Raw genomic sequence first — 121461 nt, 5'->3', positions numbered from 1 at the left:
CTCACACTCACTAGCGTTTTTTTTTCCCTTGCGCTGCGAGAGCGAGTGAAAACACTTGCCTCACAGCACAAGAAAAACACTGTGTTATCGCCAGTGTTTACATAGGGGCCAGCGGCAGCAGCGCTAGCCCCATTGAAAACATAGGGAGAAGATCACGGACTTCTGCCACAGCTGTCACAGCTGTGACAGCTGTGGCAGGAGTTTCCTTATCCCATGAATGGCTAAGCACTGGCTGTAATTGGCTGAGCGCTCAGCCAATCAGGACAGCCCTTTCAGGAAGCGGGGATTTTTAAATGAGTAAAGAGAGATGAGTAAAGTTTTTTTGGTTTTTTTTTAACCAGCTAGGGATGATTTTCAGGGAAGGGCTTATATTTCAAGCCCTTCCCTGAAAATCATGCTGCAAGGGTTGCTACAAAACCACTGCTTTCAATGGGGCCCCATTGAAAGCAATTGGATAGCATGCTAGACTTCTGCCCTATGTTTTCAACGGGGCTAGCGTTGCTGCCGCTGGCCCATTAAAAACACTAGCGCTATAACAGTGTTTTTCTTGTGCTGCGAGGCGAGTGTTCTCACTCGCTCTTGCAGCGCAAGAGAAAAAAAAACGCCAGTGTGTGTAAGCCCTTATAGAGACATGTATGACATCAATCGCTACCCAAAACAGGGAAAGGAGACAGGGAGGAAAGGGGGACAGATTATCAACGCATCCCGAAGGAAGTACATTAAAAATCAAAAAGTATAACATGACTATAAAATGCAACGACCCTAAAGAAATGACCCACTAATAGAGTACAATTTTTTGGATGCAATAAAAATAATATCTTTATTAATCACATAACGGACATATAAATGTCATCAATAGAATCTGCTACACGCAGGTATATACACTCAGCTGTGCTAAACGTAGGCGGATACACTCAGCTCTGCTACAAGCAGATTTACACACTCAGCTCTGCTACACACAAATATCATAGAATGGTAGAGTTGAAAAGGACCTCCAGGGTCATCTGGTCCAACCCACCTGCTCAGTGCTGAATTCACTAAATCATCTAAGACAGATATTTGTCCAGCCTTTGTTTGAAGACTTCCATTGAAGGAGAACTCCCCACCTCCCATGGTAACCTGTTCCACTCATTGATCATCCTCACAGTCAAAAAGATTTTTCTGGTATCTAATTTGTGTCCCCACCCTTTCAGTTTCATCCCATTGCTTCTGAGTCTTTCCTTGTGCAAATGAGAATAGGGATGATCCTTTACACTGTGACAGCCTTTCACAAGTATATATACTCAGCTCTGCTACACTTGAGTAAATATACTCAACTCTGTAAGTTGATAGTGTAACGTTAGACATAAAGTCTATGATGTCTAGCAAAAAGCACAAAATGTATCATACAGCAAAAGCCACTATGGTAAATTTGGTGTATCTTCAGAATCCGTGGTCTAAGTTTACACTGTCTATAATAGACAAGATTAGTAAACTTGCCGCTTTGTCTGTGTTTGCAAGCTAATGACACGTTCTGCAGACCGTCTGGCTTTGTGAGTTTAAGGCCGCATCACATGGCAGAGCCAGATTCTGCATGCGGGAGCCCTGACAGCAGTGGCATCCGCGCGTACCTGACGTTTTTACCTGTATTGTGGATAAACCTGGCGGCACATCATCGCACTTGCGCAGTACAGAATTTTTTCTTAAATTTTCTTTTTCCAATGCCATCGCTAGGCAATGACACGGAATCCGCGACCTGTTCACAATGTTACTTGCAGACGGGCCGTGGGTCGGATAACTTCCATTGACTTCAAAGGAAGCTGTCCACGTGGAATCCATGCAAAAATGGGGAATGCTGCGATTTTTCCTCCACTTGTGGAAACCGCAACTGGTTTCCGCAAGTCTGCAAGAAAGAGCGTCTTTCCATAGTACGCTATGGACGAAATTAGCTGCGGATCGAGGTGTGGACGTCCGCCGCAGATTTTGCAGCAAAAAATTGTTCATGTGCAGGCATCCTAAGGTGGTTTCACGTAAAGATGGGCTTGGAGAGACTAATGGAAGATAAAAATATTTGAAGATAGTATTGGGAGCTATTCTCAAGTTATAATTATAAGTCATGATAACATGATGTGGTAGGGCATTCCAAAGTTCAGACCCCTAAAATTTCACTTGCTGCAGCTGCTACTGAGTGCTGCTCTTTAATCCCCATTAAAGGGGTTGACCAGTTATCAGATGCTTTTTTAAATTATAGGTGCAAATGGGTTAAAATAACAAAAGCTGTGCTACCTACCTGTCCTCTTTCCACAGCGATCCAGCACTACAGCATCACAGTCATCCTGTTCTTCATTGTGGAATGTCTACCATCTGACCACTGCAGGCAGTTAGATGTTGTAGTAGTCAGGTGCTGTCCATCTGACTTTTTGACTCTGAACGTAGATTTCCTGTAGCAGTCAGGTGATAGTTGTTTCAAACAAAGACCAGGATGAATATTGGGCAGAGGACAGATAAGTATGCCAACTTGTATTATTGCAACTCATTTGCATGTATAATTTAAAAGAATTCTGGCAACTTAACAACTACTTTAAATTCAATGTACAATATATACGGATACATAAAATATTATTCTATCCTATGTGCATTTCTTTACGTTTATCAGTATTTAATTAAAAAAGGGCTGCTAGATGTAACTTGTCATCGAGGTCTGCTCATGTACACTCTGATACTACCCTACAGTACTGGTCAGTAGTCCATTTATTAACACATTTCCAGTAAGAATTATAGAGCAATGGCACAAAGCAGAGTTCTAGCAACAGATGGTCCTGAATTGTAGTTTCACAGAGAATACAAGTACTATATGTGCTAAAGCAAATACTGTATGAGGAGAGCTGGCAGGTACTGTTTAATGTGGTTCACTGGTGTCTTATATCATGTACTAGCATCGCCTGAGTTAATTTGATACAGGTGTTTACATGTTGTTTGCAAGGAAAATTTTATGAAGTCAAGGTTACTTTAGAGTAACCGAGGAATAAAATATGTATACACATAGAGGAGTGTTACATTCTCCTCAGGCTGCATGCATGGATGTCCCTCTGAAGAATCTGCCACCCCTCCCACTCTCCTCATTTAGGACCTAAAGAATGCTCACACCAAATTTCACACTTGTATGACACTGGGAAGTTACATTACATAGTAGTGCACTTACTTTTGCAATTAGCATTGAATAATCAAGTTGTGACCCCTTTACTTTTCCTGTTTAGGACCTAAAAAATGCTCGTACCAAATTTCATGTTCGTACGACATCGGGAAGTTAGAGAATTAGATTTGGTACATAACACAGGGGTGCCACCTCTATATATACATACAGAGAGACACACAATGTGGTGGTATTCTGCTATGCAACACTACTATTAGCTGTAAATATATTGCTACATATGTAGCTTTACTATATATCCCAGGTGTAATCATTTCACATTTTAATTTGGACTCTTTTATCATTTAAAAGGGTTGTGCCATAATAGAAAGTTATCCACAAGGGATTGCTGAAGATAGGAAAGTTTAAGAGCTTAGCTATCTCTGGTGATCCCACTAGAAAGAAAAGGACATGCAATACCAAATATGGCCAGTAGATGTCACAAATGTGCCATTGCTAAACCTAGAGCAAAAAATTATAACCTTCATAGAGTATACAGAGAATATTAAATCAAGATTGGTAAATATAGATATCTATTTTTTTATTCTTTATGCCATTTTTCTATTGAGAATTCAACAGCCCATTAGTTTTCCATTATTTACTCCAAAAATGCAATTCAAATGTTTCTGAAAAAAATGTATATGAGTAATTCTTAACTAATGAATCAGAATGTCAGTAAAGTGCAGAACTAGTTTTTTTATTTTATTTTAAATATACATATTGTTAGAAAACAGTTTCCAATCAAAAGATGCAATGATGAAAGCAGCATCTTTCCCTGCCATATTCTCAGCTGGATTCTATCGTATGTCACTCTAAGTAGAAGCTATATTCATTGCAGCATGAGCATACCTCATCTGTTAAAGTATATATTATCAAAATCAGATGGTTTATCATAATTTCAAGATGAAATATATGGCATTTCAAGTAATAGTGCGCACAAAATATATTTACAATATGGTACATGACACACAAAGTGTAGTCTAATATTAAAAGTAAATGTCTATGGCAATGTTTCCCAACCTTTCCCGCCTTAGGAGAAGAAAATAACTTTTCTTCAGGAACACATGACATTTTTTTAATGAAAAACTATTAAAAACAAGTCATTTCTTTGGACATGTGCATGATCAGATTCAAACAAGTTAGCCAGTCAACACCATACCCAGGTCCCATCATACGTTGGAATTCGAACCACATGTTGACTTACTTGATTATCTATACTAAAAAGACTATAAACTTTGTACTGTACACCCTATGCACTGGGTAAATGTTGCATTATGTATTTTACATGTTCTCTTATTTCATATTAAAAAAATCCATTAAAACACTCGTTGGTAAAACAAGTCATTTCCAATGCCTATAAGTCATTGTTAGCTACCAGCACCTGGATTTCTCTTTAAATGAAAAAAAGAGGCTTACCCTTTACTGTGACTCCTTGGCTTGCTTCCTCTTGTACAAGAGTTTAATGTGTGGCCTATACAATCTATATATATAAAGACGAAAGCCCTCACTGACTCACTGACTGACTGACTGACTCGACACTAATTCTCCAACTTCCCGATGTCATAGAAACATGACATTTGGCACAAGCATAGATTATGTCCAAAATAGGAAAAGTAAAGAGGTCCCAACTCGATTATTCAATTCTAAGTGCAAAAGAATTAGCGTCCAAATTTTACGTACGGAATCTAATTCTCTCACTTCCCAATGTCATAGAAACTTAAAATTTGGCACAGGCATTGATTATGTCATAAATAGGAAAAGTTAATGGGTCCCAACTCTATTATTCAATTCTAAGTGCAAAGAATTGGCGTCCAAATTTTACGTACGTAATATAATTCTCTCACTTCCCGATGTCATAGAAACTTGAAATTTGGCACGAGCATTGATTATGTCATAACTAGGAAAAGGTAATGGGTCCCAACTCAATTATTAAATTCTAAGCACAAAAGAATTAGCGACCAAATTTTACGTACGTAATATAATTCTCTCACTTCCCGATGTCATAGAAACTTGAAATTTGGCACGAGCATTGATTATGTCATAAATAGGAAAAGTTAATGGGTCCCAACTTGATTTTTCAATTCTAAGCGCAAAAGAATTAGCGTCTAAATTTTACGTACGTAATCTAATTCTCTCACTTTCTGATGTCATTTTATATAAAGGAAACGTTGCATGGTTACCTCCACGTGGTGTTTCCTGGGTAATGTAAAGAACCATGCAAAATGGTGAACATATCTTTTTCCTCGGTATCTCTAAAGTAACCACGATTTTTTGTGTGAACAGCAGATAAACACCAGTAACAAATTAACTCGGGCGAAGCCGGGTATATCAGCTAGTGCAGTATAAGCACATCCAGAACTTCACCATCTCTCCCTGCCACAATAATCATATGCAAGAATCAATGCTTACTTCTTCCCCAACTGTAATCATGTTCATGGATCAAACCATTACCAGACCCCGTATTAGTCATGTTGATTGGTTAAACCATACTTGATCTCAATACACACCCATGATAGTTATCACAGCAACTTTTCTCTTGCATGGACTCCTCATGGGCCGTACTTTCATATGGCACATGTGCATGGTTCCCCCACCCTTCTGCCCTGGTGCTACTCTCCTATTGAAAAGCAACGACCAATTCTGATTTCCTGGTTTAGAGTATCATAGCGTCCTTGGTGGGTTCTCATGCACCCCAAGGTGACATGGCACCCCAGTTGGGAATCGCTGGTCTCCTGTTTAGGACTAACATTCCATACTGATTAACATTTCACAATGCATTGTTTTTCTGATACTTGTCTTTTTGACATGAAGCAAAACAATAACTTTCTAGCTATCCTCAGCTAGTACTACAGGAACTTTAGGAGCTTAGTGCAGTCTGTTTAAGTTAAATATAGGTGGTCTGACTTCTAGTAGCCCTGCCAATCAGTTGTGTGAGGGTGCCGCAGCACTCAGACAAGGGCTGCAGCTTCTACGTTTAATGGTCACATAACATTTCTGCAAATCATTCTTGTTTAAGTGGGATTTAGCTGCAATACCAGGCAGCAATGTCATGCAATGTATGGCACTGTGTCTAGCATACGTGAAAAGGTTGCATTGCTCACTTGGGCGCCGCAACTCCTTCAAGCAGGTGTCATCAATATTTAAGTCCCGGTAACTCCTTTAACTTTATTACTATGCAGGGGATTTGAAGCTCTTCATCAGAGAAATTGAGCTCTAATCACTTTAGGAGGTTTCCATGAGAACTATTCTCACCTGTATATGTAACAGCTGGTGGAATTAACATTTTTTTTTCTACAAATCTTTACATTCCACTAACTGTTTGCATTAATTTAGTAACTTACATTTCTTAGCAAATGTTCTCTTTTTAAAGGCAATCAATGTCTTCTGCAATTACAGGACAGTTTAAATGTTCTATGACTGCTTCTGCTTCACTAAGAACTGAAATCAGAGACCACAATTGATGAAGAATCAATATTTTAGTATATTTATGTGTCTCTCTGTATGGCTTTAATGACAAACTACAAATGTGTTGTCACAGTTGCTGTAGGCTGTGGGAATAACGACCTACATGGAAACATCCATGAACATCCATAAACCAGAATATGCATACATTCTGAATACCATAACAAACTGATCAATAAAAGGGACTTGCGAGCAGACATCCAAGCAAATGCCAAAAAAACTAACCTAAAATACCAACACGCATTTGCAGATGGAACAGCTAATGAATACGAGGTATTAAATTGGTCGAAGTATGAAAGCTCACAAGCCCATGTCAAGGGTCCTTGTTTCGTGAGTCCCTACTCTAACAAGCCAACTTAAATACTGAAGTCTTTCCTGCAGGTGGGGCGATCATCCCAATAGGGACGGCCCCACGCTGGAACCTATGGGCCTGGTTGGTATCTGGGAATAACAGAACAAATACAAACAAGACAGCCAACCAACAAGCAGGACCTAGTTCACACAAGGCATCTGCACACCTACAGATAGACAAGCAGACAAAACAAGGCCCTCGCGTAAACCTGCCAACAGACGAAAGGGCTAAAACAAGACTCGGGTGTCCGCCCACCAAAGGATGGATAGGACAAATAAACATAAACTGACAACCAACGGAAGGGTGGATCAAACATAAGACATAATTCAGACACAAACAAAAAGAGAAGATCAAACGGAATTCAGATAAGGAAAATACCGACAGAACCAAACTGAACCACGTGTGTGCAGAACATAAAGAAGTCTGACAGACAAAGATCTGCACAGCATGCAACTTAACACACAGGTAAGTTAGGAGATGTAAAGGTATAAATGACCAGCACCCTCTAGTAAGAGGGGCAGGTATATAAGTGCACTGACCTATGGTGATTGGCTGGCTGGAGAACCAGACCTGCAGCAGAGTATTCCTGGAAACCCATAGAAGTACAAATTCCAGGAGTACAACATGACATGTGTCTACTCTAATTTCTATAATTTTTGTTAAGAACTCTAATTTCTCATAATACAAATTCAATACATTATCGCAATATGACTGCAAAATCCTTGACACATTGCAATTTACATCCCAACCACTAGTTGGCCACACATAGACAAATACAGCATATACATCTTCCGACATAGTAGCTTAAAATCATAATTATTTTTAAAATCTGATCCTCTCACATCACATCTGAGAATATGTTGAGTCAAGAAGAAATATAAGGAAAGATACATGGGTAGAAGCATGGAAAAAACTATTAAACATAAAAAAAAAACTAAACAAAACACCAAACAGCAAATGTATAATAAAATTGCATGTTTTATTTAAATCATTTGCATATTAATAAACAAGCATTTACCTTTTACTGGAAAAATAAATGTGCATGCTCATGTGGCAATATACAATACATTGCGCTATTTTTAATACATGAATATTAATCAATAACATTTAGTTGCATGTTAAATCAATTACAATGTGTTTGCACAAGTATTCATTATAAGCAGAATTTCTTGTTAGTATACAGTAGACATCATTTTAAAAGCCTATTTGCAACACATATCAAATGTATTAAATGTTGTATAAAATAACTACATTATCTACGTAAAGCTGAACATAAGCCTTTTGCATTACTGTTTAAAGGAAAAAAACTCTGATTACTGAAAAGATAAGTTCCTTTTGTTGTCTCCTATCTTTATATGACAACTAGGGATCTACTGATAAAATGGTAGCATTAATGGGGTTGTCCAGGGTTACAAAAACATGGCTGCTTTCTTCTGAACACAGTGCCACATGGGTTGCGTCTGGTCTTGCAGCTTATTTCCCATTCAATGAAAGGGAGCTGAGCTGCAATACTATGCACAACCCTATGGACAAGTTTGGCGCTGTGTTTGGTAGAAAACAGCCATGTTTTTTATTTTATCCCTGGAGAACCCCTTTAGAGGGATTTTCTGACTATTTTCAAAATTTACCAGAGACTAACTAAGTGTCAAACAAAAAAACACGCATGACTTACCTTTTAAATGTGCCACTGATCAGTGCTGCTCTGGTCTTGGAAGCTTCTGCAGCTTGTCACGTGCCATTCACCATTCATGTATCTACTGAAGCCAATCACTGACCCCAGTGGTCATCTGCCATTGGTGAGCACTAGCGATGAGCGAACATGCTTGTCTAAGCTTGATGCTCGTTTGAGTATTAGCATACTCGATGGTGCTCGTTACACGAGCGAGTACCACGCTGTGTTCGACCCCTCCCCGCACGTTTACATAAGTATGTGGCTGGCTGGGGGGTGGGGGGGGGGGGTGAGAGAGAGAAAGTAAGCTCAGCACCCAGCAGGTTCATTGCAAAAATGCTCGGGTCTCCCATTGACTGCAATGGGGTTCGTTACTTGAGCTCTCGAATATTAGTTTGACACGAATAACGAGCACCCGAGCATTTTGGTGCTCGCTCATCTCCAGTGAGCACATGAATGCTGAAGGCAGTAATTGGCTGCTGTGGTCAAGTGAACAACGAATGCCAAATTCATACAAATATATGCTATTTTTAAATTGTAGCAATGAATTCATTATATTTTTTGATAAAATGTAAGAGAGGTATGTAAGCAGTAGACAGATTTTTAACCCTTCATGCTATTGAGGGAGAGAAAAAAAATGTCCTTTTGCCTTGAACTCTTAGTATTTTCTTTGTGTTTGGGAATAAGATGGTTTTGCAGGTACAGTCAGTTGCAATATGCCCGCCAATGCCTTTTAATATATATGTTTGAAGACAAATTTATGTATTATTTCAAGAGTTTTATTTAAGTTGCCATTGTTTCTTTGTTTATATGTTTTTAATTTTTGAAGTTTTATACATGTTTCATAGAATCATAGAATAGTAGAGTTGGAAGGGACCTCCAGGGTCATCGGGCCCAACCCGCTGCTCAGTGCAGGATCACTAAATCATCCAAGACAGATATTTGTTCAGCCTTTGTTTGAACACTTCCATTGAAGGAGAACCCACCATCTCCCGTGGTAACCTGTTCCACTCATTGATCACCCTCACTGTCAGAAAGTTTTTTCTAATATCTAATTTGTGTCTCCACCCTTTAAGTTTCATCCCATTGCTTCTGGTCTTTCCTTGTGCAAATGAGAATAGGGCTGATCCCTCTACACTATGACAGCCCTTCAGATATTTGTAGACAGCTATTAACCCTTTCCAATCCACTTTCTATCCTGGTTTTCCTAGGGGGCTTACTCTTTTTCTGCCGTTATACAACGGTGCTATCTGCTGGCTAAAGCCAGTACTGCATGAGGTGACACGTTGGATAAGCTCCGATAGCAGAGAGGCTGGCAATATACAGTAAGAGAACCCTGACGGACGTCTTCCAACATCAAAGCTGTACAGCCTTAAATCATAATGTCTTCAGAGGTCAGACAGTGGATTGGAAAGGGTTAAGTCTCCTCTTAGCCTTCTTTTTTGCAAGCTAAACATTCCCAGATCCTTCAACCATTCTTCATAGGACATGATTTGCAGACCGCTTACCATCTTGGTAACTCTTCTCTACCATCTGTTTGAACTCTACATATCCTGAATTACAGTTCACAATCCACCTTGATGCACACGAGATAAATTATCTTGTTACTTGGATACTAAAAATAGTTTGGGTAACTCATCGGTAGGTTGTTATTCTAAGTTAACAGGTAGGAACAGTTTTCTTCACTACTCTAGCTACCACCTACCGAAGCTAAAGAAATCTTTAGTATTTTCTCAGTGTGAGCAGATTTGCAGTACAGTGAGTGATTTGAATCAATTACAATGATGTTTATATGAGATGTCTATATGGATTTTTGGCCTGTGATTATACAAGGAAATTATTGGATGAGACTTTGACTGATTGCTAGGTGCTATTGATGAGAGAAAAAGGAAAGTAGCCATGCCTAAATGGATACATTTTATTCACAAATCATCTATTCATCACAAATATTTGTCACAAATGCGGTGGATGTTTTTTTCATCCTGCATAGTATTGACATATTTTGGTCTTCTATCTGCATCGTAATTAGTTCTGATGGTGTGCAGAACTTATACTTTGATTCAATCCTATGGATAGGTCATAAGACCTGGAAAACCCTTTAGAAATAACACTGCAATACTGTAATTCTGGTCCATCACTAATGGGAGAACCAAATGGCTTCCCATCTAAGCACTAAAGATAGGATAACAAGTACCCATTTATTTATTTTTTATAACAAAGCATATTGTAATATTTTAAAAATCCTTACTTTGGAGTGTGTTTCATGTGTGCCATTATATCTAGTGCTACAGAACCAATACTACTGGCATAAGTGAGATGTTAGCTATGGTTTTTAATAGAGATGAGCGAGCATACTCGTCCGAGCTTGATACTTGTTCGAGTATTAGGGTGTTCGAGATGCTCGTTACTTGTAATGAGTACCACGCGGTGTTCGGGTTACTTTCATTTTTTCCCTGAGAAATTTGTGCGCTTTTCTGGCCAATAGAAAGACAGGGAAGGCATTACAACTTCCCCCTGCAACGTTCAAGCCCTATACCATCCCCCTGCAGTGAGTGGCTGGCCAGATTAGGTGTCACCCGAGTATTAAAATCTACCCCTCCCGCGGCTCGCCACAGATGCATTTTGACATAGAGGAGGGAAAGTGCTATCGTGTTGGAGCTGCTATAGGGAGAGTGTTAGGAGTTATTTTAGGCTTCAAGAACCCCAACGGTCCTTCTTAAGGCCATAGAAATCGCAGATCGCACCTATGTGCGATCTGCGATTTCTGTTCTCTTCTCTATATGCGCTCAATGGGGCCGGCGGCAGCAGCGCCGACCCCATTGAGAACATATAGAAGACAAATCATTCTTCTCTCCCACAGCTGTAACAGCTGTGGCAGAGAAGAACGATGTTTGCCCATTGAATTCAATGGAGCCAGCAATACAGCAGGTTCCACTGAAAGCAAAGGGCTGCCGGCGATCGCGGGATGAATTGTTGGGAAGGGCTTAAATATATAAGCCCTTCCCTGCAATTCATCCAGAAATGTGTTACAATAAAAATATATACCGGCGTATAAGGCGACGGGGCGTATAAGACGACCCCCCAACTGTCACCTTATACGCCGGGAATACAGTGGAGCAAAGAATAAAAATCATTACTCACTTCTTCTGACGTTCTGCGCCGCTGCTGCAGGCTGTCACTCCCTCCTGGTCCATGGCAGAGCATTGCTTTCTCTACGAAGGGCTTTAAATCCCCGCCTCCAGAAACACATGTGCCTTCAGCCAATCACAGCCAATGACAATGATGTCATTGAATGGCTGTGATTGGCTGAAGGCACGTGTGTTTCTGGAGGCGGGGATTTCAAGCCCTGCGTCCAGAAAGCAATGTTCTGCCGTGGACCAGGAGGGAGCGACAGCCTGCAGGAGCGGCGCAGAACGTCAGAAGAAGTGAGTAATGATTTTTATTCTTTGCTCCACTGTATTGCCGGCGTATAAGGTGACAGTTGGGGGGTCGTCTTATACGCCCCTTTGCCTTATACGCCGGTATATATTTTTATTGTAACACATTTCTGGATGAATTGCAGGGAAGGGCTTATATATTTAAGCCCTTCCCGACAATTCATCCTACAATCGCCGGCAGCCCATTGCTTTCAGTGGAACCTGCTGTATTGCTGGCTCCATTGAATTCAATGGGCAAACATCGTTCTTCTCTGCCACAGCTGTTACAGCTATGGCAGGGGGGGGGGCCCACTCTTGCCGCTATTGTGGCTTAATAGTGGGACCTGGGAACTTGAGATGCAGCCCAACATGTAGCCCCTCGCCTGCCCTATCCGTTGCTGTGTCGTTCCCATCACTTTCTTGAATTGCCCAGATTTTCACAAACGAAAACCTTAGCGAGCATCGGCAATATACAAAAATGCTCGGGTCGCCCATTGACTTCAATGGGGTTCGTTACTCGAAACGAACCCTCGAGCATTGCGAAAATTTCGTCCCGAGTAACGAGCACCCGAGCATTTTGGTGCTCGCTCATCTCTAGTTTTTAAGCTTCTAAATGTGAAAATGCATCTCTGAGCATAATTTCACTATTAGGTCCAATATCTAAATATTCTGCATAAATAGTTAAGTAACTTTATAAATGGCTTCCATTATTCTTCTCACTCTTAGTTACAGTTTGTATTATAACCAGAACGGCATTTACAATTCTGCTGACTTCAGAGTTGAAATTTCCCAGCATAATTTACTGTGTGTACTGAGTTCATCCTATTGATTTGCATTCTGGGAAGTGTATTTTTACACCAAGTACTGTCAGTGCCGTATTAACAGCATTATGGACCCTCGGGCAAAACATGCTAATGGGGCTCCTACGACAACTACACACAGGAATAAAGTGGACGAGTGAGTTAGTAACTGGCAACCTAGACCGGGAACCGGAAGTCTAAGTCTCTGAGGTCCATTTTCCTCTTGCACTGTAGATGTCTCTTTGTTCATAGTGCCAGGCTACTTTACACTAGAAAGTAACGAGGTGATGTACTGCGCTTCACAAGATGATCCCCACATCCATTCGGCGAGAAAGCTCTCTTTTTATTATAGAAATGATGAATAATTTACAATAGGAATTATGGGTAATTTACAAAATGAATTATAGGTAATTTGAAAGTGAAACAGAAAGTGACAAAATTAAAGTCTTCACACATGGCATAGACAGATTGAAGCCAAGTTCATGCCCTACACAACATCATATATCTCACAAGGTGCATTAAAATGTTAACATACATAGATTAGTATGGGGGCCCTATACTTGTGGAGCCCCTGGACAAGTACCCATCAGGCCCATGCATTTAAATGGCACTGAGTACTGTACAGTAATTGGATGCAGTCAAAATTTCCTGACCCATTCATAGAAACTGCCTTCAGTTGATATCGTGTTCATCATAAGGATTGTACACTGTTCCCAGTGAGGACCAGCAGAATTGTGAAAGCAAGTCTAGATTATAATACAGGCTTTAATATTGGATTTTAAAAAATGAGAGCAAGTGTAGAATTAACAATGTCTGAGGTAAAGTATGAGATAGTGGAAATAACTGAGATACAGCAGGATTTAAGCTGTGACTGGGCAGTAAAATTACAAGGTTACAGTTTGGTCATAAAAAACGGAAAGGGGGAGGGAATTTGTCTTTATGTAAATTCCCATTTAATGCCCACAATATGGGAGGATATATACACGGGAAATGAACATGTGCAGTCTTTATGGGTATAGATACACTGGGGGAAAAACAATAATAAAATCCCAATAGAGGTTCGCGATAAGCCATTAAATATAACGGAATCTACAGGAAATCTATGACTAAGGCATATAGATGAAGCAGCAAATCACAATGAGGTAGTTATGAGGGAATTCAACTATCCAGATATAAACTGGGAAACTGAAACCCGAGGATCCCATAAAAAAAACAGGTTTCTATCAATAACTAAAGATAACTACTTTTTCCAACTCATGCATGACCCAACTAGAGGGAGAGCCCCTTTGGACTTATATGGGTTGTCACTCTGTTAGATAGGTCATCAATAGCAGATCAGTGAGATCCACTGCTTGAGAACCCCACCAGAAACCTGATCCCTGGGGCCAGTCACTGTTGGTACAGTGATGTCCTTTGTTGCCAGAGGCAGACAGCCTTGTACAATGGACAGTAGCCCCGGATAATATTGCATGCTGAGTCCCATTCACTTCAATGGGACTTAGCATGCAATATTAGCCGGGGCTACTGTGTACTGTACAGGGCTGCCTGCTTCTGGCAACAAAGGACAGCTCTGTACTGACAGTAACTAGCCCCAAGGATCAGTTAATCAGCAGGGATTCTGAGCAGTAGATTCACACAGATCTGCTACTGATGATCTATACTGAGGATAGGTTATCAATAACAGTGGGACAACGCCTTTAATGTTAACCAATAGACATGACAGAGTAATAAAGGTACAGATCGGGGGGTACATAGGAAATAGTGACCATAATATAAAAAATCCCCACTTGTCAATAGTATGTTTTGTCGGGAAGTCAAAAACAACATTTCTTCAAGAAGGCAAAGTTTGATAAATTTAGAGATATTCTTAACCTTATTGATTGGGACAAAGTCTTCAGAAATAAGAGTTCAGACAACAGATGGGAACATTTTAAAAGTATCTTAAATATTCACTGAGAGGTACATAAAGTACCTTACGGGAATAAAAGGGTTAGGAACAGGAGAAACAGGACATTTGCTGTCTCCTTATCCTTCCTAGTTTTGCATTTTGCTAGTATCCTCATCAGTGCTGCTAGCATGAGATGGTAGCTGCAGCCCAATCAGGTTGCTTAGGCAGTAGTGCTCCAGGATGGCACAGCTATACCATATATGCTGCTGCAAGAAGGTTTACTGTCTATCTCGGCAAAGTCTCAAGAATATGGAGCAGATGCCACAACATGAGCCATTACATGAGAAGAACTGGACAGGGCCATATAAGTGCATCAACCCAGCATCAGGGCTGGTTTATGCTTGTTTCTGCAAAGAGGAAAAGGAGCAGCACTGCCAGAGCCCTACAAAATGACTTCCTGGGGCTACTGATCTGCATGTTTCTCCCCCGTCAGAAACAGACTACATGGAAGTGGAATGCGGGCTCTACATCCTGTAGTGGGACCTGTGCTCACAGCCCAGGACCATGTAGCTCATTTAGCATTCGCAGACAACACCAGATTTGGCAGGTCCACTATTGGTGCCCCACTTTATCCATAGATGAGAGCAAGATCTCACTGATCACATGCGACAGATATAAAATAGTCTGAAGATGCCATGGTGAATGTTATGATGCCTGTAACATCATCCAGCATGACCATTTTGGCAGTGGGTCAATGGGGAGGTATATTCTTGGAAAGTCACATGTGATAGCCAATGGTAACCTGACTCCTGCCGAGTAGAGGTATAAAATCCCTAGAGCCATTGTCAGACCTTATACTGGTGCAGTGGGCCCTGGGTTTCTCCTGGTGTAGAACAATGGCTAGACGTTTCAGGCAGTTCCTGGCTGCCAAAGGTAATGACGCCATTGACTGGTCCTGACAGCTCTCACCTGAATCCAATTGAGAATCTCTGGGACACTACATATCAGTGCATCTAATGGCGCCATGTAGCAGGACAAACTCTCCAGGAGTTTACTGATGCCCTAACCCAGGTCTAGGAGGAAGTCCCCCAGGAGCATGTCTAAACCTTGTCAGGAGTGTATAGAGGCATGTGGGGGCTATACATACCACATTATGATGCTATGATGAAATGAATGCAAATTGGTTTTCGGGTGATTTGGAAACCACTGTTCTATCATAATATAAATATAGATTACATGTAATCTATATTATTAAGAACACTTTTGCAAATGCTCCCTAAAGCAATCGTATATGAAATGTTACTCAATGTATCACAACTATAGGACTAGAACTCTTCATTCTGCCTCTAAATACATATGTTGATGGGTGTGACTATGGGTGAATTCCTATCATGGAAACCTATTTTAGCCATTCAATACAACAGGAATCTGTTTTTAAAGTAGTCATCTCACTTAAAGAAAACCTACCGCCAGGTTTCTCCTTACTAAGCCATTCCTAAAATGTTTTCCTCCTTGTACGAATCCAAATGTATATCTACTGGTGCCTTGTATACCTCGTATACATCTCCCACGCCCTATGATAATTAATTCTAAACAGTCTGCTGGGTGTATTCGGACCATGCAAGATGTCTTTTGGATTCATCCTAAACTGGCCCATTTGACTTTGATTGTGGATGACATTCCCTATGTAATCCCCAGCTGGATAACATCTTACACAAGTGCAGTTTGCTTTGCCCTGTTTGGAATCCCTGGACATTAGGACCAGTACAAGCATGTAGGAGCATTACTAGACTCTAAATGGAGGCTGTCATTGATGCCTAATAATGGTATCTGGCATCCATTTAACAAATGTATCATTAGATTTTCATGAAGTATCCCTTTATATATAGTCTATGGGTGATAGACACTACTATTAAGTATTTGATTAATATACCTGTCACCCATAAGCTATAATGTCATACAGTGATATCCATCACTGTAGACCTCTACATAAAAAAAATACATTTAACGAACTGAAATTTTTTTAACTGGACTGTGTAAGATGGAATAGTGTAGTCTATTATGCTATTCCATTCCTTTTTGGAGGTACACTGACATATACCAGACAGATGGAGGCCTGTATAATTGGCATTATGTCATTGTTGTCAGAAGAGGATAATAAATTTTTAGCACCTCGCAATAAATCAAGCATTGGACCACTGCAGGTATTTGGGTAATATATCAGACTCCCAAGTTTAAATTACTAAACAAAAAGAAGATAATTTTCTCCGTAGGTGGTTGGGTCGCCACCAGGGTTAAAAAAAACCAAGTAGCAGCTATAATAGGAGTGGTTGTAGGTCCCAATTAGAATGAAAATATATAAATAACAATAGAAACAATTGTTACTATGTTCCCGAATATTACACTATACATTACAATCAGCTGTCAAGATATTAATCAAGTACAACAGCTATACATTCAATATCCACTTGATACTTTTAGTGAATGATCTTTTGGCTTTATTGCTTTTTTAAAAAAACAGAAAAGAAGCCACGTTACTATGTATCAATGTAACTGGTCTTATTCAATTGGCTTCAGCATCATTTCTTTCATTCAGGCTAACTTCAGATGGGCGAGCGCATTATGGGGCAGTGAATCCCACCCCCATATCGCACTACCCACTATGTAAATTCCCAGAGGATGCCAGGCGTTTCCATGTCAAAACAGCCTCACGTCACTTCGGGGAAGAAGCAATCCTCCTGCCGCGGCTCTCAGCCATGGCGGAGGATCGCAGAGTTTCTCCCATTGCTTTCAATGGAAGAGCTTGCACCTAGCATGTGCTACGATGCTGCTGCCGATCCCATACAAAACAATAAGCGCTGCGATGCGAGAGCACGCAGGAAGATAGAACATGCTGTGACTTGTTTCTCATATAGCATCACATTGCGGTGCCATGCGGGAAAACATTGCTCATCTGTATGACCCCATTCACAAGAATGGAGTTCATATTTGTGCGAGTTTTGTACATCTCAAAACGTACAAGTCTCACGCAATTTTGACGCCTGTGTGAACGCAGCCTTCAGCCTCATTCACACAAGTGTTTTTATTTGGCTATATAGCCACAATAAACCATCAGCCGAAGACCCTGACCATGTGAAGCATTGGATTCCAATGCATTCATTCACATGGGCAATTTTCGGGCGCATGAAAAAATTGCATCTTCAAAACGTGAAATCAGCAATAATTTTCGGTCACCAATTTTTCATGTTGCATCAAAAAATAGGTTTTTGACCTATTTTTTGACAAAAAAACACTGGAAGATCCCATAGACTCTTATGGGAGCTGAAAAAAGGGATGGGGATGGAGTTTACCTGCGTCCGGCGTTTAAGGAAGAAGACAGCTGCCACTATTTAGGCTGATAGAAGGATTTCTGTCGACCGACGAAATTCCGCACTGCATCTATTTTTCATGTGATATGGCCGTGTGAATGGGCAAGAAAACACTAATTAGACTCGGGACTTGATTTCGGAAGTTCTTCATTGATGCAATTTTCGGACGCGATGCAGCCAGCATGAATACGCAATGATTGTTTTAATGAGGGGTTACAACCAGATGAGGATATTTTTGCTCGTTTTTGTGTAGGGAAAAATCTGATGCCAGTAATGCAGAGAATAGAACCCATTGTTTCCAATGAGTTCATTCTCATTTCCCTTTTTTCCAGCCATTGTGTTCACAGGTGCAGAAAAGTAGGACCTGCTCTATCTTGTGCGTGTTTGTACACCAAGACCCCCAAAGAGGTCTGGATTTCAGATTTACATTCGTATTTCACATGTGTTTTTATCGCATATTTTTCATGCGCATGAAAAAAAATCATACATTGTTCCAACAGTAAAACTCTTGAACAAGAATTGCCCACAAATAGGACATGCAGCAATTTCTCAAACTCAGACCCTCAATCCAAGAGAAAAATTGCTCATGTAAATTAACCCTTTCAAACAAATGAAATTTTTTCCCGTGCGACTTCTGTCCCTCTTGCAATTGTCCAGAACTCGTGCAGGAAAATCACATTGTAAATACACCCTTATCCACTATCCACTTGGGCTTAGTGATTGCATACTGTATAATGATCATTACTCAATAGTATGTAATTGATGGGTTATAGCAACTCAACATCTGTTCATAGATCATCTGGGGAGTAGCAGCAGATTTGGAATTCTCTCTAGCCTTGCATGTGAATTCCTACTACTAAGGTGAGAAATTCTGATAAAGAGTAGCGCATTAGGGATTATTTACAGTGCATCTGTTATGTGCCATCTCAGTGCAGCATGCAATACGTATGCTATTCAGGCTGGTATAGATCTTGTAAGTAAACAATGAAGGGCATTGATATAACACAAGAGGTCCATGTAATAGTTAAATCAGGATTTTCTCCCACCAACCAACCTCTAACAGTGTCCCTCAGTATCATGGGTTCCCCAACAATAAGCTGATTGTAGAGGTGCAACAATTGGGACCCCATCCATTATCCGATTCTGCAAGTGGAAGAGGCATTACATGGCACCCATTGAAATCACTTATACATCCTTGTAATTCCCAAACAAGTTGGGGAGCTGTTTATATAGGAGGTCGCTATCGTTGTTGATAGAGAGGAAACTCATGCAAGAAACACTTTCTATCATGTATTTAATATGGCATATTGATAGGAGTTGTTTCTGCTTCAATAATTAGGTATAAGGGCAGTTTCAGATGACCGTATTTGTGCGTGTTTTTGTGCATGCAAAATTTGCCCACACAATACGCAGATAATAAAAAACCATTAATGTCAATAGATTGGTTCTCATGAGTGTTTTGCTTGTGCATTTTGTGCATGCACAAAAAAATGGTCCTGCTTTATCTTTCTGCATATTGCACAGCAAAGGCCCCCCTATAGGAGGTGCGCAAATGCAATTCCGTGAAAAAAGAAGACATCTGGACCTCATTAGGCTAAATAGACTTTTAATCCATGTAAGGGATGTATCGGGTGTGAACTGGCCCTGCATGTGCAAAAAGTACAGTATTATGGGCAGACACATGCAGATCAACCTCATCCACCTTGTCCATAGTGCAATTATGTTGCACAAGGCAAGTGTATTTACGCATATGGTCATCTGAAACTGCCGAAGGGTTTTCCACTGCTGCAGTACATGGCAATGTACATCTGCTTTCAGACTATGGCAGACCTGGCATCTAAAAGAAAATAATTATTTACCACATGTAAAGGTGAAATTGTGATCAGGACCCAGAGGCATCAACCACCCCAGGTCATGCTAGAGGTAATGCTGGACAATATAAATAAGAATAGAGGAGAAAGAAGAAGAATTTGATTTGTGTTTTTGAATCAAAGCTTTTATATGTTGCTCGGATCTCATAGCAGTTGTGAGCTATCCAAAGGATATGTTTGCACACTGCATATGTGCTGCATTTTTTTCACCTTGGATTTGCATGAGGCAAATATGCAGTATATGAGTAAATGAGATTTCAGAGATCTGCAGTGTAAATTGACCTGTTGTATGTATTTTACATTCACAGCATGTTAATTTAGGCTGCAGATTTTCAGCATTAATTTTACACCTTCCAATGAGGACGAAATCTGCAGTGAATTTGTATCAAAATCCACATGCAGATTTGTTGTAGATTTTCTGCTGTGGACATATAGAAAATGAACTCTAAGGCCAGCTTCACATGAGCGTATGTGCAATTACGTGTGCCTCAGCACGAGGACCCTTGACGTGGGTTGTGAGCTTGTGTATTTTGGCTGAAATATTTACCAATACTTCATATTTATCAGGAACATACAATGCGGATTTGAACACTGGGGAAGCGGAGGGTGCCAGTGCCAGTGGGGTTCACCTATGGGATGCAGGGCAGCCTGCTGGATTAAAATATGGCATCATTAATAGGTTGTAAGCCTGCATGGTGCACTACATGTAGCTTGGTTATCAGTACCTTCACTTGTACAATGCTCCTCTATATAGCAGTTTGGCTGTCTGAATGTTGAGGGATGTGGTGCTTCTATCTGCTCTCTTGCATTACCATATCAGTAAGTATATGGACACTTTCAGTGATTTTATTTGCACACTAAACAAGGCTCATTTCCCTGCACCTTTTCTGTCCAGAGGGCATGTTGATTTGGGGACACAAAGACACACTAATTGAAATGGCTAATTCATCTAATGAGTTCCAGATGTGGTCCCTTTCCAGCACAATTACACAGTGTTTCACACATCTCTTTGCGTATTGGGCATACATTTGCACATCCCCACTGATATCTATGGGGAACTTTGCTGTGCAAATATGCAGAGAAATAGAACATATTCTAATTTTTCTTGAGCACACAAAATATGGAAATGTGAATGAACCCATTGAAATCAATAGACTCTGCAAATTTTCTGTGTGCGAATACGTCTGTGTGAAGCTGGCCTAAATGTCATGTCAAAGACTCTGACATTAAAAGTGACAATGCCTAGGAGAGTTATGTAATTGTATACAAATGAGTAGTATAGTATGAATTAAAGATAACTAGTAAAACCTAGAGGTTTTAAATAAATATTTTCACATCATTCAAGTTTTGTAATATTATAAAATATGCACATTTAGGAAAATAAGCTGTAAATATACTGAGGTCTACAGCTGAAAAAGACAGATTCTTATTGTTACATACACTAGCAGCCCTTTCCTGAAAGAGATCACATCTTGATACAACGTAATGCTGTAATAATATTACACATATTTAATGTTGTGATTTACTGTTTGCTTTTAGTAACACATTGTATCTTTTCTGTTTTTAACTAAAAGGTCAAAACATTGTAGTTCACAAAAGTATAGATACCCTGATTTATATGCTGGATTTTACAGACATCTAGATGGAATGAATTGTTAAAGTGAATCTCTAGGCATTAGTGCAGGAAACCAAAGGTGCTCATTCTTCGACCTGACATCTCTTTGGCCATAGGATACAGATGAGATCAACTGACTCACTCACTAAAATTCTGTACAGTAAAATCTGTCAACACATTCTAAGATGAAAGGAAACGGGGGAATTCAGACTACTGTTTCAACCCTAAAGACAATGGAAAGAAATGTTAGTCCTCAACTTCATTGTACTTTAGAAGATGTCATCATGTAAGCCACCCGTAAGCACCAAGATATTTGTGCCTATTTATTTCTACCTTGAGATGCGCTTTAACATTACTGCGATTCCCACTCTCTTAAGAAGATGAACTCTGTATACAACATGGTGACAAGACCTTTAGGCCGGCTGCACACGAGCGTGACGGGCTCCGCCGCGGAATATTCCCCCCAGAGACCCCATACTTACCAGCGTATCTGGCATCTTCGCTCCTGCATGACGCTTCCCCGCCCACCGCCGCTGCGTCACATGACACGCCATGTGACGCACCGGCTGTGTCATATGACACGGCAGCGGTAGGCGGGAAAGCGTTTTCACGCTATCTTCCGCTGTGTTACAGCGGGAGATAGCGTGAACGGACGGCTTCCATTGACTGCAATGGAAGCCGTCAGCGCGTACACCTGTGGCAAATAGAGCATGCCGCGGGTGAGGACGGGAGATTTCACGGTGCGGAATTCCGCGGTGGAATTCTGCACCGTGAGCCCTGAGCTATTAGGTTCAATAGAACCTAATAGCTGCGGGCAACGCAGCGGATTTTCGCCGCAAATTATGCGGCGGAAATCCGTTCGTGGGAAGGAGGCCTTAAGGTTGAAAGGCCTTTTTCATTAGCTTTGACCATGACTTTAGTATTACAACATTTTTTTAACTGTTGGGAAGTACTTTTCCTAAAGGTACCTTTACAAAATACTACTACTAGCCAAATAATCGCTCGAAAGAGCGAATTCAAATGATAGTTGTGCCGTGTAAATATGACCAATGACAGGTGACTAGTGATAAGTTGTTGTTTTTTTTTTAACTTACCAGTTGCTGGTTGATCAAAAGTCATCTGGTGAAAAGTCACTCACAGTCATTCATACTTGAATGACTTATAAGCAAATTTGCATGGATCTTCTTTCTACATACAACATCTCAAACAAACAATTGTTGTCTGTACGCTTTTTTGAAAATCTATCTGAATGATAATTAGTAATTATCATGAGTAATTATTAATTACTCAGTGTAAAAGGTACCTTAAGATTCCAGGTTAAACAAAAAATGTGTGTCTCTTATATTTGTTGAGTCTTCCTTAAGACTGAGCTTGATAAAGGTGGAACGACTGTAGCAGCCAAGATATTGTCTTGCATTTGGGTCAGTGTAAGAGCAATTAAAAGAAAAACTTTCCTTCTTGGTGCTGCTGATAAACCATATCTGGGCCGATCAGCTGGGTGATGATAAGAACTTCTATAGGACCCTGAAATAGGGACATCTTATACTATACAATTCAGCTAAATAAGCAGCATTTCATCATGGTGCTTTGCAGCAGAGCTTTGAATGACTAGCTATCTTACAATGCAAAAGGTTTTCCAATAGTTGCAATGGCCACTGGGGCAGCACCACAGCCCTTCTTATGTGTGCTCTACCTATGGTGGTCACTACGTCCCCTGGGCCCCTTAGACTGCCCTTGGACTGTGTTTACTTTCATTGTCATTTTGTAATACTTGTTCATATATATCTTGCAACTTAACAAGTTCACAATCCATGTAGACAGATAGAACTGTTTTCTATCCATTAAATGTTTTACTATTAAAACTTTATTTAAAGAGGTACGCAATATTGTATTGGGAGCATACAGTAATCCTACATTTCAAATGTATGGCTTTTTAAATTTTGCACAGGAGCTATAATTTAGAAGTAATAAAAACAATTACTTTGTCAGCATATCAATAGCAGCAGCTATCTGTCCAGACTAAAACTTTTATGTGTTGCATTCATTTGAATGTTACCAGTTTTGCGCTTGTCCTGCAGCATTTGTGTTTGGACTGCCAATATTTGTTAGGACAACATGTTCGGAGATTCTTGACACATTATCAAAGTTGCTGATCTGTGTAGTCAATGATTTTCTACTTCCAGTGCTGGCTCTTCCCCGAGTTAGATGCTCATCTTGATTATTGTTATCTTGAAGGCAACAGCATGAAAAGGCCGCTTTGAATTCTTCTCTAAATTTACCTAAAAAATATAAAATATTAAAAAAAGTTGCTTGGAAAACAAACAGGTTGCTATATGAAATGAATAACCACTTTATTAGAAACACCTGCCTTGTCACGATTGGGGCTTCCTTGTGCGGAAGTTAGACAAGTGACCTCAGAGTGCAACATAGTATCAAGTGAGCAAGTTTTCTGTGTATCAGTTTCAGTGTTAATCTACCTTGTAATGCAAACATTAAACAAGCTAACTGTCTTTGATTGAGGCATGTGAGGTTTAGAATTTGGAGCAAGCAACATAAATCAATGAGCACTTCCTGTTAACTGTTTAGAACTTGGCAATACCTCCTAGGTGGTGACAACTGCAAGGAGCTATTCTGTTGGCATAGAACAATATTTTTGTAGAATGATTTCAACATCTAGTGGAATCTATGCCATGACGAATTGCTGAAGTCCTCAAGGTTAAAAAATGTCCAATTTGCCGCTAGTGAATGTATCTAAAAAAGTGGCCATTCAGTGTTGAAATGAAGATCACTAAGTGTGTTAGGGGCATTGAAAGGCAGGAAAGTATTGGCAACAAATATGGCTTTTCTTAAAAGGGTTGTCTAAGATAATATTTGTTCTAAACGTAGGTAATGTTATCAAATTTAAAAAAAAGTTATTTTCACTGGTTCCCTATAGCTGTAGCTCTTGTTCTCCCCACTAGGTGTTATTTACATGGCTGCAGGTGTGCCAGATGCATATAGCTACATGACTGCTGTAGCCAATCACTGGCCTCAGTTGTCTTTTACCATATACATGTGACTATGTGCAGGAATCATATCACCATTGCAGCCATATAAACATACTCTATCAAGGAAGAGCTGAGTGGTAGTGCTGGAGCAGTGGGGAATCGAACCAGTGACTATACAGCTGCAATTAAAATTAATCAACCCGCAGATACCTAAGTAGTCCATGGCATCACTGGAATCATAGAACAATGGCTTTGTGGGCAGACAGCAGAGGAAACAGTAAGAAAGGTAAGTACGAGAGAGGCAGCTCCGAACACAGCGGTGCATCTCCTATGAGCTCATTACTTTACATAATGGGGTTCATAAGAAATGACAGAGTCCTTTTAATCTATCTTAATTTTTATTTTGAGAATAATGGAGAAAACGCAATTCCACTGCAGTTTTCATTTCTTCATTTTTGCTTCTTAAACCTAATCATAAATACATTTCATTTATTGGGAAATGTATGTTTGCATGTTATGAATTCCCATCACGGTGTAAGAAGCTATACATATTTCAGCTATGCCTTCTGTACAAAAATATTAGATGCCAGGCATGTTTATTTTAATATGCATTTGTATATATGCTAAAAAAAAGTCTTACACACATTATAAGATTTTATATTTTCGTTCATGTCACAGAACCTTCCCATGACTACTTCCTTGGTCATACACATTTATTTCATACATATAACAGATTTACACAATAACATTAAGTAGAAGCATGTAATGACTTATGGCTTGGCCGTCCAGTGCCAGATTCTACTTGAGGCTTGGGTAACAGAATTTCTATTTTTAATTATTACTATTAGCTACGTAATAGTATTGGTTATCTGGTTGTAACATTTATTATTCGCTTATAAAACAATGAGACTTTATGCACACCATTATCATGGTTAAAAGACTCTGCACTTTGCACTCCTTTGTTAATCAATGTATTTTGGAAATGAAGCTTTTTTATAATTGGTTTTCATTAAAAACTTCCAATTGTTCGATTTCTATGCTTATATTGTTTTCCAAAGCACAGCAGACTTGAGGACTGAAATCTTTGCAAATTCTATGGGTCAGGGTAAATTGTCTGGTTATTTCTCAGTTCCTACCCTAGTTTGCTCCTTTGTTGTGAACATGCATTTACTGCCTTTCCATTGAGCTATTACAGGGAGCTCTATGAAAGTGCCAGAGGATGGTGAGGATGAGAAGAGCAGAGAAAACTACTACTTCAGAAGGCTGTAATTCATTCCAGGTGAATTTTCTCTCTAATCAGCAGTGAGGGGTAACAGAGTAGCAGCTACCTAGACAGACAATGAGAGATAGCTGTGTAGTATTGTGTGGGTGTGTTTATACTACACAGTCTCTGAAAGGGGTGGGGAATCTGAGCTTCTTTTTATTTGTGTACATTCATGACAGATCAGCTGATTAGTGCTGGGAATGCCCTCCAGCCAGACACTTGAATGTAGGAAAACCTGGAAGCCAATTACGAGGCTTTCAAAGTGTATAAAAAAGAAAACTCAATGCAGAAAAAAACAAATAAGTGCATCATCTTTTTGTCTGAAGGGACTTAGTAAGATATGCGTGTATTGATTTTTTATACACAATGATTTCTATAGCCTTTAACTTCTTAATGCATTCCTCACAGCCATGACAGTTCATACCAAATCTTGACAGATCCCATTGATTTGTAATAGGGCTTGTCAGATAACAGGATTTCTGGCAGCAAGAATAGTGCTGAAGACTACAGAGCTGACAAAATGCAACAAAACTCCAATGGAACGGAGAAATAAGTGGCATGTGAACAGAACCTATTTATGGAAAGAGAATAAAACAGTAAAAAAATAGGAGAGAAAGGAATGTGCTACCTTGAAAATGGTGTTTTGTATTTTGCTTGTTTTTGAATTATGATATATGATGCACAAAACAATGACAGTAATGTGGTACCTTGTTAGGGCTCAGTCACACGGGCACCGATCCGCCCGTGTTCCTGCACGATAAGACAGCCGCATCGCGTGCGGACGGCTCTCTGCATGACCGGCTCCATTGCCGACCATGTGTTCTTTCTTCCGGCAGTGCGGAGAGTCGTCCGCACCGGCAGTGCAGTGGTCTGAATCGTGCATAAACACGGGCGGATCAGCGCCCGTGTGACTGAGTCCTCAGACTGTAAAATTTCTGCTCTGTAAAATGTAAAATACCTTATTTTAAAAAAAAGTGCATTTTACTAATAGGCAGTGCAAACGAAGATAGTCCTAAATCGTACTAGCTACATCAGAGCAATTCATTCTGGATGGTAAATCTGTCAAATTTAAGAAAAATGTCTTGTCTAAGTTCATACCACTGATTAGTAGGCTTTGTTTACACCAAAATGTAGATAAGATTTTGGCGCAATTAACAGCAATTTGTGATCAAGTTTAGGTCATGCCCGCTTTTTAAAGCAATGCCCCTTTTCAGATGATTCGGAAAAAGTGGCCAAAAGGGACAAAAAACACATAGCAAATGTGGCTCAAAGGACATGAGAGTTTTTTAATGCAATCTGCATCAGAAAAAGTGTCATTTTGAATAGCAAAACTGCCACAATATGTATCAAATGAAGGAGCATCTGGGATCTGTAAGTTTTCAATGATCATTTTTCTGGTTAGTAAAAAAAGGTATCACTCCTATAATATTTTTGAAGGAATTGTCCAGGAAGTGTCCAGGAATTGGAGTCAGAAAGGATTTTTTCCCCTAAAATGTGGAAAATTGGCCTATACCTCATTAGTTTTTTTGTGTGCTGCCTCTGGACCACTATTGGGGGCATTTTTTGGGGCCTTACATACTATGTTACTATGTCCAGGATTTTCAAAAACCTGGCTAAAAGTAGGAAATAGTATTAGAAAATAACCATTAAATATCTCTTAAATTTCCCAATTTCCTGCCGCTACAGTATATTCAATGATGCACATGATGTAATTGCTGCAGGACCAGTAGATACTACCAAAGAAGCAGCACTGGGTCATTGTGAGGCTTTAACCGGAAAGCAAAGGTTATTTATCTTTATATTATACCATTCCCTGCTCTCGGCCAAGTTTCTGAAAATCCCTGACAGTACTATCATATAGATAAAATGCTTGGTTTATACATATCCTACTTGCAAGGAGCACAAAGCTGCAGTAGTCTTATTTATTTATGCTTTAAGGAAGCTGTCCACTTTAAAAATCGCCTATTAAATCAATGACATTTTAGTTTTTCAATAATAATGATTATTCACAATTAATTGATAATACAGTCCAATGAAACATTTACAGAGGAAGTAATAAAAAACCTTTAAAGAAAACCAAAACTTACCACTAAGAAAATTGTAAATTATTGGATTAGCTGCACTATTAGCATACACCAACCAATGAGAAAATGTAAACCACGCATACACTGTTTCCCTGTCATTTGTCTGATCAAACATTCCAAAAACTCTGAAAACAAAATAGATGCAATTAAATTAAATATCGTAAACAATTCATTAAAATGATGCATCATAGCTAGCAGCAGCAGTAGCCAACTACTCAAAAAACATTTATTCAGTCATCAATTAAATTTATCACACCAAGTGACAATTGTCTGCTACATGATAACACCCGCTAGGATATATCGCGAGGAAGTAAGATGGCTTACGCCCTGCAAGTGTACGAATATTATCAAGCTCTCATTAAAGGGAACCTGTCAAGTCCTGTGAGCACCATAGCCTAGTCTATTGGCTCATAGGACATTGGCCGCTGAGTCTAGGAGAATGCTTCTTATACTTACCTGCCACCCTGTTCCTTCACTGTCTGCCCAGGAAGCGGCTGCTCAGTCCATGCACCAGACCATCGCTGTAGTCAGTGTACACACACAGAGATCATAGGTGCGCACACAGACTGCAGAGATGAGTCTGAGGGCTTCGACAGACAAGCGTGTAACGTAAATACACTCGTTCACACGGGCGGGGGAATCACTCTGTCCTGATTTAAAAACTAATTTGCGGGTGATCGCGGGTATGCGCTAAACACAGTGCATACCTGCACAGGCAAATGTGCGTGTTTGTGCCCCTCCCGTAGACCTCTATGAGCCTCTTTGGTGCACAAACACACACAAGGTATGGCTGGTCCAACTTTTTTTTTTGGTGCCTGTGAAAAAAATCAGGCATAAAAAAAGGAAGAATAAAACTGATTTCTATTCTCCACGTTATGCACATGGAAATTACCATTAATTACCAGAATTTATGTCCGTCTGTCGAGCCCCTCATATACAGAGCCAGCAGCAGCTTCTTATCCAGAGAGCACAGGAATTTGGAGACAGGTAAGTATTAAAAGCACAGCCTTATGGCTTACTCACACGAGTATGTTTGTGCACACATTGTGCAGAGAATAGAACCCATTTTTTGCAATTGGTTCACTTTCACTTTCGCTTTTGCACGCATTTTCCAACGGGCCCGGCAGTGCCGATAGCAACGATCCCTGGCAGCGCCAAAAGTACACTGAAAAGCACCGATAAGTGTGGTAGCACACTTTTCACAGCACAAAAAGTCATGCTATTGCGAGCCTTTCTGTGTATACACTTGTCTAAAGGAGCCCTTAAGGCTTTTTCAAACGGGCGTGTTTCTGTGCCTATTTGCGCATGCAAAATTTGTGCAATACGCAGAGGACAGAACTCATTGTTTTGAATGGGTTCATTCACATTCCCTGCCCTATTGATGTGCACATTTGCGCAACACAGATCCCATAGAAGTCTATGTGAGGTGCACATTACGCTATGCAATTCAGTAAAAATAAGAATATATTAATATATATAAATACATATATACTAGCATGTGCGGTACAATTTGCCAATATGTGCGCAAAAAAGCCTCGTACATAGTGCAAATACGTCCTGCTGAGGCATGCACAAAAACGCATATGCCCATCTGAAGGAGCCCTTAGACTCAGTGGCGACTGTCCTGTGAGCTCATAACCTACTTTATATTGCTCATAAGACCTGGCAGGTTCCCTTACATGGAGTATACATTTTGAGTTAGAATTAGAATAAAGTTAGCACTTTACCTTTTCAAGATATTAAGGATACTAATTGGTAAATAACATATTGCAAACACAAGTAGGACCACCATGAGCATGCGGGCGGTCTTCCTCCTAGCCCGGATCTGTTTTATCTCAGCAGCCACACCATTAACTCTCGGTTTTGGCGCTTGCTGTCCTTGCCCCTTGGATTGGATTGGGCATTGTAAGGGTTTCCACTTTCTTTGAACTATGGATGACGTTCCTGGAATCTGTCATGTAAGAAATTAAAGAGTTAAGTGTTATTGTTATAATAAATGAGTTAACTATAGGTACTTATTGTTTAACTAAAAGCTATATAAACACTATTTAGTCATATCATATGATTACTAACTCACATATTTATGTCTTGCATGTAAGAATGATGGGGGAAAATCAGCAAAATAGAAACATAAACTATGCTAATAAACAAGCCGTTATTTAGGCATACAAACTATTCTGACCGTAACACTTTCCAATCCAATTTGTATCCTGGTTTTCCTAGGGGGCTTACTCTTTTTCTCCCTTAATACAATGGCGCTATATGCTGGCCTAAGCCAGTACTGCATGAGGTGACACATTGGATAGGCTCCGACAGCAGAGAGGCTGGCAATATACAGTAAGGGAACCCCGACGGACGTCTTCCAACATCAGAGCTGTACAGCCTTAAATCATAATGTCTTCAGAGGTCAGACAGTGGATTGGAAAGGGTTAAGGAACAAGCCTTATTTTTCAAATCTGACATTTGTCACTTTATATGGTAATAACTGTTGAAAGTTTTTACTTTTCGATGTGCTTTCTGAGATAGTTTTTTGGACATATGGTACTTTATGTTAGTGGTAGATTTTCATTAATACATTTCGGGGGAGGTTTTTCATAAATGGCTTTGAAAACGTTGAACATTGTATGTTAAATTAGGTGCAAATACTTTCCTTCTCTGTGGTGTTGATGCTAGTAATACGCCTTCTAAGCATTGGAGTAGCTTGCAACTTTTTTAAAAAGTTGCATGTTATAAATCTGGTCTACCCATTGTACCACCTAAATAATGTCCACAAATTTAGACTAAACATAAAATGACCAGGCATAAGTAATAAAAATATTTTATTGGAAAGCATTGGTTCTAATAGATCCGTCTTGAAAACGCACCTATACATGCGTGAAAATGTGCTTGTCTGACTGAGCCCTTAGAATAAAAAAGTTACATTGTAGACCAAAATCTAGGCAAATGACCTTTCTAAATCTACCCCTTTGTCTTAATCAAAAAAAAATTACAATTGGGGGGCGGAGCCTGACCTCCGAGCGCGATGGCTGCCTAAGACCAGCGCTCCGTCAGTGAGACGTCCCTGCAGGGTCCTATCGCAGCTATTTTTAGCGATCATGCCGAAGACAGCTAAGGAGAGGAGCGGAGAACAGCTGGGCACCCCCCGGGCGCTGAAAAATCAAGTGGGGATGCAGCGCTTTCTAAAAGAACGGGACTCCCGGTCCCCGCGCTCCCTCCCCAAGATGGCGCCGATCCACGAGGCTGCAGACTCTGCTCAAAGTAAGGAGAGGGGAGGGGAGTCCTCATCGGACGAAGAGGATGACAGCGCTGTTATTTCTAAGGGCTTCATGAAGCAACTGCTAGCGGATGCCCTGCAGCCCTTGATCTCAGACCTTGCAGAGATTAAGGAGGATGTCAGACACTTGGGGCGCAGAGTTGAAGAACTGGAGGTGTCCTCCTCCTCCATCACAGCACATGCCAGTGCAGTAGTCCAAATTCTCAAAGAACAACATGAGCACCTTAATCGCGCCCTGATATCTCAAGAGGACTTGGAGAACAGAAACAGGCGTTGCAACGTCCGTATAAAAGGGCTCCCCGAATCGTTTGATGGAGAGTCCCTCCATAAGGTAGGAGCTGAAATTTTTGATTTGTTGCTGGGAACGGAGGGGACGCTGCATATGGGCATTGAACGCATCCACAGGGCTCTCAGGCCCCCCCCCCCCCCACTACAAACGACCCACCCAGGGACATTATCTGTAAAATGTTCTCACATCAAGACACAATTGCCATTTTAAACGCTGCAAGAGTGCATAACGGGTGGAAATATAAAGACCATGCCCTACAATTTTACCAAGACCTAGCGCCCTCTACACTCTATAAAAGGAGACTCTTGCGGCCACTTCTGGAAGCTTTGAGGGCCAAGAACCTGCGTTACTCCTGGCTGTTCCCTTTTGGACTGGGGGTCTCAGTGGGAGGTCGCAGGCTTACAATCAGATCCCCAGAGGATCTACATAAAGCTTGGCCCCGGCTGGATATCCCCCCTCTGGATCTGCCGTGCTGGCTCCCACTCCCGGGTTTTCCTAATCTGCCTAAACTCCCGCCGCCAGACGCCTGGCAACGGATCTCCAACTCAAAATCGCCTAAGGGGAAGAAGAAGAAGACAAAGGAGACCCCCAACAGTGGCGACACTTGAGGTGTCCGAACGACGCTGATTATGTTTATTCTTCTCCAGGCGACTTCGCGTAAGGCCTGGAACTACGTTTTCAAATTATTTGAAATAAGGACACTAAGGTTTATTCGTATTCTGAGCTTTGCTCTGTCCTTTATGCACCGTAAGAGTGTATAATAGGTATCCTCGTGGATTGTTGTCTCTAAGATTTGTTTTATCTTGTTATATTATCAAAGCTTTCGTAATGTTCTTGCTCCTCCAGGACCCAGCTTCGCTGGGACTCCACTCTCTAATCTCACTTTTGATCGCCTCTCTGGAGGGGACCCTGCGGGACACCTGGCGGTTCAGGCTGTCCTCATTTGATCGGCCCTTATCCTTATAAGGCCCGACCAATCCGCCTCACACCCCCTTCCTGTGTCTGTCTGTTTTTTTTCCCCTCCCCTCCTTTTTTTTTTTATTTTTTTTATTATTTCGGTCCCCTGCCGGTAGACGATTTAGTCTTCGCGGGTCTCCGAAGTTCTATCCTTAAGGAGAGAGCGTGCCCGCGCTCCCTCTTCTACACGCGGATAGTGTCCCCCGCTTTCCTTCTGTTCCTGTGTAGTCGTTCCTTCCCTTTCTCTCGCCCATCCTGAGACCTATCCCTCCCTACCCTTCAGCTGATCTCGTACACTAGCCAAGCAAACCCGTATACAGGAGAAGTAGGGGCCTTTCGCCAGGGCTTTCATTTGCATTTGGTAACTCTCTTTTCTCTCCTCACGTTCTCCAGAATTAAGAAGCAACGAGCTGTTACCGAGATGGGTGATTCTTTGAGATGGACCACTTTTAACGTCAAAGGGCTGAACTCCCCATCCAAAAGACATCACATCGCACTGCTGCTGAGACGGTATGGAACGAAAATTGCTTTTTTGCAGGAGACCCACTTCAGGGGAAATAGATGCTTATCCCTACCGGGAAAGCAATATGCGCAGGCTTTTCATAGCACGCACCCGACATCCGCCACCAGAGGAGTCTCTATACTCTTCCATCACTCCCTAGTCTTCACATGCGAAGCTCAACACTCAGACTTGGAGGGGAGGGCCCTCTTTTTGAGAGGCAAACTCCTTAACCAGAAAGTGACTATTGCAAACCTATATTCCCCTAACACAGGGCAGGTACCATGGCTGATAAGTCAGCTAGAAACTCTTAGGCAATTTGCCGAGGGGCCAATTCTCCTAGGAGGTGACCTAAATCTAACCCTTAACCCCATCTTGGATTCCTCTACCGGGAGGTCCCATATATCCCAAACCAAACTTAGAAGGCTTCACCGGGCCCTATCGGAATTGGAATTGGTCGACGTCTGGAGACTCTCCAACCCGACTACGAAGGATTTCACCTTCTACTCCCACGTTCACTTTTCCTTTCAGCGCCTTGATTATATTTTCATTTCATCGTCCCTATTAAAATCCTGCACCGGCACCAAAATCGACCCAATTCTGGTCTCAGACCATGCCCCACTTCACGTTAATTTGGATCTTTCCCCGCCTCCTCCCCGGGAATGGCGTTGGAAGCTAAATCCCTCACTTTTAGACTCAGAAGAGGATAAACAACAGCTAAATTCCCTTCTAGACGAGTTTTTCCATTTCAATAAGTCACAGGAGGTCTCAACCCCAACGATTTGGGAAGCCCATAAGGCCTATGCAAGGGGCCTTTTAATCGCTCTGAGCTCCAGGGTTAAAAAAAGATTACAAAAAAGCATAGACGACAAACTTCAGCAAATAACTAAGCTAGAACAAGCGGTTAAGAGCTCACACTGCAAGGCCTCATTGGACAAACTAACCTCCCTTAGGAAAGACCTGAAAGGGGACCTAGAATTGAGGTTTAACAAGAAACATCTTCACCTACAAAAAACTGTATATGTCCAAGGCAATAGGGGCAGCAAATGGACCTCCTCCCTTATCAAAAAAGCTCATAAAAGAAACCTCATCAGCTCAATAAAAACCAGCAATGGCTCCCAGGTAACTTCGTCCGCGGATATAGCCGCAGAGTTCCAAAGTTTTTACTCCCAACTATATAATATCCATCAACCCCTCTCCCCTGACGAGGGACAAGCTGCCCTTACAAGAGTACAAAATTTCCTGACCGGGTTAGGTCTTCCTAGTTTGGACGAGGAGGCGGGTGAGGCCCTAACGGGAACCGTCTCCTCTCAGGAGATAGAGGACCTCTTGACCTCTTCCCCGTCGGGCAAAAGCCCAGGCCCAGACGGTCTTCCGGCCACGTATTATAAGGCTTTCAAATCTTGCCTGATCCCCCAACTAACAGAATTATTCAATTCCCTCCTTAGCGGAGAATCTCTCCCCAAACAAGCGCAGGAAGCGCACATTACGCTGATCCACAAAGATAATAAAGATCCAGAGGCCTGCGGAAGTTACAGGCCTATATCCCTTATCAATTTCGACGTTAAGCTCTGGGCGAAACTTCTCGCAAAAAGGCTAGAAAAATATATCCCATCACTTATTAACAGGGAGCAGACTGGCTTTGTCAGGGGCAGAGAGGGTAAAGACAGCTGCTTCCGGCTTCTCCATGCAATATGGCATGCCCAATCGCTAAACACTCCACTGGCTCTAGTAAGCTCGGACGCCGAAAAAGCCTTTGATCGAGTGAATTGGCTATACATGCGCGCGGTTCTCTCCCATTTTAAAATACCCTCGGCCTTTGTCACCGCCATCTTCTCTTTATACACCGCACCATACGCTAGGCTTAAGATAAATGACACCCTCTCACCGCCCTTTAATATTAGTAATGGAACCCGACAGGGATGTCCCCTATCCCCTTCGTTATTTATTCTCGCCCTAGAGCCGTTCCTCCAAAGGATCCGACTGGATCCCAGTATACAGGGGCTAAGGGTGGGACGGGAAACCCTCTCGTTGGCTGCCTATGCAGACGATATTGTCTTTCTAGTCACGAACCCCGAGGAGGGACTGCCTCGCCTTATTACCCTCTTAGAGGATTTCGGGGTCATCTCGAACTTTAAAATAAATTACTCTAAGTCAAAAGTTTTGAACGTGTCGATCCCAACCAATAGGTCTCGAGCTCTGATAACAAACTCCCCCTTTTCGTGGACTAACACAGATATTGACTTTCTGGGCATACTGCTCACAAAAAAAGTAGAAGGCCTGTTCGCGGCCAATTTTTCCCCTCTCCTGTCTAAGCTGAAGAATATCTTAAGATCTTATGACCTCCCCTTCCTTTCGTGGTTGGGGAGAAAAAACATCTTGCAGTCCTATGTGATCCCATTAGTCTTGTATAAAGTGCGACTCCTCCCGATACATATCCCCAACTCTTTCTTTAAGTCCCTGCATTCGATCATACTGAACTATATTTGGAGAGGTAAGAGACCCAGATTAGCCCACAGTCTGCTAGTGAGGGGGAGGTTGGATGGGGGGATCGACTTACCTAATCCACGAGATTTATATCTGTCCACCCAATTAGGGTACTGGATGGAGTTGGCGCTTCCCTCTAAGGACCATTTGGTTCAGGAGCTTGCGCTAGCCTCATATGGACCCGCGCTCCTTCAAGACTTATGGTTCCCTGCGCAGATTTTAAGGAAACATAAGAAGGTCTGCCCTCTCGTTAGGGGAGCCCTGGAGACCTGGCAGAAGCTAGGAGACAGGTTGGCGCCACCCCCATCTCCTCTCACCCCCCTAAATACCCTTCATAGGATAGTCGGGATACAGTTAGACCCCTGCTCTGCTGACTGTTGGCAGCTCCTCTCGGACAAAAAAATAAGTGACATTCAGTCGAGGGCTCACATGCCTCCTCCAAATGTACTTCAAGATCTACTGCCCTGCCATAATCTTCCCTTTCTAACGTCAGTGCACATGACAGAAGTCATTAGAAAGTTCCTGACCCATCACAAGTCGTCTAGGCCTCTAACTAGTTTTGAGAAATTCATGACTAACGATACAGCCTCTAAGAGGAAATTGTCTGCCATTCGGAAACAGTTTATTTCCCCTCTACATAATACCAAGCCAGCGTTCGTCACCTCCTGGGAGAAGGAGCTTAAGATCTCTCTTTCAGAGAGGGATATTAGAGTCATACTGAAGAATTCTTTTGGCGCCTCGCCCTGTGTCACTGCACAAGAGTCACATTACAAATTATTATCTCGCTGGTATAGGACCCCTCAGTGGCTCTCAGATCACAAATTATCTTCTCAGGACTCCTGCTGGAGATGTGAAGCCGCAACCGGCTCGTACCTTCACCTGTGGTGGGAGTGCCCGGTACTGACGCCCTTCTGGAGGGATGTCGGGGGCGTGTTGAGCAGACTTGCCCCGGGGTTGGTCCTTTCCCCTGAGGTGGTCATCCTGTGGAAGCCTTCATCCACCTTCCACCCGCAGAAGCACAAACTTATAGCACTGTTATTGGATGTTGCAAAGTCTCTCGTCCCTCTCCTCTGGCGCCGCGGGGACCCTCCCTCCCTTGACATGTGGAGAGCGAAGGTAGACCTCCTCTCAAACCTGGAGGAACTATCCAGCTACTCCAGGGGATCCCATGAGGATTTCCTAAAAACCTGGAGTCCATGGCGCTCTATAAGGGAAACTCTGTCGGAGGGGTCGGGCGGTCGCCCGGAGGGGCGGGGGGAGAGTTGAGCACCTCGCCGTCTCTCCTCTGTCTGGGATGGGGGAGTGAGGCCCTTGCCTGGTCCGGTAGGGGGGGAGATTCTCCCCTCCACATGTATGGTACATCTCTTTACAGATCCTCCATCTCCGGGCCCTTGCCCTTGACGGATCCGTTCTCTGCTGGCTGGGTATTTGCCTACACAAAGAAGAAGTCTAGGTACGAGATTAAGCCCCCCCTTTCCCCCCCACCCTCACTTCCCCCCCCCCCTTTTTTCTTCTGTGAGTCATTCCCCTTCTGTTCTTACCCCCCCAACATTTAGGTTTGTTTTAAATGTTTAAGGGTGAATCCTGGGAGGGACCGCCACCCCTGAAGCAGGATCACCCTCCCTTGGTGGCTTGCCCACACTGTTGTTATTAAATGTCTCTGTTTTTCATATGGTTGCATTTTCCATTGCTCATTCTGGGTTCGCTTCCGGATTGCCTATGTAACCACCTACTCTAGCTCCGGAGACATTTCAGTTGTGTCTGTTTATTATTTGTTTGTAAGATATTCAAAAATCAATAAAAATTTGAATTAAAAAAAAAAAAAAAAATTACAATTTACTGAAAATTGCTAATTTTTCTAAATTTTCAGTAAATTGTAAGTTTTTCTACTTGTAAACCAGATAGTCACACACTACAAAATAATTAATAATTAACATTTCCCATAGGCCTATTTTATACTGCAATCATTTTTAAGTGTTATTTTATTTTTGTAGGACTCTACAAAGTATGTAAGTTTAGCAGTAGAGATGAGCGAGCACCAAAATGCTCGGGTGCTCGTTACTCGAGTCGAACTTTCAGTGATGCTCGAGAGTTTGTTTTGAGTAACGAACCCCATTGAAGTCAATGGGCGACTCGAGCATTTTTGTATGACTGGTGCTCCGCTAAGGTTTTCATTTGTGAAAATCTTAGCAAATCACCAAAGTCATGTAAAAAACACAGAAATGGATAGGGCAGGCGAGGAGCAACATGCAGGGCTGCATTTCGGGCTCCGAGGTCTCACTATTAAGCCACAATAGTGGCAAGAGTGAGACCCCCCCCCCCTCGCACTGTCAGCATAACGATCGTTCTCCTCTGCCGCAGAGAAGAACGATGTTAGCCCATTGAATTCAATGGAGCCGGCAATACAGACATGCTGCATTGAAAGCAATGGGCTGCCGGCGAGCGCGGGATGAATTTTCGGGAAGGGCTTAAAAATATAAGCCCTTACCTGAAAAAAAAAGATTTTAGTGTAAAAAAAGAATAAAAATGCAGGCATTCTCTTCAATGGAGCCGCTGCTGCTGCCGGCGACTCCATTGAAGACAATGGTCCGCTGGCACACCTGAATTCTTTTTCAGGGAAGGACTTTACATATAAGCCATTCCCTGGAAATGAATTAAAAGTGATTTAAAAAACAAAAAAAATACATACTCACCTCCCTTCAGCTGCCGGGGCACAGCCGCGTGTTCTCCTGCTGTCCCCTGCACTGTGGTGCTGAACTGCTGTCATTCAGCTGAGAGCTGCGCTGAGCCAATCAGAGGCAACACTCACTCACACCCCCTTCACACCCACTGCAGGCCAGCCGCGCTGAGCTCCGTCTGCCGGGACAAGGTGAGTATATATATATATATATTTTACTTTTACACATTTTGGATGAATTGCAGGGAAGCGCTTATATCTTTAAGCCCTTCCCGACAATTCATCCCGCGATCGCCAGCAGCCCATTGCTTTCAATGGAGCCGGCTGTATTGCCGGCTCCATTGAATTCAATGGGCTAACATCGTTCTGCCGGGACAAGGTGAATATATATTTTTTTTATTTTTACACATTTCAGGATGAATTGCAGGAAAGGGCTTATATATTTAAGCCCTTCCCGACAATTCATCCCGCGATCGCCGGCAGCTAGAGATGAGCGAACGTACTCAGTAAAGCACTACTCGTCCGAGTAATGTGCTTTATCCGAGTACCTCCCCGCTCGTCCTGAAAGATTCGGGGAGCACCGCTGCTGACAGGTGAGTTGCGGCGGGGAGCAGGGGAGAGCGGGCGGGAGAGGAGAGAGAGATCTCCCCTCCGTTCCTCCCCGCTCTCCCCTGCAGCTCCCCACTCCGCGGCGCTCCCCGAATCTTTCAGGACGAGCGGGGAGATACTCGGATAAAGCACATTACTCGGACGAGTAGTGCTTTACCGAGTACGTTCGCTCATCTCTACCGGCAGCCCATTGCTTTCAATGGAGCCGGCTGTATTGCCGGCTCCATTGAATTCAATGGTCAGTGCTCGTTTAATCGATACGAGTACCGCCTGGTGCTCATCTCGAGTAACGAGCATCTCGAGCACCCTAATACTCGAACGAGCATCAAGCTCGGACGAGTATGCTCGCTCATCTCTATTTAGCAGTAATTTTTCACATTTACTAGCAAATTTCAAAAGCTGATTTTTTTTTAAGAACCAATTCAGTTCTGACATGGATGTTAAAATCTAGAGATGAGCGAGCATACTTGCCAAACTACTCGAGCGAGTAGTGCCTTATTGGAGTACCTGCGCACTCGTCTCTAAAGATTCGGCTGCCGGCAGGGGAGAGCGGGGAGGAATGGAGGGCAGATCTCTCTCTCACTCTCTCCCCCCCCCCCCCGCTCCCCCCTGCTCACTCCCGCAACTCACCCGCGCCGGGAGCCGAATCTTTAGAGACGAGCGGGCAGGTACTCGAATAAGGCACTACTCGCTCGAGTAGTTTGCCTTAGCGAGTACGCTCGCTCATCTCTATTAAAATCCTATTTATTTAAAACTTTATTTTTCTATAACACAGCAGGAGTTAGCAGAAAAGCAAAACTCAAAATTTATTACCCCTATTCTGCAGTTTTAATAAATGCCCCATATGTGGATGTGTACTGCTGTTTGGGCACACGGCCGGGCTCAGAGGGGAAGGAGCGATATTTTGCTTTTAGAATACACATGTTGCTGCCATGGTTTTCAGATGCCATGTTGTGTTTGCAGTTCCTGAGGTAGCAGTACATTTTTCTGACACCCAAGAAGTGACCCCATTTTATAAACTAGACCCCTCAAGGAATTCATTGAGGGGCGTTAGTGAGTGTTTTGTGAATTTTAATTTAAAAAATAAAAACTCAAATTTTTCCAGCACTATGCACATTTTAGCTCCGGATGTTTAATTTTTTCCAGGGGCAATAGGACAAAAAGCACCCCACAATTTGTTAACTAATTTCTCCGGAGCAAGGAAATGCCCCATATGTGGATATAAACTATGCTTCTCTTAATACATCCCAGAATTGTCTTTGCCTTTTTTGGCTGCTGCATCACATTGCTCAGTCTATGATCTATTAGTATACCCCAGTCTTTTCACGTGCTGCTGCTTAGCCCAATTCCTCCCATTGTGTATGTGCTTTTTTCATTTTTCTTGCCCAGATGTAGGACTTTGCATTTCTCCTTGTTAAATACCATTCTGTTAGCCCCTGTCCACTGTTCATGCTTGTCCAGATGTTTTTGAAATTTTTTTCTATCTCTTTCATCTACCCTGTTAGTCATCCCTCCTAGTTTTGTGTAGTCGGCAAACTTGATCACTTTCCCCTCTATTCCCGCCTCTAGATCATTTATAAAAATGTTGAAAAACACTGGGCTTAGGCCAGAGCCTTTTGGTACCCCACTTAAAACATTCTTCCACTTGGATGTGTAGTTATTTATGACCACTTTTTGAGTACGATCACTCAGGCAGTTGTGAATCCACCTAACAGTTGCTTTGTCAATGCCATATTTGGTCACTTTTTTCAATAAGGATGGTATGAGATACTTTGTCAAATGCTTTACTAAAGTCTAGACGTACTATACCTACTACATTTCCCTGATCAACCCAGTTGGTGATTCTGTCATTGAAAGAAATTACATTTGTCTGGCATGACCTTATTTGTTACAAACTCATGATGGCTCTGTTTAATTACTCTATTCTCATCTAAGTACTTGCATACATGCTAGTATAAAATTCAGGATCACAGGCTGGTAGTTTTCTGGGTCCATGTTTTCCCCTTTTTTGAAGATAGGGACAACATTTGCCCTTCTCCAATCTTCTGGGACTTCTCCTGTTCTCCAGGAATTTTAAAAAGATTATGGCAAGTGGTTCAGCAATTACCTTTGCTGCTTCCTTTAGTATCCTAGGATGTAATTCATCTAGACTTGAATACTTGAATTCATATAGGTTAGCTAAGTGTTCCCTCACCATCTCTCTGCTTATAGATAGCCTCTATTCTTTTATTTCCTCAATAGTACATTGAGGATCAGCTGATGTTACATTTACTTTCTGAGAGAAAATAAATACAAAATAGGAATTTAAACGTTTGGCCTTCTCAACAACATTTTTAACCAATTCATCTTTAGATATGCCCCCCCCTTGCCCCCCCCCCCCCCTTATGGGAGGTTTCAGAAGGGAAATAATGGCACATGGCATTATGTATAAGCTGTGAGGAGTATATATTCATAAAATAATGGTTCTAGGCTACATGAGCACACGGCAGGGCTCAGATAGGGAGGAGTGGCATGAGGCTTTATGTATGACCTGTGGGGAGTACATCAGGGTAAAACATAAAACAGTGGTTCAATGCAATAATATAATTAAAAATTCCAGCGATGTATGGAATAATTTTAAACAATTGTTTAAGCACAGATTGGGTTGCGTGGGGCATGTTTCACAATGATAAATTGTGTCCTTCCTTATCCCTTGTTTGAAACAAACTCTGCATCTTTTTTTAATCCTTCCCTTTTTTCCAGTGGAGGAAATTTCACTAGCAAAGTATTGCACTGGTAGTATATACATGTGGCCTTAGAAGTACTGGAAGCAAGGCCACACATATATAGTACTAGAGCAATACTTCGCAATACTTGGATACCTTCCTTGAATCCTCCTGGGATTCAGGGAAGGTTCCGCTCTGGCCTGCATATCAATATAGCCCATAGGCATTATACAGTGCCACCTATATGAAGTGCACAGTTTTTTAACACTGCACCCTTATTTTCCATATGGCAATATATGGACCAAATACTTGATCAAATAGGTCAACCCTTCCCATGTACCTATTGTAGTCAAGCATGCAGTCTGGCTTAGGAGTTTCTGTACTGGTACCTCATACTGGGCAGCCGGTACTGCTATGGCCGTGTATTGTGCTCAATATAAGGACATCCTTCTTGTCCCTATACTTGACACACAATACCTTTTCTCTGTATAGTGCCCTGCTCTCACCCCTTTCTGAGAATTTACCCAAGCAGTGACTCAGGGAGGCTTTATTTTTCTAAGAGTACCACATGCCACAGTTTTTCTGGAAGTGAGGCTCTAGAATACCGGAAGACTGGTATAAAATGTATCCAGGTAGATTGTGGGAACCCTGGTGCAGTAGTGGGATGGACCAATTTCTATACAATTTTTCCTGTAACTCATAGGGAGGAGGGGCATTCTGGGGCCTAAATTCTGGTGTCCTTCCCTTCATAAACCTGGAACTGATGTACTCTTGCATAGCTTGTACATTTTCACGCCATACTGTGCCCTCTTACTGGGCAGGTACTGGCGGAATCCAAGCCTTCTTTGAAATGTACCAGGGGCTCATCTACAGAAATGTTTTTCTCAAGGGTATACACCTGGGCAAACCGAACATTAAAATGCTGTATTATTGACTTGATTTTATATAAGCAATCATAATTCGGGTCATCACTGGGTGGGCATTGTGTATTGCCATTATAATGCAAGAGTTTTATGATAGCTTCCAAACGCATCCTTCACATAGCCATGTGGAATTTTGGGTTTTGGGTTTTGCCATTATAGAGTCAAATATGGAATTTTTCCCCCAAATGGGCTAAATTGGCTTCTACCTCATTGATTTTTTTTTTGCCTTCGTCTGAATCAACAAGGGGAGTGGGGTGGAAACAGGCTTTAACTAGATGGACATTGTCTTCTTTCAGCCTAACATACTATGTTACTATGTCCATTATCGAGAACACCCTAATGCTCGGCTTCTTTATTAGCCCCATACATAATACAATTCCCCCGAAATTTTGTGATTTGTTATACATCCACAAGGGTCCACTTGCGGAGTTTGGCAAGAGTGGAGTTTTCTCTGATAAAATTCTGAGCATATAAATTGGTTTGAGTAACAATGTGGGTAATAAAATCATCATAATACACTACTTAAAACAATCCGCTACTCTGAGACCTGTTGTATAAAATTGTATCCCTGAGTTCCCAGTATAATCTGGGGTCTTACATTTTCTGTAGCAATCCACTGAGCAACAGATGAATTGAGGTCCTCAATTCAGGTCCTTGGATGCCTTCTTGGTGGTATAGGGGACTCAGACTCACTTGATGACGAAGCAGATAATGTCAGAAAAGTGGGGTCATCTTTAGAGATGAGCGAGCACACTCGTCCGAGCTTGATGCTCGTTCGAGCATTAGGGTACTCGAGATGCTCGTTACCTGAGACGAACACCATGCGGTACTCGAGTCAATTGCATTTCCTTCCCTGCATGTTTAGCGCCATTTTCTAGCCAATAGACATGCAGAGAAGGCATTACCACTTCCTGCTGTGACGTGCCAGCCCTATCCCAACTCACAGTAGTGAGTGGCTGGGCCGATCAAGTGACCGCCGAGTACTTAAATTGGGCTCGCCTCAGATGCATGCAGGCAGAGGTTAGGGAAAGTGCTGCTGCTGATTTAGGGAAAGTGTTAGAGTAGTATCCAGTCTTCAAGAACCCCAACGGTCCTTCTTAAGGCTACTCACTCTTCATAGTGTGCATTACTGTTGTGGCTGGCTGGGAGCAGTAGTGCACCAATTTTTTTTTTAAGCATCTCGTGCTGTGCAGGCCATTTCAGCTATAGCGTTCTCAGTCTGCAGTGTATTATGCAGAGTTTAGGGAAAGAGTTGCTTATATAGGGAAAGTGTTAGAGTAGGATCCTGTCATCAAGAAACCCAACGGTCCTTCTTAGGGCTAAATCTGACAGTGTGCATTATAGTTGTGGCTTGCTGGGAGTAGTAGCGTTCTCAGCCTGAAGTGCCGTACAACCATCTCTCTAACATTTCCTAGCCTACTGCAAGCAACTTCATTTATACCATTCTGTGTCTACAGTGCATACCACAAAGTGTAGGGACACAGCCACTTCTATAGGGAAAGTTATACACTATAGAGTCCTGATCCTCCATGCAAGAACCCCAATGCTCCCTCTTAGGGCTACATCTGACCGTGTACATTATAGTTGTGGCTTGCTGGTAGTAGTGCATCAATGTTTGTATTACGCATCAAGGCCAGTTCCCAGCCTTTCAGTAATAGTGTTCTCAGCCTGCAGTGCCATACAACCAGCTCTCACCGTGAAACTGCACTCTAACATTTCCTAGCCTACTGCAAGCGACTTCATTTATACCATTCTGTGTCTACAGTGCATACCACAGAGTGTACGGACACAGCCACTTCTCTAGGGAAAGTTATACACTATATAGTCCAGATCCTCCGTGCAAGAACCCCAACGCTCCTTCTTAGAGCTATATCTCACCGTGTGCATTATAGTTGTGGCTTGCTGGGAGTAGCAGTGCATCAAATTTTGTATTACGCATCTAGGGCCTAGGCCTTTTCCCAGCCTTTCAGTAATAGCGTTCTCAGCCTGAAGTGCCATACAACCAGCTCTCACCATGAAATTGCTCTATAATATTTTCTAGCCTATGGCAAAGTATTTCAGTTATACCGTTCTGTGTCTGCAGTGCATTAAACAGAGGTCTCACCGCTAAACAGTACTGTAATATTTCCTGGGCCACTGCAAAGTATTTCAGCTCTGCCGCTGTGCAGAGCATCTCACAATACACTTTCCTTGGTGGGGTTGAGATAGCCGCAGTTACCAGCATTATCCACTGGCTTTAGAGTCTTCTCCCACTCCATACACCCTCTATTATCTACAGGTCTCTGGAAGGGTAAATTACCCCTAGGTATCAGCGCAAGACAGCGGGTTAATTTTTTTAAGTCACAGCATAGAGCCTCTTCTATCTACAAGTCTCTGTGTGCGGTGAATTAAGCCACAGTTGTCAGTGCTGTACGGTGGGGTAATTTATTTGGGCCCTGCTTCATATCACAATTTACAGGTCTGCGTGGTAGATCTTTATTACAAACAGAGCAGTGCGAGCAGGTCCTGTCGTGGATGGCAGAAAACGCCTCTGTATCGACCACCAAGTCTTCTACGCAGTCCACTACTCGCGGCCTAGGGACTGCAACTCTAAATCCTCTGGCTGCTGCTCCTCCTTCCTCCTAGCCTCCTCACTCCATGGAAATGACATATTCTGAGCAGGCAGACTCCCAGGAACTGTTTTCGGGTCCCTGCCATGAGTGGGAACAAATGGTTCCTCTCCCACCTGAGGAGTTTGTCGTGACCGATGCCCAACCTTTGGAAAGTTCCGGGAGTCTGGGTGATGAGGCTGGGGACCTCCGGCAACTGTCTCAAGAGCTTTTTGTGGATGAGGATGATGAGACACAGTTGTCTGTCACTGAGGTAGTAGTAAGGGCAGTAAGTCCGAGGGAGGAGCGCACAGAGGATTCGGGGGTAGAGCAGCTGGACGATGCGTTGACTGACCCCACCTGGTTTGCTAAGCCAACTGAGGACAGGGCTTCAGAGGGGGAGGCAAGTGCAGCAGCAGGACAGGTTGAAAGAGGCAGTGGAGTGGCCAGGGGTAGAGGCAGGGCCAGAGCGAAGAATCCCCCAACTGTTTCTCAAAGCGCCCCCTCGCGGCAAGCCTCCGTGCAGAGGGCTAGGTGTGGATGTTTTTTAGTGAGAGCACGGACGACCGATGAACAATGGTGTGCAACCTGTGTCACACCAAGATCAGTTGGGAGCCACCACTACCAGCCTCACCACCAGCATGCTCAGGCATATGATGGCCAAGCACCCCACAAGGTGAGACGAAGACCATTCACTGCCTCCGCCCCTGTGCCCCAACCTGCCACACAGACTCAATCCCCCTCCCAGGACACAGGCACGAGCGCCTCCCGGCCTGCACCCACACCCTCACCTCCACTGTTTTCCACTCCATCCAGCAATGTCTCTCAGTGCAGCGTTTAGCTGTCGCTAACAGAAGCGTTGGAGCAAAAGCGCAAATATTGTGCCCTCACCAACACGGTTACTGGGAAGGTCCACTTAACCAGGGACACGTGGACAAGTACTGGCGGGCAGGGCAACTATATCTTCCTGACGGCATATTGGGTGAACTTGGTGGAGGCCGGGACCGAATCAGAGCCTGGGACCGCTCACGTCCTACCCACACCCAGAATAGCGGGTCCTACCTCGGTGCTGGTATCTGCGGCATTTTATGCCACCTCCTCCAAACCCTCCCCCTCCTCCTCTGCCACCTCTATCTCTCAATTAAGAAGTGTGAGCACGTCGCCAGCAGTCGGTAGCACACGGCACGGCAGCACAGTGATGGACAAGCGTCAGCAAGCTGTGCTGAAACTAATCAGCTTAGGTGACAAGAGGCACATGGCCACTGAGCTGCTGCAGAGTCTGACAGAGCAGACCAACCTCTGGCTTTTGCCGCTGAGCCTCAAACCGGGCATGGTCATGTGTGACAACGACCGTAACCTGGTTGTGGCTCTGCAGCTCAGCAGCCTCACACATGTGCCATGCCTGGCCCACGTCTTCAATCTGGTGGTTCAGCGGTTTCTGAAAAACTACCCCCACTTGTCTGACCTGCTCGGCAAGGTGCGCCGCGTCTGCGCACATGTCCGCAAGTCCACCACGGACGCTGCCACCCAGAGGACATTGCAATGTCAGTTTGAGCTGCCAGAGCACCGACTGTTGTGCGACGTGCCCACACACTGGAATACTATGCTGCACAGGTTGGCCAGGTTGTACGAGCAGTGTACAGCAATAGTGGAATACCAGCTGCAACATGGACGGCGGAGTGGTAGTCAGTCTCCGCAATTCTTTACTGAGGAGTGGGCATGGATGGCAGATATCTGCCAGGCCTTCAGAAACTTTGAGGAGTTTACCCAGATGGTAAGCAGTGATGCGGCAATCATTATTGTTACCATCCCGCTGCTTTGCCTGCTGAGAAGTTCGCTGCTAAGCATAAAGGCCGATGCTTTGTGGTTGGAACAGGAGACAGGGGATGACAGTATGTCGCTTGATAGCCAGACCACCCTCATGTCTATATCTCAGCGCATTTTGGAGGAGGAGGAGGAGGGGGAGGGGAAGGAGCAGGAGGAGTAGGGGAAGAGACAGCTGGCCACACTGCAGAGGGTACCCATGCTGCTTGACTCTCATCTGTTCAGCATGTATGGGCTGAAGAGGAGGAGGAGGAAGAGGGGGAGGATCCTGAAAGTCATCTTCCTAGTGAGGACAGCAATGTGTTGCGCACTGGTACCCTGACACACATGGCTGACTTCATGTTAGGCTGCCTTTCCATTGACCCTCGCGTTAGACGCATTTTGGCCAGCACGGATTACTGGGTGTACACCTTTCTTGACCCACGGTATAAGGAGAACCTTTCCACTCTCATTCCTGAAGAGGAAAGGGGTACGAGAGTGATGCAATACCACAGGGCCCTGGTGGAAAAAGTGATGCTCAAGTTCCCATCTGACAGCGCTAGTGGCAGAAGACAAAGTTCAGAGGGCCAAGTAGCAGGAAAGGAGTGGGGATCAGGAAGCATGTCCAGCGCAGGCAGGGGAACATTCTCCAAGGCCTTTGGCAGCTTTATGGCTCCCCAGCAAGACTGTATCACCACTCCCCAGTCAAGGCTGAGTCAGAGGGAGCACTGTAAAGGGAGGGAGCACTGTGAGGGAGTACATAGCCAATTGTACCACCGTCCTCCGTGATGCCTCTGCTCAATACAATTATTGGGTGTCAAAGCTGGACACGTGGCACGAACTTGCGCTGTACGTCCTGGAGGTTCTGGCCTGCCCTGCCGCTAGCATTTTGTCAGAGAGGGTGTTTAGTGCAGCTGGGGGAATTATCATGGATAAGCGTTCCCGCCTGTCAACTGGCAGTGCCGACATGCTTACATTCATAAAGATGAACAAAGGCTGGATTTCGCCAGACTTCTCTTCTCCACCAGCGGAAAGCAGCAGAACCTAATGATTCTTTTCGCTGCAACAGGAGAAAAATGCATCCTCTATCACCACAAAAAAAGGGGAATTAGCTTTGTCAATCACTCTCGGATATAAATACTCCTCCTACTCCTTCTCCTAAAACAGCAGGTCATCACGCTGAACTGCCAACATTTCTGCGGCCCAAAAGGCTCTGTTTAAAAATGTTTTACAATTTTTCAACGTTTCAAAAGTATTGATACTTTAACAGACACCATTTTTTTTCACTGGACCGTCGCCAGTGAGCTATATCTTTAAAAAATGTTTATGGGTTTCACCTGCCCTCCCAGTTGAGCAATTTTTCAGTGGTACACTTGTACTCTTGGTGCACCACTTTTTCTGGCCCTCGCCTATACTGTTATCTAACTAAGTTTTCCGGCCTTCGCCTACACTCTTGGCAACCAACTTTTTTCAGGGGTTTGCCTATACCCTTGGTGCACCAATGTTTCAAGGGTTCGCCTACACTCTTGCTACAAAAATGTTACAGGGGTCTGCCTATACTTTGGCTACTGAAATGTTACTGGGGTCTGCCTATACCTTTGCAGCAGAAATGTTACTGGGGTCTGCCTATACTTTTGCTACAGAAATGTTACTGGGGTCCGCCTATGCAGTTTCTACTGAATGGTTTGAGGGGTTCGCCTACACTCTTGCTACAGAAATGTTACTGTGGTCTGCCTATACTTTTGTTACAGAAGTGTTACAGGGGTCTGCCTATACCTTTGCTACAGAAATGTTACTGGGGTCTGCCTATACTCTTGCTACAGAAATGTTACTGGGGTCCGCCTATACTCTTGCTACAGAAATATTACAGGGGTCTGCCTATACTTTTGCTACAGAAATGTTACTGAGGTCCGCCAATGCAGTTTTTACTGAATGGTTTGAGGGGTTCGCCTATACTTTTGCTACAGAAATGTTACTGGGGGCTGCTTATGCTGTGGGTGCACAAAGACTTCCCATAGCGGTGTTTTACCGGTCTGACACAAATACACTGACTGACTAGGGTAGAAATGTGGGCCGAGGTCCTTGGCGGGGTGAAACCCTGCCTCAGGCGAGCCCAAGGAACTCAAAGACTTTCCATTGCGGTGTTGAGCTATCTGAAACCTACACAGAATGAATTGTGTGGAGACACATGGATTTCCCATTGCTATGTAACTCGCGACACCTTGGGTCACACAAGGTGGAAGCTGGGACCAAGCCTGACCCTGGGCCCGCTCACGTGCTTCCCACACAGAGTATTGCTGCATCGTGGAGATGTGTAGGTGTGCTGGCACCTGAGTCCCCTTTATGATCACGTTTGTGGCTCCTGACAATTTTGTGATGGAGGTGGCATGGATTGGAATGATGATCGTACGTCAATTTATCACCAATTCTCAACAGCATTGTGGGCTATCGCCCACACTTTCAAGGAGGGTCGCTGCCAGGCCCTGCCAATCCTCTGCAGTGTGTGTCTCCGGTTCCTCCTCATCCAGTACGCACTTTTAAATAGACATGAGGGTGGTGTGGCTATGAAGCAAGCGTGTGGCATAAGGGCAGCTGAACACTGCGCAGGGAAACGTTAGTGTGTGCTGTGGACGCAGCGTTGTGCGGGGGGGGGAAGAGGGGGTAGGACAGCAATGCCAGCATGTAACCCAGGAGAAGAGGCAGTGGTGTCACCCGCAGGCAGTAATTGTTAACGGTTGCAGGTAGTGTGGTGCTTAGCTAAGATGTGCCAGCATGTGTGCCTTGCTAATGAGGTTTTGTCTGAAGTAAATTGTTAGGGTGGTGACGCCAGACTCTTGCCCCTATTTTGGCTTAATAGTGGGACCTAGGAGCCTCAGAGGCAGCCATGCTGGCCCTGCCCTTCCCTATCCGTTTCTGTGGTGTTTCCATGACTTTCTGATGTTTTCTGGTGTTTGACAAGTCATCAGCTATGCGGAGCATCGGTCCCATACAAAAATGCTTGAGTCGCCCATTGACTTCAATGGGGTTCGTTACTCGAAACGAGCTCTTGAGCATTGTGAAAAGTTTGACTCGAGCACCAAGCACCCGAACATTTTGGTGCTCGCTCATCTTTGGTCATAAAAATTTTGACCTCTAGATACCTTTCTGATATTCTATTCTATAAATTAAGCTAATAATGTCAGCTGCTTTGACGTAGGATGAGTCAAGCTTTTGTGAACATAAAGTAACATTTAACTAGATTAATTCTAGAAATTAATGTAATATTCAACTCATATGTACAAAATGTTCCATCCATTGCAGATCAAATCAAGTTAAGTTAATATCTATGGTATACGTTAGAGAAAAAATAAACATGTAACTCACTGTAAATGTAAAAAAAAGGAAATAAATAACACTAAAAAGAACAGTCTTCTAAGGAAAATTATTAACATAACCTAATAAAATTGACTGGCAAAATAATTATTTGCATTAAAGGAGTATTCTGGCCATTTTCAACTGATGACCTATCCTATGGATAGGTCTTCAGTGGTTGATGGACGGAGTCTGCTGCTTGGGATCTCAATCCATCAGCTGATTGTCCAGCCTGTCCAGCTGATTGTCCACTGTCAGTGCAGTGGGCCTGGACATTGTGATGAATTGACAAGGGAGGAAGTGAGAGTGATGGCTTTGAAATCAATGGGAATGTCTCTTTCTATTGCACTTCCTGTTCCTGTCCTGATGTCCAGTCCTGTTCATATTGAGTAGCAGGAACTGCAATAGAAGTGCGGCGCTCCCATTGATTTCAGTGTGAATGAAGCTGACACTTCCACTTCCTACCATATTTCCAGAGGATAGATCATCAGTAGAAAAAAAATGCTGGAATATCTCTTCAAATCCAGCCTCTTTCAAAATACAATACTTTACAGGTAGATAAATAAACAAAGACAAGAAACTTACCTGACGACACCACAATTTTCTGAATATTTGCAGATATGCTAAAATCATCAGACATAATGGAACCATGTATGTAATAAAGAAGAAACAAATATGGTATACTTTAGAGTAAATTTCCCCTACAATAGGAACAGAAAATGTTTTATTAGTCACTTACTGCACACACTATAGGTGAGTGCAGTATTATAGGTTAACAAAATATGTAATTACAAATTGCACAAAATTCCAATTAAAAGATAAAGCAATTGCTCTCAAGTCATTAAAAAAAACCTTAACATGATTTGGATAGAGTGGTAGTATCTGTCTGGTAACAACACTGTGATAATGTAGTTTTTCTGGAAAAGTATATACCTATGTAATATGCAGTATATGCAGTAACATGCAGTACATTCCATTGTAGAATAGAATGAGTAAAAGTCAGATCAGATCTACAGGGTTCTTTTCCATTAAAATAAATAGTACATTCATTTTGGACACCGGATTCGATGCAGATTCGGTGGAGATTCCTCACCAAATCTGAGGCAAAATCTGCCACCTGCACATAGTCAAAGTCAGGGGTGTCAAGCTTATTTTCACCAAGGGTCACATCAGCCTTAGAGTGGACACCCACTGGCGTTTTTTTCTCCACTGCGCTGCGAGAGGAAAGGTAAAGTCTTGTAGCGCAGTGCGAGAAAAAAAACGGCATCACGCCGGGATATCGGCATCATGCCGGGATATCGGCAGTCTTCTCAATGGGGCCAGCGGCAGCAGCACTATCCCCATTGAAAAGAGATGGAGAATACCGGGACTTCTGCCACAGCTGTCACAGCTGTGGCAGAGGACATTTGTCTTTTTTTAGCCTTGCATACTATGTAATGATATGTAATACTATGTAATACATGTAGTGATTCTTCAATGTTACAGCATCGCTGTAAGTAAAAAAATCACTCGTAAAAAAAGAAAAAAAAGGTTGAAACCATATCGCTATAGGACACAACTCGTCTGTGAAACTTATCCATGTGACTGTATCCTGGATGCATTCATATGCATGGTAAAATTGCATGAGTTTTGTGCATTGTGAGGCGCACAAATCTTGCATGAACATGGATTCCATTCCTTTCAGTAGGTTTATTTTTGTGGGTGATTTTTCTTTAGCAGCATCGCAGTATGTTCTATTTTTGCGTGAGTCTTGCATGAGAATACAACATGCGGATGTGTCTCCTATACCTTGCATAGTAAATGGACGGAGTGTCCATGTCCTGTGTGATGCAAGTCATGCCCGAGAATGTCGGGCGCGATGTGCTCACCCATGTGAATGCACCTTAAAAGATCTAAAAACACTGAAGAAACAAACATTGTGGAAACCAAAATTTGTGTCGGTTTCAAAATTTGTGGCCAGGATTATATATTCCCCACAACAGCCTGTGTGCCATCCATCCTCCCTGCTACTTCAGCTGTGAGTGTGAAAGCTTAGTTTCCTGAAAAGCACAGCTGAGATGTGATTTTGGCTGCGATAGTCAAATATTATATTGTGTTCTTCTCTTTACCAAGCTGGTTACACAGATGTGGTATGATTAGTCAGTGGTGGTTAGAAAAATTTAAAGGTAGTTAGCAATCGATTTAGAGTACTGTGTTTTTTTTCTCGAGACAATCCCTTTAATCTAAAAGGGATTTCTGTTAACTTTCTCTCTTTTCTGTAAAAGTCTATTTGGCTTCCTTCATACTGAGTTTTTATGGCTTTTTTAGCTTGTAAAAACGCCATGATTTTATGTGTATTTTACATGCTTTTTTTTGGGTGGCAGTTTTATTTTATGTGTGCCTTTTCACATGAAAGTACATTGGCTCACAGATTTATGAACAACTCTTAGTATTGGCATTACAGTCTTCAGAGCAGTACTTTTAAAATTCTATGAATTGCTTGCAGTTATTTTAGAAAACTAAAAGTTCTGAAAGGACCTGTGAGTCATTTAACACCTTCTCAAGATCCACTGTACATGTGTTGTGGAGGTCAGAAGGAGGCGGACTACACAGGTGAAACAGACCTGCAGCGGCCCCGATCTGAGATTACTCCAATCTTGGCTATTTGTCCCCTTAGATACCATAGTCAATAGTGACCACAGCATCTAAGTGTTTAGACAAAGGAAGGTGGCTTTCTCAGTCACTCGATCAATCCCCCTATGACGTGATTGCGGGGTGCCGAGTGGTGATCATAGCAGTTAAAGGCCTAGTGAAAGCCTGTCATCAAAACATCATAACATACCTAGCATATGTACAGCATAGCTACAGGATGACAAAACAGACACAATATTTGCCAAGGCTGTATTTGCCACTAGGCATTTGAGGCGAAGCGCCTAGGGACAGCCCCAAGGGCAGGAGATTTTTTTTTTCAATCTATTTCTTCCACTCAAACTCCTGCCTACTACTGGATTTGTAAGGGTGGGGTGATGGTCCGCATTACACCAATTGTCACTGCTGATGATAGAGGTAGACAAGAAAAAGCTAGACTTCTCCTCCCTGCCTGCTTTCTGCCTCTTTTTGGTTTCTGCTTCTATTGTATGTTGCAGCCATGGTTTAACTTGCACCTATAGATTTCTATTGGGAAGTGCTGACCTATTTTATCCTTTTATTGTACAAATATTGTTGAGTTGTGGCTGCCTCCAACTGGTTGTGCACACCTGCCCGTTCACCTTCTGTCCCTCCTATAGGACCATATAAATGGTATCCTACCTTCCCTGGTTTTATTTTTAGGCTTAGTCCCAAAGCATTCTTATAGGTAGGTACCCATCTTTCCCAGGTTAAGATTAAACCACATGGTATTAGCGTTAGGACCTATCTGAAAGCTTGGTCACCTGGAAGATTGGTAGATGGACCAATATGATTTGATCAAATTATATACCAAGAACCTTGCATTATTTAATGTGGTTACAGTATAGATTATAGGTATATATGCTTCCGATAGTAAATGTATTTTGAGTGCTATTGCCACTTTTTGGTTTCTGCTTCTATTGCCTGCTTTCTGCTCTCAGGAAAGAGCATATCATTGATCCTTGGAGCAGCAGAAGGGAAGTTTGGATGATTGAGGAGATTTGTTGGGCCTTTCATTTATTCATGATGCATCATGTTTTTTTTGTTTAACCCTCTCCATCACAGTGCTATTTGTGGGCTTATCCCCAGGACAAGGGTCTATTTTCTCCCTACTCCCATCATGTTGATATATGCTTACTTGGATATTGACCACTGTTATGATGAACCAATCAGTTTACTTTTGTATCTTCTCCACTACACTTTCAAAACCTAAGTGCAACTTAGCTTGTCCAACAGCCTTTAGAGAAAGTTTCATTTGATTGAATATCACTCTGAATGGTCCTTTTGATTAATACTATTACATTGACTGGAATTGAACAGTACTAAATTCTAGTTAGCTTTGGACTAATGTTGGGGTCAGGATAAATGAGCATAATATATAAATAAATGACTGATAGATGCAGGTATCACCTCTGGGACTTGCACCTATTTCTAGAATGAGGTGTCCACTCACTTACTTTATCCCACTAGCCATTGGAGAGCATCTTGTATTACTCTGTTATTGCTACTGTTACTGTTTTGCTATTTAACTTTGTCCAAAAAGAAAATTAAAGAACGCCAGAAATGCACTTTTTCAGTCACCCTGTCTCCCAGAAAAACGCAATAAAAAAACGATCAAAAAGTTGTATGTATACCAAATGGGTACTAACGGAAACTACAGGGCATCCTGCAAAAAAGTAGCCCTCGCTCAACTACGTCGATGGAAAAATAAAAAAGTTATTGTGCGCACAAGATGACCGCAGAAAATAATTGAAAAAAATTAAATGTCTTTGAAAAAAAAAGAGTAGTATAGAAAAAAAACCTATACAAGTTTGGTATCGTAGTAATTGTACCGACCCATAGAATAAAGTGATCATATTGTTTTTGTTGCAGTTTGTGCGTCGTAGAAACAAGACGCACTGAAAGATGGCGGAATACCATTTTTTTCATTTTACTCCACTTAGAATTTTTTAAAAGATTTTCAGTACATTATATGGTACATTAAATAGCACCCTGGAGAACTACAACTCGTCGCGCAAAAAACAAGCCCTCATACAGTGACTTCGATGGATAAATAAAGGAGTTACGATTTTTTTAAAGGGGGGAGGAAAAACGAAAATGGAAAAAAAAGGGGGCCGCGCCATGAAGGGGTTAACACCCCCTTCTTCCTGAGCCACTGACAAATCCCAGCATAATATCCTTCCCCAGTCTATTTGCTCGCATGATGAGTATTAAATAAGGAAGCTTTTATTTTGAAATCTCCGCCTCTAGGGATGTTTTTGGCTCCATATGATCCAGTACATCCTTGTTAGTGATTCTCTAGCACCATAATTCAAAAGCTTTTACCTTCCTCCTGTTATCCTTTTTAAGTGTCCAGCTTTCACAAGCATAAGTTGGAATTGGAAAAATAATTGCATTTACTAGGCAGCACTGGGTTCTGAAACTGATATCTTTATCAGATCTTGTCTATTCTTAGCAAAGCCACACCACCCAGTGCTTTTCTTCTATCATTTCTGAACTGCATTCTCTAATGCAATTTATCTTGGAACGTGGGAATATGTAATAGCATCAATCTCTTCATTGTTAATTTTAATGGTGGTTATACCATTTCCATTTCCAGTAATAGTCATGTTTTTTGTCTTTTTGATATTCAAAAAGAGACCTTCTAGCTCACTTCTTTCTTTGACTGCTACTATTAACTGTTCTAGACCATCTTAACTTTATCCAAGAAGGCTGGTATCATCAGCATTTTGCAGATTGTTTATGTTCCACCCTCCAATTTTCACACCAAATTCTGACTTATCCAAGACAATTTTCCTAATAACTGCCTCAGCATACATGCTGAAAAGAAATGGTGACAGAATGCACACTTGGGGCACTAATTTTCTGACTTTGAACCAGTCTGTGTCCCCAATGGTGTTTTGACTGTTGCATCCTAACTGATATAGAGTTACCCATTTGTTGGAGGCAAATCCAGAGTTTCTGTTACCATGCAGGGCGGCGCTGGGTCCTGCGACCGGCGCGCACCGCTCCGATGTCGGCTCTGGCGTCCCGGAGCTCTGCAGTCGGGGCTCTCCCGGCGGCGTGGGGCAGCCAGCGTGCGGCGGCGTGGGTGTGTCCGCCCGTAGGGTGCCGCCCGCTCTCCCCCACCTTCCTTATGCACAGTGGGAGAGTCGGCTCCTCCCACTCTCCGCCCCCGGGCGGGGGCTTGAAGTTAAAAGGCTGGCAGTGACCTGAGCTCACTGCCAGTTATTGGTTCTGCTAGCCTCTAGTCAGATCTGTTCCAGTCTGCCCTAGTTGCTTGTCAGTATCCTTGCGTTTGTCTGTGAGCTCCACCTCCAGCCTTGATTTACCTAGTAAGTTTTGTTGGTCTGTTACACCTGCCTCTTCTGTCGGCACTCTGTCCCCCGTTAGTTAGTTCCATCGTGGTAGTCGCCAGGTCCCTAGCCAGTACAGGGACCGCCGCCCAGTTGTCCGCCTGGGGTTAGCCAGGGCCGAGGCAAGTAGGCAGGGACAGTGGGGTGCGGGAAGTTCAGGGCACCCCATCTGGCACTCGGGGGGCAGAGTGCTGTAACAGTTTCACATGGTCTACACAATCGAAAGCCTTGGTGTAAGCAATAAAACAGAGGTAGAGGTCTTTTTGGTATACTCTTGCTTTCTCCATCATCAGTCTCAGATTTGAGATATGATCACATGCCTTTGCCTTTTTGAAAACCAGCTTGCACATCAAGCATTTCTGACTCCATGGTTACTACTAATTGTTTCTGAATAATCTTCAGCAGAACTTTGCTTCCATGTGGTATTAGTGCCATTGTTCAGTAATTGGAGTAGTCACGTATCCCACTTTTTGGATCCTTGGTTAAAACAGATCTTGCCCGCCCGTTTGGTTTACCAGACCTTCTGCCACAGAGCTAGAAGTATCCTTTTAGGGACTGCTTGGATCAATTCTGATGGCAAATTGTCAGTTCCTGGTGTTTTCTGGTTTAGAAGTTTTTTAAATTCCCATTCGATTTCTGCTTATGTGATGTTAGGCTCTTAGTCTGCTATATTCTCCTTTACATTTGGCAGAGAATGGTTGATTCTCACATAACGTTCTTCTGTACACTCACACCATTGAGCCGTATTATGATTTCTACTGTAGGGCTTTCTTTATTCTATGTACACTCTTGTGTATATTTAAGTAACTCATAATTTATAGACTGTCTGATTATACTTTTTTGTAGAATATCCCATCATGTTAAAACTAAACTATGCAACATTTATTTGCTATAGAAGATCACATAAGCATTAAGGATTAGTTAAGAACTCTTGTATTAGGTGTTGAGGGGATTTTCATCCTCCACTCAGCTGTAATATGGCAATATTGTTGAACTGTGAGCTTTAATTAAACCAATTTAAATTCCACAGTCATCAACTATTAGAAAAAGTGTGGATAATCTGTCAGAGCACTCACCTTCCCAGCGCTCATCACAGACCGTGAATAATACTGTCTTGTTGGCTAAGTCTGGAAACACACTTTTACACTCCATGACGATTGCCTGAGGGATCATTATAACGCAAGACACAATCCAAATAATTATGATGCTGTTTCTTGCTCTCTTGGCAGTACTTTTAAACATTAAAGGATGGCAAATTGCATACCATCTATCCAAGGCGATACAGCTGAGTGTTAGCACAGACACCGAGACTGACACAGTCTACAAAGAGAGATTATAAAAATTAGAGAACTGTCATTAAAACTTTTCGTATCTTGCATAATGACATTCACAACTTCTAAGACTCTTCACTTTGTACTTTGTCTGCCTTTACTTCTCAACACTTATTTGTGATCCAGGTGACTATTATTAACAATGTGCATGATTGTGCAGAAATTGGTACTTGTCAACTTTGATATGATTCTTTGCTGTTTATATTATAATTGTTGTCAGCTACCAGTAGATTTCTTTGGGGCGATTTTCCATGTATACTGCTCTTGTCAGTCACAGACTAAATAGATGTTAATCTAACTCATGTTCAAAATCACTCCCTTTAGGCCTCATGCCCACGGTCGGGTCGGATTCCGCCTGCAAAATATCTCAGCAGAATCAGACCCGGCGTCCCCCAGAGACCCTATACTCACCTGTCCGGATCTGCGGTGAGTGTCCCGGCAGGCATACCGGGCTGGGCTGTGACGCAATTTCCTCCAGTGCGCATAGCTGAAGTATCGTGGGACGGACGGCTTCCATTGACTGCAATGGAAGCCATCTGTGTGATTTTCTGCACAGATTAGACAAACAGATTCCATTGACTGCAATGGAAGCCATTCGTGCGATTTTCCGCACAGATTAGAACATGCTGCGATTCTCCCCCGCGAGCAGAAAATCACAGCTGATTTCCGCTCATGGGCAGGGGAGAATCTTTTTTCATAGCATGTCTATGGACGGACATTGTTGCGGAATTTGCGGAGGGCATTTGGCCGTGAATTCTGCAGCAATTGGGCTTTAAATGTCCTGGGCTATATTCCAATAGATCCTTAACTAGGAAAATCTACTGCAATACCTGGCAGATTTGCTTCTGAAATTTCTGTGACTAGTCCACGCAGTTTAATAATATTTGTAAAAATTCATGCACATGCTACAGAAACAATCCTATTTACAAGTGTGAGAAAGATCTTCAGTCACAGAAATCTTCTACATATGAACATAAATTCACACTGATTATGTCTGCACATTTAAAAGGAAAATATGTTAAAGGGGTTCTCCAATTACAAGACAAGTTTCCTTTAATTGGCCTGTCTTTATCAAAATAAGAAACAGAGCTATACTTACTCCTCTGCTGCTCCAGGCATCCAGTGATGCAGTCCCACTATCATTCAGGGCCTTGTTGTAATAGCGGCCGCTACCGGAAGTCAGGTGATCACTGCAGCCAATCAGAAGATTGAACATCCTATTCCTGAGCTCCTCATATCATGATGCTCAGGAGAGCAAGAGGTGATGCTGCAACATCTAATTGGCTGCAGCGGTCACCTGACTTCCTGTGACAGCCACTGTAACAAGAAACTCTGGGACCACAGCAGTACTGCAGCACTGGACCCCAGTGGCAGTGAAGGGTAAGTATAGCTCTCTTTGTTATTTTAATACAGACAAGCCTATTGAAGGGAAATTGCCTGGTATCCAGGCTACCTCTTTAAGGGAAATAATTAGAGATGAGTGAGCATACTCGATAAGGCAAACTACTTGAGTGAGTAGTGCCTTATTCGAGTACCTGCCCGCTCGTCTCTAATGATTCGTGTGCCGGCAGGGGGCAGGGAGCGGCGGGGGAGAGGGGGAGGAACGGAGGGGAGATCTTTCTCTCCCTCTCCCCCCCCCCCCCCCCCGCTCCCCCCTGCAACTCACCTGTCACCCGCGCCAGCAGCCAAATCTTTAGAGACGAGCGGGCAGGTACTCGAATAAGGCACTACTCGCTCGAGTAGTTTGCCTTATCGAGTATGCTCGCTCATCTCTAGAAATAATCAATATATTTGTTTAAAATAACTGGTCTATACTATGTTATTGTATACAATTGACTAGGATAGTGTGTATAACCCTGGAGAGATGGACAGAATTTGCTACTTTTACGTGGCAATAGATACACAGTCCCTGATAAACTATTTCCCTAAGGTATATAAATTAATGTGATATATCTTTTTAATTTATCTGCAATACTTAAAAACAACAGAAAGGGACACTGAATGAGCAAATGCATGTTCAAAACTGTAAGAAATACTTAAAGAACTTTTCCCTGTGACACAGGACACCAGCTATTTTCCTTTCCTTCTGTGGTCTGACTCTAAGACAACTAAGTGCAGGAGGTTTTGCAACTTCTCTGTCTGCAATAAGTGACAAAATATGAAGGAAATGAACCCACATGTTTCCCTAAAAGATTTCTGCAAAACGGAGTAGGAGTCAGAAAATCCTGCAGACTGATGAACACTGGACAAGATTGTTTTTATTCTACTTTTATGATTCCTTTAAGTTAAAGGGTACCTTTAAATACTTACAAAAGTGAATAAGCAAAATAAATAATATGCTGTTATAGAATTAGTACAAACCAAAACATATAAGACAATAAATGAGGCAATACATTCATCTTAGAGGGAAACTATCATCAAAATAAATCTATTGGTGCATACGTTTGATTTTATGGTCATTAAATATAGGGTAACATTTGTTGCTATTGGTATGATATTGGTATGGATTTGTGGATAATCAAACAGTAAAACAGAAAAAAATAAATCCACAGAAATTGTACTGGTCTTATATAACTTTCACAATGCAATGATCTACTAAACCGATAAAGATTGGCTAATACAGTTATGTATGTAATGGGCATAGTCTCTTATTTCTTTCTTTTCATCATTGATAGAAATATCATGGAATGTATTTTTATTAAATATATCAAGATTTCCTTATTCTATCTTCATTGAGCATCAGAAATTGGAGTGATGGGGAACCTCTTCAATTCATCTTGTCTAACTATGCTCATTCAATTTTAAGTTCAGATTGCTAAAAATAAAAATTTAGCAAAATTTATATTTAAAGCAAATGAAGTTTCCTACCTTTTCAAGTTCCATTGCTGCCATCAAGCCTTTTGTCCTCATCTTCTCATTTTGGAATTGTCTATGCCAGTAATAAACCCTACAGATGAAATAAAGAAAAACCCTGACACCACTTCTTCCTTTTTGAAAAATACTTCCACTAGGATGTTTCATAGACAGGTTTCAGTTGCAGTTTTTCATGTATTTATTTTAACTAAAGCCAAAAGTGGATACAGAAGGATGGAGAACTAGAAGACCTTCCATTATATTTTCCATTCTTTATATAACTATTTCTGCCTTTGGCTAAAAATAAATTGTATAAGAAACTGCCACAAAGGCCTGTGTGTAAAATCACTCTTCGGATCACCTAGTATGTGTATAGATGAGCTTATTTACAGCCAATATACACGTAAGGCTATTGCTATATGGGCCATTTTCTTAATAAACCAATATAAATACTGTGGATCATTTTGATTACTGTAAATTTCATTGACTATTACCTGAAGGTACTTTTCACCCCAATTATACTGCCCAAATATTTACTCTGGCATTGTATATTGTAATATAGCTATTTTTTCTAATGAAATCTGAAAAATATCCAATAAAAAAACAATTTCCAAGGCTAATGTTTAGGTCAAAGCCATTTTCTATCAATATACAAGCGTATTATTGATTGGTTTGCACCATCCCTATTTCTTAAAAAAAAATTTGGTTACTCCGTATGAAGGCAAATGCTTTAATGCATCACTCCTTTTAACTCTTTTTGGTCTGTGAACCTTGTCTGGTATCCATGGCACTTGAGACACTTTTTGACTTATGCTTGAGATTAAAGGGAACCTGTCACCAGTTTTTAGCACATTATGCCAATGCCAGTGCTACAATGGTGTTGCTGGTTTTGTTATCAAAGCTGATAAAAGAATACTTGTATAATAGATGTTTGAAAATCTCCTGTACCGTTTGTAAATGTAGTCTAGTGGTCTTGTGGATGAGAAGAATTAGCTGCATTTTTTTGCAGAGTCCACATCTTCTGTCCCCTGTGATGCTGTGTTGTCATCTCCCCACGCATGCGAAGAAAAGCTGTCCCATTTGTGGGCAGATTCGAGTAGCTTATCTGCACATGTGCTGGGAGCTAATGGCACAGTGTCATCCACATCACAGGGTCACAAAATCTTTTTCAGGATGACAGCAGCGTGGTTTGCACGTTACTTAGTAGCATGTAAACCACGTTCGTCTGACTGCACCCTAAAGAAGGTATACCACAATTGCAAGTTATTCCCTGTCCACAGGATAGCGAATACTCGCTGATCGGTGGGGGTCTTACCACTAAGACCCCCACTGATCTGAAAAATGGACCTGTGTCATGCTCTGCCGGTTACTCGGGGGTTGCTTCTTTCTCTACAGTGAGGAAACTGTGAATGGAGCACTGGGCAAGCACATGCAGTCAACGCCTCATTAATTTAAATGGAGCTGATGGAAATAGCTAGACAGCACCCACTCGGGTATCTCAATAGTCCAATTGAAAGTGAATGGAGTACTAGCGCACTTGCATGACCAGCGCTCTTTTCAGTCTTCTATTCACTGTGGTGGATGCAGTAAGCCCATGGTAAGGAGGACAGGGGACACAAGACCCCCATTCTTGAGATTGGCAGGGGTCTCAGTGTTATGACCTCAATGATCACCAAGTTATTCCTCATGCTTCGAATAGAGGGTAGCTTGCAATTTGGTTGGTACAACCCCTTTAAATAGGGGTCCAGTATTAATAAGCAAAAAAGAATGCTGCTTTTCTAAAAACACTATCTGTCCTTAGGCTGTGTCTGGTGGGCTTCATTCACTTAAATGTGGATGAGCTGCAATGCCAGACATAGTCCATGGATAGAAGTGGCTTCGTATATGGAAAACTGCAGACTCCCTTTTATTTATTCCCTAACAAACCCCTTAAAAGAATTGTCATCTGTTTCTTCAGTGGAATAGGTTTTAACATACAATTTTTCGAGCTTCTGAAAAGAAAGTTTGCATAACCCTTGAAGACTATTTTGGACAAAAAGATTTTTTGGCAAGTATTTATGATTTGATTTATGAAATGAATAGAATTATAATCAAGGAATATATCAAATAATCTTTGAATGATAGTTTCCCCATTTGATACTGAATGTAATTACCTGTAACCATTATGCTTGTTTTGCAAATATTTTTTATTGCTTAAGTTGCATTTTTACAGATTTTGGAAATACATTTTCAAAGATTTAATGAATACAAATATAATCAGGACATTTACTGCAATGCAGCATCAATGACTAAGCCCCCTTAAAGCAAACACACTGAGGCCTCTCTCACACAGTGAAACACTCCCTGTATAACGCTCCCATTGAAATCTATGGGGCCACACAGACGTGTCATCCAGCGCTGCAATTTAAGGACGGAGTCTGTTTTATATTTGTCCGTCCACAATGATAGGGTGCGCTAAAACACACTGCAGCCAAAAGCGACAGTAAAATCACAGCAAAGCGCCACGTTTGAAATCACAGTGCTTTGCCATGTTCATGTGTGAGAGCCGCCCTTTCTAACATGCAACCGCATTAGTAAGAACAACCCTAAGGCCTCATATATGGACATGCAAAATCTAAATGTCAGCCTGTGATATAGTGCAAAACAAAAGTGTACTTTGTATCATATCATATTGTATGTCTCTTAGTTCTGCATTGTTGCTCTATATTGGACGAAGTTATTCCTTAAAAACACAGAAAAAGGGGAATATTTTCATGTCCCTGTCAACCTATATGGCCAAGCTTTTATCTGGTGGTATGCATGGCCTCAGTATGATGTATAACAGCTACATTTAGGAATCTTATACATTCCTTTACAATGGGAAACTCAAAATGATACTGTAAAATTTTCTTGAGGATAAAGGAAAATAGTTTCACTGGTATTCACTATCCCTCCCTTCATTGGAATTATGCAAGATGAAGCCATACAAAAGTTTCTCTGATTTTGCCAGTGAATATGTTACTTAGAAGGGAATAGAGCCTTGATATGAAGTATTTTCACACATCACTAGATGGCAAGAAACATTTTAAATCATAGGCTGAAATGTTGTTCATGCAGCCAGTTTAACAATAATTACTATTTTTTAGGATAAGTAAAATAATAGGTCTTATCCTCGTGCATTTTTGATGGATGAGTGTTCACTGCAAGTTTATATGGTCCTGATCTTGACTGCATAACATTCAAATATTGTAAATTTACTGATTGTGGGTAAGGTGGATGAACAAAGAAGGTGATTACATGGAAAAATAGATGAGAAATGTGTTTGCATCAGTTGAATAGGCAATTTAATATAATTCCATTACATTAAGAAGAAAAATAAATAGCGGGGAACTTTGCAATTTAATGAAAATACGATAGCACTATATTACGTTTCTTCCCTGTCCTTGTTATCATGTTATTGTTTAACTAAATGTAATTTTGTATTATTTTTTATCAAATTGTTGATATTTAAAGCTAAAACCTATTATTTTCAGCTCTACCATAAATGTACATGTTTAGGCACATAGACAGCAAGTGAGTGAGGAGACTTACAAGGCCATTCATGCTCTTCTCGATAATTTGCCATTGAATGGCCTTATAAGTCTCCTCCCTCACTCACCTTCGAGGTGCCCTCCCTAAGGAGAAAAGATAGTGTTCCTGACTCACATCACAGGCCTCTTGCTAGCCAAGCCATAAATCTACTGAGCACTGATGAGGGGCAAACGCTCCCAAAACAGCTGTCTGTGTATGGTGTTCTGGCTTGGCTTCCAATTCCCAGTCATTGTTACAAGGCATGTATAAAGATTCTAATAGTGGCTTGCAAGAATGCTGCATTCCAATAGGTGGTGCTGCAGAGGCATTGTTCCATATCCCTTATTTGCATAAAAGTTTAAATTACCCCCCTTTTGCCATATCTATAATAAAATAATCTAAATCATAAAACAAAATTACATATTTGGTATCGCCACGCGTTCTTAAAAGTCCGATCTATCAAAGTAATGCATTATTTACCCCACACGGTGAACGCTGTCTGGAAAAAATATAAACCACAAAAATACACTTTTTTGGTCATCCTGTCTCCCAGAAAAAATGCTATAAAAAGTGATCAAAAAGTCATGTGTTCAAAAGTGGTACTAACGTAAACTACAGGATGTCTCGCAAAAAATGAGCCCTCTTACAACTATGTTGATGAAAAAATTAAAAATGTATTGCGCGCAGATGATGGCGGCAGAAAATAATTTAAAAAAATTAAATGTCTTTGAAAAAAAATTTAAGTAGTACAGCAAAAAAAAAAAACCATATAAGTTTGGTATTGTAGTAATTGTACTGACCCGTAGAATAAAGTTATGTCATTTTTGTTGCAGTTTGTGCGCCGTAGAAACAAGACGCACCAAAAGATGGTGGAATTTTTTATTTTTTTCCTTTTACTCCACTCAGAATTTTTTGTAAGTTTTTCAGTACACTATATGGTACATTAAATAGAATCATTGAAAAATACAACTCGTCCCACAAAAAACAAGCCCTCATACAGCTACGCTGATGGATAAATAAAGGAGTTACGATTATTTAAAAGGGGGGGGGGGAACAAAAATGAAAAAAAAAAAAGGGCCGAGTCCTTAAGGGGTTAAGAAAGAGCCATAAAAGTCCTGTATAACACTCTTTGGTCATCTAGGAATTATTTAAGTACTTTTGAACTGTTTTAAGGCAATGAAGAAGAGGCGATTTTAGACAAACCACCGGAGGTTTGGGTTTATGCTGATCCAAACATTTAGCAAAGATTCCACCAACACAGTGTTCAATTGTTTTGGTTTGCTCAACACTATCCTTGAGCACAACAAAAGTGATATAAATAGTGTACCAAGATCACCTGATGTTTCATGAACAAATAGGATAGGCTATGCTTTATATGGCATAATTAAGAGTCTTAAGCAAAGTTATTAGTATTGAGTATATATATTATACTACATGTCATATATTACTGTGTTTCAGTGAAGATTGTAATAAGCATACATATAGTAAGACACACTGTACCTGTAAATAAGGAATTACTTTGCAAAGAGTTTTTCCAAAGAACCAAGTTTCAGTTATGTCAACTACCAATGTTGCTGGAAGACACGTGATAGTAACAAGCACATCTGCAAGCGACAGGTTGACTATAAAATAATTGGTGACCGTCCTCATATGATGATTCTTCCAAACTGCAACACAAACTAAAAAGATATACACATTATAATGCAAATAAGACAAAATTTGGTAAATAAATATGTCCAGTCTGTTGGATTACAAAGTATCTGAAAATTATCATATTGTATTGCTATTTACATCTACATTGGGAGTTTCTATTAGAGTTTGTATCACTTTTGATAGCAAGAATATCCCAGCATGCAGCACTATTAAGGTCCAAACAACAGAAAATTAATTGAAATGGCGTAGAGGCTTCATACAAGATCTGGCACAGCATTAGTGCTTTAATTCTAAGCAGATCCAGTGAAGCCAGTGTGAACAGAGCCTTTGTAGTATTATACTGGGATGCCATTGATTGCCTTTAGTACTCTAGCCTTTAGTTATAGTTCCAGTGTGTACATACTTATTTGGAAACTTTCTGGTGTTTGTTGCTGTCATGCCAAAGCACCTGCCACTTCTGCCTGTCATAATATGCTGCAGCTTCCTCTGGTTGGTAACCTGATCAAACATTCCCTTGCTTAATCCTGGGGACATTACACATGCAGGCAAGATTGATTTGCAGTCACTACTCTTCCATAGTCCTCTTAATGTTCTATTGTCTCATGGCGTGTGATACCTAACTTTCCTGTGTGAACACAGGAAAGTTTTAAGACATCTTAAACACTTTGAAAAGATCTTTACTAGAGATGAGCGAACGTGTTCGTCCGAGCTTGATATTCGTGCGAATATTAGGGTGTTCGGTATGTTCGTTATCCGTAACGAACACCATGCGGTGTCCGGGTTACTTTAACTTTCTTCCCTGAGACGTTAGCGCTTTTTTTTGGCCAATATAAAGACAGGGAAGGCAGTACAACTTCCCCCTGCAACGTTTAAGCCCTATACCACCCCCCTGCTGTGAGTGGCTGGGGAGATAAGGTGTCCGCCTGATATAAACGTCTGCCCCTCCCGCGGTTCGCTATGGATGCATTCTATATGCGCTCAATGGGGCCAGCGGCAGCAGCGCTGACCCCATTGAGAACATATAGAAGACAAATCATTCTTCTCTGCCACAGCTGTAACAGCTGTAGCAGAGAAGAACGATGTTTGCCCATTGAATTCAATGGAGCGGCAATACAGCATGTTCCACTGAATGCAATGGGCTGCCGGCGATCGCAGGATGAATGGTCGGAAAGGGGTTAAATATATAACCCCTTTCCTGCAATTCATCCAGAAATGTGTTACACTAAAAATATATACCGGCGTATAAGGCGACCGGGCGTATAAGACGACCCCCCAACTGTCACCTTATACGCCGGTAATACAGTGGAGCAAAGAATAAAAATCATTACTTACGTTTTTAGATGATCTGCGGCGCTCCTGCAGGCTGTCACTCCCTCCTAATCCACGGCAAAGTATTCCTTTCTCCACGAAAGGCTTTAAATCCCTGCCTCCAGAAGCACACGTGCCTTCAGCCAATCACAGCCAATGACAATGATGTCATTGAATGGCTGTGATTGGCTGTGTTTCTGGAGGCGGGGATTTCAAGGCTTGAAATCCCCGCCTCCAGAAACACAGCCAATCACAGCCATTCAATGACATCATTGTCATTGGCTGTGATTGGCTGAAGGCACGTGTCTTTCTGGAGGCAGGGATTTAAAGCCTTTCATAGAGAAAGCTTGTCTGCCGTGGATTAGGAGGGAGTGACAGCCTGCAGGAGCGCCGCAGATCATCTAAAAACGTAAGTAATGATTTTTATTCTTTGCTCCACTGTATTACCGGCGTATAAGGTGACAGTTGGGGGGTCGTCTTATACGCCCGGTCGCCTTATACGCCGGTATATATTTTTAGTGTAACACATTTCTGGATGAATTGCAGGAAAGGGGTTATATATTTAACCCCTTTCCGACCATTCATCCTGCGATCGCGGGCAGCCCATTGCATTCAGTGGAACCTGCTGTATTGCCGCTCCATTGAATTCAATGGGCAAACATCGTTCTTCTCTGCTACAGCTGTGGCAGAGGAGAACGATCTTTATGCTGACAGTGGGGGGGGGGGCACTCTTGCCGCTATTGTGGCTTAATAGTGGGACCTGTGAATTTGAGATGCAGCCCACCATGTAGCCCCTCGGCTGCCCTATCCGTCACTGTGTCATTCCTATCACTTTCTTGAATTGCCCAGATTTTCACACATGAAAACCTTAGCGAGCATCGGCGAAATACAAAAATGTTCGGGTCGCCCATTGACTTCAATGGGGTTCGTTATTCGAAACGAACACCCGGACATCGCGGGAAGTTCGTTCCGGATAACGAACACCCGAACATTTTGGTGTTCGCTCATCTCTAATCTTTACAGCAAAATTAGCTGGACAATTGTTATTTTCAGGGGGGTCAGAATGTGACAGGTTAACTTTGAAAAAAAGTTATGCTAAAAGTGGCAATAAAGGTAGAAATGTGCAAATGGAATATATATACATTTTTGCTATTTCATAAATGACATAAAATGACTTTATCCCTGATAACACTTTTTATTTCTATGTACTGTATTGTACAATACAGAGCCCATAATTTCTGTGTGATACTAATGATGTACTATTTGTTAATATACAGTATAGTGCAAAAGTTTTAGGCAGGTGTGGAGAAAGGCTGCAAAGTAAAAATGCTTTCAAATATAGATTAATACTTTATTTTTGTCAATTAATAAAACGCAAAATAACTAGACAAAAGAGAAATCTAAATCAAATCAATATTTACTGTGACAACCCTTTGCCTTCAAAACAGCATCAATTCTTCTAGGTATGCTTGCACACTGTTTTTGAAGGAGCTTGGCAAGGAGGTTGTTCCAAGCATCTTGGAGAACTAACCACAGATCTTCTGTGGATGTAGACTTGCTCATATCCTTCTGTCTCTTCATGTAATCCTAGGCAGATTTGTTGATGTTGAGGTCAGGGTTCAGTGCGGGCCATATAATCACTTCCAGGACTGTCTGTTCTTTACGCTGAAGATAGTTGTTAATGACATTGGCTGGATTTTTGGGGTTGTTGTCCTGCTGCAGAATAAATTTGAAGTCAATCAGACATCTTCTACTATTTAAGAAAAATCCTATTTTGCAGCACTTTTTCCACACTTGCCTAAAACTTTTGCACAATATTGTAGACTGCTAGGAAAAGATACTAAAATTGTGTTCAGCTGTTCAGTTTGTAAAACACAGTTGGTACAATACCACTTTCTGTCTAGACCTTAAGGTACTTGATTTGCCTAGATGCATCAGGAAAGCAATTAAGAGTCCCTAGAAATTCTATTTATACCTTGGCAGCCAAAATTATATGGTTCTGTCACAGAAAAATGACAAGAAATTTCATTCTGCGAGACGCTTTATTTCTCTCCTAATGGAACATAAATTCCATTTTGTTCTGCCAATTTTGTCTAATCTCCTTCTATGACATGAGAAAGACAGAAGCTCTGCTACAAAAGTGCAACTATCTTTATCTAGTGTAAACTTATTATCAGTTCACTAAAGATTGACATGAATTATTTTGAAATTTTTTATGAACTAATTGTACATTGTGACATTCTCCAATGCGAGTAACAACATTCATAATAATTAAAGTCTTCGAAGGGTGCTGTTGCTATACATAGGATATTTACTTTTATGTGTTCTATCATGTAACAGTTTCCATTCAGTTACGTTCCAATATTATAAATGATTCAGATATAAAACTAGGCACAGTAGGGAGCTGCCAAGATTGTAAACTAGACTCAAAGTATCTGTGAAAACGCTTTGGTAGTCTTAGTTACTATGAATATTTTAATATGAAGAGGTAAATAGGCTGTTTGATTAAAAAATCTTTATATTAACAAACACTTTTTATTAGATTTTTGAGTAGATTATAAAACTTTATAATTTAGACAATTTTAAATTTCCTTCAATGTACAGTGAAACATTAAAAAACACACTAAATAATATATAGTTTGGTGGTTGGAAAGAGTATTAGTTCTCAGTGAGTGCATGGAGACTTATAGGAAAAGTATGCAAACTAGTTCATATCAGCCAACATATGAGACTCCTCCAAAACAAACCATTCTGGGGTTCTTGCCCCTCGTCAGTGCAGAGCAGGGTACTGGTTGACTGGATGATAAACCTTAGATGCACCTGGATGGGAGGGTGTGCTGGTTCCCTTTGTGGCAGTATAGAGATAGTCCCCGACTTGCGAACAGGTTCCATTCCAGGAACCTGTTCGCAAGTCCGAACAAATGGTTGTATGGAGGGGATCCCGGGTGGATCCCGCTCCATACAACGTCGGGTGCAGGCTGTTCTTACAGCGGACACCCAGCGGCAGCAGTTCCAACGAACCGCGCCGCTTGTCGGAAATGTTAACACTTTAAATACTGCTGTCAGAGCGGTATTTAAAGCATTAACAGTTCCGACGAGCAGCGCGGCTCGTCGGAACTGCTGCTGCTGGGTGTCCGCTGTAAGAAACAGCCTGCACCCGACATTCAGAGGGCCCATACAGTGTCCCGCGATGAGATCGCCGGACGCTGTGCAGTTGCTAGGCAGTCGGGGACCACCTGAAAGGCCTCAGTGCTGCCTATGCAGAGTGCCTATCAAGCGCACGGCTTGATAGGCACCCTGCATAGGCAGCCCTGGGTCCTTTCAGAAGGCCTAGCAACCGCACAGTGTCCCGCGATCTGACCGGACAGGCTTCTATCAGGCTTGATAGAAGGCTGTACAGTATGATGTAATGCCATAGCATCATACTGTGCAGGGCAGATTGTTCGCATCTTACGAAGTTCGTAAATTGAACGTTCACAAGTCGGGGACTATTTGTACTTTTAGGTAATGTTCAAGGGGGAAAAAAAGAGAATACAAATTAGCTCATGTCAAATAAACATGCTAGTAGCTTGTGCCATATAAATATATGTACAAGTTGCATGAATATGTCAGTTGATAAGTGCAATCAACATCAGCAAGAGAACACTAGATGCTGTAAATGGTCATTGGTAGTCAGTTGTTTATGAGGTATAAAGAAGGAAGAGAGGATAAGAATTTTTGCCACTGCCATGTCATTAGAGTACTGAACAAAGCTGGCCTTTGGGGTGTGCAAACAATGCGACTGCAGGGGGCGCATCACTCCACTAAGATGAAGGAGGCAGCGCCTGGTCCTGCTTTTAAAACTCTGGCAGGTATAAGGGTTAAATTCAGTAATATACACTCACACTAGCTGCCGCATGAGTCTATGATGCTGAAGGTGCAGTCTTCCATAGCATAGATATGTATATAGTGCAATACATACACAAGCACTTGAATATTCAGAGCAATTGGACACGTAAATACACTTACGCCTGTGTGAAGCCAGCCTTAGGATACATATATGTTTATTTGGTTAGTTATTGTAATATCTTAAGATAAGTTTGCAAAAATGTGTTTGCCATCATGCATTGGAAAAAATATATATTTTTAAAGTAATTTTAGTAATACAGAAGAGCAGCTGGGTTGTTGTACAGAATCAGCTTGAGATGTCTGAACTAACATAGTTTAGGGAGTTTCAAAGTTAAATAAACTAAAAAAGGTCCAGAAAACTTAAGTCAGTTTTATAACTGCACTAATCCATTTCAACATGAAATGAATTTACACATAATCGTGTTATAATAATAAGACCAAATTTCCGCACTTATTTTTTTAAATATATTTTTATAATGGTAGGAACTTTGTTACAAAGCTCCAGGTCCACTGAATAGAGTAAAATGATAAAATTCTGACTGTCTGCAGGAGACACTTGATGGAACTTAGGAGCTTATTGCTTACTGTTTATATATTGAACTCAATATTACAGTTTGCAGTGAGCTAATAAGTTCCTTCCCCTGTGCATCTGAGCTGGCCATTATATTTATAGGGGGAAATTGTAGCTCTGTATTAGAAATCATGAGCCCTTACCACTAGAAAAATATATTAAATTGAATGCAATGTTAAAAAATGATCTATAGCTTAAACCAATTTTCTATTTTAAGCATGTTTTTAAAGGGCCATTCCAGTAGGAGCACATTTTTCCATCACTGCACCCCTCACCTGATTGTCATACCCTGGAGGTCTCCTATGTATATTGCACTCATTGTCGTTCAATTTAGCCTCCTGTCTGATACTTACTAGGCACTATTTTGATTCCTCTGTTTCTCTTCCTCTATACTGTGAAAGCAATCCCATGATGCATTGTTACAGCATCACATGACCGGCTACTAAATCCCAGGTGGCTACATTGAGATCACATGATCCATCTGAAGAAAAGGACTGCAGGATTTTTTAGATAGAAAATAAAAACCAAGCAAGGTAATACTAACTGACATATAAACTAGGGTCTAGTTACATAATTCATTAAAAACATCACCAGAGCGGCATTTTAAGCATTTTTGTCTTTTATAGTTTTCCCATGCTTTAGCTACAAAAAAAAAGCTAACACCCATCAACACCAAAACCTATACCTGTCAAAATCACTACGCTTCAAAACCTTTTGTTACTACTCCTTTAAGATTTTAAGCTCTGGATTGAAGGGGAAGAAGACAGGTAAGTACAGCTGGTTTAGTTATTATAACACACATGCACCTATAATTAAAAAGTCCTCCAGCAACTGGACAACCCTTTTAAGCTATACACAGTATACAGATTTATATGTTGAAAGTTAATTGCTAACTTATTTTGGCTATTTCTCTCATTAATCCTTTCTTAAAAAGGTTTTCCCAAGACTTATAATTGCTCCAGAACCACTCTGAACTTCCTATTTGCTGATGACCAGGACATGTGACTGCTGCAGCTAATCACTGGCTATAGAAGTCACCACTGTAGTACAAAGTGATTGATGGCCATAGTTGCGCTATATGTAGAAGAAATAGTCCCTTTCCTCCAAAACCCAGAGAAATAATTCTATCAAGCTATAGAGCTCGTAGATACATTTTCCCAATTCTCTGGACTATGTATTAACTGTTAAAAAATCAGCCAATATTTACACAGCTCACAATCCAATCACTGGCACTCTTATTCTTAATTGTGGCCTCTCGGTTGTTTCTAAATTCAAATATCTTGGAATGATCATGGTTTGTGATCACGAAAATACAATTGCTGAAATCCTTATCCCACTACAGGAATGTATCTATGAATGACTGTCTGTTTTCTGTGAATGGAGGCAGGGGGCCGGGAGGCATTTTGACGTGCTCCAACTCCATTCAGTAAGTGATCATCACTAGAGATGAGCGAACGTACTCGTCCGAGCTTGATACTCGTTCGAGTATTAGCGTGTTCGAGATGCTCGTTACTAGAGGCGAGCACCACGCGATGTTCGAGTTACTTTCACTTTCATCTCTGAGACGTTAGCGCGCTTTTCTGGCCAATAGAAAGACAGGGAAGGCATTACAACTTCCCCCTGCGCAAAATTGTTTCCTGGGTCTGCTGTCTCTGTTACATCACCGCCGTCATCCCGCCAGAGGGAAACAGTATACATAATATTATACGATGCCTACAGTATCTGTCTGCTGTATCAGCTCAGCATTTAAAAAAACACTGACACTCTTATTCTTAATTGTGGCCTCTCGGTTGTTTCTAAATTCAAATATCTTGGAATGATCATGGTTTGTGATCACGAAAATACAATTGCTGAAATCCTTATCCCACTACAGGAATGTATCTATGAATGACTGTCTGTTTTCTGTGAATGGAGGCAGGGGGCCGGGAGGCATTTTGACGTGCTCCAACTCCATTCAGTAAGTGATCATCACTAGAGATGAGCGAACGTACTCGTCTGAGCTTGATACTCGTTCGAGTATTAGCGTGTTCGAGATGCTCGTTACTAGAGGCGAGCACCACGCGATGTTCGAGTTACTTTCACTTTCATCTCTGAGACGTTAGCGCGCTTTTCTGGCCAATAGAAAGACAGGGAAGGCATTACAACTTCCCCCTGCGCAAAATTGTTTCCTGGGTCTGCTGTCTCTGTTACATCACCGCCGTCATCCCGCCAGAGGGAAACAGTATACATAATATTATACGATGCCTACAGTATCTGTCTGCTGTATCAGCTCAGCATTTAAAAAAACACTGACACTCTTATTCTTAATTGTGGCCTCTCGGTTGTTTCTAAATTCAAATATCTTGGAATGATCATGGTTTGTGATCACGAAAATACAATTGCTGAAATCCTTATCCCACTACAGGAATGTATCTATGAATGACTGTCTGTTTTCTGTGAATGGAGGCAGGGGGCCGGGAGGCATTTTGACGTGCTCCAACTCCATTCAGTAAGTGATCATCACTAGAGATGAGCGAACGTACTCGTCCGAGCTTGATACTCGTTCGAGTATTAGCGTGTTCGAGATGCTCGTTACTAGAGGCGAGCACCACGCGATGTTCGAGTTACTTTCACTTTCATCTCTGAGACGTTAGCGCGCTTTTCTGGCCAATAGAAAGACAGGGAAGGCATTACAACTTCCCCCTGCGCAAAATTGTTTCCTGGGTCTGCTGTCTCTGTTACATCACCGCCGTCATCCCGCCAGAGGGAAACAGTATACATAATATTATACGATGCCTACAGTATCTGTCTGCTGTATCAGCTCAGCATTTAAAAAAAATAAAAGCAAAATACTTAAGGCCTACTACTGGCCTTTGGCCACTTGACTGCTTCTGCGCTGTCAATTCCACTAGCTCAGTCATATGCACCTACGTCTCACCACAGGCATGCGCAAAATTGTTTCCTGGCTCTGCTGTGCGTTCCGTAAGGGAAGTCAGCCTCCAACCACAGGCCAATAAGCGGCACATTTAATTACAGCGTTCTGTTTCTGCACTACTGGTAATACAGCATGCTGAGGGGTAGGGGTAGGCCTAGAGGATGTGGACGCGGGCGAGGACGCGGAGGCCCAAGTCAGGGTGTGGGTGTTACAGGCCGAGCTCCTGATCCAGGTGTATCGCAGCCGACTGCTGCGAGATTAGGAGAGAGGCACGTTTCTGGCGTCCCCACATTCATCTCACAATTAATGGGTCCACGCGGTAGACCTTTATTAGAAAATGAGCAGTGTGAGCTGGTCCTGTCGTGGATGGCAGAAAATGCATCCAGCAATCTATCGACCACCCAGAATTCTGCGCCGTCCACTGCTGCAACTCTGAATCCTCTGGCTGCTGCTCCTCCTTCCTCCCAGCCTCCTCACTTCATTACAATGACACATTCTGAGGAGCAGGCAGACTCCCAGGAACTGTTCCCGGGCCCCTGCCCAGAATGGCCAGCAATGGTTCCTCTCCCACCGGAGGAGTTTGTCGTGACCGATGCCCAACCTTTGGAAAGTTCCCGGGGTCCGGGGGATGAGGCTGGGGACTTCCAGCAACTGTCTCAAGAGCTTTCAGTGGGTGAGGAGGACGATGACGATGAGACACAGTTGTCTATCACTCAGGTAGTAGTAATTGGAGTAAGTCCAAGGGAGGAGCGCACAGAGGATTCGGAGGAAGAGCAGCAGGACGATGAGGTGATTGACCCCACCTGGTTTGCTACGCCTACTGAGGACAGGTCTTCAGAGGGGGAGGCAAGTGCAGCAGCAGGGCAGGTTGGAAGAGGCAGTACAGTGGCCAGGGGTAGAGGCAGGGCCAGAACGAATAATCCACCAACTGTTTCCCAAAGCGCCCCCTCGCGTCATGCCACCCTGCAGAGGCCGAGGTGCTCAATGGTCTGGCAGTTTTTCACTAAGAGTGCAGACGACCGACGAACAGTGGTGTGCAACCTTTGTCGCGCCAAGATCAGCCGGGGAGCCACCACCACCAGCCTCACCACCACCAGCATGCGCAGACATATGATGGCCAAGCACCCCACAAGGTGGGACGAAGGCCGTTCACCGCCTCCGGTTTGCACCACTGCCTCTCCCCCTGTGCCCCAACCTGCCTGGCCTGCACCCACACCCTCAACTCCGCTGACCTTGGCCCCATCCACCAATGTCTCTCAGCGCACCGTCCAGCCGTCGCTAGCGCAAGTGTTGGAGCGCAAGCGCAAGTACGCTGCCACGCACCCGCACGCTCAAGCATTAAACGTGCACATAGCCAAATTTATCAGCCTGGAGATGCTGCCGTACAGGGTTGTGGAAACGGAGGCTTTCAAAGGTATGATGGCGGCTGCAGCCCCGCGCTACTCAGTTCCCAGTCGCCACTACTTTCCCCGATGTGCCGTCCCAGCCCTGCACGACCACGTCTCCCGCAACATTGTACGCGCCCTCACCAACGCGGTTACTGCCAAGGTCCACTTAACAACGGACACGTGGACAAGCACAGGCGGGCAGGGCCACTATATCTCCCTGACGGCACATTGGGTGAATTTAGTGGAGGCTGGGAAAGAGTCAGAGCCTGGGACCGCTCACGTCCTACCCACCCCCAGAATTGCGGGCCCCAGCTCGGTGGTGGTATCTGCGGCGGTGTATGCTTCCTCCACTAAACCACCCTCCTCCTCCTCCTCCTACGCAACCTCTGTCCTCGCAATCAAGATGTGTCAGCAGCAGCACGTAGCCAGCAGTCGGTGTCGCGCGGCACGGCAGCGCAGCGGTGGGCAAGCATCAGCAGGCCGTGCTGAAACTACTCAGCTTAGGAGAGAAGAGGCACATGGCCCACGAACTACTGCAGGGTCTGACAGAGCAGACCGACCGTTGGCTTGCGCCGCTGAGCCTCCAACCGGGCATAGTCGTGTGTGACAACGGCCGTAACCTGGTGGCAGCTCTGCAGCTCGGCAGCCTCACGCACGTGCCATGCCTGGCCCACGTCTTTAATTTGGTGGTTCAGCGCTTTCTGAAAAGCTACCCACGCTTGTCAGACCTGCTCGGAAAGGTGCGCCGACTCTGCGCACATTTCCGCAAGTCCCACACGGACGCTGCCACCCTGCGCACCCTGCAACATCGCTTTAATCTGCCAGTGCACCGACTGCTGTGCGACGTGCCCACACGGTGGAACTCTACGCTCCACATGTTGGCCAGGCTCTATGAGCAGCGTAGAGCTATAGTGGAATACCAACTCCAACATGGGCGGCGCAGTGGGAGTCAGCCTCCTCAATTATTTACAGAAGAGTGGGCCTGGTTGGCAGACATCTGCCAGGTTCTTGGAAACTTTGAGGAGTCTACCCAGATGGTGAGCGGCGATGCTGCAATCATTAGCGTCACCATTCCTCTGCTATGCCTCTGGAGAAGTTCCCTGCAAAGCATAAAGGCAGACGCTTTGCGCTCGGAAACAGAGGCGGGGGAAGACAGTATGTCGCTGGATAGTCAGAGCACCCTCCTGTCTATATCTCAGCGCGTTGAGGAGGAGGAGGAGGAGGGGGAGGAGGAAGAGACAGCTTGGCCCACTGCTGAGGGTACCCATGCTGCTTACCTGTCATCCTTTCAGCGTGTATGGTCTGAGGAGGAGGAGGAGGATCCTGAAAGTGATCTTCCTAGTGAGGACAGCCATGTGTTGCGTACAGGTACCCTGGCACACATGGCTGACTTCCTGTTAGGATGTCTTTCTCGTGACCCTCGCATTCAACGCATTCTGGCCACTGCGGATTACTGGGTGTACACACTGCTCGACCCACGGTATAAGGAGAACTTTTCCACTCTCATACCCGAAGAGGAAAGGGGTTCGAGAGTGATGCTATACCACAGGACCCTGGCGGACAAGCTGATGGTAAAATTCCCATCCGACAGTGCTAGTGCCAGAAGGCGCAGTTCCGAGGGCCAGGTAGCAGGGGAGGCGCGGAGATCAGGCAGCATGTACAGCGCAGGCAGGGGAACACTCTCTAAGGCCTTTGACAGCTTTCTGGCTCATCAGCAAGACTGTGTCACCGCTCCCCAGTCAAGGCTGAGTCAGCGGGAGCACTGTAAAAGGATGGTGAGGGAGTACGTAGCCGATCGCACGACCGTCCTCCGTGACGCCTCTGCCCCCTACAACTACTGGGTGTGGAAGCTGGACACGTGGCCTGAACTCGCGCTCTATGCCCTGGAGGTGCTTGCTTGTCCTGCGGCTAGCGTCTTGTCAGAGAGGGTGTTTAGTGCGGCTGGGGGAATCATCACGGATAAGCGTACCCGCCTGTCAAACGACAGTGCCGACAGGCTTACACTCATAAAGATGAACAAAGCCTGGATTTCCCCAGACTTTTCTTCTCCACCAGCGGACAGCAGCGATACCTAAACAATACGTAGGCTGCACCAGCGGACAGCAGCGGTACCTAAACAAAACGTAGGCTGCACCCGCGGATTGAAGCATCGTTCTCTATCACCATCAAAAACGGGGACCTTTTAGCTTCATCAATCTGTGTATTATATTCATCCTCCTCCTCCTGCTCCTCCTCCTGAAACCTCACGTAATCACGCCGAACGGGCAATTTTTCTTCGGCCCACAAGGCTCAGTCATATAATTTTTGTAAACAATTTTTATATGTTTCAATGCTCATTAAAGCGTTGAAACTTGCGCCTGAACCAATTTTTATTTTAACTGGGCTGCCTCCAGGCCTAGTTACAAATTAAGCCACATTAACCAAAGTGATTAATGGGTTTCACCTGCCCTCTTGGTTGGGCATCGGCAATTTTTCTGAGGTACATTTGTACTGTTGATACACCAATTTTTTGGGGCCCTCGCCTACAGTGTAATCCAAATAGTTTTTTGCAAACCTGCATTAAAGCTGACGTTACATCAGCTGTGCTGGGCACTGCAATGCGATATATTTATGTACCGCCGGTGGGTTCCAGGGAGCCACCCATGCTGTGGGTCCACAGGGAGTTGTAATTGCATGTGTCTACTTCTAAAGAACCCCAGTCTGACTGGGGCATGCAGTGTGGGCCGAAGCCCACCTGCATTAAACCTGACTTTACCTCAGCTGTGATGGGCAATGCAATGGGATATATTTATGTACCGCCGGTGGCTTCCTGGCACCCACCCATGCTGTCGGTCCACAGGGACTTCACAATAGGGAGTTGTTCCTGCCTGTGTCTATGAATTAAATACCCCGGTCAGGTTGGGGCATGCAGTGTGGGCCGAAGCCCACCTGCATTTAATCTGACGTTAGCTCTGCTGTCCAGGGCACTGCAATGGGATACATTTATGTACAGCCGGTAGGTTCCAGGGAGCCACCCATGCTGTGGGTGCACACGGAATTCCCATTGCGGAGTTGTACCTGCCTGTGACTATTTATAAAAAACCGCGGTCTGACTGGGGCATGCAGACACCTTGACAGAATAAATAGTGTGTGGCACATAGGTTCCCCATTGCTATGCCCACGTGTGCAGCTCCTGATGGAGGTGGCACAGGATTGGATTTCTCAATGCTTCTGTACAGCATTGTGGGCTATCGCCCCGCCCCTTTTAAAGAGGGTCGCTGCCTAGCCGTGCCAACCCTCTGCAGTGTGTGCCTGCGGTTCCTCCTCATGGCAGACGCACTTATAAATAGACATGAGGGTGGTGTGGCATGAGGGCAGCTGAAGGCTGCGCAGGGACACTTTGGTGTGCGCTGTGGACACTGGGTCGTGCGGGGGGGGGGGGGGGGTTGGGCAGCATGTAACCCAGGAGAAGTGGCAGCGGAGTGTCATGCAGGCAGTGATTGTGCTTTGTTGGAGGTAGTGTGGTGCTTAGCTAAGGTATGCATTGCTAACGAGGGCTTTTCAGAAGTAAAAATTGTTGGGAGGGTGGGGCCCACTCTTGCCGCTATTGTGGCTTAATAGTGGGACCTAGGAACTTGAGATGCAGCCCAACATGTAGCCCCTCGCCTGCCCTATCCGTTGCTGTGTCGTTCCCATCACTTTCTTGAATTGCCCAGATTTTCACAAATGGAAACCTTAGCGAGCATCGGCGATATACAAAAATGCTCGGGTCGCCCATTGACTTCAATGGGGTTCGTTACTCGAAACGAACCCTCGAGCATCGCGAAAATTTCGTCCCGAGTAACGAGCACCCGAGCATTTTGGTGCTCGCTCATCTCTAATCATCACTCCTGTCTAAAAGCATAAGAGCGATAATTGCTGAGACAGCTGTAGGGCACTTAAGCGCCTGAAAGTCCTCCTATGAGAGCGTTGCATTAATCTCCAGCAGCCTATGAAAATGCTAGGTGCTATATTTAAACTCCTTTCTATATTTGTGACAGGTATTGTTTAACAATACAAAACACTTGCAATGGTCAGCAGCATCACCATGCGGCCAAAAAGTAAAAAGGGGACCTCAGTTTCCAGCTAAGCTGAGCGACTAGGGTCCCTTATTTCATAATAGATCACAGGACTTTGTCTGATTATTGTACTTCTGGATGTTAGCCATAGCCAGGCTGAACTTTGTTATCGCTAACCCCTAATACTCCAAGTTTTCTTATATGCTTGATAAAGGGCATTCAAGCCTCGGAACGGTAACATTGCCTTAGCCTTATGTGAACATCTGGACTGCCAAATACATTTTATGTGCATTCTAAAACCAGTCCCAACTGTTTATTTTTGATACCGATAGAGTCTAGGACTGAGGGACTCTGGGACATTGCACCACATTCGATCTGCATGAGGGAGTGCTATCAAATACAGTGTTATCTAAACCTTTGCTATCCACTTAGTATTTATTTCACTTCTTGATACTTTATCTCTGTGCTTTGCCAAGTAAAAATAATAGACATGGAGTTGATTTGCCGTATATTTAGGTTGACATTGGTTAGCAGCAATCAAAAATCAAATGTGTATTTTAAAAATATATTGAAACTTGAAATCACAGAGGGCAGGGGAATCAAAAGAAAATAAATCACCTTCACAGACTTGACTCCTTAAAACATAACTTTTACTAATACGAATATTAAAAACGAAGGCTTCAAGGACAAACAACAAAAACGACCATCTATTGTAACAGGTGTACTAATCGCTCCATCTATTCAAAAAAAGGGATCCACCTTGATGAAGTAGGAGCCCAACTCCAGTGTATTGATCAGGTAGGTAATATATAGCCTAAGACCAATCACTTAGATCAGAGCGACAGTTCTATAAGGGGGGGGGGGGAGGCTTGTACAGTGTGATAGGATAATGTCGCTGCTGTCCCACTACCGAATAAATAAGTGATGCCTGCACATTAGTGTCCAAAACAAAACCAGGCTTGTCCACTACAGCTTAGTGGTTCAGCACTAGTGTTAGTAAGCTATACACAATAATTATGAGCACAGCCTTAAGCACCAGGTATAAACTGATTCCATGTAGTCCCCAAATTTTTAGGACTAAATGTGATTTCAAAGAATCAGTAAATTTATTTCTTTTAGGACAAAAGGTTCCTTTGGCTCATGCTAGTGTTAATGAGCTATACACAGAAATCATGCGCACAGCCTTAAACACTAGGTATAGACTGATTCCATGTGGTCCCTAATTTTTTAGGACTAAATGTAATTTCAAAAAATCAGTGAATTTGTTTCTTTTGGAACAGTAGGTCCCTTTGGCTTAACGCGTTTCTGCCCCGAAAGCAACTCATCAGGAGACCTTCAAATACTGAACCAGATAGTTGTCCAATTATTTCAAAAATTACCGAAAAGAGATATCTACCCAGTAAATGCTAAGAAAAACCTAGTTAGTAACTGCAGAAAATAAGGACAATGCCTCTAATTGCTAGGTAAAGGTTCAACACATCAAACAGATTGTGATGAGCAAATGATGCCAAATTGCCAATGTCACTCTTACAAGGCTAGCCCCTCACTGACAAAGTATACATCGAAAAGGCTAGACTTATTTAAGACCCCTGTGTTCTATAATGAGACAAAGAAGCCTGCTCAATAACGATGACTAATTGTGCTGGATCTAATGCTTGCCGAAAGTAACTGCCAGCTAAATCAGAGGATTGTTGGTAAGAGAACCAAAAATAAAAAATGAGAAACCTAGCAGTGTCTCCAGCCCAGAAGGTAGGCTGGAGGCATATATATTTAAACTTAAACCTTGTTATAACTATATATCTACTGCAGGAAATTAATATTAATGATTTTTCTCAGACGTAGTGTGGTAGAGACTTAACAAAAGTAGGTTTCGTAATAAAATCAAAATTATAAGTGTACATACAGTATGGAAATAGACTTGAAAATGAATGTTGTCATTACTCTACAATTACTGGATGTGATGAATAAAACTAAAAATTGATATTAGAATGAAAACTAGTTTCAGCCAAGTCTGGGAACTAAGTTTAAATAGTAAAATAAAAATAGTAATAAGAGTCTGATTAATTATAGAAAAAGTTGCAAAGCTAAAACTAAGCTCCAAAGGGTGAGATATTCCAATTGTGGAAACTACTTAATGGGTGTGTCTATATTTGAACACTTTTTTACAGTTTGTAGAGATTTAGAATATGTTAATATCTAATGTGTTATGATGATTTAGTTCATATTATATTTTAGCTATCTGTTAGGTGTATACATTTTCATACATTAATATTTTTTGATGTATCCATAGATTATATATTTAGTCAAGCAGAGTTCTAGATTGCATATTTTTGATTAAATGTATCCTCCCTTGCGTTTATATCAATTTTTTGTGTGGGATAGAAAAACACGGCATACCCTGCTTTTCTGTCCCATTTAAAAACATATGCCCAACATACATGCATGTTCTCGTATATTCTATAAGAAATGTATATCTGTACATTTCCATATGATTAGTGTAAGTTTTATGTCTTAAATGTCTTAACACCCCCTCCCCCTTCCTCCTGATTTCTCAAAGCTCTGCTCCTTTAAAAGGAAACAGATAGCCCCATTTTGGATGAACAGAGCACGTTCTACTTCAAAATGGTGGTAGCTTCGGTTCTATCAGTGGTACCAACATGTTTTTGGTCTGTTTTTGAATGCAAGATCAGAACTGATAGAACAGAAGATACAATAATTTGAGGTGGGGCCTGAAATACTGAATTTATAGCTGTCACATTGGTCTGTCAAAATAGTCATTTTCTGTACATTTCACTTCCCCAAAACAGGAATAAAAACTAATCAAAAACTCAAATATTACTCAAAATGATGCCAATGAAAATTACAAATCACTCCACAGAAAAAACAAGCCATCATACAGCTCTGCCAACAAAACAAAAAATGCTCTGCGGAGTCTAAAAAAAAAATTTTTGTAAAAAAAAGTTTTTATATTATGCAAAAGTAGTAAAACATAATAAAGCCTATATAAATGTGGTGTTGTCATAATCGTAATGACCTTTAGAATAAAGTTAGCATAACATTTATCCTGCATGTCGAACAGTGTAAAAATACATTTCAAAAATGATTGCTGACACTTAATTTCTTTCCATTGCCCTCAGCAAAAAGTAATAACATTTTTAAGAAAAATTGTTCAATAAATGATATGTACATGAAATTTCTTCCTATAAAACTAGAACTCATCCCATAAAATTAAAAGGCTCATACAGCTATATTGACGAAAACATTACAAAGTTCTGAACACAAAAAGGGGAAACGATTTACAATTTAAAAACAATTTAAAAACAAACTTAAGGCGACTGAGTTCTGCACCAAATATATTTACATGAAACACAAAATCAAAATCTACAATAAAAAAAAGAGACGTTTCCATGAGGGTTTTTCCAATTTTAATGTGATTGGTAGGGAGTTCAAAACAAAATGAAAAAAGTATTGAACTACAAAGCTTTATAAAAGAAAAAGACTATAGTGACAAACGTACACACTTATTTATGCAAAAACTGACACAAATGTATGGAAGCATATTGCTGTACTTTTAACACATACATTGATAAAGTACATGTATACGTTTATCATGTAACATATACAGGAAAGGTAGCATAAAACACTTTGTGAACAGCTGCAACTACAGTATATTACCAGGTTGTAAATCAAGGTATCATGATGCTAGGTATGCTAATAATTTCTGTATCTCTTCTGTAACAGGGTTATTAATAATTGATCTTCCTGATTTAAAGCACTCATAACCCACATTCACTAACACCAAGATACATAAATTTGGTATTAATGATATTAAAGCAGAAACTCAAAATGTTTTGTTGCACAAAATCAAAATTGCTTTCGACATCAGAGGTGTTTAATGTGATCCCCTGTGTCACTTCACACAAATCAAGCCTGTAGTCAAGTTCCTGCCATACAAGTTGTAGTTGTAGTTTTGCTCCCTCGCACGTGGCACACAGTGAATTATGCCTAGGTGAAGCCACCCTGAATGTCAGTTATAAGTATCTCAAGTTGGGAAGATCATTTATAATAACCCTCTATATATGTTAGAATTTTGGTATAATAAAATACTAGCGACATATTAAAGCGACCCTCCAGGTCTAGAGAAACACGGATGGCCAAACTGCTTCTCTGACTACTTGATGTACACTGTACATTAGTATGCACCATTTGTCTAAGACACTACATGTTCTTCTGACTAGTCAGTACTGCTCATGTGCACAGCACTGGTAAATCAAAGCAGGTGTTATGTCTTATACTAATGATATATACTAGTGCACAGTGTGCATCAGGTAGTCACAGAAGCTGGTGTGGCCATCTTTGTTGCTCCAGCTCAGGAAATCCTGCAGTACAAGCTAAGTGAATGAGATTTTACAAATATACTGCCATTACAGAGCCAGCACAGCTGCAGCAAAACATGCCCTATGAATGCCAGGAAGATGACTGCTCCAGTGAGAAGGGACCAGGGAGTGCAGGGCAGGACAGACAGGTCATAGTGGTGGGGTTCAATTATAAGGGGGATAGATAGGGCAATCTGCCACAAAGATTGGGATTTATCGAACGGTGTGTTGTCTTCCTGGCGCTCGAGTTTGACACATTGGGGATCAGATTGACAGATTACTGGGAGGGGCTGGTGAGGATCCAGGGGCCATGGTGCACTTTGGCACAAATGAACAAATTAGAGGTCAATGGAGGACCCTCAAAAATGATTTCAGGGACCTAGGATTCAAACTTAGGGCGAGGACCTCTAAGGTAGTTTTCTGGGAATTACTATCTGCACCACAAGGCACACTAAAAAGGCAGCAGGATCCTAGGGAGGTAAACAAGTGGCTCCGGAGTTGATGTAAGAAGGAGTGGTTTTGGTTCCTGGAGAACTGGGCGGATTTTGCTGTAGGCTACAGATTCTACCATAGGAATGGGCTGCATCTCAATAGGCAGGGTGCAGCTGTGCTGGGGGAGAAGATGGCTAGAAGGCAGCAGGAGTGTTTAAACTAGGGACTGGGGGAGAATAAATAGAGAAACAGGGAGGTAGAAAGTGTAGATAGCGACCTGGGACCAAGTAATGGGAATGGGGATTGAGCAGGGGGTAGGGTTAGTTCAGTTAGAACTGACAAAACAGCTATTAGTACCATTAGTAGCACAATGAATATAAAGAACAACCGTATAAATTGTATAGCAACGAATGCAAGAAGTCTGATCAGTAAAGTGGGTGAGCTTGAAACAAGAATGACTGATGAAAATTACGATATAGTGGGAATAACGGAAACATCCTACTTAATGCCGAGGCTACAGGAAGATATAGGTGCAGGAGATGAACATGTAGAATCTCTGTGGGTAGAAATACAGGGAGAAAAAAAATAACAAAATACTGATAGGGGTTCTTTATGTGCCACCAAAGGCAACAGAAAAAACTGAAGTCTTATTATTAAGGCAAATAGAAGAGGTGTCAAACCGCAACAAAGTAATTATAGGGGACTTTAATTATCCAGATATAATATGGGAAGACGACACCTGCAAATCTCACTGGGCTGATAAGTTCTTGGGAACAATTACCCAACTTGTGCGGGACTTATTAACTAACAAGCCAGATAGAATCATGGGGGTGCAGGTTGATGGACACTTGGGAAATTATGACCACAATATAATTAATTACCAGTTGTCATTCAATAAGAAGCCTTATCAGGGAGCGACGAAAAAAACAAAACTTTGCTAAAGCAAAATTTGATCAGCTGAGGACTAATATTGGTAACATTATTTGGGACAACATTCTCATAAACAACAGTACAGATGACAAATGGGAGAAGTTTAAAATCATCCTAATTACCTCATGTGAGCAGTCCATACCCTTTAAAAACAAAAGAACTACAAGTAAAAGGAAACCAATGTGGCTCAACAAGACTGCAAGGGGGATAATAAACGAAAAAAAAGAAAGCGATCACGCTATACCCAGATTGGAACTATGCGCTGCTGTGCTTGCGGTAGAGTTGGCTGAACTTATAACCTCAGGAATGAATCTGGAAATCAAGGAAGTCAAATTTTACACGGACAGCAAGGTAGTCTTAGGATATATTTGCAACGAAACCAGACGCTTTTCCGTCTATGTCAGCAATAGGGTGCTAAGGATCAGGAGATTCACTTGTCCCAAACAATGGCACTATGTTCCTACACACCATAATCCAGCAGACTATGCAACTAGATCTGTAGCAGCTGGTCACCTTAAGAATACAACATGGTTTACAGATCCTGCATTCCTGTACCGTTCAATGTCTTGCAGCATTGGATCTGACTCATTTGAATTGGTAAACCCAGATACCGATGAAGAAATTCGACCTGAAGTATCTACTCTATGCACGGTGACTTTGGAACACCAACTCAAATCCCATCATTTTAATAGATTCTCCACTTGGATGTCGCTCGTTCGTGCTATAGCCTGTTTAAGCCATATAGCTCAGTCTTATAGGTCGACATTACCTGTGAGTCAAAGACCTTGCAAGGGTTGGCATCACTGCAAACACGCCTTTACCGCTACCAATCTGGACAGAGCCAAGAGCATAATAATTTGCGCTATACAACATGAATGTTATGCTAAAGAAATAGACTACCTCAGCAAAGGCCAAACAGTCATCAAGGATAGAGCTTTGAAGAAGATTGATCCCTTCATTGACCAAGATGGGTCACTAAGAATAGGAGGTCGCCTACAAGCAGCCAAAGTGGAATTTAAGGAGAAACATCCTATGGTAATTCCCGGGCATCATCACGTCACAAATCTGCTCGTACTCATCACCAACACGTTCCCGAGCAAGGATGGGAAGGTACGCAAGTTCGAGGTCAAAGTGTGGAAGCCTGGGGAAGGCAAGCTATTCCTCAGACCAGTGGCAGAACGTGTTTTGTTGTTTTCACCGGAAAGACCTAATAGTGATGTCCGTTGACGTCAGACGGGGAGTGTTCTGCCCAACAGAAATCGAAGCTACATAACAGCCCATTTTTGGTGCTTAGTGGTTACAGCACCATCTAGCTGTGTTAAAAATGTATGACACTTTGTTTTTCTATCATAAAGACTGATGTATTATGGGTAGTTTGCAAGGCATTGTGGGAAGAAGGAACTTTCAGCTTCAAGACAGACTTGCCATTTGCTCCCTCCTCTTCAAAATCCACCATCCTTGTAAAAGCATATCTGTTTTACCATCATCATCAATCAATCGCACACAATCGCATCATTATCAATCGCATCGAATGCACACTCGTATGCTATGATCTGTTAACCAATAAATCTGTCAGATTAATAAGAACAGTTTGTTTATTTGGAAGACAGAAATGGTTAAACTGAATGTCGGACTGCACACTGTGTGAACGTGTAAGAAGACAGAACAGTGAGTCTGTGACAGATCTAGCATCCCATAATGCTACTAATATGAGGGACTATGGGGAGGCTGGGAGGCAGCTCAATAAATATAGAGAAGAGCTGCATTCTGCCCACTATGAAGCGGATCAAACCAAATCCCGCAGTAGGAAACTAGCCACAAGCCAGCGGATTAAAGGGGTTGTCCCGCGAAACAAAGTGGGGGTATACACTTCTGTATGGCCATATTAATGCACTTTGTAATGTACATTGTGCATTAATTATGAGCCATACAGAAGTTATTTACTTACCTGTTCCGTTGCTAGCGTCCTCGTCTCCATGGTGCCGTCTAATTTTCAGCGTCTAATCGCCGGATTAGACGCGCTTGCGCAGTCCGGTCTTCTTCTTTTCTGAATGGGGCCGCTCGTGCCAGAGAGCGGCTCCTCGTAGCTCCGCCCCGTCACGTGCCGATTCCAGCCAATCAGGAGGCTGGAATCGGCAATGGACCGCACAGAAGACCTGCGGTCCACCGAGGGTGAAGATCCCGGCGGCCATCTTCACAAGGTAAGTAAGAAGTCACCGGAGCGCGGGGATTCAGGTAAGCACTATCCGGTTTTCTTTTTTAACCCCTGCATCGGGTTTGTCTCGCGCCGAACGAGGGGGCTATTGAAAAAAAAAAAAAACGTTTCGGCGCGGGACAACCCCTTTAAAGCCTGTGAAGAGGCAATTCAACATTATGAGAAGAGAGAGCGGATTTTGCAAACAAGTGGATCTTTTAAGGAAAAGCTTTTAAACTATGAAAGGTTTTCTAAAATGGCATCTAGGAACAGTGGTAGCATTAGAGAAAGCTCTGTTAGGTATCAAGCAGTAGCTCAGAAGAGTCTGGAAATGTACAGGATTAGTGGGGCATGTGCTCTGCTGAGCAGCAATCCTTGCTTCATTGAGGGATTACTGGTCCCAGCATTCCAAAGCATACATTAAAAAGTAAACAAAAAAAACCTAAATCAAATAAATATAAAGGAAACATGAAGAAAGCAAGGGTAAGGGGGCGTGTTGGTGGAGGTGTTAGAGGATGGGCCAAGTTGGCACTTCAAGCGGGTCATACCAAAGCAACAGATCCACTTTCTGTAGGAGGCGAGACAAGCTCACTGACATTTCTTAGAAGTGGTTCTGCATGTGTGTTACATCCACAGTATACAAAACAAGTCATAAAGTGGATGACACAGCATGCCTTAAGTACCACCACCTCCTCTTCCTTCCAGTTGCAGGCACACAGCAGTCAGTATTCACCAATTGGCTATGAGCATGCCCTCTCTACCTTACCCATGCCCAATCCTCCGCACCCTCTAAAGCGGTCCACATGGATCAGTCTGAGGAGTTGTGTTGATCATTCAGTGCCATGGATGTGAACTGGGCAGTCCAAACAACCAGAAAGAGAAGACGAAAACAATGCACTGATGCCTCGCCATTTTTTTCCTCTGAAGAGGAAGATGAGAGTTGGACAGTGGGCACAGTCAGCCCTCTACAAGCAATGTACTCAGGGGATGTTGAAATGGTGGTGTCAGCTCCTGGTGCTTACTGTGACATAGAGTCCACCCAAGAGGAGGAGAACACCGAAGAGGAAGAAGAGGTAGAATTTGATGAAGTGCTTGACCCAACATGGACAGACAATAAGAGTTATGATAGCAGCTCACAGGTGGGGAGGAGGAGGCAGATGTTGGCAGTACCCTGCAAAGATAAGGAGTGAGGTGTTGCAGAAAAACAAAAGGGTAGTGTCACCACTACTAGAAGTTAGAGCAGCAGCAATATCAGGACACAGCTAGGTCTGCTCACAGGAATTGTGTAGAGTGGTCATTCTTTGAAACATGATGGCAGAAAAGTGGGCATCTATAAGATCTGCAGTAGCACAAACAACCTCAGCACAATATGTATGAACAATCACATGAATTCCCACCACCCATTGCCTTGGAGAGCCCACCTGGGCCAGAGGGCAAAGAGTCAGACTCCTGCTCCCTCTTCGGCTGCCTCTTCCTCCATCTGCCTCTCTATTTAATGGAGTAGCCTGTGAGTACAGAGAGGCAGTTTTGTGGAGGGGCATAGCACACCTATTTCAGGCCTCTTTTCCATAATTGATGATCAGGCTGCATGTTTTAGAGCTAGAAATGGGAAACAAAGAGCAGAGGGTTGAATCAACACCCTCACCACCACCTTCACCCACATTGTCATCTACCACATATTCCACTGTGTCCCAGGTAGGCAGCTAGCCCTTCATCCCCCAGCTATGGAAACATAAAAAAATACTTAGAATGGAAATACTGCCCTTCAGACTAGTGGATAAAGACGCCTTCCACAGTACGATGTTCCATGCTAACCCACAGTTCCAGATGCCCAGCTGGCATTTCTTTGCCCAAAAGGTCATCCTTACCTTGCTTTGCCGTGTGAGTGATAACTTGTCTCCTGCATTGGTTGGGTGCAACTGACTATGGACACGTGATCCAGAAAGCATAGGCAACGGTGTTACATATCCTTAATAGCATACTGGGTCAATCTCCCACAGCTGAGGCATGAAGCCCATAGTGGTGGTCCACATTTCATGGTACCCCCAAGAGTTGTGCGACATTCATCCTTGTCTATCCCCTTCTTTCCACTGTCCAGTTTTTCATACCACCTTTCAACACACTCCATATCAGCATAGATATCCGTATGTGACAAAATCTGACCTCCATACAGTGGTACATGTGGTAAACGTCAATATGCTGTCCTAAAACTCATATGTTTATGGTAGTGCAGCTACATGGATGAAGAGCTATTGATGGCTATGCAGGTCCAGGCTGACATTTGGCTAACCCTGGACAATCTGAAGGCAGGCAAGGATGCACATGTTTTCTACAGCTCCTACATATCACTTTATATAGAAACTGCAGTTTAAGGGCTCGGTCACACGAGCGTTTTTTGGTCCGATCTGCAGACGCGCTTGCGATCTGCAGATCTATAGACCCAATGCATCCCAATAGAAACAAGACGCACTGAAAGATCTCGGAATTTCGTTTGTTTTTTTCATTTTACAAAATTTTTAAAAGTTTTTTAGTACATTATATGGTACATTAAATAGCCAACTAGAGGGAGAGCCGCTCTGGACTTATTATCAACTAACAAACGATCAGGCCATGGAAGTGTGGCAATATTATGAAGGCATTCCTGTGACACCCTTGCTGTGTGCGGCTGAGCATTATCCTGCTGAAACATGCCTCATGGAAGCCCTGCCATGAGAGGCAATACATGTGGCTATCCTGAACATATTGCTGAGCTGTTATTGTCCCTTGTACTACCACTAGGGCTGACCGATTATATTATGTGATGGTCTCCCAGACCATCCCACCATCAGTGGGGGCAGTGTGCCACTTCACAGCAAAGGCAGGATTGAGGCGCGAACCCCTAGGTCTCCAGACATGAACACATCCATCATCAGTACCCAAACTACACCTGGATTCGTCACTGAAGACAACCTGGTTCCACTCCGTATCAGTCAAGTTTCGTTGTTCATGACAGCACAGCAAATGGAGGCAACAAATGGTGGGGGTCTAAGGCAGTACACGTAATGGGCGTAGTAGGACCAAATATCCTTCAGTCGAATACCTAGAAATTATTCCAACAGACATGGACCTGTAACAATTGTGCAATCTTTCTCAGGATGGCAGACAATGAAATAGTTGGAGCTGTTTGTGTTTGTTAGAAAATCAGACTATTCTCTCTTCTGGTGGTCTGTCAAAGGTGTCTTGAGCCTGCTTGCATTGTTTACATGACCTCAGGCATCCACTGGTCCCAACACCGCTTGACAGTCTGGTGAGTATTCATCAATACAATCATACAGCTTCTCACATTACAATAATGTGCCCCTCTCAAATTCTGTAAACTAGTAAATTCTCTTGGATTGCATTGTAGAGGCGTTTAGTGGTCAACAAGCTCTACACAAGCAGAAAATGAGGTAACTACACACCAGTAGCCTCTGAGAGCCTTTTTATAGGCCAAGGGTAGAACCATTTTTAGAGCCTCAGGTGGCAAGACCGTTCATCTAATCTCGCGTCACAACTCTAATCATTTGAATATCTGCCTGAGATGTATCTCTATGACAAATTTTTCAGCAAAACGACAACAATTTCTAGGTGTTTGATTATCTTTTACAAAGAGTGTATATGCAATGCATATTACCTGTGCAATTTGCATTACTGTCACGTTTAAGCAGATATGCCATCAGTTTCAGAATATTCAAGCATTGATTTAGAAATATACTCCGCTCTCACATGCATTAATTTGGATAAATCTTGGAAATCCGAGTTCACCAAAAGTTTTGTTTTGCTTAAAGTACATCTTCACCTTCTATCATTATGAGGTCTTTAGGTCTAGGTTTTTCGTGCTGATTAATTTCTTCATATATCTTCATATCACTAAGATTTGCATTTTTCAGGTACAGAACTTCATTCCCTGCACAGATGTAAAGGTAATGCTGGATACCTACAGATTCTACTAGAGGGAGCTTACTGCACACTGTGTATTATTGAATTTAATGAATACCACTATGGAGTGAGCTTCTAAGCTGGTTCTAGCGGTGGCTACAGGTAACCAGTATTCTCTATCTTTGATAATATTATGTACTATAGATGGTGGGATTTTCAAAGTCTTCACAAATTTACGTTGAGGAACATTTTTCTGAAATTGTTCCAAAATTTTTGGACAGTTTTTCACAGATTGGTAAACCTCTGACCATTTTTGCTTTTGAGAGACTCTACCTCTCTAACATGCTCTTTATCATGTGACTTGGTAGAAAATTAACCCTTCAGCAGTTTTTCATTAGTACTACTTACTTACCCAGATTTTTTGTCATGATCTGGTTCAGGGTTAGAGTCTTCGTTGTAACCGGTGCAGGACGGTAGCGGGGTCAGGGTAGTCAGAGGTCGGTATACAGGTAGGTTTTAGTTCACGGCACAGAGATGCAGGCGGGTAGCATAGTCAGGGAAGCCAGAGGTCAGTATATGGGTAGGTATCAGCTTGCAGTACAGAGGAGCAGGAGTGTAGTCTAGTCAGTGAAGCCATAGGCCGATAAACAGGTTGATATGTCAGGTAGCAGTTTGGCAGAGCGGCAGGTGAGAGAGCTTAACTACTGGTGGGAGCACAATAATCATGCACTGAGGGAGGGACAGGTTTGTATAGAGTGTCTAATCAGTGCGGGGTGGAGCTAATCAGGAGCTGGGTTGCAGGAGCAAGGAACTGTGCAAAGTTAGGGAGAAGAGCTATCCAGCAGGATGAAAAACTCACTAGGGAGAGACATCACCTGGAGCATGGAAGTTTCTAGGTTCGAACCTTGACACTTTTGTTAACCCTGTCTCAACTTTTGTGAATTTTTTAAAAAATTAAATGGAAAAATATAACAAACCCCATTGGCTACAATGAGAGACTCGAGCATTTTTGTATGTGGGACACCAGGTCCCAGGCTTTTTTTTTTCTCTTGGTTCCCCTCTATCTCTCTGTCTCTCTCTCTCTCCCCTACCTGCCAGACAAAAAGTTTGCCATTGACGCGTGATGCATCATGGCAGGGAGGGGCCAAAACAAGCAAGTCACAGCGGGGAGGAGCCAAAAACTGTGGCGGAGTCGAACACGGCTTGATGCTCATTCGAGTAATGAACACCATCGAGTACGCTAATACTCGAACGAGCATCAAGCTCGGCAGAGTATGTTCGCTCGACTCTAATTTCTTTACATTTTACACAGTGTCCCAACTTTTTTGGAAATAAAGTTTAATTCAAGGGGTTAAACAAAAATATTGCATTAGTTGTTTATGAATAGAATTATATTTATAGACATTTGTACATAATCCTTCCACTTTCGTATGCTCAAAAGTAAATAAACTTGAATTAAAGCTGGAAGTTCACACTTAAATCACATATTGACAGCTTTACAGAGGTTAAATCAATCATGAAATTTGTGTCACTGTACAATATTTCTGTACTCAGCTGTATTAAGAAATGGATCAGCCGTGAACTAACAATAGATAGAAAAATAAATATGCACCATACTGTCACTTTTTAGATGTTTTCCAGTATTAACTTTAAAGGGAACCTGTCACCTAGTATGAACACCAGAACATAACTTATGTTGCTCATACGGAAGGTTTCTTGGAGTCTGGGGAGGTACTTTTTAAACTTATCTGGCTCCGTGATCTAGTGCTGTCACCCCCAAAAGCCAGATGACTGCATGCCACCTGTGCACATGCACTCCTATAGCAATCAATAGTCCATGGAGGTTCAAGGCAGCAGTCAGGTCACCAAAAACCTTACTCTTATGGTAGCATGGGTATGTCAAATGTATACATCATATAGATTACCGGGGCAAGATCACTTGTGTGTTTTCCCTCAAGTTTATGTATATAAACTTAGAAGAACATCTATATAATAGCTATACAGAGTATAACTTACCACTATGGAAAGTGTACCCCTACGCAAATTGCTGTGGCTATTATTTAAAATAGCTTTGACTGCCATGACAACGAACAAGGTAGTGTTAGATCGCATCAAACCGAGGGAATCACTGGAGGACAAAGAACATGTCAATCACGGAATTGAAAGAAGTGCTGAAAGACATAAATGCGTGGAGAACATTCATCCATGGCGTGACCGAGGGTCGGATGCGACTGAACGGATAATCAACATCATTATTTAAAATCTTTATCTTGGCAGTTTTTGTGAAGATAGCCTGTTTGGTAATTGTTCTACTGCTCCTGCACACCGATTGGGTGACACCCAAATTCTGAACCAGACGAATAAAGTAGGACTTGAGAAATTAAGCCAAACAGGACAAGGACAAGAAATTATGAAAAGAAGCAGATAGGTTTGGGCTTACGCTAAAGGGTCATGCACGTAACAGTGTTATGGATCAGTGTGGTAAAGACCCATTTGAGAGCTCCTGTATAATTTTGTGGGCTAATGCTGTATTTCTCTATGCATTTAATTTTGCATGGAGGTATACAAAGGCTTATCTCATGGATTCTGTTCAAGATTGTGAGAGAAAAAAAATTGTGGCCTCTACAGTTGCAGTCAAATTATTCAACCATTGCCCATTTGGGCCTATTGCAAATTAGGTTTATTGGCCAAATTTACTAGCTTTCAGCTGTTTCCCGAAATTCCACAAAAAATGCAACTTTTCATGACTAAGGGCCCCCATACACAGGTATTTTTGTACAGTGTTTAGCACTGCGTTTTTAGCGCTGTGCTAAACGCTGAACAATGCTCCTATTCATTTCAATGGGGCTGGTCACACAAGCGGTAAAATGCAGAGTCTTCATGCTACGCTTTGAAAGCGATGTACAGTTAGGGCCAGAAATATTTGGACAGTAACACAATTTTCGCGAGTTGGGCTCTGCATGCCACCGCATTGGATTTGAAATGAAGCCTCTACAGCAGAATTCAAGTGCAGATTGTAACGTTTAATTTAAAGGGTTGAACAAAAATATCTGATAGAAAATGTAGGAATTGTACACATTTCTTTACAAACACTCCACATTTTAGGAGCTCAAAAGTAATTGGACAAATAAACATAACCCAAACAAAATATTTTTTTTTCAATATTTTGTTGCAAATCCTTTGGAGGCAATCACTGCCTTAAGTCTGGAACCCATGGACATCACCAAACGCTGGGTTTCCTCCTTCTTAATGCTTTGCCAGGCCTTTACAGCCGCAGCCTTCAGGTCTTGCTTGTTTGTGGGTCTTTCCATCTGAAGTCTGGATTTGAGCAAGTGAAATGCATGCTCAATTGGGTTAAGATCTGGTGATTGACTTGGCCATTGCAGAATGTTCCACTTTTTTGCACTCATGAACTCCTGGGTAGCTTTGGCTGTATTGCTGGGGTCATTTTCCATCTGTACTGTGAAGCGCCGTCCGATCAACTTTGCAGCATTTGGCTGAATCTGGGCTGAAAGTATATCCCGGTACACTTCAGAATTCATCCGGCTACTCTTGTCTGCTGTTATGTTATCAATAAACACAAGTGACCCAGTGCCATTGAAAGCCATGCATGCCCATGCCATCACGTTGCCTCCACCATGTTTTACAGAGGATGTGGTGGGCCTTGGATCATGTGCCGTTCCCTTTCTTCTCCAAACTTTTTTCTTCCCATCATTCTGGTACAGGTTGATCTTTGTCTCATCTGTCCATAGAATACTTTTCCAGAACTGGGCTGGCTTCTTGAGGTGTTTTTCGGCAAATTTAACTCTGGCCTGTCTATTTTTGGAATTGATGAATGGTTTGCATCTAGATGTGAACCCTTTGTATTTACTTTCATGGAGTCTTCTCTTTACTGTTGACTTAGAGACAGATACACCTACTTCCCTGAGAGTGTTCTGGACTTCAGTTGATGTTGTGAACGGGTTCTTCTTCACCAAAGAAAGTATGCGGCGATCATCCACCACCGTTGTCTTCCGTGGACGCCCAGGCCTTTTTGAGTTCCCAAGCTCACCAGTGAATTCCTTTTTTCTCAGAATGTACCCGACTGTTGATTTTGCTACTCCAAGCATGTCTGCTATCTCTCTGATGGATTTTTTCTTTTTTTTCAGCCTCAGGATGTTCTGCTTCACCTCAATTGAGAGTTCCTTTGACCGCATGTTGTCTGGTCACAGCAACAGCTTCCAAATCCAAAACCACACACCTGGAATCAACCCCAGACCTTTTAACTACTTAATTGATTACAGGTTAACGAGGGAGACGCCTTCTGAGTTAATTGCAGCCCTTAGAGTCCATTGTCCAATTACTTTTGGTCCCTTGAAAAAGAGGAGGCTATGCATTACAGAGCTATGATTCCTAAACCCTTTCTCCGATTTGGATCTGGAAACTCTCATATTGCAGCTGGGAGTGTGCACTTTCAGCCCATATTATATATATAATTGTATTTTTGAACATGTTTTTGTAAACAGCTAAAATAACAAAACTTGTGTCACTGTCCAAATATTTCTGGCCCTAACTGTATGTTTCAATTATGGTTGTTTTCAGCTGTGCGTCGCCTGTTGAAATGAATGGGAAGCGATTTCAGCAATGCTGAAAACATGGCACATCTTGGTACCCGCGTTTTTGGCAGCATTAAATGTAGGTTACTACCCTGATTTTTTGGGGTGGGGAGTTTTGAAATATAAGCCCTACCCCAAAAGCTATACTGCATGAAAAAAAAAGCAATACTCACCTACCAGGCGCTGGGCAGGTCCCTTCTGCTGCTATCCAGAGCTCCAGGCAGGCTTTCAGGTACTTGTCATTGTTGACAGAGCGTTTCTTGATAGTAACAGGGTTTGAAGACCAACCTCTAGCAAGAGATTGATATGATTGGTTCATTGAGTGCTGGCTCAGCCAATCAGAGCCAGTGCTTGATGAACCAATCACAGCCATTCATTGAATGGTGATTGGTGTGTTGAGCGTTGGCTCCGATTGGCTGAGCCAGTCAGAGCAATCTCTTGCTGGTGGTGGGGTCTTCAAACCTCGTTTCCATCAAGAGATGCTCTATCAGCGATACCAAATGCCTGAAAGCCTGCAGGGATGCCGGAAAACAATGGGAGGGACCCGGACAGCCCCTACTAGGTGAGTATAAGGCCAACCTCACAGTTTTGGCATTCAGCTTCCTTGGATGCGTTTTCAGCTGCACTGAAAATGCAGCAAAAATGCTGACAAAATGTGTGTCAGCGCTGCTGAAACCGCAGTAAATACAGTATTGAAAAATGCTGCGTTTTTGCAAACGCCTGTGTGAGGGAGGTCTTATACGATCACAGAATTTTTCAATCCCCTAAATAGAATCCCTCATAAGAGCGCACATTTACAAATTAGATGTTGACTCAAACACATCTGATACTACTAATCAAGGCCTTCATTAGGGGTATAAGGTGTGTTTGAGATAAGCCACATCAAATATCTGGACTGGCAAAAGTTTTTTGACAATTGTTTTTCTTTTTCGATGAGTCGATTCTCATTTGAACGAATGCAAATGCATCGTTAGCTCGTTCAGACAGGAATCATTTAGAAACATTCAGTCCCTGTTTAAGTCAATACAGGGGCTGAACAATTTCCATTTAAACCAAGTAATAAGCAAACAATGATTTTTATGCCTGTATAAAATGAACGATGAACGAAAAGCAAGCGATGCTCTGTTATTATTCAGTCGTTGGCTTGCATTTAGACCAAACGATTATAGTTAACTTTTGCGCATTTCAATGATTTTTTTTTAATGATAATCATTACATCTAAGAGCACTTTATGGAATTCCATGCTTGTTAGAAATATTGCATGTCAAGAGATTGGTCCAAAAACTTAAATGGAACCTGTCTGGTCAACAAAGCTGCCCGGGCTGTGGGCTTTACAGTATATTGACAGACAGCTTGGTTTCAGTGGTCCGTCACTTGTACTGATCAGCTTAGTGGTTTTGCAAATCTTACTTTTGAAACTTTGCAGAGCTGGACTGGAGAGGAGCCCAAAGAAGCCTAGGAATATTCATATATGCAAACTCTCCCTGCCCTCCTCCTCCCATATGCTGATTGGCAGGTCTTTCTGTATTACTGTGCAAACAGAGAGACCTGACAGTCATTATGGAGGAAGAGGGTAGGGGGAGTATACATATATGAATATGCATGAGCTTTATTGGACTTAATCCAGGCCTGAAAAAGTAAAATTTGCAAAACCACTATACTAATCTGTATAAGTATTAGACCTTTGAAATCAGTGTGTCTGTCACTATATCCTGCTACCTGCAGCCCTGGAAGCTTATCAGACCTGATAGGTTCCCTTTAACAGCAGAGATCATTGGGTTGCATAAACAAGGAAAAGGATGCAAAAACATAGCAAAGCGACTGAATGTTCCTAAAGATACAGTTGGAAGTACAGTTCACAAGTTCAAAGTTAGTGTAACTTTAGCTACACTACCTGGATGTGGCAGAAAAAGAATTACTGTCTGCCATGAGACTCCTGAAGAGGCAAAAACCTTTAAGTGACCACAAAACACCTGCAGCCAGTTTTGGTGTCAGCAGGCACTGAGGTTTCCATTTACACAGGAAGACGCCTGCTAAGTGCCCAAACTCCAAGATGTGCACCTCTACTAACCCACAGGTACAAGGAAAGGCTGTCACGGAACTGGGGTTTGGGTACTGGAAGTCCCTAAAAGCTACCCGCAACCCCTGTCCTTACCTACTTGCCCCTCTGGGCTAGGCCCCAGGGTGACAACTGGGCGACGGTCCCTATACTCACTAGGGAAGCGGGGCAGGGGGTCGGACTTACAAACAAATACAGAGACAACCAATCACAGAGGCAAGTCAGGAAGTCCGGGTCGGCAACAGGAGAATACGCGGTACCAGGGATCAGGCGAAGTCAAAGTCGGGTCCAAACACAGAGAGTCACAACAGGAAATCAGATAAGAATAATGCGGGTGTAGCCTGGAGACAAACATACACTGGCAATGCTGGAAGGAAAAAGGTACGTTTAAATGCTGTCAGAACTCCCGCCCCAGCAGCTGATTGGGGCGGGGAGCCTGCCAGCAGCTAGACCTAAGTCAGCAAGTGCAGAGACCCAGACATCCAGCAACGAGAGCAGAACATGCTAATAGATGTCATGGCAAAGGGGACGGCATCGCCGCATCCCCAGCAACTTGATTACCCAGGCGCCGCCCCCTGAGCACAGGAGCGTGCGACCGGAGCCAATGTCCGGGACCCCGGCAGCCAGGGGAGGTCACCAAGACCGGGACTCCCCTGCGCCACACCCGATCAGCTCGGGTGATAGGATCAGAGGTGCCGGCACCGAGACACTGAGAGCCGGCGGTCCTGACAAAGGCAGCTTCAATATGCTTAAAATCATTTAAATTTCCACTTGTTATATTAGTTGTGTTGAGCTATTTAAATTGTTCTTGTTTGATTGTTTTTTCTTTTTCTTTTTTTTTCAAACAGCTAGAAGCTTGTAAATTTACCAAATACATTTGCATTAGGGAATTGAATAATTTTGATTGCAACTGTAGCATTGCAGCAGTATTCCATTGGTATTCTCCCCTCAAAGTAGGTGATGAAGCTCTAAAGACGGCTACACGTTTCCGCTTCGTGAATTCAAAAGTTATTTTTAGAGATCCATTTATGAAGAGGTTATTATATATTCTTGAAGTGCAGTCAACTTAGTGAAATGCACAAATCAAGAAGGAGGTGCAAGTTATGAAATTTAAATGATAGCATATCCTTTGTGGTAAGGTAACATAAGGTACTAATGTTGCTCAAATGAGTGATTGTGACCTATAGTTGTGCAGTGTGAAAGCAGGACCCGACAGGGTACTGAGCAAGACATTACTCATTAGTCTCTGTAGTTTAATTAGTCTCATTAGTTTCTATAGCATTTTCGCAGCGTTATTTGATGTGCATCTGTTTTACCACAAATTGCCATGGTTTTCCAATGCAGAGTTGACATTTTTTACCTGAGGCCTCTTTCACATGGCCATGGGTGTCTCCCCTTTCCTCCCCCTTGCCGGCTCACATTCTAACTCCTTCCGCTATGGCTGTTTGCAATGGGAATGGGTGGGAAGGGGCGGAGCTAAGCCTCAGCCCCTTGTCCGCAGCCAGCAATGGGAGGGACGGAGCTGAGCTTCGCCCCCACACCCTCTCATTGCAAACAGCTGGAAGGGAGGAAAGAAGAGGAGAGAAGAGGGAGGGAGTTTAGCAGTCACGCTGCTAAACTCCCTCCCAACTCCCTTCTCTGCGGGGTATGGAGAACAGAGCTGGACCGCTCTATTCTTTATACCCAGCCTGTCATCAGGGAGCAGGATACAGCTGAAACAATAGTATCAGCCCATGCAGCGGCTGACATATTCCGGCTGAAATGATAGTTCCAGGACTATCCTTTTCAGCCCAGTGTGAAAGTGCCTGGTGCTATATTGGCCTGGTCGGGCACTTTTACGCCATGGGAATATGGTCATGTGATCTGATGCAATGGAATCCGATGCATCAGATCGCAGCGTATATAGGCCGGTCGTAAAACGGCGGCCGATATACGCTCGTGTGAAAGAGACCTGAGGCACAGGGTTTTGTTCAGCACAAAACTGCAACGATTCATGGTAAAATGCGTGTTTTGGTTTTTTCTGCAGAATACATTTCAACCACAATTGTAATGTACATCAAAAATCCTGCCAAAATACTACAGAAAGGCAGTAAAACCACGCTTTGGAAGCCCAGCCTAAAGGGTGCTAATATACAAGCACCTCTAACACTTGTGATTTAGAGCTAATTGCCAGTCTGCATCTAAACTTTCGGGTTCAGCCCAGTAATTAGATCAAGATTGTGAGTGCTAGCACCAGTCAATAGAGGTCATGTCCTAATTGTTCTTGCTAAAAGCATAGTTATATCCTGTGGAGACTTTATTAATGTCAAATTAACAAATAATACTTAATTTGTACAATAGTTGAGTCTAAGTAACAAGCCTATGTGAAACAATTTACCATATTGCATTATTACTGAATAAGGGCTTATTCACACGGCATCGTCATTTTTATGTTTGCCCGCTGGCACTGTAAAGATGAGTGAACGGGCACACAAATCTAATGTTTATGCACTTGTTCAGACGGCCTCGGCCCGGCGCATATACGCCGAGCCTGCAATGCTGTCGGGCAGAGGCAGACAGTTTAGCTTTGTTAAACTGCCTTTCCTTTCCCTCCCCCTCACTTGGTCTAGGCAAATGGAGGAAGTGGGACGGGGTAGCTAGTGTGCTAGGCTCCCGCCCCCTATCCGCCCCTTGTTGGCAGCCAGCAATGGGAGGCGGCAGGAGGGGGTGAGAGCTTAGCAAGTAGCTCCTGCCCCCTCCCACTGCAAACAGCCGGCAAGGCCTGGAGAGGAGGAGAGAAGGGGGAGGGAGTTTAGCAGTCACGCTTCCTTCTCCAGCAGCTGTCATAGGCTCCCATAGGAGTCCATGCAGCGGCTGACGTATTCTGGCCAGGAAGATAGCTCCAGGACTATCTTTGCAGGCTGGCGTTAAAGCACCTGGCCAAAATGCGCTCCTATGCTCTCTCCAGGCCGGCCGGGCGCTTTTACTTAGCAGTAAATCGCTGTGTGATCTGATGCATTGGACTCCAATGCATCAGATGGTAGTGTATATCTGCCGGCCATGAAAACAGCGGCCGATACATGCCCATGTGAATAAAGCCTAAGATTATGTTTCAACTTAAAAAAAAAGAGAACCTTGTAGATATTGAACCATTTCAACCTCGCTTAAGCTCTCATTTGAAAAATCCAGTTCTGTAACTTGTCCCCTCTAGACTGTGTATATTCTGCAGTTTTATTCTGGATTCCAGGTTACATGACCAGAACTCTAACAATGCCCTGTGTCCTACAGTTAATGGGGCAGATTTATGCCATGAAGAAAAACTGTCTTCCTTGCCAATAACAACCAATCACAAAGCAGCTTTCATTTTTCATTCTAATCTTGAAACTCAAAGCTGCTCTGTGATTGGTCAGAATATTGTTTTTCCTGTTGGCAGTTGCCATAAATTTGCCCCATTAAGTGCAAAACACAGAGTCTTGTCCAAGTGCTGATCATGTGAATTGGAGGCCAGAAGAAAAGTGCAGAACATACAGCCAGGAGGGGAAGAGCTACAGAACTTGATTCTTCAGAGAAAACATCATGTATACTGTGAAGGATTTCCCCGAAAATAAAAAATATCTGGGGTGATTCTTTAACAGCATTAAGGAAATTTTCACATGGCCAAGCGCAATGAAACTTGGCCCGATATCTCGCTCATGCACATGCGATGTCCCTGCGGTTGTCCCATCTCTTCAGTACAGTTGTGATCCTCCGCTGCAGCTTTCAGCCATGATGTAGGATCGTCAAGTGTTTCCCATTGTTTTAAATGAGAAATCTCACATCGCAATCGCGTACACATCACACGGCATGTGATGTGTTTTCTGGCACCATTGAAATCAATGGGTGATGCATTTCGAGGGAATGCCCAAAGATAGGACATGGCACGATTTTTTCTTGCACCGCGATGCAATGCAATGTGGGGAAAAAAATCGCTTATGTATATGACCCCATTCAAAATAATGAGGATCATTTTTGTGCGAGATTCGTGCATCCTGTAATACCCAAATCTTACATGATTTTCTTTACCTTGTGAAAGCGGCCTTAGAGATATGCTTTACAGCAGCCTGATAGAACATTCACTCAATAAACAGGAGCTGACCCATTGACTTTTATAGGAGAGTGTTCTGTGAAGCCATTGTGCAGTGAAAGGTTTTATTTATATACAGGTGCCACTTGTCATTGTAATCTTGCCTGAAATAAGGAGATGACTGCTGACAAGTCTCAGCCTGAGACTTCTCTCTCCCGTTCATGTGACTTTCAGCTGCCCGCATCGCGGCCAAAAATCGCATGTACGGTAGAAAACCGCGACCAAGTCACGGTTAAATTTCCCGTTTTCTCGCTGATTTACGCAGCTGGGCTGCAGCGTATATACGCTGCAGCCCAGAATTCCGTGGGCTTGGGGGAAAGACCTTAGTACTGCTAAGGTCTCTCCCCCTCTCCTTGCCGGATGAGTGCGGTAATAGAAGCTCCCATAGAAGCCTTTGGGAGATGCTGGTAAGGGGAAGGAGAGGAACTTTAGCAACGTGAACCACTGCTAAACTCTCTCCTCCTTCCCTCTTCTGACAGCTCTCATAGGCTCCCATAGGAGTCTATGGGAATGGCCAGCATATTCCCACAAAAAATAGGACAAGTCTATTTTTTGCATATTTCCGGACTATTGTCAAGGATTCTCAATTTTTATCCTTTCCCCATACTTTAAAAAGCATTATCCTAACCAGGTGTGTTGCTAGTATCTGCAAAGGTCAGAGGCAGAAGCACCAAGGCGTATGTCTTGCCCCTAACCCCAAATATATATTGAAGCCAGCATTGCTATTAAACAATGTTCAGAACACAATAGGTTTAGCTCTGCCTATAGTGCAATAATTTCTGTGGTGGCTGGCTTATTTCAACCCTTAATAAATATTATGGGAACTTTCATCCACATTCATTGTGTGATGTCATTTATTTATGTAAATTGGTGGCAGGTGTATGCAATTTTGTGTATGCCTACTGATCACTTAGTCATAGACTACTAGCTATTCTAAGGTCGGATTCACACATGCATATTGTGATATTGTGATTTCTGTGCATTATTTTATGCAGTTTTTTGAGTCAAAACTGGATGTTGATCCAAAAGGGAGGAGTGTATAAAGAAAGACTCCTTCATTTGGCTCAAAACACTGTACCAAAAATTACATCAAAACACCATGTCAATCGAGTCTAAAACAGTTTATGGCTGCTGGTAGCAGACTTCTTTCACATTTTTTACCCTCTCTCTTTTTTAGCTTTTAAAAATAACTGAACAGTGTGCATTTTTTAAATCACCTTTTTTGGGTTGCTTTTTCTTATACACACTTTTTTTTGCCTTTTTTCCCTACACAGGAGCCTATGGGTAAATCCTTACTTTAGGGCATGCTGCATCTTGAAAAAAATGCATTGCACCCAAAAAATGAACTCAAAGTGCTGACACCCCCTCCCACACACACAAATACACATCTTGCAGTGTTCTTCATATGTTTTTTCTATTTACTTACAAGGGTGAAGGGGAAGAAAAATACCCTAGAAACAGGATACTGATATGGCAAATCCTGATAATACTAATTATATTAGGGAATTGAAGCTTAAGCAATTTTCCAGACATAATTTTTAATGTAAGCTTATGGTAAACCTATATTTTAAGTTAATCAGTCTGAAAAGTTATACCGTATACCATTTTAATCAATGCTTTTCTCTTACTACTGACTTGAATTACTATTTTATTTGTAAGTACACATCATTTGTAATGGTCTTTGTATTTCTATTGCCAGAAAATTAATTTAGCTTTCATATGGTTAATATTCATATATTTTATTAAAACTTCTACAACTTCTGTTTAGCCATTTAAATTTGATGCAAATCTTTTGCATCGGTAATAGTGACCAATTTAAAACATAGAACCAAAAATCATTGTTGCATCAGAAGAACACTAGATGGCTCTGTGCTATCAAGAATGACTCAAAAGTAGAAAACTGCAAACAGTATTAACCCTCGTTGCAAATTCACACATCAGCACTAAAATATGAACATTTCCATTTTAACCATTATTAACCGTTTTTTTACTCCTAAATTCTGTTAAAAGTAAGACAACTCATGTAGGCTGTAAGAAATGATAGAGATATCTATAGAAAGACACCATATTGACCAGTGAGTATATGACTATTCCTTGTTTGATGGCAGGGGTCAGCTGGATTTTGTATAAAAAAACAAGATCCTGGACAACTCCTTTGAGGAAATCATTATGTATGTTATTGAGTATCAACCTATTATATACATAGCACTTAAGGCTCTGTTCACATATACACTATTTTTTGTTCATCTGTCCCATCATGGAACAGAAGTAATAAAAAAAAAAGTGGCATGCCGGTTTCTTCAAATGAGGGAAATCAATGGTGCCTATTGTAACCTATTGACTATCCAGTTTCTGACATCACTTAATCAGAAAAAATAGCCCTGCGCTATTTTTTCTGGCATTTATAATGGAAACCACAATAGAATAATAAAAGGAAGTGTGAACAGAGTCTTATAGAGACATTTGCCTTTACCTTCCACACATGGAAAAAATCAAATATTACTTGCAATGACAAATTCTAAAGAAGCCTCTATGTAGTCACTGTTTAGAGCACATAGCTACAATGCTGAAATTCATTTGACACTTCGAACCTTTTTATCCTCAAAGTGTCTGCAGACCAACTAATTATTTCCATTCAGCAATGGTGGAGTAGTGCTAAATAGATAATATATGCAATCACTGCTCAGTTCTAAACATAACATGAAAGTACACCTGGATAGCAGTCACTGAATGTGTTACTATCAAATGAAGAGGGTCTTGCATAGAAATAAAGACTGTAGACCATTAGCTCTATTGTTCAGTGGGACAAGTACTGCAATTAATTGATATAGTCCTCACTTATTAGAGAATCATACACCACTACACTACCCAATCAATCAACATCAACCACCCAACTAGCAGGATCAGAACACAGCCTAAATGTATCATAATGGTCCATTAAACAATATCCAGTACCAATTAATATAAGCAACATGCAAATGAAATCACGGAATACCTGGAGGTCACTTACCTAAAATATTTCCAATCAGAGCTATGATAAATACTGCAATGTATCCTGCAATAAGTACCCATTCATATTCCTTAGGATGTAAATATTCCCTCCACAGATAGTGTAGAAACTCATCATCATAATCAGAAGATGGGTTCAGAAGTGGCTCCTGGGTCACATTTACATCTTGAACAGACCAATTTCTATAAAGAAAACCATCCAGTTTTGTTCCTTGCATGCTTTTTCGGTTATAAGTGTGGATCCTTTATCCTTGTTCATAACATACATGAAGCACAGATGAATTCCTGTGGACTGCTCAACTTATATAGGTGCAAACAAAAGCATCCTTTTATAGATGTCACAATCCATTCCACATAATGCTTTGGAGGTATTTCTCCAATAGAAGTTAAAAGCACACTAACTTTTCCTCCTATACTTGCTATGCACATGCCATTAATTTGCTGAACATAGTGGTTTTTTTGCTTGTAGAATATGAAAAGAAATAATCACAGCTGGGAGGAAAGAATAGCGTTCCCCGTTCTCAGTGTTTGAATCCATTTCACTTGCTCCGAGTGCAGGAGCTCCCTCTCCCCCTGTAGCCCTTCCCCTTCAATACAGCTGTAGGATATGGTCTGTCACCTTTCGTTTTATATATTGCAAAATGCCATTTAGTGATTCTCATGAGATGGTAACTGAACAGAGAATTCCTCATTCATTATTAATATATTACTGGATTAAGCTATTTGTAAGTATAAAGTTATTATCTACAATTGCAACACAAGAACACATCGTTATTCTGTTTGTTGTGAAGAGATGAAGGATGAGGGCATATGATAGAATTTTTGAGAGTGCAAGCTCCAGGACAGTAGGCATTCCTTCCAATCACAGAGGATAAAAACAGATACACATAAAGGATATTCCTGTTCCTTATTATGGAAACTGTCACGTTTGTCCTGGACTGCTGACAAAACCATGGGGTGATTTGGTACTGGAGCAGTCAGGATAGGCATGTATGCTTGCTTCTCAGGATACTAGACGCAGGAGCAGACAGACCCAAGGGATAGCAAAGAGTGGGGCACTCAGAACCCCTCTAAAAGGACCTGCCTCGAACTGGAGCACCTGTCCCAAAGAGACATCCCCACTACTTGCACAAAGCAAGTTCCAGAGTCAGAGGGGAACTAGTGTACAGAAAACAAGGACATAAAGAAACATAAGAAATAACAGATGATAATACATAGAATACAAAACAAACAGGAACACAGGGGAGTATTCAGAAGATTGGAGCCAGACAACATGCAGGTAAACTGAGCAAGCTGACTTGACAAGAAGTGCTGAAATATAACTGCCACTTCCAACCAGGAAGAGCTTGGATTATATAGTGAAAGGGGAGAAGCTGATTGGCTGATAGAGCTGTCAATCACCAGGCACTACCTCAGCTAACAGCTGCAGGACTAATTAACCTTAACTAGTCAGGACAGGATATATTAACCCAAACTAGTCAGGATAGAACTAACTATAGTAAAGGTGTGCTGGCAGTGACATGACACTACTCCCTCCCCCCCCCCCCCAAAAAAAAGGGGCTCCTAGACCCTAAAAAGAAAAATATGTATGAACTCTTTCATGCACACAATGTTATATAGGACTCATCCATACGGGCCTGGTACAGACGCAACTATGTCAAAATCAGCATTAAGCAGGGGTGTAACTATAGAGGATGCAGGGGATGCAGTTGCACCCGGGCCCAGGAGCCTTAGGGGGCACATAAGTCCTCTCTTATCCATATAGGGAGCCCTGTACTATGAATAAAGCATTATAGTTGGGGGCCCTGTTACAGGTTGTGTACTGGGGCCCAGAAGTTTCAAGTTACACCTCTGGCATCAAGTATACAATTTGTGATACCCTGGACAGAACTATTGCGCCTTATACAAATGGTGGCCTTAAATGAAAAAAATAACCTGTAGGCTTCTGGCATCCTCAGGAGTACATGCAGCTATAGATGGAGTTCCCAGTTGTAACATACATATATATCAGTAAAAGGCAGGATCAGTATCAACCCCACCACCAATCAGCTGTGTGGGAGACAGAGGAATCAACCAATAATGTGTGTAATGCGCAATCATCAGTACAAAGACCAATAGGAGAGTCAGTGTGTGACAGCCAGTAGAGGAACACATAGTATTCGTCAGCCAGAGCACACTCAGTAGATCAAAAAGGCTGATAGAATAAAAAATCTCCACAATGCCTAGGTATACCCTGTGTTAATCAACTGGAGCATGCTCAGTAGGTCAAACAGGCTGATAGAATAAAAATCTCCACAAACCAAGATATTTCCTGTGATAAGCCCTATTTAGACACAACTATTATTCAAAAGTCACTCAAATGACATATTTTGAGCAATAATCGCTGTGAGCATTTACATGGCAAGATGATCGCTCAAAATGTGCTCAAATGGCAGTTTGAGTGACAGTTTTGAGCGTTCACTTTGCATAAGTGTAAATGAAGGCTCATGCTGTATGCAGAAGACAGTCCAAGGCAAAAAAACAGGTTGTTGCGGCACTTCCACAATATGAGAAACAAATATACTCACTAGAGCTATTGACCGGGCGTTAGATGCAAAGCTGAATTCAGATGTAGACCCAAAATCCAGTATAGTTTCTTCAGATAAATGGTAGACCAGCAGCATCAGGGGTGTCAATAAGATAAGTAGATAGTCTTCGTAGGTATTAAAACTCCATCTTTAATTCATCTTGCATAGTAAAATCACCATAATAACGTATATAAACACATAAACCTGAATTTATTCATCTTCCTAACCTTACTCCACTTTATCTATATAACAACGGGTTGTACTCAATGTTTAGCCCTTTCGGGTACACCGTACCTAACTCGAAGATCCATTTTGCCTCAAGAGGTTTTAAACGTCTTTCCCGATCGCCACCCCTCATATTTCTTTCAACAGAATCAATTATTCTGTACCTGAGCTGACTGATTGTGTGGCCGGCCTCCAAAAAATGCTTTGGGATCGGTAGATCTTTTTTCGCCGTTCTAATTGTGCTCTTATGTGCCGTGACTCGATCTTTGACTTCATTGATGGTTTCCCCGAAATAGTACAAGCCACACGGACAGGTGATAACATACACTACAAAAACCGATCGGCATGAGTAATGTTTTTCAATATTATATATCTTTCCCGTATGTGGGTGAGGGAAACTTTCACCCCTGATCAAATTGATGCAGTTACTACAATTATGACTGGGGAAATTCCCCTGTCTCAAAGGTACCAATCTACTCTGCGTGGTACTCGGGCCTTCTGTCCGCCCCGTGTGGACCAACTTTCAGATTGCGTCCACGCCAGAAGGACATTAAAGGTGGCTGTTGGAACTCTTTTATCTCTGGATGGCTATTTGATATAATATGCCAATGTTTATAGAGTATATTTCTGACGGACTTGCTGATGGGCTCAAACGTCATAACGAAAGGTATCCGTGCAAGACCGTCAGCAGTTGTTCTCTTCTTAAACAGATCTTCCCTAGTCATATCCAGAGCTTTCCTCTTGAATTTCTCCAGTGTGGCTATAGGATAACCTCTCTGGGTAAATTTTTCACAAATTTCTGCTAGACGTTGGTCTGCCCACTCCTCCTCTACAATGCGCCTCACTCTTAAGCATTGACTCCAGGGGAGTGTTTGTACCATCCACGGAGGGTGTTGGCTGTTATACAGTAGCAGATTATTACGGTCTGTTTCTTTTATGAACAGGTCCGTTTTAAATGTCCGTCCCACTTTACGCACTAGAACGTCCAAAAACTGTACAGTGTCCTGTGAGTAAACCGATGTAAATTTCAATTTCGGCATTACATTGTTGATCTCTTTATGAAAGCATTCTAATTCGGCAGCTGTACCTCTCCAAATGAACAACATGTCATCTATATACCTCCACCACACCTGGACGAAGGCCCAGGTGGGGGAGGCATACAGCCGACGTTCCTCCACGTATCGCATGTAAATATTTGCGAAGGTTGGGGCCACATTGGACCCCATAGCTGTCCCTTGCCTCTGCCTGTAAAATTTACCATTGTACAAGAAGAAATTTTGTTCCAACAGCATAGTAAGTAATTGTATAACAAACTCTATGGTTCTGTTTGAAAAATCAGATTCAATCAGAAACTCTCTCACCGCCTGTAAACCACATTCATGTTCAATGTTGGTGTACAGGGCGGAGACATCAAATGAGCCAATCAGGGTATGTTCCTCAGGAACAACTTGTCTCAATTTTTGCAAAAAATCTGAGGTATCGCGGATATATGATGCGGCCCCAGTAGCAAACCTGCGCAAAATCCTATCCAGGAATCTCGAACTGTTATTATAAAGAGACCCCCCACTGGACACAATCGGCCGACCCGGCGGTGCTCTTAGATCTTTATGGATCTTCGGTAAGGTATAAAATACCGGTACGATAGGGTGAGAAGGTAACCAAAAATCAAACAATGTCTTATCTATGATGCCAAGATCTAAACCTTCCGTTAGAAAAGCATTCAGCTCAGACAAATACAATTTTGTAGTGTCCTCAGTCAGGGGTTCATATATGGAGCTATCGGACAGTTGTGACATAACCTCATTATGATATTGTATAGAGTCCATAATGACGACCGCGCCGCCCTTATCCGCGGCACGTATTGTTATTCTTTTGTCATTACTGAGAGTTCTCATAGCTTCATATTCAACCGCCTTCATATTGGCCTTACCCCTTCTACCAAAACCCCTCGTTCTCAATTTGGCCACTTCCCGCAAAACCAGTTTAGAATAAGTCATCACCGCATGATCTTGTTCAGGGGGTTGGAAATGACTTATCGGACGTAGTCCCACAGCTGTTGCAGTAAAGTGTTGGTGGATTCAGTTCTCTCCACTCCAACCATCCTTCTCTCCGTAGATTGAGAGAAATGGGTTCTCAGGCGTAACCGTCTGAAGAAAGCCCTACAATCGTCATCTAAATCGAACCAGTTAGTGCCCTGTGCTGGGCAGAAGGATAAACCTTTTGATAGTACCTTAATCTGGTCGTCAGTCAGTGTCACCGTTGATATGTTGACCACTCAGTTCTCCCCCTGGTTTGTGCTCTTGTCGCCGATCGTGTCTCTATTCGTTGAGAGCCTCTTCCTTCGCCTCTGGTGTCGCCTGCCACCTCTCCTCTTGTGCGTCGCTGAAATTGGGGTGCCCGTGTTCGTGGGCGTTGCTCTAAAAAATCAAGGCTATCTGCCGTCTCAATTTCCTCCAAAGAGCCGTTCGTGGAGTTGGATGCCGCTGACGACCACCCAAAGCGAGAAGTGCCACGTCTGTTCCTTCTTCCCCTCTCCTTAGGATAACTACGACGTCCTCCTCTCGTTTGTCTGGATTCTGTGGGTGTTTGCCAGTTAAAGACCCGGCCTTGTTGATAATTCTCGGTATCCCGTGTCCATTTATTTCTTTTGACACTCTCAATATTTTCCTTGTGTACCTTCAGTGATTTATCCAGACGTTTTAGGAATTGTTTCAGCTCCTCTGTTGAGAGCTGACCCCGTAGTTCCTGTTCCACTGTTTGTACAGTCCTTGACTTTGCCGCAATCTCCTCCTGTAGAAATTCTAAGTTCAGTAATATTAGATCAAAGGAATACTTATTAGAGATTCGTATAAATTAATCACAAAATGCTTTGCTTTTAGATATCAGGACCGGCTGTATATGTGACCGCAAACCCCTTGGAATTCTCTGGACCGTGTAGTATTCGCCCAATGTTGCGGCATGCAACTTGAGAGTAATTAATTGTTTGTTTAAGGTTTCAAATTGTCGCAGAATCGCCTTTCCATCGGGTGCATTACTATGCAAGATGAATTAAAGATGGAGTTTTAATACCAACGAATACTATCTACTTATCTTATTGACGCCCCAGATGCTGCTGGTCTATCATTTATCTGAAGAAAGTATGCAGAAGACAAGCAGAACCGCTATCTTCTGCATACAGCTGTTATCTTCTCGGAGTGCTCAGCTGGTATACAGATGAGCGCTCCGAGCGGGGTATGCAGAACACAGCTGGAGCGCTGTCTTCTTTATACTTCGCTGTGTTCTCCGAGTGAGATACAATAGTATCATCAGTATCCTGCTGAGAACTGATAAAGCTCATCGTTGTCTTACAGCTGGCTGAAAGACAACGAGGAACGACTCATTAACGAAAACTGCACGTTGGCTTTGAGCGATTTTTGAGTGAGAATCGTTGGGTCTAAATAGGCCTTTAGTCATCCTGAACATGCTGAGTTGATCAGAATGGGCTGATAGGCTAAAAGTCTCCACCATGTACAGGCATTCCCAGTATTCATAGGCCAGAGCATGCTAAGTATATCTAAATTGGCCGATAGAATAAAAATCTCTGCAAGGCCTAGATGTAGGTATAATTTGCGCTATGCTAGGCAAGTAATCAATAATAGCCTGATGTCTCAGAGCGTTCACACTCATTTTTAATGTGACAAAATTAATTATATCCCTCTTTAATACTCACTGCTTCACAGTCGTAGCAGCATAAAGCCGACAGGTGGATATATGATTAGGTGAAAACAATTTAATAGAAATATGAAATATGCAAATTAAATAAATAAATAAATATATCCCCATTGCTCTAAATAAAGATAAAAGCACATCTCGAAATATTAATGCTCAATAGTATTGAATGTCAAAAATAGACATTTAAATTAATGCCCCAAAAGAAAAACCCTTCTTCAATCCCAAGGGTGTCTTGCTCTTTAGGCAAAAGATCCATCACGCCTCTTCTTTCAACAGGACAGCATCTAAATTGCCATTCCTTTGGCCCAAATGCACCTGACATATCCCACAGAACCTCAAACTACCAATTTTTCTGCCATATGTTTAATTCATATACCTAGATACTGGGGTTTCTGTTCTAGTTATAATACAGCTTTGATGCTTGGAAATCCTGTGTCTGGACTCCTGAATAGTCTTACCAACATATATTTTTGGGCAGGGACAGATAACCATGTACACTACAGCTCTATTCCCGCAGCTGATGGAGTTTTTATGGCATAAGCCTTGTTATCAATGGGATTTCTGAAAAATGTTGTATTCATCACCACAGAGCAAAAACAACAATTTTCACATGGTGAGCAACCTAGTGACTGTCTTAGCCCTCCCAGATTTTGAATTTAGGGGGATTTTAAATTGTGACCACGGTGGAAGGTGATGTTCAGATAGGTATGAATAACTTCAGATATATTTGAATCAGATAACAGGATAGGTCAATACTTCCTTAGAATAGAATAAATCTGGTCTGCATAGCCATCATATGTCCTGATACACCTAATCTTGTTAGTTCTAGTGTTGTCAGTATTCCTCCTGCCAAGATACATGAGAGTATTGCATTCTATATGTTAAGCCCTGTTGTAAGCTTTACTTGGACACGCAGATAGATATCTTCCAAATTTTTGATAGGAGAAAGATATCAGAGACAGCACTCCAGGGTAGGAGGATCGATCGTGTAGGGTTGTAGTGGCAATGAGTGAAAGGGAAAAAAATACAATAAAAATGACTCATCCTGACATACCAGATTCCCCTAGGGGATATCAGCACGTCAAGTATCCAGGCAGATGGTAAATGGATCCTATTACGGGATGCAGAGATGTTCCTTGGTGGCAGTATACTGGGGTGTATACTTGGAGAGGATATGTAGGATAATCCAGGGATCGCTGGTCCTTAGGACATCTAAACAGAGAGCGCCCTGGGGGGCTCCGGATATATGGAACAATATACCGGAAGAACAGAAACAATGAGCATAGGCTACAAGGCATAAGCTGAAAAAAACAGCACTCCAGTGATCACAGATTCCTCATAGAAATAAAGAAAGGCTTACTTCACAAGGGTGCCTCTGATGAGTGCCCCCTTAATCCAGGTCAGCGTAATGGGAAAGTAGAAGTAGGTAGGTAGTGAAAGAATGTGGGTCCAGATCCGGCAGGGTCTTCAATACTGATTTATTGGATACAATGATAACGCGTTTCGGCTATCAAGTAGACTTTCTCAAGCATAGACAGTTCAAAATGACACGCATATATACATAAATACACCTCTATCTATAGGATAGTTCTTACCTGCCCCTTAGTCTAATTAGTGTATAGGAGGCAGTAGCGATGTTCGGTGACGCAACCGTGGTCACGTGTGCGTCGCTCGTGATTACGGGTGCCGTCATGCGGTGCATTCCACAGAGGGATGCAGATGGAATGCAGCGGAACACGTGACTAGGAAATACTAGTTCAATATACATCATTTAGTTTTACGGAAGGCCAGAGGAATCTTACTTAAGGTGGAGCGCAACGTGCATTCCACATTGTACATAAGAAAGTTTCTAGCTCGTCACATGTAATATCCTCACATATAGTTTTTTTCTCCATGTTATTGTTCGTGAAGTTGTTCAATATTTTATAAATTATAAATAAAACAACTTATAAAAACTCATTGTTTAAGTACTACATATTTTATGGAGCGATTCTCTGTAGTATTTAATATTGTGGAAGTTATGAATTTCATTGTTGCTTACCAAATAAGTATACTCATAAGGGATCATATGAATATTAATGCAGAATATTAAAATTTATTATAATATAGTATAATAAAATATTATTTGTGTATTAAAAATACTTTTTTTCCCTTTAAGTTATTTTATTGTTGTTATTTTAAAAGTTCAAGGTTTATTAAGATAAGAATAAATAAAATATTTATGGACTATTTTGACTTTTTAGTCTTCCAGAGGTATCCTACCTACCAAAGATCCATAAATATCTAAAGGAATAAAAAAAAAATTAAAGGAAAAGAGGAGAGAAAGAAGAGGGGGAGGAGATTTGTGAGGGATTAAATGTTTTTCCAACACCTTATTGAGCCCATGTGGAGTAGGTGTGTTGAATCTGAAAATATAAAACATTTCTTTGGCTCTCAGTTTAGCAGTTACCCCCTTGGGGATTTTTTCAATGGGAGTAATCCTCATATCTGAGGGGTCCGCATCATGATATTCAAGGAAGTGTTTTGAAACACTGTGCTTAGAATATCCATGTTTAATATTAACCCTTTCCAATCCACTGTCTGACGTCTGACGACATTATGATTTAAGGCTGTACAGCTCTGATGTTGGAAGATATCCATCGGGGTTCTCTTACTGTATATTGCCTGCCTCTCTGCTGTCGGAGCCTATCCAACGTGTCACCTCATGCAGTACTGGCTTTAGCTAGCATATAGCGCCGTTGTATAATGGCAGAAAAAGAGTAAGCTCCCTAGGAAAACCAGGATACAAATTGGATTGGAAAGGGTTACATCTGTGTTGATTGCTACGACTCCGTAAACTGTTGGCAGTCTGACCAATGTAACGCATATTGCAGGGGCATTCGATGAGATATATTATGTTCTCTGAGCCGCAATTCAGCATTTGTTTTATTTGGACTGACATATTTCCAGGGCTCAGTTCAATTGTGCTCCGTTTGTGACAGATATTCTCACAGCATTTACAACCCACTTTACTACATTTGAAAGCTCCTCATATATTTGTCCTTCACAGAATAGACTTGCTAAAAGATACTCTTTATTAATTCAATTTAAAACCGTATAGACGTGGGGCACATGTAATGCCAGAGGGGGAGATATATGTCAGGTGTGTGTATACTCACTCCTGAGGCAGAAAAACATATAAGCAATATTCAGACAAATTCACATTGTACATGAACATTATAGCCACGATGTTTAAATGCCAGATAAGGAGTATGTAGCAGTCCTTGCTGATCATAGATAATTGCCATCCAATAAGATATACATATAGATCTTCAAAGATTGCTTCTCCTAAATAATGCTTACGTGGCTAGAATACTTGAAGTGTCGCTAGTCTGATAACCGAAATTACGCGACCATTCAACTGTAGATACACATAAAGTGCAAAAATTACTGAAACACCAGTGTATAGTTCAGTACACTTTGAAGCTGAGCATCACGAATATGCCATTCGCAGAAGTTATGGCATTTATAGATTCCCAACGTTGGAGGTATTGGCTCTCCAGGTGGACACCTTAAATATATTGGTTACTCTTGAGGCTCGCATGTACTCGACGTTAAAGATATTAGGTCTCAATTTATATGTCCTTGATGTCTCCAATTTTTAAGATTTTAATTTCAACGTGTTTCACCGCTGATGTTGGCGGATCATCAGGAAACATTTTTTGGAGCTCATTGGTAAAACTTAATTATGAGGAATGGTTCCCTAAACTGGTAGTTGTCTCAAATTCAATGAGTGTCTGAGACACAATGGAATAACTAATCTTCTATAACCAATAACACTTTTGGTTCAGCTAACTTCTTTTAGGGATCAGTGAGCAAACAGTCTGGTAGTAACCATTTGTCTACCAGACAACATTTACTCCAAGACTGCTGCCGGTTGTCAATATGTCACTCTGAATAAACAGCGTATATCCACAGACTGACACAGCCCAGGATATCAAGGAGTCCTGCACATGTGATTCTAAACAGGGCGAAATTCCCCTAACTACCCATATAAGTTGAAATGCTAGCCACAGCTACGCCATTTAGTTAGTGTGTTAAAGGTGTTCCTACACTGCACGTTGATACGTGGTCAGTGAGGGTTAAAGATACAAGTGCTGGTTATGCATATGAGGAGAGTAGATAAGGATAAAATAAGAAACAGATAGAACCTCTGGCCTGGATGATAGGTCAGGGCATGAATTCATGAATGGGTGAGTGCTGACTCTGATTGGCTGAGCGCAGGGACCAATCATAGGCAGCTCTCACCTGTCATTTAATAGCTGAGAGCTGCTACTGATTGGTCACAGTGCTCAACCAATCAGAGGCAGCCCATTCAGCTGGCAGGGATTTTAAATCCCGCCTGCTGAATATTACTCAGAGCAGTGCAGGAGAAGAGCTGGCTGGACGCGGCTAAGCCCTGCCAGCTGAAGAGAGGTGAGTATAGATTTTTTTTTTACATTTTTGGATTGATTTTCAGGGAAGGGCTTATATTTGAAGCCCTTCCCCGAAAAATCACTGCAGCGCTTGCCGGCAGCCCATTGCTTTCAATGGAGTTGGATGTATTGCCGGCTTCATTGAATTCAATGGGAGAACATTGCACTCCTCTGCCACAGCTGTGACAGCTCTGGCAGAGGATGTTTTCATCTCCGTGGGGGGTCCCATTGTTACTGGACACTGTGAAAATGCTGTCACAGTGTCCAGTGACAATGGGACTCCCCGTGGAGATGAAGAAATCCTCTGCCACAGCTGTCACAGCCGCAGCAGGGGATAGTGGAAAACGCCCATGTGACCGAGCCCTTGTGAGTGGATAAAGGCTGCTAGCAGCGTTTTTTTCAGCCATGACGCCCGCTTAGGTCACGTGAATTTTTGAATGCATCAGTTATGCGTTCAAAAATTTGTGCGTCAAAATGCCCGTGTGACTGAGCCCTCATTATACCAAAAGGTCACTGCTAAAGTCCAATATATAACCTTAATCTCTGATCGGCCAGTTGGTTGCTAGGTAGAGATAGTAATGCCCATTGAAGTGTATTGAGGGGCACAGCGTTGAACGTAGCAACCGCGCCTCCATTGCGCATCATACAGGTCACATGAACTCCACGCCCGACATTGCGTGTCTGAGCGCTAGTTAGAGAGGATCAGGAGGTATGTTACATAAGATGCAGGTCATATGACTCTATCAAACGGCGCAGTACATCATAACACAGACCAGCCGGCAAGTATAGACCCACAGATGCCGTATAAAGTGGGCAAAAGCTCTGCATGCGCTATTGTAATTAATGGCAATGCAGTTACAATCTCTATCTCATTATATGCCAAGGAGCAGCATGGAGTTCATCAGGATACAGATAAAGACAAAGCACAATGATGATATCGTCTATATATCATTAGTAAAATTAAATCCGTGGGTCCTTGACTCTTTCCTACTCGTATATTTGATGGCTTGAACCCCCAGCTCATGTGAAATGTTAGAGTATAAGGCAGAAATGTCTAGAGAGATCCAGAGATATGTATCCTTCCACGTAATCTCTTGTATCAATGTTAAAAGGTGGCTTGTATCCTTCAGATACACAAGCCATCAAATATTTTTTTAGAGCAAGACACCCTGATGCCCGATCACCAGAAGCAATTCATCTTGGATGGCATCTGGTACATTATGATTAACAATTACTTCAAATATGATAATCAAGGAAGAAAGAGCCAAGGACCCACGGATTCGATTTTACAAACAATATATAGATGATATCATCATCATTTGGGATGGAAAGAAAGAAGAAGCAAAACTTTTTATTCAGAATTTGAACAATAACTTGTCGGGTCTGGAATTCACTGGATTTATAGGCTCCACTCAAATTACCTTCTTAGACCTGGATATTTATATAGAAGACAATACTGTTTATACGAAAATGCATTTCACACAAGTCGAGTTTCCTTGATTTCCGGAGCTGTCATGCTAAAAATTGGAGGAGGAACATCCTCTATGTCTAGTTTAACCGTATAAGACGTAACTGGTCCTCCTTGGAAGTGTTTAAAGAACAATCCAAAGTTTTGATTCACACATAAAAAATATCCGGAAGAATTAATTCAATTTTCATACAAAAAAGCAGAACAAGAAGAAAGACATCTAAGAATAGAAGAAGATAGAGAAAGCAAAGGGAAAGAAAATCCACCTGACTTATACTTCATTACAAAATACAATTCGAAAGATAAAGAAAAGTATGATATTAAAAAGCATTATTAAGAATAGATGGTGCGTCCTAAAAGCAGACCCCTTCCTGTCGGCAGATCTTTCAACCTATCCACGTATAGTCTTTAGAAAAAATAAAACATTGAAGAACATCTTAGCTCCATCTCGTCCCCTTTGAAGTCACACTTCTCCCACTGCACATACATTGTGTTACAGTAATCTACCCTGGATACGCCAGCCCGGGTTGCCCTGGATCTTACCCGCAACCCCTGTCCCTGCGTATGTACCTCCACTCCTGGCTAACCCCAGGTGGGCAACTGGGCGGTAGTCCCTATGCTATCTAGGGACCGAGAAGGAGTGCTGGCGTACCTAGATGAAATAGGTAGACGACCGACAGAACAGGCAGATGAAAAAAAACAACACAAAACAATACTGATAGTACTGAGGCATATGGAACAACCTGGCAGATGGTAACAAAATAGCAGACAAGCTGACAGTGGGAGGAGACCTACAGATGCAGACTAGCTAACAACCCGAGGGAAACCAATAACTGGCAGTGATTGCAGTCACTGCCAGACTTTTAAACAGAAGCCTCCACCCAGAGGTGGAGAGAGGGAGATGGCCAACACCCCATAGCACATCAAAAGGGAGCTCGTGCACGTAAGCTGCACACCCAGGTGCATGCGCACTGCGCCGCCAGGACTACCGAGTGTGCGCACTGCACCGCGAGCCACCAGAACCACGCCGGCCCGGCACCCGCGCCCCCGGCAGCCAGACCACAAGTCGGGGGTACGCACCCCGACCGCGGGACCCAGCACACCACCACCTCGGGAGGAGCCGCAACTGCTGCATGGTAACACATTGGCTCCCTTCCTCCCTTCCCCACTCCTCTTTGTCTCCGCTTTTCCTTAAAAAAATTTTTTATTCATTTAGATATTTATAGATCTTTGGTAAGTAGGATAACTCAAAATAGTCCATAAATATTTTATTTACTCTTATCTTAATAAACTTTCACATTTTAAAATAAAAATAATAAAATAACTTAAAAAAGTTTTTAATACTTAAATAACATTTTATTATACTATATTATAATAAATTTTAATATTCTGCATTCATATTCATATGATCCCTTATGAGTATACTTATTTGGTAAGCAACAATACAAATTCATAAATTCCACAATATTAAATACTACAGAGAATCGCTCCATAAAATATGTAGTACTTAAAGAATGAGTTTTTATAAGTTGTTTTATTTATAATTTATAAAATATTTAACAACTTAACAAACAATAACATGGAGAAAAAACCTATAATATGTGAGGATAATACATGTGACGCGCTAGGAACTTTCTTATGTACACTGTGGAATGCACGTTGCGCTCTACGTTAAGTAAGATTCCTCTGGCCTTCCGTAGAACTAAATGATGCGTATTGAACTAATATTTCCTGGTCACGTGTTCCGCTGCATTCCATCTGCATCCCTCTGTGGAACGCACCGCATGAAGGCACCCATAATCTGGGGCAACGCACACGTGACCACGGCTGCGTCACCGAACATTACTACTGCCTCCTATATGCTAATTAGGCTAAGGGGCAGGTAAGAACTATACTATAGATAGAGCTGTATTTATGTATATATACATGTCATTTTGAACTGTCTACGCTTGAGAAAGTCTACTTGATAGCTGAAACGCATTGTCATCGTATCCAATAAATCAGTATTGAAGACCCTGCCGGATCTGGACCCCCGTTCTTTCACTACCTACCTACTTCTACTTTTCCATTACGCTGACCTGGATTAAGGGTGCACTCATCAGAGGCACCCCTGTGAAGTAAGCCTTTTTTATTCCTATGGGGAATCTGTGATCACTGGAGCGCTGGGTTTTTTTTCAGCTTATGCCTTGTAGCCTATGCTCATAATTTCCAAATTTTTAAAAGAGATTTTCACACTCTGATTGGAAACACCACAGTGGATTCCCACCACCCTAAAAAAAAGTTTGCGTACGTAGGTGCATAAGCTGTACCCATTGCAGTACCAATTAAAAAAAAGAAAGTGTTATCAAAAAGAAAGTAATTGTGATGTAGAATGAATGAAAAAAGATGCACATCTTTAACCCAATCAAAGTGTGAGAATGGAGGTATAGGTAAATGATAAATGCTGTTTGAGGACAGAAACTTGTGCTTCATTCAATTCAAGGAAAGAGAAATTGCAAATCTGCAGATCGTCTTCCGTTGCATTTAGGGCCACGACAGCTTCTGATGTATGTAAAAGGTTTCTATATGGTTCCATAGCCCGTGATTGCATAAGGGGCATTATAGGTAACCCAGCAGAGGGAGAGGAATGCAATATAGATGTAGTAGCAAAGTCACATCCTGAGGATGTAGAGGGGGTAACAACTGGCAGAGAATGGAACCAAGGAGCTGCTCAATAGTATGAATGGGATTATTACTATTATCTCTATATAGATTAGAACTCCTAGATACTGAATTCTGTGAGGATAGGGGATCTGGTTTCTATATCTCTATTTATTTTAGTTCTTTTACTAGGTTTGTTCCCATTAGAGGTATGTTTGTCCAATTCTCACAGATCCGATTCAGATTTGTTTGTACTTCTGTTTTGTTGATAATGTCTATTATTTTTCTTCAAGTATACCTGTCTCATCTCAAAATCATGACTATCCCTTATGAACTATCGATGTTTCTTATCTTTCATTTCTTTTTTTATATAGTTCAATATTCTTTTGTAATCTCTGTTCAAGGATAGGAGATTCTTTATCTTCTGAAAACGCCTGGGCGTCATTAATTTCTTTCTCTAACTGAACTGTTATTTTTTGGATAAAGATTTTTTTCAAAATCCTCTAGATATTGCATCATATGTAGTGAGTTATCAGTTAATAAAGCTTCCCAACCTCTGATAAAATCAACATCATCAATGTGTGAATTCGGTGTAAGATTAATTCTCAGCACACAATAAACCAGATTACGTTGGAGATATGTGTCAAACTTGCTGCCTCCGACAAGGATCTAATATATTGATTAAATGTTTTATGTAGGTTCTTAAAAGTTAGGTGGATATCCAATCGATGATTGCCTATATTCCTCATAGAAAAGAACTGTGCCATTTCATAATCAGCATCCCTGAAATTAATGCCTTGTGTCAAAAAAACAGCCAGTACCAGATGGGACAATTAAATAATAGTAGTATTCATTTAGAAGGTGATAAGTGTAGAGCCACTAACGCTTATATATAGGAGGAGCTATAGACACCAAGGATCAAGCCCAGTAGATTCCTTCAATGGAAGTGTTCAAACAAAGGCTGGAGAAATATCTGTCTGGGATGATTTAGTGAATCCTGCATTGAGCAGCGGGTTGGACCCGATGACCCTGGAGGTCCTTTCCAACTCTACTATTCTATGATTCTATAATCCAATATGGAAAGAGAAAAAGAAAAGGCTCAGGGTCAACCAGAGTCCCAATGTAATAAATGCCACAAGAATTTGCTAAAGTGTGGAGGGGGGGATTAACTCAACTGTTCGTAATAAAGCACCTCCTAATA

The 121461-nt window shown here is 42.3% G+C and overlaps 1 protein-coding gene across 1 annotated transcript; it reads right to left on the bottom strand.

Moving 5' to 3' along the window:
- Positions 1–23662: 23662 nt before the first annotated feature.
- Positions 23663–105413, bottom strand: HCRTR2 (hypocretin receptor 2). Its single transcript, XM_066609161.1, has 7 exons — positions 105197–105413; positions 65343–65521; positions 57186–57429; positions 50693–50808; positions 29673–29896; positions 27949–28070; positions 23663–23889 (listed from the first exon to the last, which is right to left on the bottom strand). Exons 1-7 carry the CDS (start codon positions 105411–105413, stop codon positions 23663–23665), a joined length of 1329 nt encoding a protein of 442 aa, XP_066465258.1.
- Between the last annotated feature and the right edge of the window lie 16048 nt (positions 105414–121461).

The sequence above is a fragment of the Eleutherodactylus coqui genome, chromosome 1 (genome assembly GCF_035609145.1).
Source record: "Eleutherodactylus coqui strain aEleCoq1 chromosome 1, aEleCoq1.hap1, whole genome shotgun sequence".
NCBI lineage: Eukaryota > Metazoa > Chordata > Amphibia > Anura > Eleutherodactylidae > Eleutherodactylus > Eleutherodactylus coqui.
This window is presented reverse-complemented; position numbering and strand designations above follow the sequence as displayed.

Bases quoted from the DNA above. Each gene is read 5' to 3' on its own strand.
- HCRTR2 (XM_066609161.1), bottom strand. From the start codon at position 105,413: ATGCAAGGAACAAAACTGGATGGTTTTCTTTATAGAAATTGGTCTGTT. The intron at 65,522-105,196 runs GTAAGTGACCTC...ATATCTTTTTAG, and splicing joins TCTGATTGGAAATATTTTAG to TTTGTGTTGCAGTTTGGAAG. The intron at 28,071-29,672 runs GTAAAGTGCTAA...TTTTGTTTTCAG, and splicing joins ATCCTTAATATCTTGAAAAG to AGTTTTTGGAATGTTTGATC.